The sequence below is a fragment of the Zingiber officinale genome, chromosome 4A (assembly GCF_018446385.1).
Source record: "Zingiber officinale cultivar Zhangliang chromosome 4A, Zo_v1.1, whole genome shotgun sequence".
NCBI lineage: Eukaryota > Viridiplantae > Streptophyta > Magnoliopsida > Zingiberales > Zingiberaceae > Zingiber > Zingiber officinale.
Window position 1 is genome coordinate 30,213,345 of NC_055992.1, and position 144,179 is coordinate 30,357,523.

The 144,179-nt window shown below is 36.6% G+C and overlaps 1 protein-coding gene across 6 annotated transcripts; it reads right to left on the minus strand.

Annotated features, from left to right (window-relative positions):
• Positions 1 to 28,065: 28,065 nt before the first annotated feature.
• On the minus strand, positions 28,066 to 105,630 carry LOC121969769 (serine/threonine-protein kinase OSR1-like). Of its 6 annotated transcripts, XR_006108644.1 has the most exons (23): positions 105,195 to 105,629; positions 103,602 to 103,856; positions 103,404 to 103,528; positions 103,257 to 103,301; positions 83,249 to 83,330; positions 73,890 to 73,958; positions 73,595 to 73,765; positions 73,446 to 73,511; positions 65,697 to 65,765; positions 65,489 to 65,554; positions 65,301 to 65,362; positions 53,018 to 53,278; positions 52,575 to 52,711; positions 52,257 to 52,351; positions 52,147 to 52,185; positions 51,989 to 52,048; positions 48,640 to 48,774; positions 48,478 to 48,529; positions 48,346 to 48,383; positions 47,301 to 47,365; positions 35,041 to 35,092; positions 28,265 to 28,599; positions 28,066 to 28,147 (listed from the first exon to the last, which is right to left on the minus strand). XR_006108644.1 is itself a non-coding variant. In XM_042520010.1 (22 exons), exons 1-22 carry the CDS (start codon positions 105,366 to 105,368, stop codon positions 28,404 to 28,406), a joined length of 2,124 nt encoding a protein of 707 aa, XP_042375944.1. In that variant the 5' UTR covers positions 105,369 to 105,629; the 3' UTR covers positions 28,066 to 28,403. The 6 variants fall into 6 exon arrangements, 3 of the variants coding, with proteins under 3 accessions (XP_042375944.1, XP_042375943.1, XP_042375945.1); XM_042520010.1 differs by having other exon boundaries at positions 28,066 to 28,409; XM_042520009.1 differs by having other exon boundaries at positions 28,066 to 28,599.
• Positions 105,631 to 144,179: the final 38,549 nt, after the last annotated feature.

Sequence of the window (144,179 nt, forward strand, 5' to 3'; positions counted from 1 at the left end):
GGATTCTGAGCATTGTAAGAAACATTTCTGAATTTTCAGCCAGACCTAAGGTCAATTCTCATGAAGTCATCCAAAACCTTCAACATCTTCAAATGTATACCAATCCTCCCCCACACTTAAACCTTTACCCATCTTGCAAACTCTAACTCATCAAGTATTCAATCAAAACTCCCAATGAAATAATGACAAGCAAGGATACTCAAGAATTCGAATTCTAGATGAGAATGTATAAAGAAAATTGTGAGGAAAGGAATTAGAAAGTATGAAGGGAAACAAAATTGACAAAATCCTCAATTTCCATGCACACAAATGCTATTGTGACTTTGAAAAGAAACTAAGCAAGTTCTAAAGTTTCAATTGTTATGAGTGCATGCCACACAAAAATATAATAGAGTTTAGGCTTGTGATGGTCCTCACTAGGTATTTATTGCAATCAAGCTCAATTAATTAAAATGGAATCCACTACCAATTTAACCAATATCATGTAAGAAAAGCATCCAATCATGTTAAATGACCTAAAATTGATGATCAAATTTAAAAACTTTTACCATCTTAAAAGTATTACTTAGAAAATTCTCATGGAGAATTTTATTCACTGACATGCTATGTATACCAAACTAAATGCAAAGTATGGAAGCAAATGTGAAAATAAAATGCAAAATGTAAAAACAAAGTGCAATTGCAAAGTATGTAACTAAAGAAATGCATAAAAAGAATTTATTAACAAAGCATGAATTAAAATGCAAGATAAAGCAAAATTAGAACCAACTCCCCTTTAATTCTGGTGGTCGAAGTAGATTTAGCAACAAAATCCACACTGGGAATGGAGTACTTTTGGTTGCAATCAATTTCTTTTTATTGACCATTTTTCCATTGAAAGCTTTTTCTGGAGAACGGAGGCGGTTCAGTTCAAGCATCCACTCCGGAAGCTTATGTTCTCCTACAACATCAATCAAAGAAAACGTCTCCCACACGCATGTGAGGTAAAAAGAAGATAGGAGAATATTAGTGTGGGTAAAATATGTATCAAGAATTGAATCACAACTAATGAAATCAACAATTGGTACCTCTATTGAATTTTCTGATAAATCACAAGAAAAACTCACCTTTTCATGTTGAAAGGTACCTGGAGTGGTGATTGTTACCTCTTCCTCATCATATTGATATGGCTCAAGCTCTTGTTCTTGTGAATGTTCATCCTTATGTAGTGATTCTTGGGTGCTTGGCTCCATAGCACAAGTCCCTACACTTACATCTTCAATTCTTGGTGATTCTTGAGGTAATGTTTCCAGTAAGCATTCCCCTACACTTAAATCATCTTCAAAAACATGCTCAGAACCTGAATCACTAACAACATCTTCAACAACAACATCAGTAGGATCAGAAATTTGCATAATTACATAATCATCACAAAAATTACTAGAAAAATCATGTGAAGTAATGGGAGTAGGGCCAGGCCTGACAGAATCGCTACTTTCCATCTCTCCACTGGAGTTTTGTGCTTGCGGCTGATTAATAGATGATGTAATTTGATCTAATTGAATCTGTATGTTCTGAATCCTTGAAAATTGTCGCTCTTGATGTTCAATCATTTGTTGCATCATCTCCTTGAGTTTCCATGTTGACTCATCCGTCTGAAGATCGTTTTGTTGAAAAGGTTGTGGCATAAAATTTGTTAAAACTTCTTGGAACCCATATGAACTCTGGTAAATTGGATATGACTCAACAAATTGTCCTTGTGCACTTTCATACCTGAAACATGAATTATCCACCCAATTAGCATTAAAACCATTAGAAAATAATTCATACCTATTTTGTTGATCCATGTATGGGTAATATTGATTCTCGGGCTGAAAATGTTGATTTTCCATTCCACCTCTAAAATTCTGAAAATACGGATCCATGCTAAAGAAATCTCCTGTTCTTTCAAAACAACACTACAAATCAATGTTAGAAGATTCAAAAGCATAAAGTTTCATACACACGAAAACATGAACAGTAAAAGCAATTAATAATTCAAGAACAACCCAGCATGAAAATACAAAAGAGAAATAAGCAATCAAATCAATCAACATGCTAACAAATAAAATCAATCAATGCATCAATCTAAAATAAACACACACTACTAGTTAGTTGTTCCTTGGCAACGGCGCCAAAATTTGTTGAAAACCATATTACATGTCACATGGTGCATCAAATTAATTAATATTGGAACATTTCAAAACTAAAAATAAGAGATGTAGTATGGAGTCCCAAGTCGTATTTTTCCAAGGATTAGCTAGTAAATGTCTGTGAATTCTAGAATTGTTTCAAATTGAGTGATCACATCCACAAAGTCAAACTAGCACTTCCATTTAACTTGCAATCCAAATTAAGTTCTTCTAACATGATCAAGAACAGATTCAAGTAAGGTTGATCTCCTCTAGACATTATTACCTTCATTTCCTTCTCATCAAATAAACATCAATTAAATTTGGATTTAAATGCCTCATTGAATCAATAGATCAATTATTATCTTTTTAATTCAAAATCACAGTAACATTAAACTCAAGATCTCACTACACTTCTAGATACCGAAATAGCATCAAAGTCACAAACACAATCAACTTCACAATTAATTCAATCACCAAATCTCCAATTCTTTCCCTCAATCAACAAAGTGATAGATAGGTAAACAATGAAGAACATCAAGTGATACATTCGACATCTAAATTAATTCACAGGCATTAAGATCAAGAACCAAATTACCACTGATAAAGTAAAACCAAACTAGTATCTAAACAATCAAGGCAAAACATTAGCTAAACACTTGTTAGTAACTAAACATTAGCTGGGTTAAACTGAAATAAGAAATTCAAAATAAGAAATAGATTGCAGAGCTAAGTTGGTAGTTGAATATGGGTTTTGATTGCAGGAATTAAACAAAATCAGAATTGCAACAAAAGATCAGAATAAAAATTGCAGGAAAGATAATTCAAACAAAACTAAATTGCAAAGAAAATAATCAGATCATTAGATCTGAGCAGGTTCAAGAACTAATCAAAAGAGCAGATAAAGAAAATTAAACCCTAACACATTCCTTAATCCGGATCCAAGCTCAAACTCCAACAATCTGCTGTAAAACCAACAGAAATGCTCTCGGAACCCCTTAAGCATTCAACAACAATCAAACAAGCTACCTTCTATTACCAGGGGATGCTCATAGCTCTTGGAAACCTCCATTCGAGCTCACATTCAGCTGGTAATCCCATCAACCGAAGAACAGAGCTTAGGATCTGTGAAGTTACAAACCAGAGCAACCGGCCAAATTGATCCAGGTTTGTTGCGGGATGTGAATCGGAAACGCTCCGAAGCATCTGAGAAACCTCTCTTCAACTCTGGTGGATGCGAATAACGCCGATCGGGAGACCTCCTCTATCGGGTATGCGGCGATGAAGCAGAACCCAAATCGCCGTTCGGGAAACCTCCCTCAAGCTCTCTGATCAACGGAAATTGGACGCCGGAAGCTCGGATATCGTCGTCGGTGAAGAAGCCAGCTCTCAAATCTGGAATTAAGGAACGGGAACTCGGCGCCGCGAGGAAGAAGATGGAGCACTGTAGAAGAAATCGCGAGGAAACGCCGAGCCCACTGGCTACTGTAGCTTCTCGGGGTTTTTAAACCTCCTCAAAACTGATCGGACGGTCCAGATTGATTTGGACTGGATCAACGGTCGGATCGTCTCTGATCTGGATCAAACTTCCTGGATCTTCATCTACGGATGTGATCTGCTCCTCATTAGGTCGGATGGACTAGATTCTCAACAGATGGCTAGATCTGCTTGATCTTCAATGGACGGTCCAAAACACTCCAAGGCTTGATCGACTTGATTAACCCTTGATTTGAGCCCAAGTGTGGTCTGATTTGATCGGGTTCATGACCCTTTTGATGCCTACAAAATAATAAGCAAATATTAGCATCAAATACCATGAAAATTCGCTAATTTGCAATTAGGTCCAAGATCACATGCAATTATGAATTATGATGTAAATGTGAATTTTATCTATGAAAATGATCACTAAAAATATGCATTATGAATTAAAACAATATAGCAAAATCATGGTTATCAATGAACTTATTGAAGTTGGGAGATAGGTATTCACATGTATTCTTGATATTGATGTTTGATTAGGGACAATTAAATGTTTGGTCTGGGGGATTTTGATGGGTGCATTTCATATACAATTTTTATCATAGCTTGACACACATCTTGTCACATTTGATATGTATATATTTCATGTTTTCATCTCTTTATTTTTTATTTTGATACTTTCCTAATTTATAGAACTATTCTTGTTTATTGCTTTTGATAGGGTAAAAGGAGTGAAAACGGAGCTTAAAGACCAATTTTTGAGGCAATCATAGCTGTCACAGTTGTAGCCAATTTGGAGGGGTCATGCTCCATTTCCTTGAAGCTCCAGAGTCTGCCACGGTTGGCTGTGCCAGCCAACATGGGTTGTGTCAAAATTCCAAGAGTTTTTTAGCACCCACCACAGCTGACCGTGCCAGCCAGCATGGGTCGTGTCCAATTTCCAAGAGTTTTTAGCACCCGCCATGGTCGAACTTGCTAGCTAGCATAGGTCTTGTCTGATTTTCAGGAGTTTTCCAATGCCCACCATGGCCAACCATGCCAGTGGTAATGAGCCGTCCCACCACCCAATGAAGGTCATAGCGCCCGACATGGGCAATCGTGCCAGTCGCCATGGGGCTGTGTCGGGCACCTACAAATCACCAATAAAAGGTTGATTTGGATCTCAAGGAGGGGATCTCAATTGGGAGCTGCCCAATGGCCCTAAGAAGACTTCAAAGAACTATCACAAGGGGATTCGGCGCCTTCACGCCCAAAATTTGGATCAAGGAGCATTCAAAGATGATTTCACGCATCAAGACTAAGCTTTCTTTCTCTTTTTCTGAATTTGATATTAATTGTAACTGATTGAATGATGATCTCTATTTGTAGCTCTATTTGTATGGAGTAGACTCTTAATTCTAGCATTAGGAATTATCCCCATGATATGTAGGCACCTTTCTATTGAATCTATTAAGTTTAATTGCTTCTTATTCAATGATATGTGTGTTTGTGATCTAGATCTACTGTGTACACATGATCTCAATGTAAAAAGTATGAGATTCATATTTTATGAGAATATAGGAATAAACTAAAAGGAGAACTCAATCCTCTAACCCATAGAAACCTAAGACTTGGAGAGTCGACTATGAAAGTAGATTAATATGCCACAAAGAGCAATATGCTATCATAGATCTTAGTGGATTGGTTCTAATTCATTGCCACACGGCAGGAGAAGGAAACTTGGGGCTTGTGGGATCACGTGATAGCACTACAAGAAATTTGATCTTTCTCAACGGTGGAAAGATAATGGTTTTAGGAAAAAGCATTGTAAATTTGGAAAAAGACAATGATTTTTGACAAAATCATTGTCTTTGATGCAACAGTTACCCCAAAAGATAATTTTAACAACAGTTGGGATAATGGTGAAATGAACCATTGCCAATGAGAATATTTTACAATGCTTAGAACAATGGTGCATAAACCATTGTCGTTGTGATAATAAGACAACGGTTATAAACTATTGTCAATGAAATTACAAGCGTTGTATTTTTGCCACAAAACTCGCGCTAGAAATTGGGGCACGTGTCCAACTTTCATTAGTAATCACAAAAAAAATGAAAATTTTTACCCTACATCTAAAAGCAAAGACCCAAAATCATAAGTCACACACTTCTTCGTTCTGCTTTGAGGCCCCTCTAGGTTTCCCTTCCTACTGTCATAGAAGGTGAAGGTGAAGATGAGAAACACCAACACATAACTCCTTCCTCCTTCTGGATCTTCATTTGTTACTCCTCCATTTGGATCTTCATTTGTTACTCATCCTCTTCCTCCTCCTCAGTAATCTCACTGCAAGGCCATGGATGTGGAAGACAAGCTCGCGTTGCCTGGCAGCAACCACGTGAAGAAGAAGAAGGGTGTGCTCCGAGAGCTAGTTTGGGTGCTCGACACCGGCTCGCCCAAGGCGAAGGAGGTGGCACTACGGGAGATCGTGAACCTCTATGTCGTGTCACCGAGCGTGGCAATGGTCAACCACTTGGTGGTCTCTGGCTACCTCGACCGTGCTCTGCTCTTGCTGTGGGGCGGCAAAGTGTGCGTCCAGGAGCATGTGCTGAAGGCAGTGTCGCGCCTCGGAGGCGTGTCGAAAGCTATGAAGAAGGCAATGGGGGACTTGAGGTTCATCCCTGAGCTGGTGCGACTCCTTGAAGCGCGGTCGCTCCAAGTGCGTGAGATGATAGCGGAGGCGCTCACCGGCGTGATATCGGTCCACAAGAACCGAAAACTTTTGTGAAAGAGGAAGAGAACCTGAGCTAGCTGCTGAACCCGGAGGAGAAGTTGGCGACGAAGAAATTTCTAGTGGCGGTGCTCGTGACCTTGACTGACAGCATGAGTGTGTGGCAGAGGATTGCGACGTCGAGCTGCGTCAACCACTTGGAGAAGCTGGCGGAGACAGACGTGATGAACTCGAAGAAGGTCATCAAGAAGTTGTTGTCGGCCAACAGATTAAGGAGCATGCTCATCGAAATTTGGAGCTCATGATTCCTTCGATTCACCATTACATCAATTGATTCCTGAGTTCTAACTCCTCTCGATCTTGCTAACTCGCTTCAACAGGAACCTAGTACAATCAACAATGGCTTTCTTTGTGTAGATATTATTTTTTTCATCTTCTAGTTAATAAAGATGCTTTCAGAGATCTTTCATAAATCTTTTTCTGATCTATCAAGTGAGTTTTGCTTAAAATTCTACACAATGTGTTTATGGACTAATGGATAGAGTGGCATGTGGAATAAGGTTACATTACTTCTATTTTATTTTATTTTTCAGTTTAAAAGACCCTAATTATTTGCCTATTGTTCTACAGTGGGGAGAGGAGAGGAATTTTCTTGTTTTGTTTACTTTTTTTGGATGAGGTCAAGAGGGAGTAATATAAGAAGATGAAAGGGTAAAAAGATAGTCATCTTCTTTGAGCGTGGTGGCCTCCTGCCTTCTTCGTGAGCTTGGTCATCAAGCTTTGTGGCGAGCCCAATTGACAGGCTTCATCATGTGCAAAAACTAACCCTTTTAGCATAAATTATAGGATATGTACAATTTGACTCTCAGAAGGTTTCTTCGTGCACGATCGGTGAGTATAAAGTTCCTCTCTTTTCAATCTTCACCTTTCTCTCTCTCTCTCTCTCTCTCATTTTGTTGTATTAGATTTGGTTTTGATACATATGTGTTGGTTTTCCTTGTTCTATGCTCTTGTTCTCAATTTCATTCTTGTGACGCTTTGTGTTGAAGAACCACGCTATTCGAGGGAGAGACTTCTTGGTTGGGTGAAACGCAAGGCATAAGGGTTGATATGGACGCCGTTGGGAGCAAGAGGAAGCGATCTGAAGAGGAATCTCCTATGAAGCAACAGTGAGTTATACTTCCCCTCTTTTTATCATATTCCTCTCTTCCTTTTTCTCCTACTTAGGTATTGGCTGTCAATTTTTTAGGGGGCATTTGTGAAATAGAACCGAGCTTAACTATATCTGGGATGCAGAATTAAAGTCAGAATTCGCAAATTTTGTTTGGTACGCGATGATTCCGCAACATAATTTGAATGTTGGCAAGTACAAGGAATTCCTCCAGATTATGAATGGTGTACGCCAAAGAAGGTTAGTTCTCATGAATTGACATCATTATTGTGCCTAGTTTGATCTTAATTTTCCATTGTGCATAGTTTGATGTTAATTTTTCATCTACGCTCTTACCTTTACTGTTGATCGCAGGATCTCTCGAGTTGTGGTTGTTCCTTGGCATTTTCTTTGATTCCTCGTCTCTGTTCCTTGGCATTTCCCCTCTCCTTAAGGAGGTTCAAGCATCAAGTTTTGTCATTGTGGATGGGAGACAAGAGTTTCGTTGATTGCTTTCTAGTAATAGTAGAGGTTTTTTATGTTTCTGGATACATATGTGCAATTTTTGTTGTTATAGATGGAAAAAATGGTTTTGGTTGCTTGTTTGAAGAGGATTTTGTGTATACGTTTTTTAATGTGGAAGAGAGGATTTTGTAGGGATTATTTTTGGATTTTTGGTTGAAGAAGCAATTATATCACAAAATGCTAAACAAATGCTACAATGGAAGTCAAGTAGGCACGTTGCTTTCATTTTCTAATGAATATTCACTTTATTTTACGGAAATAAGGTGAAAATATTGTTGTACGCTATCAATTAGAATGGGAAATTGCTTTGAAAGGGTTAGTGATTTGCTTCATTTTGATGCTTGCATTCTGTACTATTTCCAATGTATTCCATGTCTTTCTTTTTGCAATGAAAAAAGTTGTAAGCCTCCTTTATTTTTATTTTTGCAATTTTAATATCCTTTGGTAAGTATTTTTTTTTGTGAAGCTTACTAATTTTATTGCTGAAAACTTTGTACAATTAGAAATTATGATTGCTTTTATTTTGAAGATGATTCATGAGCTAGGCTTTGTGAGCCTCCTCAACTTAGAGATTTCTTGAAGGTAACTTTAGCTTTAGATGAGAATGTTAATTTTGATTTATATGGATTTTAGTTATTTTTATTAGTACTATTAAGGACTAATTTTGCTTTTCCTACCACTTATCAAATAAGAAAATATTCGAAATGTTCATTTGATTGCCAGGTATGACGGTGTAGCACCCAAAAATTCTCAAAGTTATTTTAGAAATATTCTATGATTTTTCTGGAATTTTAGAATATTTTTATGGAATTTTTAGAGTAGCGGAAGTAGCAAAAATAAATAGAAACGTAAAATAGCTTAAGCGGGAATTAAACCCGGGACCTATTGGGTCCTATAACTTAAGGTGAACTCTAGTAACCAGGAGAACCCAGCAGGGCCGTGCTAAAAGAAAAGGTAATCAATTATATTTATATTCAAGTAGGGTCGAATTATCCACTTAATATAAATAGGGAATTAAGTGAGGAATTGTTATTTTCTTAAACGAGAAAACCTTTCCCTCAAACCCTCACCGCCGAACCCTCATCTCTCCCTCATCCTCTCGGCGCCCAAGCCAAGGAAGACCAGGGTTCCGTCCCAAGGGCTCCAAGAGCATCTTCCGGCCACAACTCCGACACGAGGGCGTTTCCCTCAGCGAGAGGAACGCTTAGGCACGAGAAGATCGTCGGAAGGATTGTCTTCTCCGGGAATCTAGCGATTAGAATCGTAAGAAAATTAGAACAGATGGTAAGAAACCCCTCACCTGCAGTATAAGTAGCTAGTCGTATGTTTGGATGCATTGTTTTAACCGTATGCAGATTTTCAGTGATAGGGTGCGAATTAGCGCACACCAAGCATTTGATTAAACGCTTGGCTCAGTTAAATGCCACCATAGGCATTTTAATAGCTTAGATAAATGCAATAGAAGCATTTTTACAGCTTAATTAGTCTTGCTTCAGTTTTTATGGACAAAACGTCCAATGGGTGGGCTCCCACAGTTGCCCCTAGGTTCAGATAACCTAGTTCTGGGTTTAGACAACCTAGTAAGAGCAAGACAAGAATTATTAGCTTATGTTCAGTATTTTATTTTTCAGTGGCACTGTACTGGATTAGATATCCATTGGGTTGGACTCCCATAGTCGTCCCTAGGTTTAGATAACCTAGTAACCCTGCTAAATTCGGGACTTGCAAACCTAGGTCTAGTTAGGGATGCGCGCATAGCAAGTACAGTTGCCGGGCCCAAACAGCAACATGATTATTATTTTAATCTACTTATGAATATAGTTTCCAAAACTTCACCACATAGTTATGTGAATTCAGTACTGCTTTAGCACCAGTTTAGTATTAGCTTAGCTCTGTTTCTATATCAGTTTAGTTTTCTATTGATACAACATGATAGTTTATAACTAGCATTTATTGCCATGATCAGCTCCTTAGTTCTATGTTTTGTTTGTCATGCCATGCTTTAGCATATTCAATGCATATTTCAAATAGCATGTTTTCAAAGCATAAGTCGTATCGTATGCATGTTTTGTGAGTTAGATGGTTTCTTACTAAGCGAAAACTTACAGATACTTTTTCCTTATACTGCAGATAAAGGTAAAGGAAAGATGGACTAGCGGAGGCTGGAGGTCAATGCAAGGAAGATGTGTGTGGATGGAACCTGGAATAAAGACCTTGGAAGAATTAGAATGTTTAAGAACTTAGTGCTTCTTATTATGTTACTCTTTGCCTATTTAGTTATCTAAATGCATGAAATTATAGAAAATCTGCTTAGCTTGTTAGTAAACTTATTTAGAATATTAGTCGTTTGCTAATAGAATGTTTTCTAGTTATTTTAGAACTTATGTATGTGAGTTGGCACGAAACAGTGCTGAAATCAGAGTTTATTGCGAAATCAGAAACCCCAATCGATCAGTGGATCGATTGGGAGCCTGGTTCCGCGAACAGTAAGCCTCTGGATCGATCAGCCGATCGATCCAGTCGCATTCTGTCGCGAACAGTAAGCTTCTGGATCGATCAGCCGATCGATCCAGTCGCGTTCTGTCGTGAACAGAGAGTTTGGGGATCGATCGATCGGGAAATCGCTCCCACGAACAGAGAGCTCTGGAATCGATCATTGGATCGATTGGCCAGTCTGGATCGATCAGCCGATCGATCCAGAATATTAGCCCGAGCACAGTAGCCATCGGAATCGATCCGTGAATTGATCCGAACGTCCCAATCAATCAGCCAATCGATTGGAACGCCTGTTTCGGTTGGAAGTACCTAAGTTCAGTCCTTAACCATATGTGAAGGTTAGATCCTCTCTTTTGAGTATAGGTACAACCTTTAAAAAGGTACTTTTCAGCATAAGATCAGATTTAGTAGCAATTGGCATGAGTTTAGCAAAATTTTAAATTAGATCACGTTTCTGCACCTTAAAAACATAGCCTAGCACAGCATATTGTGACGGTCCGTCCTTATAGCCTAGTTAGTAGAAGGCGGGTCGTTTCAGAATGGTTAAGAGCAGAAAGTTCCATACTTCCTACACACACATCAGCATTGAACCTGCAGCTTCCAAGTAAGAATACCTCTCATTTTTTTTTATGTTCCTGCTTTCTTGTTATAACTTATGTTAACTGAAGCATGTTAGTATATGATAATGTTTAACAAGATAGCAGTATTTATGTAACCATGATTAGATTAGTTATGTATGTCCTCTATGTCTTTAGAAATGACACGAGGACGCCCAGCTAGAAGGGCACCAGCTACTGAGCCCCAGCATGAGGCAGGCAGTTCAGTGCCTTCCCCAGACCTTACAGCATTAGTGGCTCAGTTACAACAGCAGCTAGCCCGACAGCAACAGGAGATAGGCACCCTAAAGGCTAACCAGCATAATACTCCCACTGTCACCCCAGAACCCAACATAGCAACCCCAGTGGTTATAGAGGTTCCACCAGTCCAGCCTACAGCACCAGTAGCCCCAGCACCAGAGGCAAAGAGAGAAGTCTACCTGATCCAGTGGCAGAGAGTCAAGCCCGAGAACTTCTCAGGCACCAGTGAACCATGGGATGCTCAAGCCTGGTTCAAAACACTGGAGAGTACGATGGAGCTTCTGGACTGGCCAGAACAGGAAAAAGTGAAGTGCGCCTCTTTCTGCTTGACAGGAGATGCACGTAGGTGGTGGGAGAGAATTAGAGCGAAGCGCCCAGTGAATCAGATGACATGGGCTGACTTCGAGAAAGAATTCTTCGAGGAGTTCTTTCACATGCGGGTCACAAACCGCCACTACGACGAGTTCACTGAGTTTCGCCAGGGCAACCTTTCAGTGGAGGAAGCCGTGAAGAAATTCAACAGATTGGCTCGTCTATGCCCTGAGCTAGTCAGCACAGAAAAAGAATGAGTCCGGTTGATGCTCAAGATGCTGAGGCCGGAAATAGCAATGAACGTGGCTGGCGGCGTCCATTGGCCGCAAACCACCTAAGAACTAGTCAGCAGTGCTCTGACCACTGAGCACTATCAGAACAATATTAAGCAGTAGAAGCAAGTCCTCTCAGAGTTCAAAGGGCAAGGAGGCTCAGGTACTCAGAAACAACAGGGCCACAGCTCTAACTGGAAAGGGAACTCCAGCAACAAGCGCAAACCAGGGAGTTACCCGAAAGGAGGACCAGCTAGTAAACAGCCTAGCTATCCCAAATGTGCTACTTGCTGGAAATTTCACCCTGGAGTTTGTCGTAAGGGCACCCGAGGATGCTTTAAGTGTGGGCAGGAAGGGCATATGGCTAAGCAGTGCCCAAACAAGACTAGTCTTCCTCAACCACAGCCGATTCAGTACGGAGGCCAGCCAGCACAGCTACATCAGATGCAGGCCGCTTTAGATGGTCCACACATCAGCCAGGGCAGATTAGAAGCCCCTCCAGCTACGACCAATGTGAGGATCTACTCACTCACCAGAGAGGACATAGCAAATGCCTCGACAGTTGTTTCAGGTCAGATCAGTATTTTACAACAAAGTACAACTGTCTTATTTGATACTGGGGCAACCCATTCTTATATATCCAGGGCATTTGCCGAGAAGTTAGTGATACCCCCAGAGGTACTCAGTAGTCAGTTTCTGACGACCTTACCTTCAGGAGAAATTATGGCATCCACGCACTGGCTCAGAGCGGTGCCAGTCATTATAGCAGACAGAGAACTCTTTTGTGATCTGATAGTGCTAAATATGACTGATTACGATGTAATTTTTGGAATGGACTTCCTAATCAGATACGGTGCCTCTATAGAGTGCCGTAAACAGAAAGTCGTATTCCAACCGTAGGCAGAAGTACAGTTCGAGTACATCGGGGAACCAAAGAGAAAGGCCAAGAAGTTTCTCTCAGCTCTAAACGCACAGAGGTTAATGGATTCAGGGTGTACGGAATTTTTAGTGCATGTAGTCAATGTCAGTCAGGACAAGGACCAATAGCTAGCAGAGGTCCGAGTCATATGTGACTACCCAGCAGTCTTCCCTGAGGAGTTACCAGGACTAGCACCAGACAGGGAGATTGAATTTGAGATAGAACTCATTCCCGGTACAAATCCTATCTCCAAAGCGCCCTACTGCATGGCTCCAGCAGAACTGAAGGAACTTCATGGGCAATTACAGGAGCTGCTTGACAATGGCTTCATACGTCCTAGTCACTCACCATGGGGAGCGCCTGTATTGTTCGTGAAGAAGAAGGACGGGAGCATGCGCTTGTGCATAGACTACAGGGCACTGAACCAAGTCACCATCAAGAACATGTATCCTCTTCCCAAAATAGATGACCTGTTCGATCAGCTAAAGGGAGCAGCAATGTTCTCTAAGATAGACCTCAGATCAGGTTATCATCAGGTGAAGGTTAAAGAAGGGGATATACCCAAGACAGCGTTCAGGACTAGATACGGACACTACGAGTTCGTAGTCATGCCCTTTGGCATGACAAATGCTCCAGCTACTTTCATGGACCTCATGAACAGAGTATTCAGGGATTACCTAGATAAATTTGTTATTGTGTTTATCGATGACATTCTTATCTATTCAGGAACTCAGGAAGAACACGCAGAGCACCTGCGAATAGTATTGCAGACCCTTCGGCAGAACCAGCTGAACGCCAAGTTCACGAAATGTGAATTTTGGTTAGATCAGGTGTCCTTCCTGAGTCACATTATCTCAAAGGATGGTATCATGGTAGACCCCAGTAAAATAGAAGCTGTGAGTGGTTGGAAAAGACCCAAGAACGCCAGCGAAATCAGAAGCTTTCTGGGATTAGCAGGTTATTACAGAAAGTTCGTAGAGCATTTCTCCAGGATAGCCTCCCCACTGACAACTCTTACCAGAAAGAAGAGGAAATTTCAGTGGACAGAGGACTGTGAGAACAGCTTCAGCGAGTTAAAAAGAAGATTGACCAGTGCACCTATTCTGACCCTAACAGAAATCATAGATAGCTATGATATTTACAGTGACGCCTCTAAATTGGGATTTGGAGCAGTACTGATGCAAGAAGGTAAGGTGATCGCCTATGCCTCCAGACAACTCAAGGAATATGAGACATTACTTGTATGGAGCTCAGTGCAGAGTGTATACAGATCATCAGAGTCTGAAATACTTCTTCACTCAGAAGGATCTGAATATGCGACAGCGCAGATGGCTAGAGCTGGTCAAAGACTACGACATAGACATCCTCTACCACCCAGGAAAAGCCAATAAGGTGGCGGATGCACTTAGCAGAAAGTTCGATGCTACCTTACTATCCCTAGCAGCCATGTCACCACCCCTACAGAGAGAGATCACAGATTTTGGTCTTGAACTCATAGTTGGACAGCTCTCTATGATGACATTAGAGTCTACCTTGCTTGGTGACATCCAGACAGCTCAGGAACAGGATCCTGAAATTCAGAAAATCAAGCAAGGGATAGCAGAATCAGAAGGTAGAGAGTTTAGAGTGTCCACTAGCGGGGTGTTGTATTTCGGCGACAAACTTTGTGTTCTAGATCAGGAGGAGCTACAGAGGAAGATTCTAGATGAGGCTCACAGGACTCCCTATGCGATGCATCCCAGTTCCACCAAGATGTACCAGGACTTGAAGAAACATTTTTGGTGGCCTGGGATGACGAGACATCGCTAGATATGTCAGCACCTGTCTAACTTGCCAGAGAGTCAAGGCAGAACATCAGAGACCAGGAGGAGTTCTACAGCCTATCCAGATTCCAGAATGGAAGTGGGAAGACATCTCTATGGATTTTATAGTGGGACTACCCAGAACTACGAATGGTTTTGATACCATCTGGGTGATAGTCGATAGGTTGACTAAATCAGCCCACTTTTTAGCTATCAGGATATCCTACTCCATGGAACAGCTAGCTCAGCTATATCTCAAGGAGATTGTCAGACTACATGGAGTCCCACGGACCATTATTTCGGACAGAGACAGTAGGTTCACCTCTCACTTCTGGGAGTGTGTACAGTCATCATTGGGCACGAAGTTAAAATTCAGCACAACTTTCCATCCTCAGATAGATGGTCAGACGGAGCAAGTAAATCAAGTACTCGAAGATATGCTCCGAGCATGTGCCCTAGATTTCAAGGGTAGCTGGTGTAAATATCTGAGTTTAGCAGAATTTGCATACAACAACAGCTATCAGGCCACCATCGGCATGGCACCTTACGAGGCTCTCTATGGGCGGAGATGTAGATCTCCAATCTGCTGGTATGAGAGTGGTGAATAGAAAGAACTAGAACTCCAGACAGATCTAGTAGCAGATACCACAGCAGCTATACAGCAGATCCGCCAGAGGATAGAGACAGCTCAGATCCGCCAGAAAAGCTATGCTGATACACGGCGCAGACCCTTAGAGTTTTCAGTTGGGGATTCAGTGTTCCTCAGAGTAGCTCCCATGAAGGGAGTAATGCGTTTTGGGAAGAAGGGCAAATTAAGTCCCAGATATGTGGGACCATACCTTATCACTAGAAGAGTTGGCAAGGTAGCATATGAGTTAGAGCTACCACAGGAGTTGTCAGCCATCCATAATGTATTTCATGTCTCTATGCTGAAGAAGCATATCCCAGATGTCACCCAGGTGATTGAGCCCTAGTCGGTACTAGTTCGCGACGACCTCAGCTATGAAAGTCGGCCTATTCAGATAATAGACCGAGCAGTTAAGAAATTGCGGAACAAGGAGGTACCATTAGTAAAAGTCATTTGGCAAAGTCACACGGCAGAAGAGGCAACTTGGGAGACAGAAGCCAGTATGAGACAGAAGTATCTAGAGTTATTCTAAGTTCGAGGATGAACTTTTTATAAGGTATGGGGGATTGTAGCACCCGAAAATTCTCAAAGTTATTTTAGAAATATTCTAAGATTTTTCTAGAATTTTAGAATATTTTTATGGAATTTTTAAAGTAGCGGAAGTAGCAAAAATAAATAGAAACATAAAATAGCTTAAGCGGGAATTGAACCCAGGACCTATTGGGTCCTACGACTTAAGGTGAACTCTAGTAACCAGGAGAACCCAGCAGGGCCGTGCTAAAAGAAAAGGTAATCAATTATATTTATATTCAAGTAGGGTCGAATTACCCACTTAATATAAATAGGGAATTAAGTGAGGAATTGTTATTTTCTTAAACGAGAAAACCTTTCCCTCAAACCCTCACCGCCGAACCCTCATCTCTCCCTCATCCTCTCGGCGCCCAAGCCAAGGAAGACCAGGGTTCCGTCCCAAGGGCTCCAAGAGCATCTTCCGGCCACAACTCCGACACGAGGGCGTTTCCCTCCGCGAGAGGAACGCTTAGGCGCGAGAAGATCGTCGGAAGGATTGTCTTCTCCGGGAATCTAGCAATTAGAATCGTAAGAAAATTAGAACATAAGGTAAAAAACCCCTCACCTGCAGTATAAGTAGCTAGTCGTATGTTTGGATGCATTGTTTTAACCGTATGCAGATTTTCAGTGATAGGGTGCGAATTAGCGCACACCAAGCGTTTGATTAAACGCTTGGCTCAGTTAAATGCCACCATAGGCATTTTAATAGCTTAGATAAATGCAATAGAAGCATTTTTACAGCTTAATTAGTCTTGCTTCAGTTTTTATGGACAAAACGTCCAATGGGTGGGCTCCCATAGTTGCCCCTAGGTTCAGATAACCTAGTTCTGGGTTTAGACAACCTAGTAAGAGCAAGACAAGAATTATTAGGTTATGTTCAGTATTTTATTTTTCAGTGGCACTGTACTGGATTAGATATCCATTGGGTTGGGCTCCCATAGTCGTCCCTAGGTTTAGATAACCTAGTAACCCTGCTAAATTCGGGACTTGCAAACCCGGGTCTAGTTAGGGATGCGCGCATAGCAAGTACAGTTGTCGGGCCCAAACAGCAACATGATTATTATTTTAATCTACTTATGAATATAGTTTCCAAAACTTCACCACATAGTTATGTGAATTCAGTACTGCTTTAGCACCAGTTTAGTATTAGCTTAGCTCTGTTTCTTTATCAGTTTAGTTTTCTATTGATACAACATGATAGTTTATGACTAGCATTTATTGCCATGATCAGCTCCTTAGTTCTATGTTTTGTTTGTCATGCCATGCTTTAGCATATTCAGTGCATATTTCAAATAGCATGTTTTCAAAGCATAAGTCGTATCGTATGCATGTTTTGTGAGTTAGATGGTTTCTTACTAAGCGAAAGCTTACAGATACTTTTTCCTTATACTGCAGATAAAGGTAAAGGAAAGATGGACTAGCGGAGGCTAGAGGTCAATGCAAGGAAGATGTGTGTGGATGGAAACTGGAATAAAGACCTTGGAAGAATTAGAATGTTTAAGAACTTAGTGCTTCTTATTATGTTACTCTTTGCCTATTTAGTTATCTAAATGCATGAAATTATAGAAAATCTACTTAGCTTGTTAGTAACCTTGTTTAGAATATTAGTCGTTTGCTAATAGAATGTTTTCTAGTTATTTTAGAACTTGTGTATGTGAGTTGGCACGAAACAGTGCTGAAATCAGAGTTTATTGTGAAATCAGAAACCCCAATCGATCAGTGGATCGATTGGGGGCCCTCAATCGATCAGTGGATCGATTGGGAGCCTGGTTCCGTGAACAGTAAGCCTCTGGATCGATCAGCCGATCAATCCAGTCTCATTCTGTCGTGAACAGTAAGCTTCTGGATCGATCAGCCGATCGATCCAGTCGCGTTCTGTCGCGAACAGAGAGTTTGGGGATTGATCGCTCGATCGATCGAGAAATCGCTCCCGCGAACAGAGAGTTCTAGAATCGATCATTGGATCGATTGGCCAGTCTGGATTGATCAGCCGATCGATCCAGAATATTAGCCCGAGCACAGTAGCCATCGGAATCGATCCGTGAATCGATCCGAACGTCCCAATCGATCAGCCAATCGATTGGAACGCCTGTTTCGGTTGGAAGTACCTAAGTTCAGTCCTTAACCATATGTGAAGGTTAGATCCTCTCTTTTGAGTATAGGTACAACCTTTAAAAAGGTACTTTTCAGCATAAGATCAGATTTAGTAGCAATTGGCATGAGTTTAGCAAAATTTTAAATTAGATCACGTTTCCGCACCTTAAAAACATAGCCTAGCACAGCATATTATGACGGTCCCCTTACAGCCTAGTTAGTTGAAGGCGGGTCGTTACAGACGGTGCAACTCATAATTAATAAATTTGCTATACAGTTGAATTACCTTTATCAGTGTATGAAGGATATTATTGAGCATTCCATATCAAGTGAAAAGGCTTCACTGCGGGCTATAGTAATTACAACCTGTTGATGAACTTAATTACTGTTATTTCTTTTAATTGTTGTTTTCTTATTGAATCCTGTTGATGAACTTATTTATGCAAGTAACATTTTCACTTATTTATTCTCATGCAGATTGCAAAATCAGTGATTGGTGAAAAAAAATTGATGACATATGTTCTGAATGGGAAGATTGCATTCAAGACCATATATCAAATTTGTAGGAAATTTGGGCATTGAAACTCTTTTGGTTAACTTTTGTAATTTATAAGTGCTTTGGATTATGATCGTTGCAGTTTGCTACAATATTGCATATATGTTTCTAAGGAGTGATCATGTGATCATGTGTTTGTATTTTTTATTACTACAACTCCACTTGTATATATGTTTTCTATGACTCTTTAAATTTATCATGAAAAAGATTCTCCATTAGAAGGTTATACTACAACAGTCCGATAACATACTTCTATCTCTTCTCTTTAGTTGTTTTTTTTTAATACCATACTTGTTTATTAGAACTCATTTACTAATCCTCCAATTTTTTTTCCCTAGACTATCTCATGCAATTTCTATAAATTACAGTACTTAAACATGGGTTGGTGTGAGCATGTTAGTGAGGAAGGAGTTACCAATTTTCCAGCAATAAGAAAAAGTCGCCATTCATCTTCTAGGTTTGTGTACATCCTAATCCTCTAATGTTTCTCCCTCTTTGTCTAACAATTAAGATAAGAGTTCTATGATAGAATTCTAGGTTAGCAGCAACAAGACGAAGCCGCCATTCATCTTTTAGGTTTGTGTACGCCCTAATCCTCTAATGTTTCTCCCTCTTTGTCTAACAATTAGGATAAGAGTTCTATGATAGAATTCTATGTTTTCCATATCTTATTTCTTTGCTAGAATTAAATATTCTATGAATCCTTATTTCTAAATCCATTGAAGGTCTTGTTACTTCATGCATTCTTGCATGTTGCAATTATATTGTGCATTGCTATGTTTGTTTTTACTCTCAGTAGTCAATTACTTCAGATTGCCTAGTGTAAGCATCATCTTAAGATTGCCCTGCGTAGGGCCTGATATTTCAGGCCCTGAAATATCAGGCCCTGCTCCTGGCCCTGCGTGCGTGGGGTCTGATACGTTACGGTGAGGGAAGAGGACGGTGAGGGGAGAGGACGGTGAGCACACAAGAATCGTTTCCTCTGCCCTAGCTTCACTGCGAAGCTTTGATGAGCAACACATTTAAGATGATATGAACATGTACTTAGACGACCAATAGATATTTCGGTTAGACGATGTGAAACTATGACAAAATACACACATCAAACGAGGAAGAGAAAAATCAAAGAAGATTTATTTAGCAATAATAAAATAAGATAAAATTTATTTAAGTATGGATGATGATATAGTTGTTGGAGTGTATACTGAAAGCCTAAGCTTTGTAAACATTCATTATAAATAAAGAATCACATTTGGTTAAATTGTCTACATTTAGTTGTAGTTGTTCAATTAATTTATATTGTAGATAACATAGTATGTGGTGTCACATGCAGAAGATAATGTTATCAGTACCTTATAAATTATAAATAGAAGCTCACGACCAAAATGGAAAGGAACAAACCATTAGAAGGTCGTAGTGTAATTAGGTATTAGTTTATCTTGACTATATAATTACACTAGTACACTCAGAGTGTATTGAGTAGGACCATTTGAGGTCGTTTCTTTTATACTGACTTTATAAAGGAACAAAGACCTCAGTTATTATGGAAGTGTGTGCTCTTAATCCTAATATAATAACAAGCACATATATTTGATATTTATTTCTTTAATTTATCAATGGGTGAGATTTAGTTCGTTGAATCAATAAACCCGATAAGTTGGGAAATGGTATCATTTATAGTGTGTGTTGTTGATTATAGAAGGAAACTGTGCCCTAGAGATACTAGGTTGATAATGTCCTCAAGAGGAGCTCATAAGGATTGTTATGTTAAACCCTGCAGGTGGACTTAGTCCGACATGATGATAAGGTTGAGTGGTACTACTCTTGGACTTAGATATTAATTAAATGAGTTGTCAGTAACTCACTTAATTAGTGGACATTCGATATCTTAAACACAGGGAGACTAACATGCTCATAATAAGAAGGAGCCCAAAAATGTAATTTGGGATTGGTACGGTAGTTCAATAATAGTTCTCTAGTGGAATGAATTATTATTGATAAAATTAAGTTGTGTGTTCGGGGCGAACACGGGATGCTTAATTTTATCGGGAGACCAAAACCAATTCCTCCTCTCGGTCCCTATCGTAGCCTCTTATTTATAGAGTTCTATACCCACCTATACCCACCATCTATACCCACCAATAAGGGGCCGGCCAAGCTAGCTTGGGAACCAAGCTAGGGCCGACCTAGGTATAAAATTAGGTGGCCGGCCCTAGCTTGAACCTAAGCTAGTAGGGGCCGGCCAAATTAAATTAAAAAGGGATTTTAATTTTAATTTTTATTATGTGGAAGAAATAATTTATTAAAGAGAATTAAAATTAAAATATCTCTCTTGTAAAAGATCTACAAAAGATTAAAGAAAGAGATTAAATCTCTTTCCTTATTTGTAGATTGGTGAGATATTTTATTTTCTCTTTAAAATTATCCACATGTTGATAAAATTAAAATTATAGAAATTTCCTTTTATCAACCATGAAGAGATTTTTAAATAGAAATTTTATTTTTAAAATTTCCGGAAACAAATTAGGAAGTTTTAATTTGTTGATTAAAACTTGTCTAATTTATTTCCTCTTGATGTGGCCGGCCATTAGAGATTAATTGGGGAAATATTATTTTATTTTTCTCAATTAAATCATGTCAAGGGAATTAAGGAAATTTTATTGTAATTAAATTTCCTAATTTGCCTAGGCCAAGGAATATAAAAGAAGGGGTGAGGGTGCCTTCACAAGACACAACCTCTATTATTCTCCCTCTTCTATTCTTTGGTGTGGCCGGCCAACATCTTCTCCCTTTCTTCCTCTTTGTGGTGGCCGAAATTCTCTATTGCTTGGAGCTCTTGTGGAGGCCGGATACTACTTAGAGAAGAAGAAGAATAAGGAGAGAAAGCTTGCATCTCTTGGAGCTTGGTTGGTGTTTTTCTTCTTCCTTGGTGAAGCTTTATTTTTTGTGGCCGAACCTAGCTAGGAGGAGAAGAAGGTGGTTGGTGGTTTCTCATCTCGGAAGATCGTTGCCCACACAATGTCCGAGGTTAGAAGAGGAATACGGTAGAAGATCAAGAGGTTTTTCTACAAGGTATAACTAGTAATTTTTCTTTCCGCATCATACTAGTTATTTATGGAAATAATACCAAATACAAGAGGCTTACGATTCTAGAATTTTGAATATGTTTTTCGATGTTGTGTTCTTTTGTTTTTTCTTTTCCTTGTGATTTGATTGTTCTTTTCGGTTAACCTAAAGTTATTTTAGGAAATTAAATATTAGCTTTCTATAAAAGGTTTTGTCTAGTCGGTGGTGGTTGCTCCCATATCCAAGAAGGTCATGTGCCTCGCCACGTCAGTACTGGGAACCGATTATGGAAATTAATATTTAATGGAATTAATAACTTAAGGCGATTTGGGTCGAACGTGTTAAGTTCCGCAGGAGACCCAAGTCAAAACCTAAAAGAACGAATATATTAAGTTTTGGATCAAACGTGTTAAGTTCCGCAGGCGATCCAAAATTTAATTTAAAAGAACACATGGTAGCTAGGAAAAGGTTCAGACCTTTGTACAAAATTTTTGTACAGTAGAACCTCTAGGTTTTCCGAGTAGCAACCAACAATAGTAGGGGATAGAATCCAATGATGTAGAAGGATCCATAAAGTCAATCCCATCTATTGGGATAAGACTTGGTTGTTGTTATAGTAGTAGTTAAAAATTTTAACCACTTCTCTTGTCAATTCCTGGCTCCACCCTTGGTTGAAAGTATATTTAGACAACCTGACTAAAATTTGTTTTATCATGAACTAGTACAATAGTTTCTTTATTAAGAATTTTCATTTTGTTTCTCAATTTTGACCTCAAATGAAAAATACAGATCAAGTAATCTATACAAACTCAATTTGTGACTTGCAGATTAGAAATCTTCTCTCATCAATATGTTGGACCTGCCTTTAATCAATAGTTAGATTATATCCATTAGTTATTTATTAAACCCCATGGACTTGACTGCTGCTTAAATTTAGGATCAAACTACAATAGTAAATCTTGTGAAAATTGTTCTCCAAAGTTTTTTAGTTGTCAATGTAACTTAGCAATATAGATGATTTATTAAGATGTGCTCTGCCCTCTTTCGTGTTAAACTCTATTTTTTGTTGTGCTTTTTTCACTATTCTCATAGCCTTTCCTTTAATCCAGAGAGTTGCATAGTGATGAAAGATTGTGGTTTTCTTTGTCACGATATAATGCTTTCTGAGTTTTTGATTTAGTAGTAAATGGAAGTTTGGATTTAAGGGCATCGTACTTCATGAGATTCACTAGAATAACTAATAGTATTTTTCCAACTCTTTCTTTTTAGTCTTTTTCAGTCTTGTTTCTTTCTTTTCTCAGTAGATTAATCTACAAATTATAGAGGAGTAATCGAGGGTATCCTTGTTGCTAAAATACGATATCTTGTTTTGTGAAAATGCACTATATAAACATAAAGTAAAGTATTATATAAACATAAAGCAAAGTATTATATCTTGTTGATGATCCGTGTTTTGGTCTCTATGCTTTTTTTCACAGATTGGTCTCTGTGCTTTTGAAGGAATTTTGACCTCAAATCTGAAAGGTACATAATGTTCATGACCATTATCTTTTAGGCAATGATTTCGAAATCCTATAAATATAGTTCCTGCAATTAAATTAAAAAATATTTCCACATCTTTCATTCAAAAGTGAAGAGGATTTGTAGGAGATTGCAAATTGGATGATAACCAACTTTTTTGTTGTACACAATAGCCCCTGTGGCGATCAAGATCAATACAATACAGCCTTTTAGCATGTCCTTGATTTTCTCTTCTTATTCTCTCAAAATTCTCTCTTACTGCAGTATATCCTTGAAGTTTCTATTGGAGATTCTAAGCAATGTATCAGTGGATTCGAGGCGATAGATCTATCTCAAGGTCCAATTTGGTCCTATGATACAATTGAAGTTTCTACTAGAGCGTTTGTAGTTTTTTTTTGTGGTTGTTTACTTTAATTTGCAGTAATGTACTCTTTATGTATGTGGTAAAGAGTTAATATATGTGATTTGCTACAAGTTTTTATATATGTTTTGCTACAAGTTTGTATATAAGAAGTGATCATTTAAATTGGATATTTATGTTTGTAGAAAATAGATTATTGTATATTATTTATAGACAATAATTTATTGACAATGATTTACTATTCTCTAGTGTGTGTTGAGAAATGATAATGGTTAAATTGATATGTTGAGAAATGACAACATTTAAAATGGACAAACGACAATGGTAAAAAACCGGTGTCTCAAAGTAAAAAAAAACTATATTTTTATGTGTATTTTTCAATAAAAACGGTGAAAAAATATTGTGAAAGAGGAAAAAAAATCGTTGTCGTTATCTACGTTGAGAAAGATATGATCGCTCAAAGACAACAAAAAATCGTTATTTTTTTACTTTAAACACAGCGGTTATAAACCATTGTCATTTTTGAAAAAAAAAATTGTTGTAATCTTTATCACATACACAACGGTTCAACTTGAAACACAACTGTGAAAAATTATTATTTTTTTACTTTAAACACAACAGATGCAAACCATTGTCATTTTTTTTATAAAAAAATCATTGTAATCTTTATCACATAAACAACGGTTCAAATTGAAACACAACGGTTCATCGTTGTTTTTCAGGTAAATAGACAATGATTTTTAACCGTTATCTTTGATCGCTTCTATCTTTCTCAACACAGATAACAACAATGATTTTTCCCCTCTTTCACAATAGTTTTTCATCGTTGTCTTTGTGCAGTTTTGTTATAGTGTAGGGATCTCCTCCTTAAGAAAGAAATCCCTCAGTTTTATCTCTCTGAAAGTAGACGACAAATTGAAATGGATACACTACCATGACATGACTTAAAATTGTCCTTAAAATTATTATGTTTTCTACTATCATGATAGGAAGCACTAAAATTATAAAACATAATTATAGCATGCTTATTTTCATGATATAAGAAATTGCATTATGAAATAATGCCTTAGGTTTGTCCTTAGGAGCTTCCCCTTGATTTTAACTTTCTCCCTTATCCTTTCTTTGATGTCTCTCACTTAGAAATTGATTTCCCTAATATCCTCTTTGGTTGCACAAGAAGTGTAGTATATGCTCCTTGCCTTTGCATATCAAGATTCTGACCTTTTCTTTCGGTATTGGTATCACTTGAACTTTCTTCTTCATTAACTTTGGGCACCTACTCTAATAATGCCCCTTCTCCCTATACTCAAAGTATATGATATGATTTTTATTTTTGATAATTGAAATTAATATACCTTTTTTAATAGTAGGGATGGCATTAGCTTCTTCTTCATTGGCTCCAAAAGTTGAGGGTTCATCTTGTTCCGTTGTTGTTGATTCATCCTCCTCCTCAACCCTTGAGGCGAATGCTTCTTCAAGCTCATCCTTGGATGTTAAGCACCTCTCAACGTCCAAATCCTCATTTTCTTGATCCAATGAGTTTCCCTCCTTGGACTAATCATCATGGTGTGTCGATGATGGATCTTCATGAAGCTTGGCTAACTTGCTCCATAGCTTACTTACACAAAATATTGGTACACATCAAATTAACCAAAATCTTGGTTACCTTATTGTGAGTCTCAAATCTTTTAACTTGCTCCTCAGTCCATTTGTTCTTCCAAGAAAGTTTTCCCTTTTTGTCTTTAGGAGTTTTCAATCCTTTCGTTAGAGTAAATTATTGTTCTATGTCCTTCATAAGTAAAATTTTCATCCTTGCCTTCCATGGAGAAACAAGTCTGTCTTTGAACTCCATTTGACCCCTTCAAAATCTAAGACTTTATCTTCTCCGTCCAGCTTTTGTGCTTCGACAAAGGTTAATCAGATAAAGAGTGGTCTCACTCTGATACCACTTGTTATGATGTGTGCGAGCTAGGGGGTGAATAGCTTTGATTAATCATCTTGTTTCATGCTTGTCAACAAAAGGTTAACACGTAGCAGAAACAAAATGCACAACAAAATAATGCACAAGCATAAGATAAACTGATTTACTTGGTTCACCGCCTCCCAAGGCCACTACTCCAAGGACTAGTCTTAACGATCTATCACCACTATGCTTCTCCTTCTTCGATAACTTTCGGAGGCGAACAAACCTCTTATAACACCTATTGTTTACAAGCAACACAAACAACACAAAGAAACAAATATAAATGAAAGTAAAACACTTTACAAATTGCAAAAACTTTGCTTTGAATCCTTTGTTGTCTCTTTGGATTACCTCTTGATGGTTAGAAACGCAACATCACTTTGTCTCCAAACGCTCAAAAATTGACACCTTCAAATAACCTCGAAACTCTTTATTATAGGGTTGCATTTGGGTTAATTTTTGCCTAGCAATCAATTGCTTGCCTTCACCAATTGATTGCTTTACTACAATTTGATCGTTGTCACCGATAGAACGACTATTTTTACCCTCTCAATTGATTGCTAGGAGTCACCAATTGATTTCCAATGAGCAGTCAAACTTGCCAATTGACGTTTTATTCATTGATACAATGCCACCAATCGATTGCTGGAACCCACCAATCAATAGGTAGGCTATAATTTGACCAATCAATTCAATCAGTCAGTTTAGTTGCAAGCCTTCTTTCTCACATTAAACCCTAAATTTGAGGTTTAGGATTAGCAATCGATTGATACTTACTAGCAATCGATTGTTACCTCTATTTAAGTCTTTTTAAGGTTAAACTCTTGCCTCACCTAGTATCTGATTGACCTCAACCTACTAGGACTTTTCGTTGCCAACACTCAGTTAACCTTGATCTATCGAGACTTTATCATTACCAGCATTCGGATGGCCTCAACCTTCCAGGACTTCATCCATGTGCTAAGTGTCTGATTTTTCATGATCCACTTAGACTTCAACCATCTCACACCAAGTATCCTATCAACATTGACTGACTTGGACTTCACTTCTCATGTCAAGTGTCTAGATCATTCCTCTTGCCAACTCCCTGTTGGACTTTTGATCACCAAGTGTCCAGTCAACAGTGACCCATTTAGACTTTCCTCTTACCAACTTCATGTTGGTATTTCAATCACCAAGTGTTCGATTGACTGTGACCTACTTAGACTTCCCTCTTGCTAATTCTCTGTTGGACTTCTAATCACCAAGTGATAAGTCAATCGTGACCACTTGGACTTTTTCTTACTTGCCAAGTGTTCGGTAAACTATGATCCACTTGGATTTCTCTAGTATCAAATATCCGATCAATCTTGACCTACTTAACTCTTTGCTCAAATAATTAACATATTAATCAAATATCGAAACTCAACTCGAGTCAACTCGAGTTTGGTCAACTTGGTCAAATTTGACCAAAGGTGAATTGCACCAATAGTTTAATCTCGAGAATACCCTTACTTCTAATGTTATTATAGTAGCTACGACTAACTATTACAATATGTAACAACTACTCTGTAGCTAAGACTACTTAGGTAGCTGCTACAACTATTTTAAAATAATTTTGAACAATTTAAAGTGATTTTAATAAAATTTAAATAATTTTAACCAAATTAGTAAAAAAATATTTTTGATATAATAATATTCTAGATTTAGAGTTTAAGATTTAAAATTTAAAATTTAACTATAAATGTGTAGCAACTACTTAGATAGCTACTATAATTATTTTAAAGTGATTTTGACCAACTTAACGATTTGCATAATTTATGATACCCTTTTAATTTTTTCTAGTAAAACTATTATATTATAAGGGATTTCTTCTAGTGAAAATTTTGATGAAACTTGTAAAATCATAAAGTAACAACCTAGGAGGTGTGAACCATGTAAAAAAAAAATATTATATCTTTTGTCTATGGTGTGTTTAATATTGTGGTGTTTAATTTTATATTTTTTGTATTCTATTGGGTTAACTCCAAAAGTCGATTAATAGTAACAATTTTTTTTTTTCATATTATTCACTCCCACTTTAACATGCTACAAATCCAACATTTCATACCTTCAATTCTCCAACTTCATCAATAATCCATCCCTTTAGAGTTGACCTTGCCTCAAGCTTTTGGCCCATTATATGCATCAAGATCCTCAAATTTGCAGTGTCATCTGTTCCTCTACACTTAAGAGTCCACCTCACTCCTGGATTTCATTTCAGAATGTAGCATCGCCGACCTGTCTCCATGATTACATCTGCAACCATTAAATGCTCCTCACTTAAGAGTGTGTCCTCCAAGTTCCTAATTTCGCACTCATCTCTCAAATTTTTCAGATAAATAAACAGGCATTTTAATTTCACGTGAATTCGCTTACTTCTTTACAATCATCCATCCACACGGAACCCACCGTGTGTTTTACACGCGTAGTATTGCTACCATCTTTAAAAATAAAAAGAAACTGCCTATTTTCATATGGCGACCTTAGGCATTATGCAAGATCATATCTCAAGAGCTGAATGATTACCACAATCGTTTGTGATAAAGCAAAGAAATTTGATAATGATTACCACCTTCGCAATACGCAATACGGTTGAATACAATAAACAAGACATGTAAAAGCAGTTTTATCTGCTTGTGGATCTTCAATCTTCTTAACTTCAAAAAACGTGCATACAATCAAAGCAATAAAAAACCTATAAAAGAGAAGAAATATCAAAATGAGCCTTGCAGCATTGTGCAAATGCTAGTAGTAAAACAGTCCAGCGACATTTAACCAATAAAGTTGAATCACTGAGAACAAAACAGCATACATTGCACATGATGCTCCTGACCATTTTGTAGCGCCAGGTGGGCTTGCCAAATAGCATATCTGGACCTTGTTAGCAACAAAATGCCGGAGCCATACGTTGTGAGAGCCTAGAAATTCGTATTTGCCGTGGCTGCTTTTGGTTAGACCTTAAGATATATAACATGAAATCGTGAACCAACAAAGTATGGGCAAGATCTCAGCCAGGAATATCTTTATATATGGCATGACAGCATGATCCAGAATCCACAGAAAGTAGGAATTAGATCAGGTTTCCTCTACTTCATTTTTTTTATCATCATCTTCCTCATTATACAATGCATGTAACTCATGTTGCAACTGAAATATGTAAGAAACCAAATGGTTAAATATTGATCCAAGTGATAGAAAAGAGTAAAATGAAAATAAGTATACACTCATGGTCGTGTTTCGGTTCAAACTATTATGTTATGGTCCTTGTACCCTTGTTTGGTTACTTAAGAAGTATGCTCTATGTGCAGAATAAGGAAGTTGTACAACTGCATTATAACTCAAACCTCGACCATATAATTGGTAGTTTACCAAAAAGTTCATTTCTGTAAAAAAAACAAATATCTGTTCGAACCAAATTGTACTGCTGAATGAGATTAGAAACCACTCTCACATCACAATTTTTTAGAAATAAGCAGAAGTTAGTCAGTTGGTTCTATTTCAAACCATATCCTCTTAATCTTTTTTTCTTGTTTTGTTTTGTAATCCAATTATTCAGCTCTTTAAACCAACTAATCCTGGAGGTGACTAGCCGGCCTAACAGAAGTTTCCCATCTGTCAGTAAATTAGGAAACACTCGCGGTGGCCCATCCAGACAGTTCTTAGGCTTGTCATTCTACTTAAAAAAAATTCATGTAGTGTGTCACAGCTAAGAATCGAACCTTAGATACCTGGTTAACCATTGGAAGGCCTTAATTGCTATACCGTATCCTTTAATCGAATCATATTGTGTCTATTACTTGTTTTTTTCTTATTTTCTAGTCAAATTTGTGGACTTTTTAAAATTAATTTTGGTTTCAGCTAAGAAATCAAACAATTTATCAGGTAGGATAATCACAGTCCAACTCAGCCAATCTAGATCATAATTGATTGATTTTGAAAATCATGTGAATCATCTCTCATGTCTTTAGGATATCTTTTCATTCTACAATCTTTCTTTTTCATGTGAATCTACCAATCACGTGAACTCATGTCTGGCCATTTTACAATCTTTTTGTCATGAGAATCTAGCTACCACAGATCATTACCAGAAATTCCCTAGCTGCCTAATGGTAACCTTTAGTCAAAATCACCTCAGTTTTGGAACAAAGGTAGCCTGACCCAGGAAATGTTGTTCTCCAAGTAAACTGTCTACTGTGCCAATGCCATAAACCTCCTCCTCATGGCGTTGATCACTGCATCAAATATATTAAACAAGTATCTCCCTACTGATGCAAACATATATTCTATAAGATGAATATATATACCCAACTATTGAACATACAATAACATCTCAAATTCAATTATCTGCAAATTGTCCCAAGTCTTTGCCTATTTGTTTGAACAATTCTGTCCACTATAAACATGTATTGCACTTGTAACACTGCACATTCTTTAATAATTTGGATCCGAATGAGAATTAATAGGAAACAATAGTTTTTTTTTCCTTCAAACAAGATATACAATAGCTTCATTCTTATAAGTAGGAGAGTCTTCATTAAAGGTAAAACAAATAAGGTAGTGAAGTAATAAATTTTTGTACTGAGTCACCATATGAAATATTCTCCCCAACCTAAGCGAACTGATCTACAAGACTATAGAATATATGTAGATGTTCCAATAGGACTTCATTTCATATGCAACTTATATTGTCAAATGCAACTTAGCAATCTATTCCTTGAGATAGATAAAAATAAATGACAGTAGTCACTATAAAATATGTATGTCAATCTCAATATATGTCAATTACTATGCAACAAAGTTTAAAATCTCATATCGTATCAATCGGCACAGGTGAAATTTATCGTTTTGCCCTATAACTGGCATCAACACAATCATGCAAGACTGCGCTTGCTTCGCGCTAGACCCTGTGAGTTTTTTTTTTAAAAAAAAAATTCTTTATTTTTAACCATTAATTTCTTTTATTTTTTATTTTTTTAGATTGTTAATTCTTTCCCCTTTTAATTCTTTTTCTTTCTCCCCTATATTAATTTCTTTTATACTTTTCCTCTTTAAATACATGGAAAAAAAATCACTATATTAATTTTTTTCTTATTCCTTTCCTCCTTAAAGGAAAAAAAATTTCTTTAGAATGTTGTTTTTTTTGTCTATTAATTTCTTTCTCCTTCACCTTTCACATGAACAAACACAAAAGTTAAAAAAAAACTTTTTAAAGGAAAATTACTTTTTTAAGGATATTAAGAATAGAGGAGAAAGATGGTTAGAAAATATTATATATATAATTCTTAAATACTACTAGGATTTGAATTAAATTATTCTACATATAAATTTAATTTAATTTTAAACGTATTAAATTAAATTAAATTTAAACCTATTTATCTTAATCATAATGTCTAGTTAACAATAAATTGACTTTTCCTCCCTTCTAATTTTTAAAATATTAGTTTAGTCTAATAGTAAATAGTTATAGCAATCAAATATTATAATAATAATTTTTAATTAATATATTTTATATTTGAAGAAAAGTTTTGGAAAAACGGTAAAATTGTTGTCATGTGATGGGTTCGAGTCTTGAAAATAACCTCTTGCGAAGCAAGGTAAGGCTGCACATAATACACTCTTCCCCAGAACTATATTTTATATTTGAAGAAAAGTCTTGGAAAAATGGTAAAATTGCTGTGATGGGTTCGAGTCTTGAAAATAACCTCTTGCAAAGCAAGGTAAGGCTGCATATAATACACTCTTCCCCAGAACTCTGCATTGGCGGGATTTTTGTACACTAGGTGTTTGTTTTTATATTTAAAAAAGTATCGAAATCATATTGTTATAGCACGATACAATACTAAAGCCATATTATTTCGGTTATAAACCGAAACTCAGACACAGTTCGAAATTTTAAACCTGTTGGTGCAATCAGCCTCTAGAGTTTCGATATTTGACAATACACCTCTATCTGGTCAAGTTTAACCAAGGGGTATTCAAACAGGACTTGATGTTTAAAAGTGAAAAGTCTAGTCGGGTCAAAGATTGATCGAATGACTAGTAAGGAAAAGTCGTAGTGAATGATACTAAGTGGTGAAAGTTCTAGTGATTAAAGCTAGGCAGTGAAAGTCTAGGTGAGTAAAGTTAGGTGATGGAAGTCCTAATGAGTGAAGCTACGCAGCAAATGTTCTCGTGAGTGAAGTCAGGTTGTGAAAGTCCTAGTGAGTGAAGCAAGGCATTGGAAATCTTGAGGGAGTGAACCTTAGGTGGTGAGTAGTCTACCGAGTGACTAATAAGTCCAAGTGTATAAAATCAGCTGGGAGTTGATTGTTTGACAAACAAATCCAAGTATGTGGAATCAGCTGGGAGCTGATTGCTTGGCAAATACTGAGCCTAGTCGGTAAGGTAGACTTACAATATTAGGCTAGGTTTCTTGTTTGTACTTGTATGCTTGTCTTGTACGAATCTGAAACCAGAAGCAAGATTGGGAAGCAGACAGGCGCCAAATAGACACAACCGGACAAAGTCCAAGCACCTGGAAGTGATCGAGACACTTGTGTATGATTCAAGCGCTTGGACTTCCAAGCGCTTGGAAAGATTTCAGGCGCCTAGGAAGAGATAAGTCGCAAGTGGATAAGTTGCAACGAAATTGGATCGGATGAGATCAAGATTCAGTTGCCCGGGGCCTATCGAGGTGTCCGAAGAGACCTTATAAAAGGTACTTCGATCAGAGCATTGCATACTCATTCTTCTACTACTTTACTACTTTGTGCTCAAGGAAAACACAAAACTCTACAATCGGGGAAGCCCTAGGAGGGGTACGCTAAGCTCAGGACTTCCAGATCTACTCGAGTTTTGGTTTACTTTTATTATATACTTATATGCTTCATTCATATTATATGTGTTTGTATATCATAAAAGTGTAAGGTTTCTCCACCTCCAGAAAAGTTTCAGAAAGGAGATACGCATAGTGGACTCTTGATTGAGTGCATAGGCCTTGGACATACTAACCCTGGGGCTGAGAACCAAGTAAAAAGTCCTCATGTCTTTGTCTTTTGTTTGTTTATATTCCGCTGCTACTAACACTCTGACTAGAACGAAAGACGAAATCAAAGAAAGCGAGAATCGATATTCAAGCCCCCCTCTATCGACGCGCACAATCCTACAAAACCTTGATATGAAAAGCCATAAAATCATTGCATCAAATATTTAATATGCACAGTTACTGATACGGGTTGTAATGAGCGGACTTAGAAGATGACGTGGCGGTCAAAGTCAAGGTGAGGTGACAGTCAAAGCCAACGAAGGAGAACATCTCCCCATTTAGCTCTGATTAGCGGCCAGTGCTAGGGCTTGTTGGATGGGCCTGGCCAGATTCCGAGCCGTGTGGAAAAAAGGTCGACTGACCCTTAAGTTGGAAACTAGGCAAAAGCTAAGATCTAGTGGGACTAGACAACGAAAGTCCTAGTTAGGAACCAGGTAGTGGAAAGCCCAAGTAGGACTAGGTAACGTAAGCCTTGGTTGGGAACCGGTAACGAAAAGACCTAGTGGGACTAGGCAGTGAAAGACTTGGTTGGGAACTAGTTAAGGCAGACCTAGTTGGGAACTAGGTGAAGGAAATTAGCTAGGAGCTGAAGACTTAGCAGTCAAAGTCTAGATGGGTTAGCTAGAAGTTGAACATCTAGCAAAATCTTAGAGGTACTAGACAAAGGTAAATGAGGTTTCAAGCAATGAGTATTCTTTGAAACCTACTTGGAGTATTACTATTTGTTCTTATTAAACTTTATATTGCAAGGAGCTACTTGACAATTCTAGGTGATTGGATGGGATCTGAGTGACCGGTTGGGATAAATCTCGACTGAAAGAGTCAAGAGCTTCCAAGTGACCAGAGCAAGGAGCATGGCAACCTCGACATTGGGGCAACTTGAGCAACTTCCATGCGACCGACAAGAGAGTGATTCAGCGATCCGGGAGAGAAGGTCAAGATAGGTGTTTGACCATGCTCTAAGTGCCTAGAGGGAGTCCAAGAAACTGGAATCCACTGAAACGTTATCAATGGAGATAAAGTTTGCAGTCATGTCAACATACTCCAGACAATCGGAGGGACTTCCAGTCCACCGAAATAGTGTCATGTTAACAATGACAAAACTATGTCAAAGGAGGCTCAAGGTAGTGTTTTGCATAATCAATTTTTCATTCTAATACTCTAGTCATTATGCTTATGCTTCCTTGTGCTAACGTTCTGCATGTGTGCTCTTCAAAGATCAAAGGCAACCAAGGCTTCTAATCTCTATTTATTTTAAGTTGTCGTGCATTCTTTATTGTGTGTTTAAATTATTGTTTTTTATTAAAATGGTTTCTCCGCCTCCAAAAACTTTTTGAAAGGAAACATTTTAATAAGAATCTATTTTTATTTTAGTTATTGCATCTTCTTAATCTTACCATGATAGATCTTACTTATTGCATTTTCTTAATCTTGTTATCTTAACTATTGTTTTTACTAATCCTGCTATATTAAATCTTCAATTTTTTTTATTATTGTTGTGCATGCTTATTTTGTTCGGTTAATTTAGAATATTTGTTTCCTTATTTCCATTGCTTACTTTGTGTTGGTTTAAAAATTTACTACCATCTCTTAAAAATAGTTATATGCTATTCCAACCCCCCTTCCCTCTAGCCTAAACACATTTGAGGCTAGAGATTGCTTTGCCACTAGTTTGAAAAATCCATCATATAAACACACACTAATAAAGTTGAAAAAAAAATGGTTATATTAAATACACACTAACAAAGTTGAAAAAAATTGTCATCTTAAACACATACAACACCTACAAATATAATGTGTATAAAATGTAAGACCACCTCTATCACAAACCATATGGTAGAATCTTTGTTTCACACGCTAGAATAGTAGAAACACAAAAATAAACAAGAATATAATATGTAAATGGTTTGATGGTGCCGCTCCACAACTTGAAGAAAAGACCTTTCACTATCCTACCCTCTATGTTCAACACTAATTAAAAAAACAATGGAAAAGCTTTTCAACCTCCATTTTACAAAAAAATCACCCAAAACCCTAAAAATATAATTTTCTAATATGGTTCACAATTAAGCTCATTGAGCCAAGCATCTTGCCAACACCCAAAAAAAGACAACAATACCTACATTTTCTTGAAGACTAGTAGATTCTTTTCGCAATGTATAAGGAAATTATAAAGAAAGTACAGTAGCATTATATTATCAGCGTATATCAGCAGTGTTGAATGTTTAGCTCAATTTAATTGAAGCTATATTACGCATTCACACTATATATTTCCCTTTCATTAGGGTAGAATGAGCATAAACAAGAAAATAACTTCTAATCTTATGTTTCTAAGTATCTAATTGCCTTGGTAAAAATAACAAATTAAAAGAACAAAACTCCACTAAGCATAATCACAATCTATCTATAACTGCCACTGTGTCAGTAACAATGGATTGATTGCATTAGCTTCTTATATTAGATAGAAATAGCGAATTGGCTACAATAGTGAGAATAAGACTCAAGATAATGTGGTAAAATGGATTATGTAGATATCTGTATCAACATGATCAGTTCCCACTTGCCTGAATATGTTGAAGCTTTACTAAAGTAAGTTCATCAGTAAGAGTAATCATCCTGCAGCAGAAAGATTAATCAACTAATATTAGGTCCCCTAGGTACATCACCAAATAATACAAGAGTATATATGACAAATATAGCATTCAAATGATGCATGTAAGACTTAATTTAAACAATATGAAATTAAATTATTGCAGTAATGTGTAATATGCATAAAAAACAAACAAGTTGTGCATGAGAGCCTATATGAAAATAAATCATGGGATGCTTCTGTCTAGTAGATGTTTGGTTAAGATTAATAATGTAAAATATAAAAAAAATGTTATGTTAAGAATGTTGATTGATAAAATGCATATTGCCCTTGGTCCTGTGTATTTCATGTAAAGAATAATAATTGTCATTTCATATTAAAAATGTTATAATAACTCAAACTTCTGATTGAATCTAAATCAACTTCCGTAACTAGGAAATAAATTTGTTATCTTTGATAAAAATGTAGATCCGCTACCTTAGCGGCCCCCCTAGTGCCGGCCCCACGAATATGGAGGGAGGTTCATGCAGGTACACAGGCCATAGACGCATGGCGGGGTAAACCCCAGGTCGTCAGTTCCTGAGAATCGACCCCTAGCCATTACGCCAGAGATACCATGCGTCCACCGTCTGCGCTACGCCCTGGGGCTTGCTATCTTTGATAAAAGCTTACATGCAAGCAAGAGGTTTAAAATTTAGAGCTGTGCTAGAATTTCAATATTGGATCAAAACGATATAGTTTCAATACCACATCATATAGTATCTTTACAACTTTAGTAATTTTTCTTTTTAAATAAGTGTATATTAATTAAAAAACCATTTTCATTAATAATTAATTGCTATAGATGATTATTATTGAATTTATATTTCAATTGCTGAGTTCATATTTCAATATTTCATTGTGAGATGTCTCATGCCTATTGAATCTTTTGCAACAGCTATAGAAAATTTTAAATTCTCAATCTAGAATTTTATTATTATTGCACCAAATGAAATAGTCTTAATCCTTGAATCACTTGAAGTATGAGAACTTGCATTTAGAATGGATCTTCAACTTCGATATCTTTAGATGAATCTAAATTGTAACATGTTTGAGTTATGATGATTATGAGCATTGGTTATATTGCATTTATCTTAATGTTTCGACTTTAAATTATTCATAAGTTGTTTTTATATTTCAAAAATGCATAAAAGTGTTATCTAAATTACTTTAAGAATGTAGATAAAATTAGATTTTTCTATTATAAAGTGAAGGGATTAGCAGATAATGACTTTGATTTATTGATACAATATATACATTTAATAATAATAATAATAATAATAATAATAATAATAATTACCCTAAATGTTTTATTTTAAAAAAATTTACTATGTTATACTTATTTTATATTAGCTTAACATAAGTTTTCAAGCATTGAACAATTTAAGATTCTTATATAAAAGCAAATAAACATTTATCCCTTTCTAAAAGAAAATTGATAAATCACTAATTCAATTTCAAATTTAAATGAAATAATCAAATATTTTTAGTGAAGTACACAATGTACCATGGTTTAAAATCTCATGTCCTACAGGGCGGCAAAGGCGAAACATTTCATTCTACCCGCCGATTGATATGACGCAAAGACCGGCACGCCCCGTGGAGGCCACGCGACGCCTCCGTGACTGCCCAGTGGGATCACGCGACCCTTGTGGCCTCATCGGAGGGGTCGCACGAACTAGCTGGTTGGTTGGGTTGAGCGCGGGTTAATTTTTTAATTAAAATTTAGTTTAATAATTTGAATTAACTCTCAACTATAGTTGGGATAATCTAAATAAATTTTATTAAATCTTAATAACTATCACATTAATTTAATATATATATATATATATATATTATTTATTTTAATTATAAAAAATATATAATAAAATTTATTTATTTATCATATGTATTTTTTTTTTAAACTTGTATTTTTTAAAATATTTAAATTAAATTTTTTATTTTTATTAATATACTTTATATTTAAAAAAATACCAAACCATTTTAGCATGACACAATACGGTACTGAAACCATATTGTTCTGATCATAGACCGAAACTTTGATACTACTTGAAATTTTAAATCGTGCAATATACTATTTTTCTAATACCAAAAGGAGTCATGTATTAGATGGAAATATTTGTTCTTGAAATATCCTTATAAGATCAACTCTATAGTTTTCCAACACTCAAATTAAATAATTATCCAAACTAGATTTTTTCTTGTGCCCATCAACATGTTTTGATTCACTACTAAGTGTCCTTGAACTTAGACTAACACCACTAGAATTGAACTGGTACAAGCATAAGATAAGGATATATATATGTCCTTAAACTCTAATATGATAGATTAGCATATGATGCATCAAACCTATAATAAGAAGGCTATTCTAACTCTTAATAGCTCTTAACACAATCATCATCATCTAGGGTTGCATCTATGTAAGCTTACATGTTCAAGGTTTAAGTGTTCAAGGATACATATATGTCCTTAAACTCTAATATGATAGATTAGCATATGATGCATCAAACCTATAATAAGAAGGCTGAGAGTATGATGAAGTACGATTAATCTCAACTAAACTCTCTACATATCCTGATAATTATGGGTTCCATTTTTTCTTCCACCCTTACATCAATATTGGTACTGACCCTTAATAGTTCTAACACTATGATCATCATCTTGGGTTGCATGCCAACATTGATTCTAACTCTTAATAGCTCTAACATAATCATCATCATCTAGGGTTGCATCTATGTAAGCTTACATGTTCAAGGTTTAAGTGTTCAAGGATACATATATGTCCTTAAACTTTAATATGATAGATTAGTATATGATGCATCAAACCTATAATAAGAAGGCTAAGAGTATGATAGAGTACGATTAATCTCAACTAAACTCTCTATATAATTATGAGTTCCATTTTTTCTTCCACCCTTAGATCAATATTGGTACTAACCCTTAATAATTCTAACACTATGATCATCATTTTGGGTTGCATGCCAACATTGATTCTAACTCTTAATAGCTCTAACACAATCATCATCATCTAGGGTTGCATCTATGTAAGCTTACACGTTCAAGGTTTAAGTGTTCAAGGATACATATATGTCCTTAAACTCAAATATGATAGATTAGCATATGATGCATCACACCTATAATAAGAAGGTTGAGAGTATGATGAAGTACGATTGATCTCAACTAAACTCTCTACATATCCTGATAATTATGAGTTCCATTTTTTCTTCCACCCTTACATCAATATTGATACTGACCCTTAATAGTTCTAACACTATGATCATCATCTTGGGTTGCATGCCAACATTGATTCTAACTCTTAATATCTCTAACACAATCATCATCATCTAGGGTTGCATCTATGTAAGCTTACATGTTCAAGGTTTAAGCGTTCAAGTCAAGGGAATATAAGTTTCACGACACAAGATCAATCACCATCGTCATCATCTCTATTAGTAGTTGCACTACTGTCAACATTGCTATCATCATTTTGAACATCTTGCTGGACTGCACTGTCAAAAGGCAATGTCATTTTGTCACTTGTATCATGTCTTTGCTCATTAATTGCATCAAATGGATTTTGATCAATCTTCAATTGACCCTTTCCCTTGAGAGTAGAAGTTTTATCTTTCCCTTTTCCTATAGTATAAATTACAAGAGTTTTGTCTTTGCCTTTGCTTGTAGTCTTTGGTTTATTTGGGTAGGGATATCTGAGAATGTCTAGGTTGAGATCTAGACAATACAAATTTTATGTCAAAAACTTCATCATCATCTTCCACACCGGCAGCTCTTTTAGTTTGCACTTTTTATATTTGTTGGATAAGGAATTAAGATGGCCAACATGGATCTCTTGCTTCATAAAATAATAAATTCTCAGTCTCAACAATACTCCAACAATCCATTATTGGATCATCCTCAATTTAGACGAATCTAATATCCAATGGGTCTATATCACTAGACTCTTATTCTTCTCTTTTGTTATGGCCCTTAGTGAAAGACACATTATAATGAACACATATCATCTTCTCTAAACAATAATAAGAAAGATGATTTTACACAAACAAAGAACAAAGTTATCAATTTCTTTTGTAACCACATCCAAACATTGTTTGCCAGTGATCTATACTAGAAACATTTTGAAGTTTATGTTGACCATCCATATTATAACTACCACTCAGTTGTATGATAAATAGCAACACCCAACAACATCTAAGTTTTTATCCCACTAAGGGGGTCAGTTATATATATCCTCCTATTCATTGGGCTCAACCCCTTAACATCCTCATCTATATTTAAATAAATTTTATTTTATATTATCAATGCTAACCAAGTCTTCTTTAGTCTTTCTCTTCTTCAATTAATGTATGTATTTATCATGTTCTCACATAGCCGAACTAGAGTTTTTTTTTTATCACCTAAGTACATTCCCATACCAGCTTTAAATACATTGCTTGGAATTTTCCCTCGATAAACACAATCCCAACTTTCTTTTTTATATTCTCATTTTCTATCTAGTCTATCTTTGTATGTTTGCACATCTACCTTAACATCCTCATCTTTGCAACTCTCATCTTTTGTTTGTGTGCTTAATTCATAACCCAACAATCAACTCCATGTACATAGCACTTCTAACCATTTTTTTATAAAACATCTCTTTAAACTTTAGAGGTACCTCATGATCACAAATAACACTTGACATTCTCCTCCATTTCAATAATCTTATTTAATGTAAAACATCTATCAATCCCTCCCCTTCGTCTTTTTATAAAACTAATTGTAAATATTTAAATCTCTCAATTAAAGATAACTATCATATCCTATGTTAACAATTGACTTGATACGTCTACTACTATTAAACTTAAATTCTATATATTCTCTCTTTAGTCTAGTAAGCCTATTTCACCCCGATTCAAGCTTAGTATTCTCCATATGAATCATCGATCAACATAATATCATCTGAGTTCATCCATAGTTAATATAAAAAGATATATACTTAGAGAGTTGATCGATGTAACTCTTATCTAATTAGATGTGTAACTTCTATTATTGACTGTTCAGACATGAATCCAAATTATATTCTAGTCACCTTGGTCTTCTTTCTTAATCCTTTTGTTATCACTTTTTAACAAGTTTAATGGTAAGACTGAGGTTAAAGATCCTATAATTCACACAATTTTGTTCATCTTCTTTCTTTTTATACAAGGGATTAAAGTATTTATCCAATTTTCTTCGTTTTCAATATCAAGTTGAATAAATTCATAAGTCATTCAATACCCTATTTCTCTAGAGACTTTTATACCTCTATTGAAATATCATTTAGTATACTATTTTTCTATTTTACATCTTATTTAACACTTATTCTACTTAAAAAATAAATAAATTTCTAGTAGTCCTCTGACCTACTTAAATTTCTTAAACTAAGTTAATCGCCTAAACCTTTATCGAAAATAGCTCTTACATCGTCCTTTATTTCCTCATCTTCACTAGTATCCTATTGGATTCATCTTTAATGCATCGTATTTGAATAAGATCCCTTATTTTCCTATCTATCATTCCTAACACTTGGATTGATATCCATAGGAATATCAACCGGCTTCGTTCCAAGCAATCCAGTTTATTTGAATAAATCTGTAGCATACTTACGTTGGCATAATAAAACTCTAGATTTGTTGTGAGCAATTTCAATTCCCAAGAAATACTTAGGGCGTCTCATATCCTTAGTAATAAAGTGTTGCTATAAATACTTCTTAGTTTCGTCAATCCCACATATATCACTGCCGGATATTAGGATGTCATCAACATAAATAATAAGAATGATAATCTCATTCATGCTATATCATACAAACACAGAATGATCAAATTTGCACTGCTTAAAGTGAGCAACTTTGATTATATTATTGAATTTATCAAACCAAGCTCTGGGGCTTTGTTTGAGACCATAAATAGTCTTTTTAAGTCTACAAACCATAGTAGCATTCTCCCCCTAGCAACATACCCTAGAGGTTGCTCCACAAAAAGGATCTCGTGTAAATCGCTATAAAGGAAGGCATTTCTCACATCTAGTTAATACATTGGCCAAGATTGATTGACATCCAAGGAGAACATAACTCTAATAAAATTCAAGTGGACAGTAGGAAAGAAACGTATCAAAGTAGTCAACACCATAAGTTTGGATAAATCCTTTGGCCACTAGGCAAGCTTTGTATTGATCAATAGTACCGTCAGCTTTATACTTCAAGATAAACAGCTAACAAGAAGCAACAATATCAGCAGTAGGTGGTGCAGGCACAAGCTCCCAAGTACTACGAGAGGTAAGGGCGGACATTTCTTCATCTATTGTAGTCTGCCAAGCAGAATTTTGACAAGCCTCATAGTAAAAAGTTGGAACCTCTGTAGATAAGAGAGAAACAACAAAGCATGGATACAGGACCAAGATAATCAAATGAGATATGGTTAGACAAAGGATGTAGTGCAAGAACGAATACCTTTACGAAGAGCAATGGGTAGATTAATATCGGATGGGCGAGGAGTATCTGGAGCTACAGTAAGAGGAGGCTAGGGACATGAGATAGGTTCTGACTGAGAATGCCTTATACACCTGCAATGGTTTAGGTGACGGAGCATCTGTAGTGGAAAACATGGATGGTGAGATAGGTAATGGAGGAGATACTAATGTATCAGGAGCCAGATGGGGGAAAATAAGGTTATGACTTAAAAAATGTAACATCAATACTGGTGTAACTACGTTTTGTGAGCAGATCAAGGTAACAATATCCTTTTTGTGTACGAGAATATCCAAGCAAGTTGCATTTAATAGAGCGAGGAGACAATTTATCCAAACCATGAGTAAAATTATATACAAAACAAACACAACTAAATATGCGAGGAGGCATAGAGAAAATAGGATTATCAGAATGAAGACATGAGAATGGGATATCCCCACATAACACAGTAGATGACATCTTATTTATGAGGAAGTAAGCTGTGAGGACAGCATCACCCCACAAATACTTAGGGATATGCATGTGACATAGAAGTATATGAGCTACGTCTAAAATATGACGATGTTTGCATTCATCAACCCCATTTTGTTGGGAAGTGTATAAGCAAGATATTTGATAAATTATGCCATAAGAATTACAAAATGTAGAAATAGTTTACTGAGTGAAGTCAAGTGCATTATCAGTACAAAGAGTGAGCAGGTCAACAGAATATTGGGTTTTTATTTCATTATAAAATGATATAGAACATTAGGAACCCCACTTCTATTTTTGAGTAAATATAACCACGTCATATAGGAATAATCATCATCAAAAATTATAAAATACTAAAAGCTCCTCTAGACTCAACTCTGCTAGGTCCCCAAACATCACAATAAACAAGTTTAAAAGGAAAAGAACTACATTTATCAACTTTAAAAGGGAAGACGTGCAATGGTGTTTGTCGAACTCATAGGACTTGCATTGAAAATCAGTAGAATGAACAGGAACCAAATTTTTAAGAGGGAAAGGAGATGGGTGACCTAGACAACAATGCCACTGATAAGGAAACACCGTTGCTGAGAGTGCACGGGAACATGCAGGCATAACCGAATCTAGATAGTATAGGCCATCACGCTTATGTCCTCCACCAATCTTCGTCTTCGTTTACGTGTCCTGAAAGATAAAATAGGATGAATAAAATGATACAGAAAAGTTGTGAGTTTTTTGAGTCATCTTATGGACAGTAAACTAATAGGAAATTTCAGTGCGAAAAGAACATTATCAAGAGTGATATTTGTAGTGAGCCTGACAACACCTAATCCCTCAATTGGATAATAGATGTCATTGGTTAGACGTACGGGGATAAAGATGAGGAAATAAAAGAGGAAGAGAAAACGGACTTATTACCATTAATATGTGCAGAAGCATTGGAATCCAACATCCAAGACTTACCATGAAATACTGCAAACGCACCCGTAGAGGATGAGGCAGTAGTGGCAGAAGGAATGCAAGCAAAAGAGTAAAACAATTTCTTATAATCAATACGAGAAACAGAGACCATATCGTCATCAGGTGATTGAGTCGATGGTTCGGTAGAAGCACTGTTAATCCAATCAGGCTTACAAAACTTCACCTAACACTTAGAACGACCACAATAAACACGAGCGACCACCCCCGGTGGCATCAGTTCCACAACCACGACCACAACTATTATTACGACCCTGAGAGAACCCCCAACCACAAGAAGCCATAGCCGAAGTGCCTGAAGATGGGTAAGAACGGGTGTCAAGACAACTCATGATCACACGAAAAACCTGAGACAGAGCATTCGTTAACATAGGAATGTTATCACTTGATAGTAGATTATCTCGAACCAGTCATAAAGTGGAATCTAAACCAGATAGGAACTTTGCGATCAAGAAATCCTCCCACCTGTTCTTTTGAGTCTGAACATCATAGAGGATGGTATAGTAGAATTTCATTGGTAGCCCCCTTAAGAGTAGCAAAATAGTTACTAATAGACTGATCGTCTTGGCGAAGAGCAAAAAGTTTTTCAAATAATTTGAAAATACGAGAAACATTCTTGTCATTCAAATACATGCCCCATAAGGCATCCCACATCTCTTTGGCAGTTTTCATGAACATAATATTAGTGCTTACGGACTCCTCCATATTGTTGAGGAGCCAAGCCATAACAAAACAATGGTCCAAAACCCAATCTAAATATTTCAGATCTTTAGGATTAGGAGGAGGGTCGGACAGAATATGCTCCTTGTGGGAACCTGGAATAGTTCAAACGAACGTGATCATAAGAGATGGTCCATTAAATTTAATAGTGGTAGCCAAATTAGATTTAGAATCCGAAGACGTTATTGTAGGAGAAGATCAGAGGCAGAAACCTAGTAGATTAGAGCGACGGCGGTAGTGGCAGAGTTTCAAGTAGTGGTGGCATGAGGATCATTAGTAGCAGAAGAAAAAAAATGATGAAAGGTTAGTCAAAGAAGGATCAACTTTCGACAGAAATAAATAATGCTCGAGAATGAGATGAAATAATTTTTCAGTATCTGTATTCACTTATGTATAGGTATTTATATACATCATCCTATAATTATGTTTATCAATTACAATCCCTATAATTAAGCAATTGCACGGTCCAAGATCAATCCCTATAATTAAGATAACTGCACGGTCAAAGATAAGATGCAATCCCTACAATTAAGCTAATTACACATTCAAACACAAGATGCTATAATCATTCAACAATTGTGAATAATAAGGTTGAGAATAATCCCATAGATGTTTGTTATTTTTTCTTTTGAGACTAACTAGTTTAATTACTTTTGTGAGGCTTTTTTGTGAGGATTGTGTGAAATCTCGATTGGCTTAATAAGTGTGGAGCTTTGTTGCCACACAAGCAGAATTTCTAAGAAAGAAAATTGACACTGTGACACCTAGCAACATGTTTTGTATAAAGCCACCCACCAGGTCTCAAAATAGACGACCTCTTCTTTACCATTATATACATTGTTGTAATATTTACAAGCACAATCACTAGGAAATAATTCACACCAATGTACCCATCTATATGAAATGTTTAGGTGGAAAAAAACTTGCTTTGTGCATTATAGAGTGGTACTTCATTCCCACCCAAATGATAAACTATACTAACTGAATTTGATATGACATTCTTCTCTTCTCATGAATGTTGCACGCATCATCCTTGGATGGCCAAAGAGGATTATCTTACTAAATGAAGATGAAACAAGTCATTAGGAGTTGAGTTTTTTATAGTGGAGGACATGATGCAATAAAAAATTGCTTTTTTAGATATAAATTGATCTAATTAAATTGACTGGTTTCTACTTCAAATTTTAAACATAAAAATTCATGTTTCTGTAGTTTTACTATTTTTAACAAAGATTAGCATACTTTACAAAAAGACCAAACTATTATAAGACCTATAAAAGAGGTCTGACATACTACTAATTCAATCATCAATAGAGATTTCGTTTCTACAAATTACAGTTCTCTCATTGTGAGATTGCAGCTGAAGCACATGGTCTCCACCCATACTTTATCACAATAGCTACTGTAAGTCAACAATTACTGTAACTGAAAAATATGTTATACGAGTGTGCATTGAACTCATTATTGAAACCTGAACATCGAAAGTAATTATTGCACCATGATTTTGTTCAAGAAGCATCATGGGAAGTGTGAATAAAATAGATTATTTATAACAGTGATGTCACTATCTTATGAATCAACATAGGGTCTACTGTTTTCTTTTTTGTTTGTTTTTTCTTTATCTCTATGAAAAGGACATCATGCTTTTTACGTCTATCTATTAAGCAGAATTTGATGTTTTCTAAGAAATCCTAATAATTCTAGTATTCTAGTAGGAGCAAGGTTCAGAATATCGTGTCATACCAAAGTTTTGGTCTTAGACAGGAACAATACTATTTTGATATTGTGCCCATGTTTCGATACACGATACTGGTAATCAAGGTTTAAAATTTTGACCTGTGCCAAGGTTTCGGTTTCAAACCTAAATGATACGGTTTTGGTATCGTATCATGCTGTACCGATATGATTTCGGTATTTTTTTTATTTATATATAGTAATTATAAGATAAATATGTTTATGGTGTATATAAAAATAAGTTGAATATTGATTTTGTATAAGTTCTTAATTATTGAACAATTTAATATTATTAGAAAAATTAATTAAATATAGTTTTCTTTAAATAGAATTGATCTATCAATAACTCAAATTAAAATTGATCTATCTATACTAATAAGTATATAAATTAATACAAAGATATTACTTTATATATAATAATTATATAAATTAATTATTTATTCATTTAACTAATTATTAATTAAATAATATATATTTTAAATAGTAAAACAATATCAAGTAAAAAAATACAAAATAAAAAAAATATTAAAATATAAATATAATTTATTATATTTTTTTAAAAAAAATTTAGTATTTTTTAAAATTTTTAAATGAAATTTAAAATAATACAAAATAATAAAATATATATATATATATATATATATATTAGAATATAAATCAGAATTATTATATTTTTTAAAAATTGTAAATGAAATTTAAAATATTAAAAAAATCATAATATTAATTAATAAAATTTATTAAATTTATTTTAATTTTAAATATTTTTTTATATATTTTATTAGGATAATTTAATTAGGGTTTATAAAAGCATGTTCGAAATATCACACCTACTTAGAAATTGTTTAAATTAATTAAAGAAAAATTTAATTTCGGGGAAAAGAAATGCTGCCGTGGCCGACGCGGATCGCTGGGTGTCCGACGGCATTGGAAGCGTCACCGGATGCTTCTGGCGTTGCCGGAGCGGTCTCACAACTCCTCCGGCACCGCCTGTGACGCATCCGAGACGGGGATGCCTCCGGTGCCCGTTTTTTCCACCGGCGGAACGATAAAAACCATCCGTGTCAAGTGGCACTGAACGACATTTCATTCTATGCCGATAATGGATTGGAGGTGAAGAAGGAAGGAGATGAAACATAGGAAAGAGACATTGTTTGCGTTGAGTATGGTCTTAAATCTTACCATGTTGGGTGAAATGGTCAAGCAATATTATTCTAATAAATTATCAAAATTCAATACCATTCAACACGAATACTGGAACAATATTTTTCTAGTCCAAGACCAAAACTATAGCATGGCTCAAGATTTTGAACTTTGGTGCCAAGTGATATCAACTTTCAATGATTTATCGGAATGATACGTTTTGCCCAATATGATACGAGATTTCAAATCATGAGTGGGAGGTTCAAAACATCTTGAGATATACCTGAACTTTCACATAGCTGCACTAATTATCTTGAGTCTATAGAAGTATCTAGTTTAAGTATCATAGACATGGCACTGATATTTTTAAACATTCATCTTGTTTACATTTCAATTAAAGTTCATTGTTGATCCCTTGAATATGATATTATGCAATATTGTATCACGTGGGAAGATGATCTCAATACATTATTATAAATATGACGTTTCCGAACATTATTAAGTAAAAAAGAGTGGCAATCTTTTGATTAAAAGATTGCAGGAATCAATGTGATTATGCAAGTGAAAAATGATTTCCCTTGTTATAAATGTCATTAAAATTACAAGTTATCAAATGGAATAGGAATACAAGCTTTCATAAATACAACATATTTACCTGGCTTGTAGCTCTGAGATGGTACTTAGCAGTACCCGTTCCCTTTCACTATTTGCAGCATCCAGCTGTTAAAAGAAATCTATATCAGCAACAAACTGCATTTTACATAAATCTCCACACTAATTAACTGAAAATGGGATGAACCAATGATCCAGTCATTATTAAACAGAAACAGAATAATATCCATATGCATCCCCTTTGCAAGGAGAATGAATCATTCTTTAACAGAAAATATTAAAGTTGCATATCCATTATGGTGTTATCTCTTGGTTTCCACTTCGGAACTGAGTTATTCCATGTGATAAGGGAAGAAAATGAGCATGAATTATTATCAGGGGAACAAAGCATGAACCTCGTGATGGCAAAAATATCAAATCAAACATAAAATTCTCTCCTTTTTTATTTACACTTCCATTCTTTTATAAGATTATCCTACCAAAGGTGATCGAGTAATGAAGTCATACGTAAATGGGCAGAATGTATAATTTTTATGATACTAGTCAAATTGACATTTTGAAAGCCGATGAAACTAATTATCACTTAAATGCCACTCACTTATGTGGAGGCTTCCTAGATGGTTAAGGATGCTTAAGAGGGTTTACATTGACCATGTAGACTAGGTTTTACTCATAATTACTCTCTTATCCCCTCTATCCAAGCATTGCCATAGGTAAAGAACTATCTCAAATACAATGTGAAACTTTTGGGAAGCTTCCAAAATGCCTTAGTGAAAACCTCCAAGATACATAATTGTGCTAAAGAGCGTTATGTCAATTAGTTAACCAAACCATGTGGGATTAAAGGGACTAGTTAACTTCAATGACCAGTTAGACAAGATATTTCAACAGAATTGTCTAATGCAAACAATAGGCAAGACTGAAATAGTTAGATAAAGTGGGGAAAAAAATGTTCCTCTCCAAATCTGAAAATAACAAATAATTGGCTGAAGATGCCAAAGCCAACACCCCCAAAGATGTAACAATGTAAAGGCAGTAGCTTGTGATTCTCCAGATAGAATGGATTATAAATTTTGCATATTACTGACCAATTTCTCATTCTCCACATGTTGAGCTTGAGAAGGCACTGCAGGGGGAAAAAAAAGGAAAGAAAAAGCCTCAACAACATGTTCTATATTTCAGTTATCTTCCCAAAGCACAGCGGTAATAGTTAAACTCACAATCAATTATCTCACTTTGCTGCAAGCTATTCAACAAACTTGTAATAAGGCCCTGGTAATAAAATTCAACATTTATACACATCCGTATTCTTAGAAACCAAAAAAACCAAAAGTAGTTTCTACAACAAGCAAGCATGAATTTGTTGAAATGAAGAAATTTACTTGTTGAAAAGATGTTTGTTGGAAAAGATTTTGCAGGTGGGGCATGAGAATGGATGCAGGTAATATGTTGCCAACTTCCTTTGAATTTCTGTTGTTGACTTCCTCTGAATTGCTGTTACGAACTCCAATTGGAGGCTGACAGGTAGATAAACAGAAGTACCTAAGATTTATACTGCCAAAAGAGAAATGGAATATGCGTATATTATAGGAAACTGCTAGAGAATTTTTTTTATCATATTTCAACAAGGATTGCTAAACAATAATTGCATCATAAATTCTTTGTATCCACATGCCCAATGACTACAATATTCAAAATGAATACTTTCAGGTATCATGTAAGTGCATTTTACTATGTGATTGCTCCAAAATTATCAAACATCAAGATTGCATGACAGAAAGGCTACAACTTGGTTTTCTACATGAAAAACAACATGAGAACACAAGTAGATCCTAATAGACTTGCCATAATCATATTCCTAATGAAATTTGAGCAACTACTAGAAGGAAATTCAACTATTAGATATTGTTATTAGTATATAAGAAGATTATTGGAGATTAAAGATTAGGATAACTCTGAAGATATTAACTAAGACAACCAAAGAACATATAGGAAAGAAGAAAAAGACTGCATTAAGTCTTTATGTATGTGCGGAATATACAACGGACATTCACTCACTATTTAAAAAAAAAAAACATATACAGGCATTACGTATGAAGTATGTAACTTGTATGCTTAAAATTATGTAAGTTTAGAAAGTATCTAGTGAATTCCTTTGACTAGAGTCATAAGGACAAACAAAATCAACAATTACCTAAAGGATTTCTTCATTAAATAAGGCTGCGACGGCCGCGCAAGGCCTCGCACGAAATCGTGATGGTCACGCGAGGCCATTGAATTTTTTCTTTATTTTTTTAACCGTTAATTTTTTTCTTTTATTTTTTTAATGGTTAATTCTTTCCTCTCTTAATTCTTTCTTCTTCCTCCCTACATTTTTATTGTTATTTTTATTTCTTTCATCCTTAAATACATGAAAAAAAAATCCTTTTAAATTTGTTTTTGTTATTCCTTTCCTCCTTAAATACATAGAGAAAAAATTTCCTCCTTAAACATATTAAAATAAATTTAATTTAAACATATTTGATCATAATCATTGTCTATACTTTAGTTAATCAAAAATTTACTTTTACTTAATATTAATTTTTAGAATATTAATTTAACCTAATAGTAAGTAGTTATAGTAATTAAATATTATAATAATATTTTTAAATTAATATATTTTATATTATAAAAAGTATCAAAATTGTATCGGCGTGGCATAATATGATATTGAAACCATATCATTCCAATCATAAACTGAAACTATGATGCAACTCAAAATTTTAAACCATGACCAATTCTAATACAAGTATTGAAGAATTTAAAATTGTATATCAACATGCTGTCGGTGGTTTATATTTTTATATTAAATGTGTATGTCATATTTTAAATTTATATGCACAAAATGAATTTAAAACTTTAGAAAATCAAATTAAATTAATTAAAATTATTATCTCTTATGCGTGGTCACATTCTAGTGTGATGAATAATGGGATAGATTTTATAAAATTAATCGAATGAGACATAAAATTGCCACATAATGTATCAACCTATTGAAATTCAATGTATGAATTATTGCAATATTCATTTCGATATAAACAATTATTATGTCCAGTTTTCGAACAAAATTCTAATAATATAATGTACATTTAGTTTCACACCAATGGAACATATGTAGTAGCAAGGTTCAAAAATCTCGAGTCGTATTGGAGTTTCAATGTTTTACTAGAATGTTACTATTTTGATATTGTGCTGACATTCCAATATATGATACTCGTGACAAATTTAAGGTGGAAAGAGTTGGAGAAGAAAAAGAAAAAAAACTACAACTATGTAACTGCTCATGTGCTCGAGTCATAGCCGATATTCAACTTCATATAACATAGCAGATCTAATCGTCATTTTGCAAAACTTTCCCTTAAGTTTTAGAGGTATTTTATCATAAAAAAAAGGTATTTTATAATCACAAAAAACATCTAACGCTCTCATCTATTTCAACGATCCCACTTGTATTCTATGTGAGACATCTCTCTCAATCCCTCTATCCTTTTGCAAAAATAATCCTAAATATTTAAAACTCTTAATTATAGGCAACTAGTCATCTCTTATCTTAACAATTGGCTCGTTACGTCTAATATTACTAAATTTAAATTCGATATATTCTATCTTTACTCTATTAAGCCTAAAATTTTTCACTTCTAGTGTTTCTTGCCAAGATTCGAGTTTAGCACTTAAAAAAATATTGATATAAAAAGTTAAAATTATTAAAAGTGTAAAATCATCCACACTAAACAAACACACTGATATAAAAACACAATTCTTCTTCTCTAGATTTCAAGTCCTTTTAGTCTCTTCTCTTCCCGGCCAATGTGACAGATACAAGAATTTTGATCTTCATTGGCTTAGGAATGGATTTGTGTGGTTTCTATCCGTGACAACTAGACAAACAAACATACCTCCTATGGCATGTGGCAACCACATGTGGCAAAAAGGTGATTCGCTCGCCCCAGTGCCCCGCCAATCCGTCCCTAGGCCAACACAGAGGAGGTAAATCATGGGTTGCTACTAACCATTACTATAGATGGCCCAGGCATGGGGGAAGGCATGCTCGGACGTGCTGAGTTTCGATCCCAAGACCTCATGTGGCAACACCCCATGCCTCAACCACCGCACTGGCCCGAGAGGACGAAACAAACATACCTCCTGAACCTACTTGGCATGGATGACACTGTTCTGGCACAAGTGGTTCAGTGAATAAATCTTTTGCTGCCCAATAATGTGTCTTGATCTCCCAGCAGAATAAAATATTTAACATATGTTGGGAGAAGTAGCATAATATTTCAAACCCAGATAATGTTTTCATTTGGTGAGACAGAAGGAAGGAGATTTATATGCATTTTTCTGTTGGTCATTAGATACTCAACCCCTCCACAACGAATCAATGTCTCTCATAAAGGATATCTGCTCCTTAAGCATTCTACATGAGCTTCCAAGGGAATTCTTAAGTAAGCATGCTTGCTTTGTGACTAGGCTAAATTGTTGAAGAACAGTCAAACTTTTGTATGCTACTACATAAATTGTAGACACTTACAGATATTCTCAATAAGAAAAACCTTCCTTAATTTTTAAATCAAAATCTCAGAGTGAAAAAAAGGTGTCAAATAGTACATAAACATCTACATGGAGTTGAAGGCTCTGTGAACTGATAGATGCAGTGAGAAAAAAAACAAAAATAGAAAGGTACAGGCATACCACTGGTTTTAAGTTAATTAACCGATCACCCACACTCGCTGATTTTCTCAAGGGAGATCCCTGAAGAAGGGGAAACAAGAACAACTCAAACTTGCCTAGTCAAATGTGTAACATAATGGAATTAATTTAAAGGATATGATTCACAAAATTTTATGTACCTGGGTTGACCTTCTTGAAATGTTACATAGTGGCAGGTCCTAAAATGTAAAAAGTTCTCAGTGTTATGTAAACTCATGCAAGTTAAAATGATTTGTTTCAGAAAACTTACCTTTACAAGATCCACATTTTCTGATGTAACTGAAAACCGGCCTTTTATTTGAACCACACTAGGCTTGGTCTTCTCCTCCAATGAGTCTCCACAACCTATAAATGTGAAAGCAAAAAATAGACAAGTATGATTTATTTTAGATAATTCAATTTGTGGTAACATAAAAAAGCAGCTACTAAAACTACCGCAATTCTTCCAACTAAGAGGACAGAGAAAATAATTAAGCCAAATGAGATGAACTACTGCAATTCTTCCAACTAAGAGGACAGAGAAAATAATTAAGTCATGTAAAGTGAACTGTACAATAACTATTATAACCTGTTGATGAATGGATGGGAGCAGATAAGCTGTTAGCCGAAGCGCGGTTTGGAAGCATTAGTGGTCCACTGAAATCTGGAACTTTGTGAGTATCACGTATGTATCTCTCAGCTCCTTGTTGATTGTCCCTATCAACCCTATAGCAAGATAAAAGAGCAAATTCTCATAATTTCTTTTTGGCAGTATTAGACTTGCTGAAGTAGCACCAGGTTTAAATAATAGCACATGTCACTAGAACAACCAAGAAAAAATACCATTTCTGGAAAATCATCAAGGAAAAACTTGGAAAAGATTAATAGCACCGTGTAACAGAAATAAGTAAATATGAATAAAAAATTTCTCTCAACATCAATATGGCATAAAGAAGAAGCACATTTAGAAAGAGTACGTTGGTCAATAATTGTTGCTTATAAAAAAACTGAATAGCAAAGCTTAAGATAAACCTTTCTGAGGTATGTACTCTTTCTGAACCAGAAGGTACAAGTGGACCACTGTAAGTTTGGTGCTTTTTTCCAACCTCAACTTTCCTTTGGTTTGGCAGTGTATCACGTTTTGATGTTGATGGTGCTTCATCACTTTTTAGTCTAAATCTCTCGCATTTATCAAACCTTTCTTGATTAATATAATCTACTATATCAGTTTGTAATATCTCATCTCTTGTACTTGAGCTGCACTTTGACTCTGAGAACCCACAGGGGCTTACTCTGCAAAAAAAAATAACTCATTTGAAGCCATCAAATTTGAAAGTTTTAGATTTAATTTTTTTTAAAAAAATAAATTTAAATTTGAAAAAAAAAATATACTTTAATTTGAAGTGGATTGAGTTTTTTTTTTAAAACATAATTTGATACATTTAGTACACATTATGTAATAAGTACAAAATGAATTTTCTTAATATATATCTCTATTAAAATAAATTAAAAATAGTGAAAAAAAAATAAAGGGTAGCCCGGTGCACAAACCTCCTGCCAATGGGAGTCTCGGAGAATGGTGTATTATATGCAGTTTTATCCTACATTACAAGAGACTTATTCCGCGACTCAAACTCATGACCTCCAACTCACATGACAGCAACTTTACAATTGCGTCAAGCTCCCCTTCAGTGGAAAAAAACAAATAAATTATTTTTAAATTTAGTCAAATAATTTTTTATTTTATCAAAACTCTCACAAACTCTAATTTTTTTCATCACTCGCTCACACGACCTTTCAACGTCATAAAAGTTAAGCATAAAGAAAATTTATTGATGTTAGATATTAAATATTATCCTATTTAAATATTTTGCATTTTGAATTACTTTTTAAATTTTTTAATGAATTATTTAACTAAATCAAACTAATATTTTAAGTTCTGGAGGTGAAATTGATTTAAGATTTAATTAGCCCATCAAGTAGACATGGTGATAGAATCAAGTGGATCCAAACCCAGATTGATTTTGATTTATTTTGGTTAGTTTAAAACCAAACCAAGTTTATATATAAGCTTGGTTTAATCATATTTAATTAAATAGATGTATTTTTTAAAAGCTAGAAATTATCTTATCCTACTTTACTTTCTTTTTCTTTTCTTTTCTTTTTTTTCTTCCCTATCCTGATTTCTCTCCCATCTTCCTCTTTTATCTTCCTCTCTTAACCCGCATCGTGGCTTACACCCTTCACTACTTGTTGCAACTTATCACCATCTAGTGTAGATCACCATCATGGTCACTGCCATTGTCGGTTGCCACCAAATTTTTGGATCTAATTTGGGTTCTATTTAGAGTTAGGTCAATTGATTTTAATTTTTTTAAATTATTTCTTTTTTTTAATGATAAATATATAGATGAACTAAAAAGGCTATATAAGCACTGAATGTCTACAAAACAGTAGACACGAGTCTGCACTTTGAAGAACATCCTCTCAACATTAGGCTCACATCCCTCAAAACATCGGTTACGAACTTGCCATGGGAGAAAAATCATACAAGTGATTGCTAAGTAACGTCCTTCATCACTCGTCCTTTGCCACGGAGTTGCCTACTGAAAGCTCAAAATAGACTTGCCATCGTGTGGATCTCATATCTGATGTCAATCCATCCGTGAACCCTGCTCCACAATTGCATAGTGATTGCACATCGGAAGAAAATGTGTCCATTGATCTCATCTTCTTGCTAGCATAGTAAACATGTCTTGTCAGGTACATAAGGCTTTTTGTCTACTGTTCGTAATCTTCCGTGTGCAAGCAACCAATAGGTGAAGCGGTGTTTGGGGAGGGTACCAGGCCTCCACACAGTCGACGCCTAATGCACCATAAGCCCCCTTGGCCGGAAGAAAGATCCGTGTTTGCCGCGCCATGCTTGGCCACGGCAAACTAATCTAGGAGCAGCATATTTGCAGCTCCCGTGCCTCCTACTCGTCGAACTAGTTGGTCCAGGATCTGGACCAACCCTTTAATCAATGTTGAGTCTGAACACTTGCCTTGCCACTGCCAAAGAAAAGAGCCCTTGAGATAATGGTGATGAACCCATCTCACCCAAAGCGAATTCCTCTTGCTTTGGATGTTCCAAAGCGTCCAGCATAGAAGTGTAGTGTTCCATGCTTGTAGATCTCGAATGGCATATCCACCTTTATACTTAGAGAGACATAAAGTGGCCCAAGCAATCAGTGGATGCTTTGTGGACCAAATAAAAGACCGACTAATACCGTATAGCTTGTCAATCAGCCCAGATGGCATGGGAAGGATGGATAACCAATAGCATTTGATTCCTTAAAGCACCGATCAAACCAACTCCAACCGCCCTGAATACGAAAGGGTGTGCTTTGGCCATGCAGCAGTTTTCCATGTCACCGCTTCAAGGAGAGATCTATAGTGAGCTATCCGAAGTTTCTCCGCAGCCAATGGAATACCGAGGTAACGAAAAGGAAATGTACCCTCCTAAAACCCACTGATACGCAGCAGCTCCTCTTTTGTGTGCTCATCTACACCGGCCATATACAAGTTGGACTTCAATGGATTAGCCAGCCCGTAACCCCATTGTGTCACCAAAGTGCTCCAAACAGTCCACTATCATTGTGAGGCTGGATGAATCTGCCCTTGCAAACATCAAAAGGTCATTGGCGTAGGCTAGATGAGTGACTTGAGTCTCCTTACACATCGAATGAAAGTGAAACACTTGTCACCTTGAAGCTTCCTTCAATTGCCTTGAGAATACCTTCAAACCAAATAGCAAGGGGGGAATGGGGGTTACCTTGTCTTAAATCACACCGGCTATAAATGAATCCATGTAGACCACCGTTGAGACTAACGGAGTAAGATACCATGGTGACACACTGATGGATCCAATCGCAGAACCACAATAGCCTGTTTGCACCAGGAAACCAAAAGCACAGCAACCTACACCTTCATAATCGACCAGCAACTTCTCCAACTCTGGCCACCACCTTTACCGGAAAACACCACCACCTCCTGAGAAAGCACCACCACTACCTTGTACAAGATCCCTCACCTCTGATGGGAAGGGAACAGCCTACGCGACCGACAAAAGGGCAGCCCAAAGCCTCCTAACCAACTTCCAACAACCTTCCCTCTAGGAATCCTAGAGAGAAGGGAGAGCTTCTCTCTCTAAGTTGGAAGGGAAAATTAGCTAGATTTTGGTTGAACTAGTTCAGTCCGGTTCAACAAAGTGGATTAAAGTGAAATAGCTTAAAATGGAAACCTTAATTTATTTTCCTTCACCCGCATGAGACATAACCCCCCTCTCGTTTCTCCCAACCCTTTTCACTTTTTTCTCACTTCTAATAGCATTGTCGCTCACTACCATCTCACATAGTTACTCATTGTGCTCCAACTAAACCATGTCACAACTAGGTGCACGTCACATTGTTGTAAATTTCCTTGTCATTGCCACTCGTTCATGCACAACCTTCCATCATCATTCATCCATGTAGAGTCCCCCATCATTGTTTGCCCACTAACACCATCTTAGTGGTTGTCTCTGAACGGTGGTTACCCTTAGCAGATGTCGTGGCACTATCCACCTTCAAATCTTCCATCTCTAACAACACTATACTAGCAAAATTCCCATCACTCTTTCGAGTAGTTGCAACCCCTCCACATTTCCACCTTGATCCTGAACAAAATAGCTGCCTTTTCCATCCTCTTTTTCTCTAAGAGCAAGCGGCAGTGGCCTCGTTTCCTTCCTTATACAGCAATAAAGTTTCTTGAATAGATGGAATTTGAGGATTTGGGAGTGCTAAGTATTAGTAGAATTGAATCTTTTCATGGTTCTACGTCTCTAGCGAGTTTGAGTGAGCATGGACCATCCATGGAAGAGAGTAGCTTTTCTTCCATCTGCAACAATGCTTTTGGTGTTTGATAGACAAATCACAACATAGGTTCCTTTTTCCTCTCCTTTTAATCTAATGGAACGGTAAGGGGAAGTCGCTAAAAGGATTAAGTGACTTTTAGTTCGTATGATGTCCTCAAAGTAGCAATGGTGGTAAATTGGGAAAGCGAGCTGCCATGGAAGTTTTTCTTGTAGGTTGTTGAGTGGTGAGATACTTGATGTAGAAGTATTGGTGGGAGGTGTGATGCATATTGAGAGTTAGTTTTGAGAGGGTACCACTTGGGCTAATCAACAAGATTTGGGCGATGATAAGTAGTGAGTGTTATGAGTGGAGAGAGTAGATGGAAGCTTGATGTTATGTGATCATGGAAATTTTCTATAATGGTGATTGCATCTTGGATGACAAGCCGTGAGGTTGGATTGAGTTGGTTATAACATAAGTGCGGATTGAGTTAGTTATAGCGTGTGGATTGAGTGATAATTGGGCGTTGGTCCTTGTGGAGATAGCTCAATCTTATACTCTTTTCTTGTTTTGCTCATACTATCCAATTAGTTTCTAGCAGATTATTTGTTCATACATCATTTAATGGTTGTCATCAATGTAGGTTATTTATGTAAAAATATATGTTAGTTACTTGTGATATTTACATGTTAAATTAAAACCATGCAGTTTTCATATGAAATTACATGTTTTTTTTGTATACCATGCAATAGTTTTATATTTCAGATAGTTTTGATACACATTAGACAAGCATTAGGATATGATTTAGTGGCCATAACGCAAGCCATAACACAAGCAGCACTACCTTAGATGTTGTTGATGATATATTGCTTGCAAATATTATATGATGGTAGGTGACTCACATAGTAGTTAAGGCCTTTAACCTAATAGATAATCTGAAACCTTTTTTGGTACCAAAGAGGGATCACTGCTAACACTAGGAGTGACAAAATCAAAAGATGGTCACAACTCTCCTGCAATCCACTGATTCTCCTCTTAGGTGCCTACAACATTAATAGCATCCTTGAAAAAAGTACAATATGCCAAATTTATGATGGTGCCTTCTCCATTGATGTCATTACTTCACTTCCATATCCAACGAGCATCTGCAAAATGTCATTTATGCCCTTCTACATTCCCAAAAAACATGTATTGTAGATTGTTAACGAAGGCAATGATGTTTGTCAACACCAAATCTTTAACACCAACAATGTGGGATCCTCAATCTTATCCATTGTGGCGCCTTTTATTAACATCATCAACAAAGAGAACTCCCCATTTTGTACCCTTGTTAGTCAGGGCCTCCATTAAGCTCTGGTACTATCGTCCCTACCTCATCCTCCCCTCCTAGCTACTTCCTTAGGCATTCCACCATTTTCAAATTCTACTAGTAACTACTTAATAAAAACTCTCCTTATTCCTCATTACCATAATTCTTAGTTAGATCTTGAAATTAATTTGAAGGGATTGTTGCCACATCCTTCTTGCTAGTGTTCAAGCCAATTAAGTCATTGTAGCCATCTTGCACCAAATTTCTGAAAAACAAGAAAAAAAAAAAAAGGCAGCTTAATTCTCCTTTCAATTGTTGTTTAAGCTTAATTACACCAAAAGGATGGAGTGGCTTCTTCTGCCAGAGTAAAAGAGAATCAACAGTTGTAGAATATCTTATCTTATCTTCCTATTTTATCTCTAACTTATCTTCCTATTTTATCTCCTATTTTATCTCTAGTTTATCTTTATCTCTTGTAAACATATAACTATAAATATATGTTCCTGTAATTCATTAGATAATAAGATATATAGTTTAGTTTTGAGTTTCTTCCTGTTTTTAGTGCTTTTATGTTATCAGAGCAATAAAAGCATTTTTTGAGGAAACTCGTTTTAGGAGTGAGCGGGATGAATGATTTCGACGTGTTTTCGGGCGTTGGCCAATCAAACCCTATAATTGCTCCCACTGCTTCTGATAATTCTTTACCCTTCCAAATTACTAGCTTTAAGCTCTTTGGCTAGAATTATCTTCAATGGTCCAGATCTGTCCAACTTATCATTCGAGGGAAGGGCCGTTCCGGCTATCTCGATAGTTCTATTCCCAAGCCATCTTTAACCGTTCCTTACTTTGCTAATTGGGACATCCAGAACTCTAAGGTAATGGCATGGCTCCTACACTCGATGGATGACATCATTGCTGAGATTTATCTCCTCTATCCGATGCGAAAGTAATATAGGACGCAGTCAACTTGGCCTACTCAGATTTGGAGGACTCTTCACAAATATTCGATCTGCAACATCATTCCATAAATCTGTGTCAAGATGACGGTACAGTCACTCAATATTTCAGTTCTCTAATCAAAATCTGGCAGGAACTTGATCTCTTTACTCAGTTGGCCTAGACCGACACCGCCAACAACGAGATCCATCGCAAATTACTTGCAAAAGAATGGACCTACAATTTTTTGACCGGACTCAATCCTATTCTGGGTGATTTTCATGGTCGCATCCTAGGCATTAAACCGCTCCTGAGTCTTGATGCTATTTTTCGAAGGTGCATCGTGAAGAACAACGCCGCTGCATCATGTTTGGTGGCTCCTCCATGCCCTCTGCTTCGTCCATTAATTCTGATGCATCTGCCATGGTTGTTCGATGATACCCCAACTCTCGTGGTACTCACAAACCTCTTTGGTGTGATCATTGTAACCATCCCCATCACACTAAAGAAACCTGCTGGAAGCTTCACGGTAAACCCACAGATTGGGTCTCACACAACCAATGCAAGAGCAACAGATCCAAGCCTCCGGTTGCAACCAAATCCGATGTAGCATCCTCATCATCTTTGACCTTCACCCAAGCCCAACTCGATCAGATTGGTCAAATGTTCTCATCCTCTACATTCTTGATGGCTCATGGTATTTCCTCTACTATGAATGAGCCCGCCACATCGGGTGAGTCTTGGATTATTGATTTTGGTGCTTCTTAGCATATGTCCGGTACTCGTACTATTTTTAATTCATACCGTCAATATTCTAGTACTCATACTGTTACTTTGGCAGATGGATCTATTTCACTAGGAGTGGGAATTGGTACTCAAGGTTTTATTTATTCCCAAGTTGTCATATAACTTACTCCCAATTAGCAAACTGACTCAGGATTCAGATTATGTGGCTAATTTTTCCCAAAACTCGTGTGTTCTTTAAGATTAGAACTCAAGGAGGATGATTGGCTTAGGTGGCTAAATTGTACTACTTTCTATGTGCTAACTCTCAGGCTTGCTATTATCAAGTTGTTTGTAGTTCAGTCTCTTCTCACCGCCACCACCAAATAAAGCTACTCCATCACCGCCTTGGCCATCCTAGCTTCTCTTATATGTGTCGCTTATTTCTTTCATTGTTTCTTCGATCAGATCACTTTATGTGTGAAATCTATCAATTAGCTAAACACACTAGAATTCCTTTTTCAATTCATTCATATCATGCTTTAAAACCTTTTTCCATTGATCATAGTGACCTATGTGGTCCTTCATGAATTTCTTCAATTTCAAATAAAAAGTGGTTTATTTCCTTTATTAATGATCATTCTCAAGTTTGTTGGATATTTCTTTTACGGGAAAAATCTGAAATTGCTTATATATTTGAGCAATTTTATAACATGATTCTCATGCAATTTAACTCTCGTATCAAATTCTTCGAACTGATAATGGAACTGAATATTTTAATTCATCACTAAATGATTTTTCTTTAAAAAGGGGTATTATTCATCAAAGCTCTTGTGTCGATACACCACAAAAAAATGGTGTATCTGAAAGGAAAAATCGTCATCTTCTAGAAGTTGCTCGCACACTACTTTTTTCTGGCAATCTGCCTAAACATTTTTGGGGGATGCTATTTTAACTGTTTGTTATTTGATAAATTGGTTATCATCTTAAGTGTTAAATTTTAAAATCCCAATTTCCACTTTTCAAGACTGTTTTCCAAAATCTCATATCTTTTCTAATCTTCCTTTACGCATATTTGGATGCTCGGTTTTTGTTTATATTCATAATCATCTTAGGTCTAAGTTAGATCTTAGAAGTCATGTCACAAGTGTGTTTTTGTTGGGTACTCTTCCACCAAAAAGGATTATAGATGTTATTCTCCTTCAAAGAGAAAATATTTTATCTCTAAAGACGCCACCTTTTTTTGAAACCAATCCTTTTATTCGAAGCCTTCTACCCAGGAGGGGTCTCTGATTAAAAATTTGGTCCCATATATTTCTCTAACTAATTGGGAATATTTTTGGAAACAAATCCACCTCCTAATCGAGCTCGGGGGAGATCTTAACTCCACAAAATCAGGAACCTATCCACAAAACCCAGAAATTCAAAATCAGGAACCTATCTTACTTCCACAAGATCGAGAAATTCAAAATTCAGAAATTCAAGACTACCCTCCTTCTGTAGATTCAGAAATTCCAAAGGAAAATCCACAATCACCTCAAACATCTCCCTGTGTCACTCCAATACCCAAAATTTCCAGACCCGTTGAATTTTTTTCAAATGATTTACAGCAAAAGAAAGCACGTAGAAGCCAAGTCTGATTTGATATCTCTAGCGCCTCACTCGTCTGGCTCAAGTTCTGATCCTGATGATACTAAGCTGCAACAATTGGATATGTCAATCGCACTTCGTAAAGGTACTCATCTGTGTACTCAACATCCTATCTCAGATTTTTTAGGATACTCTCATCTATCTAGACAAATGCGTGCTTTGGTAACAAATATCTTAGAAACAACAAGACCAGCCAATATTGACGAAGCTCTTAAACACAAACATTAGCCTACAACGATCTCTGAAGAGATCAAAGCCTTGGAAAACAACAATACATGGGACATAGTCAATCAACCAGCAAGAAAGAACCCGGTTGGCTACAGGTGGGTCTTCACGATTAAGTGTAAAAACGATGGTTCAGTTAAAAGATACAAAGCCCGTCTCGTGGCCAAGGGGTATACTCAAACTTATGGAATTGACTACCAAGAGACTTTCGCTCCTGTGGCAAAGAGAAACATTATTCAGGTATTGCTATCTCTTATAGCAAACTTAGATTGGTCACTTCACCAACTAAACAACAAAAATGCCTTTCTCAATAGTGATCTAGCAAAAGAGGTGTACATGGATTTGCCACCTGGTTCAACAAGAATAAAGAAGTCTTAGTTTGTTGTCTAAAGAAGGCTCTCTATGGTCTAAAGCAATCTCCTAAGGCTTGGTTTGGCAGGTTTGCCAAGACGGTTCAGCAGTTTGGTTACAAGCAAGTTCACACCGACCATACCCTATTTCACCATAGAGGAAAGGGTAAGATTGTCATAATGATTGCTTATGTAGACAACATTATAATCACCGGTAATAACCTTAAAGAGATGGAAAGGATCAAGAAACATCTTGCAGCAACATTCGAAATGAAGGATCTTGGGAAACTTCGATTTTTCCTTGGAATAGAAGTTGCTCAAAGCAAGGAAGGAAAATTCGTCTCACAACAAAAATATATTCTCAACTTGCTAAGAGACACCGGATTAATGGAATGTAAACTTATTGATACTCCCATGGATCCAAATGTAAAACTTGAGACTCATCCAGAAGATTCACCAATAGACCGAGACATGTTTCAACGACTTGTTGGCAGATTGATTTATCTTGCACACGCCAAACTTGACATGCATTTTTGATGAGTTGTATTAGCCAATTTATGCACTCACCATATCAATGTCACTTGAATGCTGCAAATAGAATTTTGAAGTATCTAAAGGGAACTCCTGGCAGAGGGTTGATGTTTAGAAATAATGTCACAAAAAATGTTGAAGTATTCGTTGATGTTGATTGGGCAATGTGTCCGAATGATTGGAGATCTACTTCGGGTTATTGTTCTTTTGTGTTCGGAAATCTGGTCACTTAGCGAACTAAGTGAAGCAATATGTTGTAGCAAGAAGTAGTGTCGAGGCCGAGCTTCATTCCACTACTCTTGGTATATGTGAAGCCCTTTGGCTGAAACAACTCCTTGAAGAACTGCACATACCAAAGCAAAGTTCCATATTTATTTGGTGCAATAACAAAGCTGTGATCTCAATTTCACACAACCCCGTTCATCATGATAGAATGAAGCATGTTGAGATTGACCGACATTTCATTAAGGAGAAGATTGATGAAGGCATTATCGAAGTCTCCTACGTACCTACCACATAGCAGGCTGCAGACATTCTTACAAAGGGTCTCTTTAAGCCTATGTTTGACCGGTTAATAGATAAGTTTGGGATGTATAACATATACCACCCAGCTTAAAGGGGAGCGTAGAATATCTTGTCTTATCTTCCTATTTTATCTCTAGCTTATCTTCCTATTTCATCTCCTATTTTATCTCTAGCTTATCTTTATCTCTTGTAAACATATAACTATAAATATATGTTCCTGTAATTCATTAGATAACAAGATATATAGTTTAGTTCCGAGTTTCTTCCTATTTTTAATGCTTTTAAGAGTGAACACCAGAATAGGTTCAGCATTTCCTAGATTTAGATACCCAGCCCATTTTTTTATCAATAAATAAATGCTTAGAAAAACAGATAACATACATTACTATTCTAAAAAGACAGAACTTTGAAAAGGAGAGCAAAGGACAAAAAGAAAATAATACCATCTCAGGAGAGGATTGAAAAACATAAAAACTTGAGACCATATCAAAAATATTAGAGTGAGGGGATGATTAAAAAGGAAGCATTTAAAAGAAGTTGAGAGATCTGAATAATGTATTAACTTCTAGTTTATTCCCTCGCCTTGATTCAAGTTGGGTACTGTAGATCCTTTCTCACCACCTTTAATTTATCGTCTAGAGTTGCATGATTTAAGATCAGTTTACAGTACTACCCAGCTCTTACAACTCTCTCTCAATGTTCGTATTAGATTTTTAATTAACCTCCTTAACACCTCCCACTCTCATAGAGAGAATTAATAAAAAAACTCAATCTCCAAGGTTATTATCAACTTCAGCTTGTGCACTTCATCTTTCAAAGATCATCCGCTGAAGTCTTACTGTCAACTTCAGCTTGTGCACTTCTCCAAGGTTATTCACCTGGTTTGTAGCTCTGAGTTGGTACTTAGCATTACCTGTTCCTTTTCACTATTTGTAGTATCCAGCTGTTAAAATAAATCTTAATCAGCAACAAACTGCATTTTACATAAATCTCCACACTAATTAACTGAAATGAGGAACAAGTGGATTGTCACCCTGCTTAATTAACCTGGAGATGAAGTCCTCTCTTTGTGGGAGGACAGAATCCATGTGGTCTTATTCATGTCGCCCACTAGCTGTCGGCTACCCATGACTAGTGAGTTGCACACCTAGGTCACACAACACCACATTGCAGGAGAAAACAATGCACCTCTCCCAAATCAGCCACACCACAACCTGCTAACTGCTACCTAACTTGTGCAACCTCTAACTTCCACTACCACCCATCTCTCATCTTCAACAATCACATCATCCAAAACCAGCAACCCTAGTAACCTCTTTGCCCACCATGCAACCAATTGTACAACTTTTGCAGCCTGCGCCACCTTGCTGAACCACTCCTCAGGCAAGCTGAGCCCACCTGCTGAACTGCCCCAGACGACATGAAGCCAGCAAATCAAGACTCATTAAGCCAGACTGATTAAACCCACTAGTATAATCGTTAGAGCTTAATCAGAGGCTTAGCAAGTTGCTTTAATTTTTTAGAAGTTTTTTTTTATAAGTTAGACCTACTTAGGAGAATTGGTCTTTTATTTTATGTTTTTTTGGCTTATCAGAGGGATTTAGATCTCTCATCAAATTGACTCTTGATTTTTTTTAATTTTCTCCTGCATGAGTTTTGATTTTTTGTGTGAGATATTTATCCTCGTGTGACATCAATATCAATATCAATTCTCTATACGAGTATTGATTCAATTTCCATATTGCATTAACTAAGAAATATTAGTTATAGTAATACCTCTCAATTGGTTTAAAGGATAAGGTATGTATGTAAATAATTAAGTATTATGAAGTGTCATAAAATCAAGGTCTTTTTTGCCTAAATAAGCACGTATATTGAATTTACTTTACAAACTTCTATTAGCAAGGATTTTATGCCTTGATCATATATAACATTGCAAATAGGCATGAAAAATATAATAATAGGTTATGCATATGTTAAACTATCATGTGAAAACTGGGAGACGCTAGACAGCCTTCTTTCACAGAAATTCAGCAATACATGACTTGCATATTTGCATGCTTCTTAGGTATTTAACCTACTATAATAAGGTAACCTTGAGTTCTTTATTTTATGTATTTAAAAGTAATGACTAATGATTATATGTAAAATATTCAAAAAAAAAAAAAATGACTGCAAGTAATACAGCTCACCTAGAGTTGGTTTTATCATTAAATGCTGACTTCTCATCATTGGATCTCAAAATCGAGGGATGCTGAGAACACAAACAGCTCTGGAGTTATTTATCTTGAGAAGCAAAGAGAACAGTCATTCCCTCAATCAAATTACAAGAAATTAACGTATCAAGGAATTACTAGCACAATAAAGGAGTTGGATAAACCTTGCTAAGAACAAAACTTTTGATAGTTCCCTCCTCTTCCTTAATTGGGTCAGCATCATCATGAAGCTGTGTTCATAAAATAGCATATAAGAGATTATAAGACAGATCATAAAACAGCCTCATAGGGTAAGAAAACAAGATATGCCAGCAATTACAACAGAAAGAAACTGTCTTGTCAGGATATAAACTGGATTTATATTGAAAATACCAGTGATGCTTGAGCCTTGAGATCCTCAATGTCGAAGTTCCATGCACTAACACCTCTCTGATATTCACTCTGTATAAAAATATACAAATAGAAGAAGATCAAACATTGTAAATGCCTGAATCATCATACTAGTGAAATTTGAAAATAGATATTGCTGTGTTTTTCAAATGGTGATGACTATAACACCAGGCATACATCCTACAAAAGCATCTTTGCTATAAAAGACAAACATTACTTTGGTCACCATCTCTAAGTACGATGAATCAATAATTAATCTATGACTAGGAAAACTAAAATCAAGAATAATGATATCGAAGCTGAAAAGAATGGGCCATCATCCTTGCTCATTCTATATAGGAGAAGGCAACAATGCATCGATTGTTGAAGAGGCTAGAGTGTGCTTATTTCTACAAGATTAGCTATGCCGTGGAAAAACGCAAAGCATTAGATAAGAAAAGAAATAAAAACCAATGCACAAAGACACAAGTGTTTAATATGGTCCAGCAGCTCTCTGTCTCTTTTTCGACAGCTTATGATGCTTTAGATTGATTACTCCTTGAATGCACCATTAATTTTCTCCTTCTCAACCACCATATCTTTTGACAATGATGGCGATGAAGCGCCAGATGATTACAACAAGAGAGCACTTAAAGAGGACAAGAGTAAGAGTTGAGTACTTTGAGTAGAAGAATTTGAGTCTTGTTCTCCCCCTTGTCTTCCAACACCTCCACAAGCTCCTATATATGACCGTAGTATCCATTTTCAAATCTGTCTTCAAATTAACCTTTAATAGTTGACTACTCCATGCTATCAATCGACTAGTAGTCATACTATCTAGATCATAGGTGGAGGCAAGATTCAAAAACTCAAGTCATGTTGAAGTTTTGATCTTTTGACTAGAACGATACTATTTTAATATCGTTCTAATATTTCGATGCATGATAGCGATAATGGATTAGAGTTTAAGAAGTAAAAAAATGAAGAGTAGGAAGGGCTCTATGCCGAGCATAGTTTTAAATCTTGTACCATGTCCAGCGAAAAGATCCAATAAATTAATGAAGCTCAATACCACTTAGCATAGACAATGTCTCCTTCTTTTGCTTCATCTCCTTCCTTCTTAAACCTCCAATCTATTATAGACAACATACATCGGAGCATCGATACGACACTGGAACAACTTCAAACACCAAAATTGTAGTGTCAGTTCACTTAAATAAACCAAGAGTTATGTTATGGATTGATACTAAAGGGTTTAAGTAATTAATATGTTAATAGGTTAACAAACCCAACCCAATTTGCTAGCAACCCGACCCGACTTACCCTTTTAAATACATGCATTTTTTTCGTCTCCCCTAACCCTTGAAGTCGTCGGCCTCCCCACACCCCCCATCTGAACCCTAGCAACTTTAGAGGAGATAGAGGAAGAACCTCGTCGGAACGCTTAAGCTCGTTTTTCCCTACATCTCGCTAGTTATCTTCCATACGTAAAACACCAAGACAAGGTTTTCTTTTGTTGTTTTTGCAGTTACTGCACCATATGGATCATGGTATGATATTTTGATGTATGTTGCATATAATTCTGGAATTTGGTTGTGAAGATTTGATGAAGTTTTATCAATTTTGGTTGAAAAACAAAAAAATATATATATATGGATGCTAGAGATGGTTCATGATGTTATTCGGGTGGGGAGGAAGACCGGCGGTTGGAAATTTTTCTAGGCTGCTCGGGTAAGGGAGGAAGACCGACAGCTAGGAATTTTTTTCTAGGCTATTCAGGTGAGGGAGGAAAACCAGAGGCTAGGGATTTCCTGGGCTGTTCGGGTGAAAGAAAAAGACCGGCGACTGAATTTTTGTCTGACCGGGTGAAGAAAGAAGGGGTCGAAGTGGGTGTTGCGAGGTGGAGTTTAGTGTCCGGAGAAGGATGAATGGGAGAGCACGGGGCAAGATTCTTAACACAACATTTCTGTTCTTATTTACCTCCCATATAATAGCACCTAGAACTCTATCATCATAACGGTTAGTAGGATGTTGATGCACACAAATTAACTGTTATTTTGACATGCAAAGTAAACCATTTTTTTATTTAGCAATATCTTTCTATGCATGAAAAGTAATATTGTTTTGTTTAATAAAGCGAACTATATGTGGCAATGTGATAGGTAAGGAATCCGGCTTAAAAAGGGTTGGTGAATCTTACCAAAACAAAAGAAGTTTGAGAATCCAGCTTAAGAAGGGTTCGATGAATCTTACAAAAGCAAAGGGGTTTGGGAATCTGACTTAAGAAAAGTCCGATGAACCTTACCAACCTAGCACTAGGATAAAAAATTTGGCCAAACGATTAGAGGTTGAAGTACAAAGTAACTACATCTGATGAACTGAATTCTTGTAATCTTTGCAGTGGAAATTCATGAAACTAGTGTCAACAGTTATTTTCCGTTAATTTATCAAAATATTCCTCTTAAATGCGAACAGATGTTATTTCTATAAAAGGTTGAACTTGTTGTGTCTTTGGACTCATTAGATTCAAATTGTGCAAGTAATGAGGAGATGGAAGGACTTGACAGATGAGCTTTCTTATACCTGGCAGTGCACACCCGAGGGCCTCTTTTATTTGTCTAAGTGTCTATATGCGTTAGGATGTTGGGTCCTCCCGTCGAAGTCGAGTTATGTGATTGATAGTCGGTTTAAGTTTCTTTCACTAGTTGGTTGCACTTTCTGCTCTCGTGAAGAATTTATTTACTATTATGATGTTCAAACACAAATTATCTTTGGTTTCATGACTAGTTTGTAATGCATAATCTTTGAAGTTGGGTTGTTTAATTCGGACCTCTTTAATGTTGGTAATGCATGTTTGGTGAAAGGTTTGTAATGGATTTTAGGATGTTTCAAAAACTATCGCATAACTCAAGATTTTGAACTTTGGTGTCAAATAGTATCGAATTTTGATCATTTATTGGAACAATACATTTTTACTATTTTGTTTTACCAGTACAGTACAAGATTTCAAACCATGGGTGTACATATCTTGATATTGGCCTTCTGATTCCATTGGTTTAATGAATTGAAAACTCCTTTCAGTTGGTTGACTCTCTAACTCCAACAACTTCTAAGGTTGAGTCTTCTTAAGTTTAATCTCATTCATCCCGATGAACATATACACTTAACTCTCATAAATTTTACCTTCATGACAATAAGCTCTATACCTCCGGGACTTCATCTCATTCCAGCATCTTGGTTTTAACAACAAAACTCTAATCAATCCAAGGTTTAACAACAAAACTATTTATGAACATTGGCTTGGATTTATGGGTTGTCTGAGATAGTATTCACTCTGGGAGCAACACACTTTTTTCCAACACTTACAAAGTGTGTCAAAAGATAGGATCTCTAGAAGCCCTACAGGGCATGAGTAATGAGGCACCTAAACCCAATATGAGACAAATAATTGTAGTTCATAAGTGGGCAAATTAATTTACTAGTAAATATAAATGATTTAGAGAGAACCAAGGATTGAAGTGTGATTCTGTTTCAGTCAGCATGGCCAAAATATTTGCCACCAACCAAAATCCAAGCTGTGCTAGCATGAGTGAACTGCGACAATGTCTCCTCTACAATAGTGTTTTAGCTGGTATTAAGTGAGGCAGATCAAGCCACTCCTAGAAGGTAAGGGTGAAGGCGAGATGTTATGTTGCTGGCTGTAGAGAAAGCAAGCAAGAGGGTGATGATTCAAGCCTGTGCAGAAAGGAGGGAGTTCCGGTGCAGTCAAAAAAATATCCTCATGTAGGGAGGGAGGTTGGTGCATGACACGAGTGGGGAAGGATAATGGAATGCTTGGTTAAGAGGGAGGGGCAGGGTAGTGGTGGTTCACAATTAAGAGGATCAATTCTCTATGCAGGGAAGAGATGTGGACCAACAGAAAAGAGGAGCATGTCTTTGTGTGTAAACAAGAGAACTAGTCTAGCAAAGGAGAAGAGGTAAGGAAACCACATCAAGGGTATATGTTAATAAGTATTATGTTATAAGCTAATACTTATCACAAATATACTACCTGTAATAAACTTTCATAGTTATACGGTACAAATATTATTAATTAAGAGAATTGATATACTACGACTCCTACGGACTAGTGCACGCCCCGACTCGAGGCGTCTCTAATGCATTGGAGGCGACTTTGTCAAATTTTTTTTTTTTACCGTGTTGAGGCGCCTGGATTTGATCCAGGCGCCTCAACACGGTAAACCTCAATTCAATTTTTTTTTTTTTTAACCTTTTCTAAATCTTAAAAAAAAGGCAGCCCAGTGCACGAAGCTCCCGCCATGCTGGTCCCGGGGATGGATCCATTGTACGCTATTTTTTAACCTTTTCTAAATCTTAAAAAAAAGATAGCCCGGTGCACGAAGCTCCTGTCATGCGGGGTCCAGGGGAAGGATCCATTGTAAGTAGTCTTACCCTGCTTTTTGCAAGAGGTCGTTTTCAGGACTCAAACCCGTGACCTTTTGGTCACATGGCAACAACTTTACCATTGCGCCAAGGCTCCCCTTCTAACCTTTTTTAAATCTTAAATCCTAAATATATATATTATACCTCGTGAGTACCTAATTATTTTTAGCTTTATATATTTTTTTAACTTGAACTGTAACCCAACTCTAAACCCTAGATGTAAAATCTAATTGGCTTATATATATATATATATATATATATACCCGTGAGCATCTATTTTTTTTTTTAATTTTAGATTTTCTTTTAGCTTGAACACTATAACTCAACCCCTCAATCCTAAAGACAAAATCTAATTGGCTTAATCCGAAGCTAAAAAAATTAAACAAAAAAAAACATACAGGATTGAATTAAGGTGTCTAAATTTGATCCAAGTGCCTTAACACTATAAAAAAATTTTAAAAAAAAATTAAAAATTGACGAAGACGCCTTCCATGCATTAGAGGCTTCTCGAGTCAGGTCTGGAGGAGTCTACTGTGGACAGGGTGCATGCGGTTATGTAGAATGGATGAAATGGAGGAAATTGTCAAGTATATTTTTGTGATCATAAGATACCTCTAGAACTGAAAAGGAAATTCTATAAAATAACGATTAGATCTATTATATTATATGGAGCTGAATGTTGAGTTATGCATCAAGAACATATGTGAAAGATGAGAGTTGTAAAGATCAGGATGTTAAAGTAGATGTGCCAACATGTGAGGATGGATACGATAAAAACTAAAAACATTGGAAAGAAAGCCATGGTTATGCTTATTAAAGGAAAACTTCAAGAGATGTATATAAGAAGGTGCAGACAAGTAGTTGGACGATAAAAAATTGCATCAATTAGACTATGTGAAACTATAACAAATATGTACTTTAAATGATGAAGAGAAAAAACAAAGAAGCCTTAATTAAGTTAAAAACTCTAGCAACTATATAATAGGAGATAGAGCACAATAGCATAGGAGGATTCATATAGTCGACCATACCTTGTGGGATAAGGCTTGGTGATGGTGGTTGTTGTATCATGTTATATCAATATATATAAGATTAATTAATATTTATGTTTATAGATATTTAGAAAACTCATTAATCTTTAAGTTACATTAACATTAATCATAAATTAGAAGAGTATTAATTATGGTATAATGTTATATTAAAGACTATAACAAGATTAATTATAAGTTATATTGATATCGATTATTAGGTATATTGATATTTATGTTATGTTCATAGTTATAAATTATATAGATACTAAGTATTTAAATGCTTTATAAATCTTATTAATATTATGTTATATTAATATTAGTTATAAGTTATGTTTCGATATGATTAATATCTATATCAATATATAGATAGATATCCATTATTAGATTAATATGTAAAATCAAGGTTTAAAATTCATACCATCTCATGTGGCATAGGCAAAATTTATTGTTTCACTTATCGCTCGGCACCACTACTCGCACCAGCATCGCAAGGCTTCGCGATTCCACAACAACCTCCACCAGGTCATGGAGACTGCCACAATCCCATGATGACCTCTGCGGAATTGCAAGGGTGCCACAGGATGGCAACAACCTCTTTGGGTCCCGCGGTCCTTAGTCTTTCTTCTTTTTAAATAAATACTTTGTAAATATTTAGATTAAAAATTTTATTTTAAAAATTATTTTTAATTAATATTTTTTATATTTTAAAACATTGAAATCATATCGGCCCAAAACGGTATCGAAATCGTATTGTTCTAGTTATAAATCCAAACTTCAATATGAGTCAAAATTTTGAATCATGTGTAAAATTATTAAGAGAAAATCTCGAGCCAAGCTATGATTTTACTGCTTGGCTAGCTTAAGGCAACATTACCATTGTCAATATCGGCACTAGAGGTGTGATGAAGCAAGAGATGGTAGTGTTGGTGTCGGGGAAAAGAAAGAAAATGAGTAGGAGATGGAGATGTGCTAAAGGAGGATGCTAGAGAAGAGGAATATGAGTAGAAGTAGGAGTTGGAGGAGTGTGAAAGGAGAAGGTGGTGTCTGGTATTGAAGAGAAAGGAGAGAATGAAGAAGTTCGGTGTCAAAGGAAGAGAAAGAAAAGGAGCAGGAGATTGGAAGCGTACTTGGAGTGTAACAGGTGTTGATGTCTTGGGTTCTAATTTCAACATGGATGAGGACCTGAGGAAGAAGTTAGGTTTCATTATGGAGAAGGATACGAAGGAAGACGAATGGTGTGTTGAGACTCGCTGAGGCTTAGACGCCAATGACAAAGGTCATGAATGCTCATTGTCAGTATCATGGATCTCATGTATTGGTTGACAAGTAGAACTAAAAGTTTTACCTATACTAATCAACACAGCTTGAGATTTTAAACATTGTTTTAAACTACTAATTGTGGTACTAATCTTGGCATGCTTCAAATCATGCCTAAAAGTGTACGTTATGGTTCAGAACTTTCTAAGTTATGGTTCAGAACTGAAATTCTAGCATGAACGATACTTTAAACCTTGGAGCATGCAAATATATATGATATCAACATAATAGTATAAAATTTTACTAAATTGTAAATTTTAGGATAAGTAGCAGAGCGAGTATATTTATAAAAAGTTAAAGGGTATTTGTTACAACAACATCAATTAATAATAGAAAATGAAAGGTTTGTGATGCCCTTCTAAAAAAAAAAAGGGGCAGCCCGGCGCACGAAGCTCCCGCCATGCGGGGTCCCGGGGAAGGATCCATTGTACGCAGCCTTACCTTGCTTTTTGCAAAAGGTTGTTTCCAGGATTCGAACCCGTGACCTTTTGGTCATATGGCAACAACTTTACCATTACGCTAAGGCTCCCTTTCAGGAAGCATATGATACAAGGATTCCTTAGATGTGTCTATGTGAGATTCTAACAATGTCCTTGAGTTTTGTTATGGTTGCATAAAATGCCAGATTTATCAATTCAAACAAATTCAAACTACAAAGGTTATATTGCTATGTTACTGAATTTTCCATATTGTGCTTAAAAAATTATGTATCAGACGAATTATCAGATAAACCTATTTGAGAGTCCCATTAATGAATCGAAATTGTAGTGTCCAGTGTATTCCAGATAAATTAAGTTGGTTGCCTATTATACACAATTCATCCATCCTATTCCTACCTAATTTCACACATGAAGGAAATTGCTCAAACATTAAAAACAAGGAATCATGGAAGTAGATGAATTTAATAGATTGTAATCTCCAAATTTGCCAGAATCTATATCACAATCCAAATAGCACAAACCTGTGATAGTGCTTCTTGTTCAGAGGATGGCATTTTCTTGAGAGCTAACTGTGCAGCATCTGTAAGCTGAACAAGTGAAGAAACTTTTTCTTGAGTCACAAAATCAGTGACAGGAGTACCCTTTAAAGTATTAATGCAAAACAACTAACCTGGAGTGCCTTGACACGATCCCAAAGCGGAGGCAGGTCATTTAAAATGCCCTTCAATAATATTTCAGGAGGCTTTGCATGTTTGAAAAAGGAGTGCTTCAACAACTTTTCTACAGTTGGTCTCTTTGTTTGATCTTTCACCAAGCACATTGCTATCATCTCTTTAAAGGACTGATAACAACTGATTGCCATTCATTAGAAGAATTGCCGATTTAAGTTGCAAAACTAGTCATTTTCAAAATTCATAAAGTTGGCGCATTCATATGTGTGCATGATCAAAAGGGGCCTTTAGTACCTTTGAAAATTTCTTATCACGATCATAATCAAGTCCAGGAGGTGCATTTTGGAGAGTCATCAGGAGAACCTAGAGTATGAATCACAGCTTCAACAAATGTATCAGAGGTATTTGAACAAATTAATGCATCACAGCCACCTGAGTTGTGCTTTGGGTGGCCTATGTTTGTATTCAAATCCACATACCAAATGCAAATGACCTATGACTGAACAGTAATGAACACTGAGTGTCCTGAAGCTAAATGTTAAAACCACAACTTTAAATGCCATGTTATTTGAACCAGAATGACTAAAGGATCTCATTCCATCAGTCAACCAAAACCAGTATAAATCAGGAACCAATCTACAGCTCTGAGACTATAACAGAAGTTCCTCTTAAGCCAGATCAAAGGTGGCTTCAATGCACAGCAACGAGCAGATCGAAGGCGAGTGTAAATACTTAAACAAGACTTCGAGATATGACAACAGTACATCAAAGGAGGCAAAAGTAAGCAGATCAAAGGTGAGATTGAACCCTCAAACACAAAGGTGGTATGCAATCACAGAAACAGCAACAGGTGGAACATTGCAGCAGGTAAGCAGTGTGTTTGTGTGAGTACATCAAGAGTATCTCAAGTTTCTTTAGAAGTAGAAAAAAATTTGCAGAGTACAATCCTGGATCAGAACGAAACTTGAAACCCTGTTTTAAACCATTTGTGTTTTACAACTAAAACCACATAGCATTTTCTTAGTTGTAGCAAGGGGATTCACCAGATCATGACTACTTTCAAATGCAATTTTATGTAAAGAGTTGAAACTTCTTTTCCCAACATGATTGATAGTGTTTATAGAGGTCAAATAAATGCATATAAAATTAAATTAAAAATAGATCCTTTTCATAAATAAAGCAATACATTAAATGTTATTGTCTATTTGTCTTTCTACTTAGTAAAAAAAATAAATTTATTTCTACTATTATTATTTCCAGCAAAAAAATTTTTGTGTTAAGCAACAAAATTATTATACATCCTGTAGAAGATATTCAACTAATTGTTTGTTTGTTTAAGCAATACTACAAATTTTTGCTCTCAAATATTCTCCTCTCCGATGATCATCATTAAAGCATGAAGATATTAATTGTGTTACCAAGTGATTTAAGAGTGAAACCCAAGTTATTGCACGGTGGCAAAGGAAGGCTCGTGATTCATCGAAAAAGCACATACAATTATCATAAGATTCCTTGACTAAGGTGGAAAGACTGCTTATTCAAACATAAACGGCCATAGCAATTCGATTTACTGTTCTACATCACACTTTGTTATGCATCATATTCGCCATTTACAGACACTCCACCCTTGACACAACACTCTAACCCCCTCACCAACTACTTGATTTTTTTGTCATCAACTTACAATCGCAACAATAAAAGAAGAAAGATTCTAGACCAATTTAATTAGTTTGAGTCAACTTGTCATCAATGAAGGAGAATAAAGAGAATTTTCTAGATTTAATTTGTTTATTTTATTGTAATAAAGAGATGGCAAATCCATAAGTATTAGCATAGTCAATACTCTTGTTAAACCTTGCATTGTCCTATCCTATGAGGGGTTAAGGTATGAGCAAAAGCCACATGCACCCAATGCTCACAACATTACACCTCAACCTAACCTAGAGGTATAAGATGGCTCTAATACCATATTGAGAGGGAGGGGAGGCAAAAAGCTCAATCCAACGAATTGGTTTGTGTATTAGAAGGTGGTTACCATGCACTCACCAATGTAAGATAAGTTAGAACAAAAGAGCCGCTAGTCAAAAACTATTTAATCCAAGAATTTAATGCAGCTGAAAATGAATTCTTTCGAGTTACAGTGGAAACTACAAAAACGATTGTTTAGAAAGTAACAAACATAGGAAATAAGAAATGTTAGCACAATGGAAAGATAGAAAAGTTAGTGCAATGTAAAAGAACAAGTGTAGCGAGACAAAAAGGCACAGGTATCTACATGGTTTGGAACCCAAGTTAATACTCCACAACCTATAGATTTGTTAGGCAAGTTGCCTCTTGAAAAAAACTCACAGTAACGAATATTGTAAAGCTTGAAGGTAAACGCCTTAAGCTAAAAAAAATGAAATGAACGACAACATTAATGATAAAAGAAAACTAACTACCTAAACTAAACGATAGTAAAGAAATAGCAATGAAGAGCTGAGAATCACAGTATCTTGTTTTAGATGTAGCACTACTTGTTGTTTTCAAGTTCTTGGCTCAATTTTGAAGAGTGAAGCCCAGTCACTATCACTCAACTAACTCATCCTATCAATCGATTGATCCACTATTCTTGGAACATTATCCGCAGCGACCATTGTCTGACCATCTTCAGTCAACTCATTCTTTGTCACAAGTTTCATTCAACTCAACTGCTTTTCTATTGACTAAACTAGATCATACTTCAACACAATCCACTAGATCAAGTTTGGTTCACTTGGATTTTATCAGATTCTTCCACTAATAATTATCAATTGACTAATCTAAATCGACTAGTGTCAGTTTCCTTGGATCATAACCATTTCCTCATATGACTGTGGCATCGACTATTTGCACTATTAGTTGACTAATCTAGATATAAATCTATCATTAACCAAATCTTCTGAAGATTGTTCCACCAATCAGCTCTTCCATCATTAATCAACTACAGGTATAAATGTTCACTTTTTCAAACCATATCATGTATAAGAATTACAATAATCTTAATCATCAATAAAAATCTTCAAAGTTGACTCCCTTGTCAACTAGGTGAATTAATCAACTAGACAAATACGTCAACTAAAAATTACTATCAGTGAACTCCTTACTGACTTTAACTTTGAAATAGTTCACCTTAGTGAACTAATCTAGATATAAATCTATCATTGACCAAATCTTCTGATGATTGTTCCACCAGTCAGCTCTTCCCTCATCAATCAACTACAGGTATAAATGTTCATTTTTTCAAACCATATCATGTCTAAGAATTACAATAATCTGAATCATCAATAAAAATCTTCGGTCACTAGTTGACTCCCTAGTCGACTAGGCGAATTAGTCAACTAGACAAATAAGTCTAACCAAAAAGTTACTATCAGTGGACTTCTTACTAACTTTGGCCTTGAAATAGCTCACCTTAGTTAAGTAATTCGCTTAAGTAATAAAATTACCCACACCTAAATATAGGCCTATGTTTTGCCGCCCTCGACTTATCAATCGCCCTCGACCTACCTAGACTTCTCATTTGTCAAGAGGTTTTGCCGCTAGATAGAATAACTAATGATATGATAGCATAACTCATGATTTAAAATTTCAAGCTGTGTCGGGCGAAACAGGCAAAATTTGTTATTTCGCTCACCACCCGACACCATTGGTCACTCAGGATCGCAGCGATCTCCTCAAGGTTGCAGAGGCGCACGACCACGCGGAGATCAACGACGATGGCCACAGGCGCATTTTTTCCTTTTTTAAAAAAAAACATATTTTATTTTGTATTTTTTTAGCGCATGGCCACCTCCAAGACCCGCGGAGATCCATGGTGACCTCCGCAGATGCATTTTTTTCTCTTTTTTAAAAAATATTTAATTTTTAATTTTTGTATTATTAATTTTTTAAATATTTAGATTGAAATTTTTAATTTTAATTAAATATTTATATTTAAAAAGTACTAAAACTATATCAACGCAACACGATATGATACCGAAACCGTCTTGTTTTTCATGAACTGAAACTCCGAAAATAGATCAAAATTTTAAACCATGGCATAACTAGTTTTTTCATAAAAGTTTTAGCTTTTTTAGACTTGAAAGAGATGACTTGAGGGCATAATGATCTCTCCTATTGAGATTGTATTTATAATAATTTACAACATAATTACAGCTCAATGATTTACAGCAATTAAGAATAATTAAAGCTAATTCAAGCTAATTAATGCTAATTAAAGCTAATTAAAGCTTGCTAAAAATAATCAAGACAGCTAGCTAGCATAATTTACACCTCAGAGCTTTCCTAAATAATCTATATTCTCGACACTCCCCCTCAAGCTGGTTTAAAGATATCTTCCATACCCAGCTTGCTTACTAAACATTCAAACTGTCTCTTGTGTAGCCCTTTTGTAAGTAGATCAGCAACCTGTTCAATGGTGGGAATATAGTCCACACTAATCACATGATTGTCTATTTTTTCTTTGATGAAGTGCTTGTCGACTTCCACATGCTTTGTGCGATCATGAAGTACTGGATTGTGTGCAATTGAAATTGCTGCTCTGTTGTCACAGTGCATCTTTATTGGAGCCAACTCTGATATCTTCAATTCCAATAATAGTCTCTTGATCCACAAAACTTCACATATTCCATGAGCTAAGGCTATAAACTCAGCCTCTGCGCTGCTTCGAGCTACCACATTTTGTTTCTTGCTACGCCAAGTGACCAAATTACCACCCACAAACGAGCAATATCCCGAAGTAGACCTTCTATTAGTTAGACTTCCTGCCCAGTCAGCGTCAATGTAAGCTTCAACTTGTAGATGTCCCCGGATTTTAAACAGAAGTCCTTTACCGGGTGTTCTCTTTAGATACCTTAGGATCCGATACAAAGCATCGAAGTGTTCAGACCCAGGCAAGTGCATGAATTGGCTAACTACACTTACGGGAAATGTTATATCAGGCCAAGTGTGTGATAGATAAATCAGTCTCCCGACAAGTCTTTGATATCGCTCCCTTTCCTTTACTGATTCTGTCGCTGCTAGTTATAGTTTGACGTAAGGCTCCATAGGCGTTACATCCCAGCATACCAGTTTCGGTCAGCAAGTCAAGGACATATTTTCGTTGGTTGACAAATATACCTTCTTTGGACCTTGCAAACTCCATGCCAAGAAAGTATTTTAACACTCCCAAGTCCTTGATTTCAAATTCTTTTGCAAGTTTTCCTTTAAGTTCTTCAAATTCCTTGTAGTCACTCCCTGTTAGGATAATATCATCAACATATACAATAAGCACAGCTGTTTTACCTTCCTTTGAGTGTTTGTAAAACATGGTGTGATCAGCTTGACTTTGAACATAACCAAGTCACTTCACAGCTTTGCCAAAGCGTTCAAACCATGCCCTTGGGGATTACTTTAGACCATACAAGGCCTTCTTCAGTTTACACACCTTTCCGACTCCGAACTTTCTTTCAAAACCCGGAGGGAGGCTCATAAGTACTTCTTCATCTAGATCTCCATTTAGGAAGGCATTTTTAACATCCAACTGATATAAGGGCCATTTGAGATTGACCGCAAGTGACAGAAGAACTCGAATTGAGTTGATTTTTGTGACAGGAGCAAATGTTTCCTAGTAATATATTCCATATGTCTGCGTAAAGTCTTTTGCTACAAGCCTTGCCTTATATCTCTCTACACTCCCATCTGGTTTACTCTTTATAGTGAAGAGTCATCTGCACCCTACTATCTTTTGATCCTTAGGTGCTTCAACAATTTCCCAAGTACCATTTTTTTGTAAGGCATTCATTTCTTCAAACACTGCTAATCTCCAATCCTTGTCCTCCAATGCTTCCTGAATGTTTCTAGGTACAACAAGTTTTGAAATATTAATAGTAAATGCCTTATGTGATTCGGATAAATGGTCATGGGTTATGTATCTGGCAATGGGATGTTTGGTACAGGTTCGGGTACCTTTCGAAAAGCAATGGGGAGGTCAAGGTTGTCAAGGTCATTTTCTTGCGGAACAATTGAGGTTGGACTAGTAGACTCAAGAATAATAGGTAAAGTGGAGTTTTCATGTGAGTTAGGGGAAAAAGAGGTACCTGGAGTATTCAGTGTTCCTTCGCCCGGGGCTTCCAATGAGGCTTGTGCTGTAATGGTTAATTCATCTCTACTTCTTCCAAGGACATTTCTCCTAGAATAAACCAAAGGTTCAAGGATATTTCGGTTTTTTTCCATTCGAAGTATTTCCTTTTCTGATAGACCAATTTCATGGTTGACAATTATGGGTTCGGACTCCCCATTATTTTCATTTTGAGATTTTTGAGGTTGGTCAATAACCAAATTTGGAAGAGTTCTAGTTATCTCCCAAAAATTTGGTTCCCTTAGATTCTCCCCCTGAATCAAATTTTTGGTAAAATATGGTTTGGTTTCCATGAAAGTGGCATCCATTGTTACAAAGAACCGTTTTTTTAGAGGATAAAAAAATTTGTTGCCTTTCCGATTTGCAGCATAGCCTATAAAAACACATTTTTCTACCCTAGGATCTAATTTTGACCGTGATCTCTTAGGTATGTGTACATAAGCAGTGCAACCAAATACTTTAAGGGGTAAATCAGAATTGATGCGAGATTCAGGGAAGTATTTTTTCAGACATTGCAACGGCGTGATGTAGTTTAAAACTATAGTAGGCATCCTATTAATTAAATAAGTTGCTGTTAGAATTGCATCTCCCCACAAGTACTTTGGAATATTCATGTAAAACATTATGGCCCTAGCAACTTCAAGTAAGTGCCTATTTTTTCTTTCAGAGACTCCATTTTGTTCTGGAGTATCAGGACAGGTTGATTGATGTAAGATATCTTTTGTCCTCAAAAAAATTTCTACAGATTGATTGAAATATTCTATACCATTATCTGTTCTCAAAATACTTATTTTTGTTTGAAATTGGTTTTCAATCAAATTGTAGAATTCTTTAAAAATTTTCTCAACCTCATTCTTGTTTCTCATCAAAAATACCCAACAGAGTCGAGTATGGTCATCGGTAAAGCTTACAAACCATTTTTGTCCTGATGATGTAGTTACCTTTGAGGGTCCCCACACATCACTGTGGAATAAGTAAAAAGGTTTTGATTCAAGGTAAGGTCTAGAGACATATGTTTTACGAGGACTTTTTGTAAGAATACAACTTTCGCATTGAAAATCTAAGGGGTTCATATTTTTAAACAAATCAGGGAATAAATGTTTCATATATGAAAAACTAGGGTGACCTAAACGGCAATGCCAAACCATTATTTGATCATAAACAGAAAGAGAACTAATACTACTAAGTCCTTGCACAATTTCCTTACTAGGCAAAATGTCCTCAAAGTAGTAAAGACCATTCACCATTTTAGCACTGCCAATCGTCTTCCCCGAGCTCCGGTCCTGAAAGATACAATGAGAGTCACAAAAAACTACATGACAGTTAGAGTCTTTGGATAATTTACTAACTGAAAGAAGATTGCCTATAAGTTTAGGTACATAGAGAACAGACTTAAGATCTATATTCTCAGAAATTTGGACTGAACCTTTTCCGGCAATAGGTGAAAAACTTCCATCTGCAATCTTAACCTTTTTATTTTCAGGCCAGGGTGAGTATAATTTTAACAATTTCAAGAAATTGGTCATATGATCAGATGCTCCAGAATCAATTATCCATGGAGTAGAAATTCCGAAACCACATGGAAAGGCAATTATTTCGTTACCTGTATGCGCCACAGAAACATTAGGAGTACTGGATGATGGGTTTGAAGTCAACAGTGCTAGAAGTTGCTCCAGATGCTCTTTTGTGATGGTGCTGGCAGTAGTCATTGCCTCATTCGCAGTGGAAAAGATACGTCCATTTTTCTCACCTGATTTGCTTTTAAGGTTGGCAGGTTTGCCATGAATTTTCCAGCAGGTTTCTCGGGTGTGACGTGACTTGTTGCAAAAGTCGCACCACAAAACTGACTTTTCTTTCTTCTGGTTTACATAGATTGGCAGTGCCTCTGCGTATGTTTGAGCCTGTAGAGGTAAGGGTTGAACCTTCAATGATAGTCGTAGGTCCTTTTTTGCCAAGCATAACATTCCTCCGGCTCTCCTCCCTTCTAACTTCGGAGAAGACTTCACCGAGGGATGGTAGTGGTCTCCTACCAATGATTCTTCCTCTTACCTCATTGAACTCAACATTGAGGCCAGCCAAAAATTTGAAGATACGACTGTCTTCCACTGTTTTCTTGTGGTACTGTCCATCTTCAACATTCTTCCACTCATATGCATCAAAAAGATCAAGGTCCTGCCAGATCCTCTTCAAGGAGTTGAAATACTTGGTGACCGGTTCTTCTCCTTGCCGCAATTCACCAAGTTTGAGAGTCAACTCAAAGATTTGGGACCGATTCCCCAAATCAGAGTACATCTGATTTATGTTTTCCCATAATTCATATGTCGTAGGGAAACACATATAATTTGCGCCAATCTCCTCTTCCATGGAATTTACAAGCCATGTCATTACCATGGAATTTTCGGCATTCCATGTAGCATACATTGGGTCTTTTTCCAATGGAGTTTTCTTTTCACCCGTTAAATAACCCATCATTCCTCGGCCCCGAATATACATTTTCACTGATTGCGACCATCGTAAGAAGTTGTCACCGTTCAGCTTGATGGTGGTTATCTGGGCGGGATGTGAGGAGGACTGAGGAATGGTGGTGGATTCGCTGGAGTGTTCAGACATGGCTTTGGCTTAAGAAATTTCTGGACAGGGAAGGATGGCTCTGATACCAACTTGAAAGAGATGACTTAAGGGCATAATGATCTCTCCTATTGAGATTGTATTTATAATAATTTACAACATAATTACAGCTCAATGATTTACAGCAATTAAGAATAATTAAAGCTAATTAAAGCTAATTAATGCTAATTAAAGCTAATTAAAGCTTGCTAAAAATAATCAAGACAGCTAGCTAGCATAATTTACACCTCAGAGCTTTCCTAAATAATCTATATTCTCGACATTTAGATAAATCTATTTAGAAAGCTACGTAAGAGTTTGTATTAGAAACGTCTATTATTTTATTTTATGAAAAATAAGTCATGTTATAAATCAATAAAAAGGGATTAGGATCTCATATATTAGAGAAACACATTAAGGATAATGTGTTAAATTTGTTAAAAAGATGAATGAGTTGAGCATTGTAATAATAACTACTTGGCCAGAATACTATACACCTACCCACCTATGTTAAATATCATGTTAAAGAGATATTTACCCATCTCTCGTATTATTCATGGATAGGAAAACTCCAATGATTACCTAAATTTTTTGTCCTTATTTATAAATAGTATAACTGTGATTTTCTCCTATAACATCTTTCCCATCTCTAGTTATTAAAGTTTCAAGTACGTCACCTCCTTATCACATCAATTTATCCAAGGATAGACAAACTCCAATGATTGCATAAATGTTATATTCTTATTTATCTTCCCAGTTATAACTTCCTGTATAAATTACTCATTAGAACCACATTAAAGATAATGTGTTAATTTTGTTAACAATGATGAGTTGAGCATTGTAATAATAACCATCAGGACAAAATACAACAATCATATATCTAGTATTTAACATAGACAAATTAAACCTTCATTGGAGGGTATTTTGAAAATGGAGCGTGGCCATGTGCCAATTCCAACGCAGTTATTCCAAATGACCAGATGTCAGCTCTGCAGATAGAAAGATATCAGTCAAGAAGAGCAGAAACCAAAATTGAAAATTTTAATAAGATATTATTTAGTATTCCCTATATCAACTAGGTATACTTTGGCAAGAGAGTTCTCTTTCTCATCTTTCATGGGGATATAATAAAATTCATGTCTTACTTATCTACAATCATCATTCCTGTGATTGCAAGGAATTTACCAGGATTTGTAACACCATATATGAACTAGGATTATAAAATGCACCTAGAAGATATGGTTTATAGTTTTCCTATGGTGAGTATTGAATATTACTATTATATCATGTAGACTAATTCATCACCAATATTATGCTAGGTCATGTTTAATATCTAAAATTTATTTGATATTTTATTGAATCAAGATTGTACATCTGATTGAAACTGAGACCTATATTTTCCCCTATAATTTTCATTAGCCCTTGTCACAAAGTATTAAAAAAACATGAATATCTTACAATTTTAGTGGTTATTTTCTAATGGTGATCCAAAAAAAATGTGGGTGTAATATTTCTTACCAATAATATATAACTTACACAATAATAGAAATTATTCTCCCAAATCATATAATTCTATTATATGATAAATAATTTCTCTACACATTCATATTAATCACATAATTTCTTAGAAATGATGTATTTCTCATATAAATAATTTTCTGGGGTTGCTTTTCCTGGAATAATTTTCCTAGAATTTTTAACTCATGTACCCTATGTAAAGTCCTGCTATAATTTTGACTGAGGTATTTGTTAGAGGTATTAAGTTAATAGGGTTATTATATAGTCGACTCATTGCATGAATAGTTTAGGTATGTCTAGAGTCATATAGATTAACTGGCTTAATAATAAATGCAAGGCAATAGAATATCCCTTGTCCCCAAACTTAACATGGGAATATCAATTCTGCCTCTCGTGAGAAATGTTTTTTTTCATGAGCCTTCTCGTAAATCTCCTATGCATCTCACAATCACTACTCATTCTCACAAGCCTCCCCTCATGAGGAGAGGCACCATCATCTCCTCACCCCTCCACCAGACACCAAGCAGCAAAAATCACTTCCATGAGGACATCAAGCAGTGGCCAACTCATTTCAATTGTTTGTCCAAACTCTGTTGCCTGTAAGGTCAATGCTGCCACACTCCATGATCTCTCCATCCTCCACGCTCAACTAGCTGCATTGTCACATATCCATGTGCTCAACCACTTCTGCAAGTGCAATAAAGAGGAATCACTGCCACCATTGTGTTGCTAACTCCTGCCCAGCAACGCTCCATCAAACCATCTTACCACGGCTAGCACCTGTCGCCATCAGACCTAAGATTCAGTTTTGGCTCACTTTGCCTGCGTTCTAAAAAATATTGTCTACCTCCACGTCTCATTGTACACATATAAGACAACATCATATGACAACCTCTGAACGCAGATGTTGAAAGAAGCTTGGTGATCTTCCTCAAGGTGAGTAACTCCAGCATTGGCTCCTCCTTCCTCTATAGATCTAGATCCATGGAAGCCTGCAGATCACCTCCTTTATAATCTACATGCACATTCGATGAGATTAGTACCTCCTAAGTGCATCAATTTCATAGAGTTAAGAATTTGGCCTCAAATTCCACTAAGGTTACCTTAAAATTTTGAGTTGCACTAAAATTTTAATTTATTAACCGAACAATACTTTAGTTAAGGTTTAAAATTTCGACCCGTGCCGAGGTTTCGGTCCTAGTTTCGGTATCGTATCGTGCCGTGCCAATACAGTTTCGGCATTTTTTTATTTATATATATAGTAATTATTAGATAAATATATTTATTGTGTATAATTTAAAAATAAGTTATACATTGATTTTATATAAGTTCTTCATTATTAAACAACTTAATATTGTTATAAAAAATAATTAATATAGTTTTTTTAAAAAAAAACAATTGATGCATAAATAACTCTAATTAAAATTGGTACATCATAATATAATATGTTAAATGGAAGCAATGATTCTTGTAATATTTACTTAGATAATCTTTATAGTTCTCCAATGTCCGGATTAAATAATCATAATTATATAAATTAATATAAAATTCTATTTTATATATAATAATCATATAAATTAACTATTTATTTATTTAATTAATTAATAATTTAAATAATATATATTTAAAATAGTAAAAAAATTAGAATATCAATTAAATATCAAATAGTAAAAAATATAAAATAATTAAAAAATATATAAGAATAAAAATTTGATTTATTAGAATTTTTATAAAAATTTTAAAATTTATTTTAGAATTTTAAAGATTTTTTTAGAATTTTTAAAATAGTAAAAATAAATTTAGAATATTATTTAATGAAATTTATTGTTTTTTAAAAATTTTTAAATATATTTTTTTATATTTTATTAGGATAATTTAATTAGAATTTGTGAAAGCCTCTTTAACATATCACAATTAAGTGGGAATGAGAATTGTTTTATTTCTGTAAGTTGCAAAATTAAATTTTGCACAGTAACCCGTGGCTTCGTCGAAGCCACGACTCACCCGCGACGCCGCGACTCAACCGCGACACCGCGACCCATCTGATGTCCCGCAGACGCCTTCGACGGCGCCGGAGGCGTCCGGCGACACCTCCGACGGCACCGGAGGCATCCGGCGGCGCCGGAAGCGTCCCATGACACTTTCGGCGCAGCCAAAAACGTCACGTCCCAACGCCTCCGTAGCCCCCGACCTTTTTACCGCCCCGCGACGCTTCCGGAGGCACGGGAAGATTCTGGCGACGCTGTCCATGCTGCCACGCGATGACGAGCGACGCACGACGCCGACGAAATCTTCCCTAGGTTGGTGACGGTTTCGGTGCGCGGGCGGAATGGTAAGTTTTGCCTGTTCCGCCCGGCACGGAACGAAATTTTGAAGCTTGACTTTAGTAGCATATTATGTCATGTTGATACGGTTTTGTCGAACAATTATGAATAACTTGTACAAAAATAAACAGTTGTTCATAGGAATAAGCAGCTATGAGTCGAGTAGGAATCCATTAAATTAAAGGATTTAATTAGAAAAATATCTTGAGGAATAATTAGGTGATGTTTGGTTGGTGGGTTTGGGAATGAAAGAATAGAATAATAGTAAAAGATAGTGTTAGAATTGTGGGTTTGGGAATGACAATTTGGGAATGATTTCCATATTTATGGGAATCAGCCAAACCCATATAACTAGATGAGTTTCATTATTTATTTCCATTCTCATTCCACCTTACTATCAAATGCATACTCATAGTCATTCCAGTCATTTAACCAAACACCACCTTAGTTTCCTATTCTCTCTTCTATTGTAATTTTGTCTATAATAATGGGTATTCTCATTCTGTAATGTGTGAATTTTTCCACATCAATTCTTTCCATATGGTATTAGAGTCTTAGCCTTCATTGCTAATTCTCTCTTTTTCCTTTCTACTTCTGTATTTCTTCATCATGGTCGATTCTCAAACAACTATTTCCAACAATCCTAGCCACTATGTCGGATAACTGTAGTTCAATCCAGAAAATTAGTGATTTGCAAAATATTCAAGCTTCCAATAGACTCAAAGGAAGAACTACTTAAAATGATCTCAGGTTGTTCGTGCGTACCTTAAAGGTAAAGAGAAACTTAGTCATATCTTTGGGACAAGACTTGCCAAGACTGATCTAGTTTTTGAGGAATAGGATGAAGAAGACTATGATTATGCCTTGGTTATGGGATTCTATGGAACTATCCATTATCACTATGTTTCTCTTTATTGCTAATGAAATTTGGGACTGCATTACCCGTACTTACTCAAAAGGTGGTAATACTGCCCAAGTTTATGAACTCAAAGTCAAAGCGGGTGCTACTAAGCAGGGAGATAAATCAATCACTAAATATGCCACGGTTTTGTAAAATCTGTGGCATGAACTGGATTACTACCAAGTAATTGAGATGCAATGTGGTGCAGATGTTGATATTTTGAAGAATTTTATTGAAGAGCATGTATATAATTTTTTGGTAAACTTATCCTGAATTTAATCCGGTCCGAATCCAAATCATTGGCAACGACAGCATACCGCCCCTAGCAAAGGTGATCTCTCTACTCCGAGCTAAGGAAAGTCAATGAAGTGTGATGCTTGAGCCCAAACCTATGGCTGGATCAGCCCTTGCTACCAAAACTGTTTCGCAGAAGAAAGATAAGTGTGGTGTGACTCTAATTAAAGACAATAAAGCCCATCTTTGGTGCAACTACGGTTAGAAACTGCGCCACACCAAAGAGACATGTTGGAAACTAATTGGTAAAGCATCAAGCCGAGAATGGGGAAGTCGTGGGGAGCAACACAAACCTCAGGCACACCTGATCGCGTAATCTCATACTGAAGATAGCTCAATCCTAGAAGGATTCAACAGTATAGAAATTGAGAAATTTCGAGGATTGTTAGATTCTCTTGATAAACCGTCTAGCACGTGCTATTTGACTCTCTCAGGTATACCCTCACTCTGTTTTTATATAAATACCTCAAACATTTTTTTTTGTAACTCATGGATAATAGACTTCGATGCCGCAGACCACATAACTCTCAATTCTCAAATTTTCCACACTTATAACCCCAGCCTAAGTAACAAAAAAATTATAGTAGCCAATAGACCTTTAGCAACTATTGCTGGTTTTGGAAATGTTCATCTTACCCCTAACTTTATCCTTAAAAACGTCTTCCATGTACCAAAATTGTCTACCAACCTTGTTTCCATTCAAAAATTAACTACTGAACTTCACTGTCTTGACATTTTTTTCTCTTCTTATTTTGTTTTCCAAGATCAAGACTTAGGGAGGAGGATTGGACTTGCTAAGGAACATAGTAGTCTTTATTACCTTGAATTCTCTAAGAAGAATAATTTGTCTTTTGGACAACATTTGGTTGTATCACAAATGTCTTGGTCATCCCTCTTTTAAAGTTTTAAAGGTCAAGTTTCCTGATCTTTTTCAAGGATTATATGTTTCTAACCTTCAGTGTGATATTTGTGAATTAACAAAATATTATTGTGTATCGTTTCCTATTAGCAATAAAAGAAGTTCTATTTTCTTTTATTTAATTCATAGTGGCATATGGGGTCCTAATATTCCCAATGTTTCTGGAGCTTGATGGCTTATCTCCTTAATTGATGATTGCACTCCGGTTACATGGGTGTTTCTCAACAACAACAATAACAAACAAGTTTTATCCCACTAGTGGGGTTGGCTATATAGATCATTTTACGTCATTGAGCTCTATCTCCAACTATACCATCATCTATATTTAAATAAAGTTTATCTTGGTTTATCGTGGTTAACCAAGTCTTTTTTGGCCTTCCTCTTCTTTGCTTGATATGTGTGTTTGTCATAGTTTCACATCGCCTAACTGGAGCATTTATTGGTCGTCTAAATACATGCTCGTACCATCTTAAACGTGTCTCTCGGAATTTTTCCTCAATAAATGCAATTCCGACTTTCTCTCTAATACTCTCATTTCTTATTCTGTCCATTCTCATATGTCGACACATCCACCTTAACATCCTCATCTCTGTAACTTTCATCTTCTGCTCATGTGCTTGAGTCATAGGCCAACATTCATCTTTATATAACATAGCTGGTCTAACTGCGATTTTGTAGAATTTTCCTAAGTTTTAGAGGTACTTTACGGTCACATAAAACACCCAACGCTCTCCTCCATTTCCTGCTTGTATTGTATGTACGACATCTCTCTCAATCCCTCCATCATTTTGCAAAAATGATCCTAAATATCTAAACCTCTCAGTTCCGGGCAACTCGTCGTCTCCTATCTTAACAATTATCTCATTATATCTAATATTGCTAAACTTAAATTCCATATATTCTGTCTTTAGTCTACTAAGCCTAAAACATTTCCCTTCTAGTGTTTCCCGCTAAGATTCTAGTTTAACATTTACTCCTTCACGTATTTCATCTACCAAAATAATATCATCTGTAAACAACATACACCACAGTACTGTGTCTTGAATATGTGCAGTGAGTTTGTCCATAATTAGTGTAAAAAGGTAGGGGCTTAGAGTTGATCCTTGATGTAACCCTATCTTTATTGGAAAGGCGTCAGTTACTCCTCCTGAAGTCTTTACTCTAGTCCGTGATGACCTAGTCATGGCAGTCCCAAGCCCGGGCAAAGGAAGAGGGTTACGTTAGGTTGTCGGCCAGCGTTAAAACTATGACAAATATTCAATGAATAGATCCATTAAACTATTGTGCTAATACTAGGTTTTTCCCCGGAAGGAACGCGTTGCAAGGTCCAACCGTAACATCTCGACAAGGATCGCTGCATCTCTAGAACTCGGGTATAGTGCTAAATATGCAAAAGTTCACATTGCAGGGTTTGCAGGTCCGACTGTAACATATCGGCAAGGACCGCTACATTTCTATGAGAACTTGGGTGTAGTGTTAACTAGGAAAGAGTTCTCACACCGCCATTACATGGGTGTTTCTCATCAAACAAAAATTTGATGCCAACATTATTATTCCTAATTTCTATTCAATGATTCAAAATCAATTTTAAGTGAAAATCAAAAGTTTTAGAACCGATAACACTAGAGATTACTTTAACCAAACATTGTCCTCCTATTTCCAATCCCAAGGGATTATTCATAATTCGTCTTGTGCTCATACACTCCAAGATAATAGAATATTAGAGAAAAAATGGGCATTTACTCAACACTACTCATGTCAGTCTTTTCCATAACAATGTCCCTAAATCCTATTAGGGAGAGGCTATCCTTAATGACACACACATGATAAATAGACTTTCCCTCACGTGACTTAGACAACAAAAGTCTCATATAACTCCTCAACGTTTCTTATCCTCATTTCCGAACCACAAATGGACTTACTCCTAGGATTTTTTTAGGCACTGCTTTTGTCCATATCAACAGTCCACTTCGAGGTAAACTAGACCCTCGTGTCATCAAATGTATCTTCCTTAGAAACTCATCCACTCAAGAAGAGTAGAAGTGTTACCACCTTTTATCTCAAAAGTTGTATATCTCGGTTGATGTTACCTTCTTTGAACATACTTTATTCTTCTTCAAGTCCTATCCTCAAGATTTCAATGACAAAAGATAGCACTTGTGAGTCATTTAAACCCATTAACACTCTTGATCTTCCTCCTACTCAAGTTCATACCGAATCACCTTCTATTCCTATTCCATCTAGTGAGTCTCCTCCAAGTGCTTTTTGTGATACTCTAAGTACCCCTCAAGTGTAGAAAGCTCGCTCCAGGAGTGATATAAGTCCAAGAAACCTCCAACCCTGATGATGGGATCATGCCTTTACAACCTACTAAATCATCCACTGATCTGATAGTCTTGACCTTCCCATTGTTGTTAGAAAAGGTGCTAGAGATGCACTAAACACCCTCTTTATCCTCTATCTCACTATATTTCTCTTAAATATCTATCACCAGCCCACAAAAGACTCATTGTGAATCCAAATACCATGACTATTCCGAATACTATTCCTAAGGCATTGTCAACAAAAGGAATGGAGGGATGTCATGAAGGAGGAAATGGATGCATTAGAAAAAAATAAGACATGGGAGGTTGTTGAGAATCCAAAGGGAAGAACATTGTTGATTGCAAGTAGATTTTCATACTAAAATACAAAGCAAATGACTCTCTTGAGAGATATAAAACTAGGTAGGTGGCAAACGGTTATACTCAGACCTATGGGTAGATTATTATGAGACATTTGCTCTAGCTGCAAAACTGAATACTGTTAGAGTTATACTATCTTTGGTGAAGAATGCATTTCTCCATGGAGATTTTGATAAAGAAATTTATATGAACCTCCCACTAGGATTTGCAAGAGATACTGGTAATAAAGTATGTAAATTGAGGAAGGCTCTTTATGGTCTAAAATAATCTCCTAGGGCATGGTTTGAAAGATTTGCGAAAGTCATGAAGAAGTTTGGGTATAACCAAAGCCAAGGGGACAATACTCTCTTTGTTAAGTACTCAACAACAGGGAAGGTGACGACTCTTCTAGTCTATGTAGATGATATCATTGTAACTGGAAATGATGAAAAGGAAAAACATGATCTAAAGCATAAATTGATAGAGGAGTTTGAAATAAAGGAATTCGGCCAATTGAAGTGCTTCCTTGGTATTGAGGTAGCATACTCTACGAAAGGAATTTTTATTTCTCAGCAGAAGTATGTGACTGATCTGTTAGCTAACAAAGGGAAAATTGGGTGTAAGCCAATTTCTAGTCTAATGGATCCAAATCACAAGATAGGAGAGAAGAATCAATTGTTGAAAAAAGAATGTATCATAGGTTGGTTGATAGACTCATATACCTTGCTCACACTCGTCTAGACATAGCATATGTTGTGAGTGTAATCAGCCAATTCATGCATGATCCAAGAGAATCTCACCTTCAAGTTACTTACAGAGTATTACATTACTTGAAAGGCACTCCGAGAAAAGGAATTTTATTCAAGAGAAATGAGATGCTAGCTTTAGAAGCTTACACAGATACATATTATGCAAGTTCTCTAGTGGATAAAAGATCAACAACAGGATATTGTACTTAGTGGTAATATAGTAACATGGAGGAGCAAGAAGTAAAATATGGTGGCAATATCATCTACTAGTTGAAGATTATTCTGAATGATTTGAAATTCAAATGGGAATGCCCGATGAAACTCCATTGTGACAATAAATCAACTATCAATATTGCTCATAATCCTATTCATATGATAAGACTAAGTATATTGAAATTGATAGGCATTTCATCAAGGAAAAATTGAAGGAAGGATTAGTGTATATGTCATATACCCCTTCGGAATTACAATTGGTTGATGTGTTAACAAAGGGACTGAATAGTTCTAAATTTCATGATCTTATAGTCAAGCTAGGAATGGAAAACATCTATTCCTCATCTTGAGAGGGAGTGTCGAACAACTGTGAATAGCTTGTACAGAAATAAGCAGTTGTGAGCACAGGGTAGGGCATCCCTTAAACAGTTTATTTCTGTTTAGGAATAATTAGTTTTCTATTCTCTTTCTATTGTAATTTTGTATATAATAATGGATATTCCCATTATGTAATGTGTGAATTTTTCCACATCAATTCTTTGCAAAGGTTTCAATACTTTTTTAAACATAAAAATATTAATTAAAAATATTTTTATTAATATTTGATTGTCATAAATGTTTACTATTAAGTTATATTTGAAATATTTAATGGTGAGTTCAAGTTTTGATATTATCTCGTGAGATATTTAATGTTTATTGAATCTTTTGCAACAATTATTCATGTATAAATTTCAAATCTATAGTTTTATTATTATTATACATAATTTAATAGTCTTAATTATAATTTTATTGCAGAAATATCATGTTCAAAAATTTACATTTATAATAGTGATGAAGATTTATATTCAGATTTAGTTTCAAGTTTATTGCAGAGGCATCAAGTATGAGATTTTGCATTTATAATGATCATGAAGATCCATTTTCAATTTCGACATCTTTAAATATATTTTGATGATTTTAATAATTGATTGTGTTATATTTATTTGAAAACTTCAAATTATTAATAAATTAATGTAATTTTTATATTTTAAGAATATGTAAAAGTGATGCCAAAATTTTCTACTGTAAAATAAAAGGATAAGAGGAAGATGAGTGATATATTAAATATATTATATATGATAATTCATGAATGGTGATTTTAATTCACGATCACATCACCAAATTAGAACACATACAAAATCTTTAAATATTAAATTTTATCTTATTTAAAAAATATATATTTTAAATACTTTAGAATAAAAAATAATTAAGTTAAATTCAACTAATATACTAAAAATTAGGATCAATGAAAACTTCATTTAGGGTTTAATTTGAATTTAGTTTGATCAGTTAAAAATTAAATCAAATTTATATATAAAATAATTTAATTGTATATCTTATAAAATTAAAAATTGTATTATATTTAAAGTTTTTTCTATTTTTTCTAACAATGTCTCCTAAATCCTTAAAGGATTTTTATTGTCTTAGTCTATATTACCGAGGAAGGAGGGGAAAAAATCATAGGTTTATGAAAAAAAAATTAACGGATTTAGCAAAAGGAGGGTAAAATTTAATGAAGGGGAGGGGAGGAAAATGAATTAATTAGAAATAAAGGGGGAAGAAAAGAAAGAAAAAATTTATAAAAAAAGCATTGTCAGTCAGCCTCGTGACTGAGATTACCCCAATAGGATTCAAGCCCAATGCTAGTGTTGAAACATGGTGACGCCAAGTTAGCAGTGCGATCAATAAATTCCATCAATGCCAATCAACACAGCTCGATATCTAATTCCATGAATACAATTGGATTATTGTCTCATTGCATTCAACTACTTACATAATTTAGTTAGATCATTCTTCTAAAAGGTTGTCGCTTAGGTTGTTTGAGCAAAAGATTGCTTCACCCCTAATTGTTAATCGGTCATTAGTAACCCTTTCAAAAAGTAGCCCAAGGAGATTGCCTGGGTCAGTAAATCTAAGGAAGCAAGTCAAACTTTGTTTTAGATGTTGTTGGTTCATTTGTTATTAAGATGCAATTCTAACTATCCCACCCAATAGTCCTTCGCAGACCAAGACTCCCAGCCAATGCGACTTTCACCTCACCTTTTTTACCCAAAGTTGGTGTCTTGCACTAATTTCTAGTCATTTTTTTAATTGTCTTTTCCTCCTCTTCTATCAAGGTGTTCTTGCTCTTCCCTTGTTTCTTTATTTATTCTCGGCGAAACTTTAGCATAAGCACACTTAGGCATCTTTTTAAATAAAAATTATGATTTTTTTTCTTAATCCTAATATGAAATATGAAATGATTTGTTATTGTTGAGTTTAGGCTTCTTTATAGACTATAGACTATGAACTATGACTTGATTATTTGTGATTAAAAAAATGATCAAGCTATTCTTTATAGTTATTATTATTATTATATACATAGTCATTATTAATTTAATATATCTCTCATTCCTATTTTAATATTATTTTAATGTACATCACCTAGGCATTAGCCAATGTACCAACTATCTTTTGCTTAGAAACACATTTTAATACCTTGAGTTTGATTTATACTAAACTAAAGAGCTTTTAGAAGCACGCTCTTGTCTGCTACCACCCTTATGCTATTGTGAAAAAATCATGTTACTTATTGCTTGTTCTTGCTTGTTACAATAAAAAGATCATTTCTTTTTTTGTTTGTTTTGGAATAAGAAATGATGGAAAAATTATATTGAATTTTGCGATAAAATAAAAATTTATAATAGATAATATGTTTTCCAAAAAGAAAGAACAACATCTCTAGTTAAGTTTAAAAATGGAAACAATAAGTCACAAATTGAAGAAGAGGGATAAAAAATTTATAAAGATAGTAAAGTCATTATTGGAGAAAACTTAATCACCCAACATACATTAGTGGTGTTAAATACGTGCCTCAAGCATAATGCTTGGCTCTTAGGATCAAGTGTTAGAAAGTAAAGGATGAAAAATAAAGTAGCTTTAAGAAAAGAGTGCAAGCATAAGTATTAGGAAAATTACATGGCAACCCGAATACAATATGAGATAAGATGACATCGAATTTGAAAATAGTGACCAAGAGCATACTCGGGAAATCAAGAGGACGGATGTTACCAAATTAAGAGTATTAGTGGTGGAATGAGGAAGTACAGGAGAAAGTGACAAAAGAGTCTATAAGTTATTGCACACTTATAAAAATGAAGAAAACTTAAAAAAAAATACAATTGTCAAGAAAAAGACAAAAGAAAAAAACAGTGAGTAAAATCAAGAATGAAGCTTTCAAATACTTCTATCAACAGCTTCAACTTGATACAAATAAAAAAGCGGAACCCACTTAGCTTAGGAAATTTCAATTGGTTAGAGGAGTATAAAAATTTAGAAGTTCCTAGGAAAGTAGGTATTAAATGACTCACAAAGTTATTCAACTACATATTGAAAATGAAGACAATGAGTGATTAGTAAAACGTAAGTATTCTAATCTCTTAAAACTTTATGTGAAATTGTGTAATTATAGGGTATTAAACTAATGAGTTATATCATAAAACATTGAAAAAGAGAGATCAAAAAAAAGATTAAGGAAGAAGATAAAGTTAACCAAAAATTAATTTAGATTCATGACTGAAAGATCGACGATAAAAGTTATAAAACTAATTGAAAAGTGTCGAACAAAAGGTTTACGCATGATAGTCATTGACCTAAAAAAACTTATAACAGAGTTCCGAGCAATTATGTGAAAAATTTTAGAAAAAAAAAAGTGTTAGTATATCATATATTAAAACGATTAAGAATCTATATAAGGATATAATGACAAAAGTGAAGACTTAAAACGAATTAACTAAAACATTTCCTATAAAAATAGGATTACATCAAAAATCAATTTTAAATCCATATATTTTTATACTAGTCATGGATGAACGCATTGGATACATCCAAGACGTTATCATGGAGTATATTGTTTGTAAATGAAATTATTTTAATCGATGAGACACATGAAGGAATAAATACTAAGCTTAAAGTTTGGCAAGAAATACTTGGAAGTAAAAGTTTTAGACATAATAGAGTAAAGAAAGAATTTAAGTTTAGTGGTATTAAACGACAATTGTTAAGTCGGAAGATGATGAATTTAGGATCGTGTTTATAAAAGAATAAAGGGGTTCAGAAACATGTCTTAGGTTGAAATGGAGAAGGGTGTCACGTGTTCTTTAAGATCGTAAAGTGCCTCTAAAGTTTCAAGAGAAGTTTTACAAAATATGGACTAAAAATTAAGCTATTAAATGAGCACACAAGTAAAAGATGAGTGATGTAAAGGTGGATGTGTTAAAGAGAAAGTTGAAGTTGCGGCTATTAAAGAAAAACTCCAATAGATATGTTTAAAATGGTAAGACATATACATAAGTAATCAATAAATACCTCAGTTAGACGATATGAAATCATAATAAATATGCACATTAATTGAGTAAGAGAAGGACAAAGAAGACTTAGTTAGCAACGATAAAATAGTATAAAATTCATTTTAATATAAATGCGGATATAGTATGAGATCAAACTCAATGGCATACGAGGATTCATATACCCAACCCCACTTAGTGGGAAACAGTTGGTTTGCTATTGTTATCTCTTTATTTCTACTTGTCTATTTTTTTCTTTTTTTTTTCTCATTGTATCATGCATTGTGTTGTATGTATGTTCTTTAAAAGCCAATCAAAAATGTTTATGTTTTAATTTTGCTAATCTTAAAAAGGATCAATATATGACCCCTTATCGTTTGTCCAAAACCCTCAAATGTTTTATTTTTTGTCTATCGCATGTTGTTATACGCACCACTTCAAGGAGATGCCCAGTTGAGATATTTATTACTGAGATTTCTCTTCATTCTCATGTCATTCCATCCTTTCACTTTATCCTTGTTGATATCTTGACTAGAGGAAAAAGGCATTACTTGACATGTGTTGATTTGAGACCAAGGGGATAAATAGTAGTGTGTTCCATCAATAATTTTTGAAATTTAGTTATATTTTCTTCATAGTCGTGGTTAGCAATAGATTTTTGTATTTATGAAGCTTCTCTAGTTCATGTAACAAGATGAACATTGATAGTCTCTATCTTCTACTAAAGGTGTAGTGTTAAAGATATTAGGTAAATAAAGTACTATGTAGAAGGCTTAATCTTGCATAGATATTTTAGAGTTAGGATTAAGTCTAAAGCTCTATATATATAATAGTCTCTTATTAATATATGGAACGTAATAAAATATTTTTTCACCAAACTTAAATATATTATTATTAAAATAGTAGTTGCTTACCTTATTTGTCTCTAAAATAGTCGATGGATATCATGATGAGAGTTAAGAAATTCTTCAATGACAACTGCAACTAATGCATGCATAAAGCATTAAATTGTTTGTCATTTATAAGGAAATATTTTTTGTCCTGTACAAAATATTGAATGCAAAAAATAAAAGTAAATTGCAATGTATAATCTCTAAAAGTTTAGCTTAAACTAGCTTCATTAGTATGACAACTCCTAGTTTCTTATTACAATCATACTCATTCATTTCCAAAGTCACTATCACTACATGAGAATGTTTGCAATCTCTTTCACTCAAACTCTTCATTGATCCCCTCCATACCCTTATTGAACACTAACTCACAACGAGACTTTGAATTGATATCTTATACTCCCATTCTCAATGCATAAGACATTTTCAAAACGACAGCACAAACACTTAGCACCACACGTTCACATCCACATCTGTATCAAATACTCATGTCCGAGTGTACCCAACATAGCTTGCAATTAACCACGCTAATCCTGTCCAAAAGATGAGAAGATGGCTGACTCGGGACGTGGCAATGTGGTTGACTAGGTGAAGGCTCCTTGCGGTCCTACAAAATCGGAAGCGTTAGTGTCGGGCCATGAAAGGGCATTTGCTGTCTGACTCTCAAGATAGTCCTCGATTCAATAGAGATGAACAGTAGCAGTGAATAGCAATGACAAACGTGTAGAATAGTGAAGCATCACATACCTTCGTCTGTGAATAGAGACCTCGTGTCTAACATTTGTGCATGCTTCCAAGGCATGTGCATGTTTTCCAAAGTGTCCTTGGAAAAAATAAGTCAACAAGTGTCCCTTACACCTTTCCTTAAGCAAGCACGCAAATCTCTGATGTGACAGGCTAGAAGCTTCTAAAGTATTATTTGCTTGCTGGACATTCTCTGTTGTCGGCGGCACAAACTGTCAAAAGGGTACGGCAAGATGTTTGTCGATCCCGTTATAGGCCGCTCAACCGATGTCACCAGCTTGGTCATACAGAGCAAAGCTGCTAACCTCTCCTTCACTTGACTTTCCTATTGTCAGAGGGCTGCTTTTTGTCTAATCGGACATGAGGGTCGATCGATAGGGACAGTTGTAGATGGTTTGCACTCCAAGGCCAGTCCAAATTCCTTCCATTTTCGTCTTGCATATAGTAAGATCCTGAGCGGCTTGATTCTCTTCCAGACTAAGTCGTCGACCTGAAATGATCTAGGAATAATCTTTCTGTTGTAGTTCTGCTTCATTCTTTGTCGGTATGCCATCAGCTGGATGGCTGCTTTATCTCTTATCAAGTTTAACTCCATAAGACGCTGCTCAGGATTTTCTTCGTCGTATAGATGTGTCCGATCGAACTTCACGCCTATTTCGACCGGCACTACCACTTCTCCTCCGTACACCAAGTGGAATGGAGTTATGCCAATAGCTTCTCGAGGAGTGGTGCGGTACAACCATAGTACACTTGGAAGCTCATCGACCCAACTTCCTACGAAGTAGTCGAGCCGAGTTTTGAGTCCTCTGATGAGTTCCCTGTTTGTAACTTCCGCCTGGTCATTGATCTGCGGATAGGCCACTGAAGTAAAGGCCTGCGGGATTCCCTAGCCAGCACACTATTCTCTAAGCCTTCATCCTTAAAATTGTCTTCCATTATCAAAAACGAGCTTATGAGGAACGCCGATTCTTCCATAAAAATTTGATTGTCATCTACTTGGTTATCTTAGCGAATAGAGAAGTAGTCCACAACTATGAGAAGAAATTTCCTATGATCGGTCGCCATAGGGAAAGATCCAACAATATCCATGCCCCAAAAGACAATGGATGCTTTCAGCTCTTCTGTAAGTCGATGCGGAATGTTCTGGTGTCTCTAACATGATAGGCAAGTTGCTACTATCCGAGCGGCATCTACTTACAAGGTAGACCAAAAATATCCAGCCAATAAGATTTTCCCAGCTAGTGAGCGACCGTCAGGATGGCTGCCACAAGAAGCTTGGTGTACTTCCTACAGGATGTATTGAATGTCTTCCGATCCGATGCGAGCAATGGCCTCAAAAAAACTCTCTTGTATAAGTGATCCTCTATTAATGTGAACTGCCCAGCTCTCTTTTTTATCATCTGAGCCTGCTCCCAATCAGCCGACGTGTTGTCCGATCGGAGGAATTCAATCAAAGGCGTGCCAATCATTTGAAGCTCCTATCTCAACCACTCTCTCGATATAAGCCACCAACATCACCTGCTCGATCCAGCACTACCGGGCTCAAAGAACTCACAAGCTCGGCATCTGCATATTGGTTGTCCACCGGGGGGATCTTTTGCGTGATTACCTCTTGGAATCTCGCCTTTAACTTTTCAAAACCCTCGGCATATAATTTTAGTCTAACATTATTTATTTCGAAAGTACCTGATAATTGCTAAGCTGCTAGTTGGGAATCTGAGTGAATAAGAACCCCTGTGGCTTTTATATGTCTAGTCGCTTGCAGATCAATAATCAGAGCTTCATACTCTACCTCATTATTCATGTCCCGGTAGTCTAGTCAACCGGACACCTGCATCCTATCTTCTCATAGGGATATCAAGAGTATTTCCACCCCACTGCCTTGCCGAGTGGAAGACCTGTCGACATATACTTTCCAAGTGGCCTCTAGCTCGGTGTTCTGTACTTCAATCACAAAATCGACTAAGGCTTGTACCTTAATCGCTACTCTGGGCTAGTATTGTATATCGAATTCACTCAACTCCGTAGTCCACTTCATCAGCCGCCCGGACGCCTCTGGGTTGAGGAGGACTCTCCCTAGGGTATTGTTAGTTAGCACAATTATAGGATGAGAGAGAAAATAAGGGTGTAACCTCTGAACGGCCAGGACCATCCCGTACACCAGCTTCTCAAGAAAGGTGTAGCGACATTCGACATCTTTCAATAAATGGCTTAATAAGTACACCGGCTATTGTTCATTGTCGTTCTATCATACCAACGCCGATCCAACCGCTCGCGTGTTGTGGAAGACAAGTATATCTAGAGCGGCTCGCAGGCGATGGGCATTGTAAGTACATAAAGAAGATAAATAATTCTTGATTTCCTCCCATGCCTTGTCGCATTCAATGTCTCATTGCAACTCGATAGCTCAGCACGTAGAATTTTGAAGAATGGCTAGCTCCGATTAGACGATTTGAAGATGAATCTTGACAAGGTAGTAATTCGCCCGGTCAGGCGCTGAGCTTCCTTCAGATTACATGGAGGGGGCATGTCCTAAAGTGCCTTTACTTTGCTTGGATTAGCTTCGATCCCCCACTCGGTCACAATGTAATCGAGGAAACACCCACTCCTTGCTCCGAACAAGCACCTGCTGCACACAGGTCAACACTTCGTAGGGATTTTATCAATATATCGTCGACGTATACCTCCATATTTCTACTGATCTGTCGTCGGAATACTTTGTTCAGTAATCTTTGGTAGGTGACCCCGACATTCTTCAGTCAGAATGGCATAATGTTGTAGCAAAAGGTCCCGTTTACCGTGATAAAGCAGACATTTTCTTGATCTTCCTTGGCGAGCGGAACCTGATGGTAGCTCTGATATGCGTCCAGCATGCATATCAGTTCGTAACCCGCAGTGGAGTCAACCATTTGATCAATGTGGGGCAAAGGGTAGTAGTCCTTCAAGCAAACATTATTTAAATCCTTAAAGTCAATGCAGACTCACCACTTATTATCCGACTTGGAGACCAACACCACATTGGCAAGCTAGTTCGGCCTACTTTTATGTGCACAGGTCAAATAAAGGTAGTGGCCTCCAGTCAGCTAGGGTGTACTTGAACCTCCTCTTTTTCTTCATAAACCAGCGCAGGAGGCTCCACTATAATTGTGTTGACGGCCATCAGTTGGGCTTTCGGAGCTACTCGTGAATCAGTTTTTACCATTTCCACGTAACATCGACGGGCCGCGAGTTGGTCGCCCTTAACCTCGCCAACCAAGTTGTCTGCAAGAAACTTTATCTTTTGGCAGAATGTGGAGATGACCATTCGGAAGTCGTTTAACGCCGGTTGGCCCAATATAACATTATAAGCGGACGGAGCATCCACCACAATGAAATGTCATCCTCATCCTCATGAGTAGCTCCTCTCCGAGTAATATGGTCAGCCGAGCCTGGCCGATCGACAACACCTCATTAACAATGAAGCCATATAACGGAGTTGTCATGGGTTGCAGTTCGCTCTGATCGATATATAGCTGATCAAACGCCTTCTTGAATATAATATTCACCAAGCTGCCTGTATCGACAAAAGTGCGGTGAATGTTATAGTTAGCAATTACTACCTTGATGCTCAAGGCGTCATCGTGAGGGACTTCTACCCCCTCCAAATCTCGAGGACCAAAACTTATCCCCAGGTTGACAAGCGTGGCCAATTCGTAGATACTCGAGCAGGTCTCTGGTTATCTCTTTGTTGAGGTTGTGGTCGTTGTTGCTCGGCAAGCACACAGTCTTCCTCATGTTGTCTTCCCGACCAGCGGTAATTGCAACTCTCAGGAGAGGACGATCAACGGCGAAATGCTTGGGGAGTTGGGCAGTGTGGCTTTGGGTTGAGATGATAACAATACTTTGTATTGTGCTTTGTCGAGCGGTGAAAAGAGCAGAAGAGTGGGGTCCACTGTCAGGGCTCGACGAATTTTGGCCGCTCGGCCTCTATATGTTGAACCGCATGGGCTTGGGGCTCCTGATGTTGTTGTGGTGTGCCCGCTCGAGGCCCTTTTAGCGGTTGATAGGTGTGGACCGCTCGGTGCTCTGGGATGGCCGCCGACTCAAGAATCACTTCTTTTTTTCAAGTTGATTGGGTCTCTTCAACGTTGATGTACTTTGTGGCCCGCCTAAGCAGATGGTCGAAGTCTCTTAGAGGCTTCCTAATAAGTGAGTGAAAGAAGTCATTATCTGTAATTCCTTGGGAAAAAGAACTTACCAAGATTTCTTGAGTGATTGATGGGGCATCCATAGCCACTTAATTAATCTCTTGATATAGGCCTGTAGCGTTTCCTTGGGCCCTTGATTAATAGCGATCAAGTTCATATTCATCTTCTGATAACAGCGGCTATAGAGCCGATCAACAAGCACTTGAACTACCTCTGCGCCGATCCGGAGAGCGTGGTGAGGAATATCTGGCACTTGACTCCGTCGATGTATTGGTGGAGCACGGCTATGTTGTCGAATTTGATTAAATAGTTCTCGGGATCAATTGATCCTGTATACTCCCCGATCGTCAATAGTTTACAGTGAGGTGGCAGCTGATCGTCGAAGATTTCTTGGAAGAACTGCCTGTTGATCAATTCGGGGGAGTCGTCGAGTCGGGGTGCTTTGCCCTTTCACCCATCCGGAGGAGCGCGTTCTCGGATGATGATCCTTGCGTCCTTTCAGGTCGGCCATGCTCTTTAGAGGGCATGCGAAATAACACCCTGTGATATAGGATAGACAGTTTGGTGCTTCCTGGAAGGCGGCCGTCGTCAAGTGGTTTGGCTTTCGGCCGATAGGGTCTTCCGCTCGGGCTCTTTTTGACCTGTCACAAATACAGCTAGGTCATTCGACGCTCGTCAGTCAATTGTTGTCTCTTGTTGTTGCTGCTGCACCATCCTTGCAACTCAAGCATTTCCTCCATCTTCACGTTTCGAATGAAGGTGAGATTTTCACAAACGGCAAATGGCACCAAATATAATTCCACACGGTATCACACACCTTCCAAAAATTCTGCTCTATCCTTTTAAATATACACGATAATTACAAATATAAGTGCTTGAGTGTGTTGTGTTTCCATTTGATTTTGGCAATGGAACACAGTACGTTTAAATTCCCAGAAAGCTTGTAAATGGATAAACCTAATGCTAACATTCTTATGCCGAAAAAAAAGAAAAAAAAACAATATTTGGTATTTGATGAACAAGTCTCTTCCATGCAATATGTAGATAATTGGTTGTTCAATATAGCTTTGAAAAGAGTTAAATGGAGGGAGAAAATTGATGCCTAGTTGGGGCAAGCATGGCTTGATGATGATTGGAAACATTACTTACTTGAAATCATACCCACTTCCTGGCTGTAACACCTCAGGAGCCATCCTACACAAAAGAATATAAATTAAACTTTATGTAGCAGATCAACATAACACAAATAGTTACTAAAATTAAATGCAAGTGATTTAATGAAACTTTGCATCTCACCAACATGGTGTTCCTACAAAAGTATTTCTTGATCGTTGTCTGTCACCCTTATCAAACATGCAAGCTGAAACACCAAAGTCTCCAAGCTTCACCACACCAGATTTATCAAGTAGGATATTCCCAGCCTGCAGCCAAATACATTTTTAAGCAAGGGAATTTTCATATAAAACTTACAAATTACTTCAACACAAAAATAACCTTGACATCGCGATGTATATGGCCATGTTGATGAAGGTACTCTAAAGCCTTTAGTGTTTCTTTAAGTATTGAACATATAACAGGCTCTTCAAATCCATCTGGATATGCAATCTTCATTAGGTGCAAGCACGAGCCTTCAGCCATAAATGGCATGACCACCCATAGAAAGCTCTCAACAACAAATGAACAATAAGCTCTAATTACATTTGGATGGTCTATTAGGCTCATTGTTTGGGCTTCCCTTCGTATATCATCCTAGATAAAGTAACTCGGAAATTACAAAAAAAAAAGAAAGAAATATGTAAAACTGACATGAAGAAGAACCCCAAATATAATATCATATTACTCACTCAAATTCGGTATGGCAGAGTAATAAGCATTAGAGATTAAAAATAGATTTTTGGTACTTCTACTCAAAAATTGCCAAATATTTCTTGGCCACTATAGAAGATCATAAATTTCATAAATGTATCATTATTTAATAGCTTAACATTGACAAAACAACTTTGACAAAGAACTTTGCATTGCCCTTTTAATATAGCAATTTCTCTATAGCAAAGATGATGAAGGTTGAGTAGCGGTATGAATGACACAATAACATGAATGCCAGTTCGTTGTGCCATGGCTCTAGGTAAATGATAGAATCCAAAATGAACTATCATAAGAGGAAAATGTGGATTCTTAATGGCAATTTCTCTTTTTAGAATTATAGTACATAGCATCCAGTGGTATTGAACAATCTTATGATTTAGTCTGAACTGATATTCTAACTGATTCAAAGGATAGTGGAGTGAGCATCAGGACTATTTTCGAATAAAAATACATAAATAAACAAATACTCCATTCAAACTTCAGATATACAAGCATCTTCTCTGGTACTAATCAGAAAGAGGTTTAACAAATATGTGCCCCATACAAATAACTTGAACGGACAGCACTACTAGGCTGACCAAGCATCCTTTAAACATCATATAACCTAACATCTAATTAAAGCATAACTTCACTTGAATATATCCTAAAAATATAAAATGAACTGAAATCAGCTTTATTTATGAGAGTCAAACAGAGTAAATATTTGCTGCAGTTCCATTACAAATCTCACACCAATGAGCTTAAAACCTTTTGACTTGTTTCATAATTCCGCATCAAAGGTTGACTAAACTACAATGCTCGATCCAAACAAACCATAGAAATACCTTCTATGGTATATGGAGAGCAATAGCAGTACTCCCCTAAGTGTTCTCAAATTTCGAACTTCCAATTTTTTATAAATCCGTTATTTGGACCTGGCATAAAATTCCTCGGGAACATTCCAGAATGACACTTGAACTTTTTAGAAAGAGTGCAATCATCCTAATTGCTTGCCTACAGTCCCAGATAGAAGATCAAGAGTGAATTTTGACGAGGAAGAGTTAAATGTTCCATAAGGATCCTAAATATCCTTAAGCCACCATCCCAATCGCCCCGATCCAATCTGCTCCCGAGTAATAATAGCAAAGCCGCCTTCCCAATCGTCCCGATCCAATCTTCTCTCTATCTACAATAACAAACCGCAGCAAGTAAATCTGGAAAATAAAGAGAGGGCGAACTCACGAGGTTACTGTTGCAGCGATCTAGATCCAAGCGTTTGACGGCGACAACCTCATTGGTTGGCAGGTAGATCCCTCGATAGACGGTCGCGCTGGCCCCGTAACCGACTTCCTCCAGCAGCCTGTAGTCATCGTGCGACGCCGAGTAGCTCCCCCTCAAGCTGCCGTTCCCACTCATCCTTCCACGATCACCGGCGCGCACTCACTTCTCTCCCCTCCCACAATGGTTGACTAACGCTCAAGTTAAAAAGAGAGCAGCCGAACCGAAGGATGCCAACAAGGAGCCGAAAGGGGAAGTTGTCAGTTCGAGAGAGGGCATGAGAAATGGTAAGCGCTGACGTGGCGGCAGGTGGGGGATTCCTGGTCGTCCGTACGAGTCTTGATGCGGCGGAAGGCAAGCCCAAGTGCCAAAAGCAGCAACAGCGGCAGGTGACAGGTAGAGAGAGAAGATGGAAAGATGGTTTCGGGTCGGGTTTTAGGGATTCGTATCATTTGTTCTCTGAAATAGATAACTGAAATCAACTTCCCTTTTACGATCGACCCTAAAATATGTTGTATTGAACGGGAGGTGAGAAATAAAATTTACATCCTTTAATTTACATCCTTTAAATGGTGGTAGGAAGAGGATTTATTTTTTAAATAATTAAGGTTTAAACTTTAAGTAGGGTAATTAGTGAAATTGAAGGGCCACCTCAGGAGCTACATGTTTCTTAAACTTAATTGATGAACAAAATGTAAAATCACATCGTCTGCCTTATAAACCTAAGATAAATGATTATTATTGAGTTAGAAGGGAGGGAGAGAAAGAAATAAAATTTACATCTCAATTGGAACCCTTGCTAGTAACAACAAATCAACTATTTTGATATATCCTATAGAATTTAAAATTACATATTATATAATCTAATAAACATATCAAGTAATATCAAACAAGGAAGTTTCAATAGGTCAGATTAAGTAGACTAAATACAATATATAGGTTAAAAAAATTTGATACATATAAGAAAAGTCTAATAGATCAGGTGGAACAAATATCAAAAAGTTTCAATAGATAAAAAAAATGGGATACTAAGTAAGAAGTCTTAGTAAGTTAAAATTACCTAATATCAAATAAAATGTTAAGTTCAAAAGAAAACCTTCTAACAAAGAAAACTAGGAGGAAGACTATAAGGTAGCTCTAGTATAATTTCGTGATTGACTTAACTAAGAAATTAATGGGAATTTCAAAATTAAAGTCAAATAGAAAGTTGATAGAAAGTCCACTGAGCTAATCATTATTGGTATGTAATATTTTTTAGATTAACCAACTTGTAACTAAGAAATATTATTTTTCAAGCAATTGAAAGAATTTTTTTTATCAGTCGTGGATCCTAGCACTATAAACTTTGTCAAGGTGACCAAACAATATGATAAGTTTAGAACTTTATCCAAGCCCTAATAAGAAATAGATAAAGTTTATCTTCGAACGCACACAAAGTGAGATCTAAGTGATCGAAAAACCAAGGCAACACAAATTGTGCAGCTTATATAGATGGAGAGGCTTACATGGAGGACATTATTCTAGGTGATCGAAAAGGGTTTTACAGATAATAAGAGTAATGATAATCAACAAAGAAAGGTTATTGGATAACTCTCCATCTGAATGACCAAATCAAGGTTTTGATCGACTGACCACCCGAAAAGCATCTATATAAAGGGTCTAGAAAGAGACTCTCAAATCATTCATTTAATCATCACAAGAAATCGCTCAAGTATTCACACAAAAGGCTCTTCATTATATATAAAAAAATGGTAGATCCGCTATCTTAACGGTCTCCTAGTGTCGGACTCATGGATATGGAGGGAGGTACATGCAAGTACACAGGCTATATGCGCATAGTGGGGTAAACTCCAGGTTGTTAGTTCCTGAGAATCGACCCCTGATCATTACGCCAGAGATATCATGTGTCCACCATCTACGCTACACCCTGGGGGATAGGCTCTTCATTATAAAGCTTATTCAAGTAGTGAGTGGTTCAACAACTAGATATATTTATTTTTATTATTTTTATTCGAGCTATTATTTTGCTTGTTTATTCATATGTAGTCTTTTTGTACTTCAATTATTTTTTTTCAAAAATTTGCAGGCGCGCGAAAGGCATCCAGAAAGGAAAAGGTTAATGAGATTATCCTATAGGACCATATCCTTTTGAAATCAGAAACGTAGTGGAAAAGAAAAAATGAAAGACTCGATCGATTACTTGGTTCACAGTCCATTGACTATTATAGAAGACTGATGATCCCTTTGACCATTTTTGAATAGGTAATCACTAATGCTCTCCTTTCCGAAAAAATTAGGAGGAGGAAAGCTCATACAAGATTAGAGGATAGTAACAAGTTTACTGAACCTCTATTAAAATAAAGTACAATAAAAATAATAATAATGACAACACCGAGATATAGAATTATGACATTGGTTGTCGAAGAGCTTTGGCGTATTAGCACTTGCATGAATAGAGCATAACAGCAGAGAGAGATCATTGAGTGAAGAAATTATGATAAGTCTCAGATCCCGAGGCTTCTTTTATAGCCTTCATGCAGTCAGTTGAACATCCAATCGACTGATCTTCCTATCAGTCGACTAGATCCCCAATCTTTCTTTGCTTGCTCCAATCTGATCAAATCAATCCAGCGTAATCCGCTTGTCTGGTTGATTGAACATTCTATCAATTGATTGGACCTAGAATTTTCTTTACTATTTGATCCGATCACATCTTATCTATTCTTTCTAAATGTATTCGATCAACTGATCCTCTTGATCAGCCGACTAAACCTTTATTTCCTTCCTTACTCTAATACAAATCTGGTCTATGCTTATCTACTTAGATCGGTTGGCCAAACCATCATGTTTGGTCAACCAAAGTCTTTTTTTCTACAAAGCAGTTAGCACAATAATAACAATAATGATCTTGCAAAATAGTGTTTAAAATAGATAAGTATGCATGAATCAAACTTATAGTTAAGACGGTTTGATTTTGACTTAGAAAACTCCATAGGTTTCTTCAGTTGGATCAACGGTTAAGATTGTCTCAACTGGGACACGTTCTCACTATCTTTTTGAATGAAAGGTCTCTCTTGGACTTACCTTACTTACCTGTCAAACATCCAATTTAGATGATCTATTTGTACTTCTTCTTCTGCTTAGTGTACGATGGCCTACCTAGACTTTCCTTACTTGATGTCTAGTCTAGCAAATTTATTAAATGTTTTTCCATATCAACTCATATAGTCTTCTACCCAGTGATTGATCCTTCTGATCCACTAATGCTCCCTTGCCTCGTATTCGATCATCCTGACCCACTAGGTCTTTCCGATGCCTAATATCCGATCTTCCTAACTAATTAAAACTTTTCATGTTAAGTGACCTGTACACTTAACCCACATATTAAACATAGAATATCTAACTTTAAATCATTCATCAGATGTCAAAATACAAATTTGATTATCGGTACTACTTGGACCAATAGATTCACCTTATGTTAAATCATTAGGTCATGGAATACAAACATGGGTTTCCACTTATGTTAAATTCATGTAACTCTAATTTTTAAAAATTACTTTTTTAAGTTATTTATGTCTATTGTTAAAGTTTTGCAAAAATCCTTTTAATACATAAAATTAAAAGGCACCATCCCCTCTAGAACCTTATTTCAATTCGACAATTGACATTAGAGTGGATTGTATAATAAATTCATATAAAGAGATTTTAATAGAGTATATCTAGGTAAGTTTTGTCTAGGAAGGTAGCGGGATAAATAGTTTGCTTGTGATTCACGACCTATTGGAAACTTACTTGTCACTTTATTATGTAGCCTTTGTTGAGCTATCCTAACCTAATTTAAACTGATCTTAGAAAAGATTCTTGGTTAGTTTATGTAAGTACCCCAGGTTAGTTTTTATGTGATCATCCAGATTAAGTTAGGTTATGTATATTTGATCTTGTATCTAAGTGTGCAAGAACTTAAGAAAACAAGAAGTCAAGCAGAAGACACAACCAATGAGAAGAATCACATGGGAAAGGAGTCAATAGGCTCGATGCATGTAACACCTGGAGAAAAAAAAGGAGGTAATTAAAGCATTAATACGTTTAAGTAATTAAGGTATAAATAAGTTAATGAACCCGACCCGATTAACTAGCAACCCGACTCGGCTTATCCTTTTAAATACACGTTTTATTTCCCCTCACCTTAGTAGCCACCGACCACCCTCATCCAAACCCTAGCAACTTCAGAGAAGATAGAGGAACCCTGTCGGAATGCTTAAGGTCATTTTTCCTTACGTTTCTCTAGTCATCCCCCATACACACAAAAAAATATATACCAAGGCAAGTTCTCCTTTGATTGTTTTTGATATTTACTACGGATCGTAGTATAATACTTTGGGTTACGTCGTAAGGTTTCCTGTTCCAATTTTTATTGCACCACATGGATTATATTCGCTTTAAACTACATCTCTATTTTGCTACTACATGGATTATGAAATCGAAAGCATGCATATTACATAACGAGATAGATTAAGGATAAGGGGGTTTAAATTAATGTACGTTTACTTTGCTCTTTAATTCTTCTGAATGCAGTACATCTGGACTTGCCTTTGTTTGACCAAATAGAAGGAATTATTCATCTGATTGCATCATTTTGCTTGCTCTTAAATTGGTTGCAAGCAGAATTTTACATCGTTTATGCTAATTGGCTGCATGCAGAATATTGCATGGTTCGGGTTGCCTTTGTTTGCACTTCAAATGGTTGCATGCAAAATTTTGCATCGTTGTGTATTAATTGGTTGCATACAGAATCGTGTAGCTCAGAGGGTTATTGCATGGTTTTATATCAATTGCCAACATGCAAAGATTTGGTGGAAAAATAAATAAATAAATAAATAAAAAGGGGTTAATAATGCACATGCGCCTTTATAACTAGTCTTGTAGTATAATCATGCAATACCCAACTTTGAAACGACACTAAAATTACAAGCTTCATGAACTTTTAGTGTTTCGGTGCATTATTTATTGTTTAAAAGTTATGTCATTACTAGTTGGTTTAGTTGGATATACTGGTAGGTTTCGGCTTGGCCATTTCATCCAAACAGTGTTAATTTTTTTTTCCAGTAGGCAGAGGTCCTGGCTCGGTGAATCTTAACATGTTTTTGATTGGTTGAATTTGTTGAAAGGTCGATGCAAACGACCTAGTTTTTTTTTTGACAGCTTTCTAAACCTATTTAGTTTAATGATGTAATCAGTATGGCATTATGTAATGGTAGAGGAATCTGGCGCATGAAAATAAAAGTGGAGTCAAGGTAAAGCAATTCTTGTTGTAGCAGCGTGGCCGACAAGATGGGGGTGAATTACTTGCAAAACAGGGTATACCCTCCTCAAGACTTTCAACTCAAAAAGATAGCAACAGTAATAAAAGAAATAACAAGAAATAAAAGGGAGACTAGAAATTAACTTGGTTACAATCCAGGGGGTTGTTAATCCAAGGTGGTGGGAAAGCACACCAGAAAAGTCTCATTCTCTAAAGGCGGAGAAGCCTTTTACATAATAAGAGAGCATAGAAGTTGCTAGGAAGTTGTTACAGAGTTGATTGATTAATTTCCTAACTCTAGGGGCCTTTATATAGCTCATGGAAATCTTATCCTGAGTGTTGAAGGTGCCTCCAAGAGGGTTGAAGGCGCCTCCAAGCAGTTTGACCGGATAAAGCTCTATCCGATTGCAAACGGTCATAAAGATTGGGTCTAAGGCGCCTCCAATACTCTTGAAGGCGCCTCGAACTGGTCTGAGGCACCTTCAAGGTGATGGAGGCACCTTGGACTGATCTGAGGTGCCTTGGACTGGTCTGAGGTGCCTTGAACTGCATGGTATAAATACTGCATGGTATAAATAGTTTCCAACTTCTCTTTTTCCTCTTCTTGCGAAGCTCCGATCGCTTGGGTGATTTCAACCAGCCGAAATAGGGCTCACCCGAACCTAATTTCCGGCCTTCTCCTCGAGCAGGCTTCCGACCCGGCTTCTCATCCCTCGAACGCTGCACACGTTCTTCTCGTCCACCGGTGTACTCTTCCGTAGCTCTTTCGTCCTTCGGACGCACCGAGCTTGTTGGCTCCCTTCCCATGCCGTCCTTCTCACTAGCTGCGTCTTCCGCTCGACTTTCTGCATTCCTAAGTTCTTGCACACTTAGACATAGAGATCAAATAACAAACAAAACATAACCTAACTTGGTTGATCACATCAAAACAATCACGAGGTCCAACAATCTCCCCCTTTTGGATGTGCATCAACCCAAGTTCAAGTTAGGGTAAAATAAACAAGTAATAATTTAAAGAAATAATTAAACTACCAGTTTAAGCATAAATTTGCAATTAAAATAAATTACAACATTAATTTTGAAAAGAATATCAAAAATTCAAACGGAATGTGAAAATATTTCTAACTCCCCCTTAACTTGTGTCTATCTCTTCCTCTTTGATCACAGCAAAAACGGGGTATAAAATATGTTCAAACTAAATTCTAAGTCTTTTAAAACAAATTTCTGAGACTTCTGAAAGAATTTCTAAGTTAAAAATAATTTAAGAATTTTCTAACTTAAAACTTAGGTAAGAGAAAAAACATTCCTAAGTTAGTTCTAATTTCAGAAGAAATTTTAACTTAGGCAAAAAATATTATTTGAGAATTTTCCTAAGTAAAAAATTTTATACAAGAAATATTTTTCTAAGTTTAAAAATATTTTTATTGAAAAAAAATGTTAAAGAAAAACTTTCTAAAGCATTATTTAATTCCAATTTTAATGCTTTTCCAGAAAGTTAATTAAACATTTTATTTCAATATTTTGGTTTCCAGGTCGTGGCGAGGCACTAGGCCTTCTTGGTTATTGGAGCAACAACCACTTCCTTAGACAAAGCCTCATAAAGAAACTCATTGTTTAATTTTCTCGCTATAAGCTCTAACTTAAAAAAATATTTAGTCTAGAAATGATTTTGGAACCCAATAAAGGTTCCTTCCTACTGGATTAATTAAGAACTTAGGAGGTACATAGTTTCTATGAACTTTTCTAAGTTGTCCCTGATGCTTTTTAATATACCAATTTAATTTTCCATAAACTCTAAGTTTTGATTTTAGAAATTTAATTAAGCATGCTTGATTCTTTTTTAATTTTTCAATTTCAATTTTTAATTTCTCATTTTCTAATTTTAAAATATCATACATTTCTAGTGGATATGTTTTTATTAATTTTAATTTCAATTCAACATTTTCTTTTTCTAACTTAACTAGATCTTTTGTAAGTCTTTGATAAATTCAAAAGACTGAGTAGGGGGTGATATTACATACCTTACTTACCTCACTTGGTGATGCTCCCCCTTCGTCGCAGCTTTCTTCTTCTTCTGATGATCCTCCCCCTTCATCTATGTTCATCTCCGAGCTGGTTTCTTCGAAAAGATGGTTGGCCATCAGTGCTAATCCTGAGAAGGCTTCGACTTCGGATTCCGAGGATGATGATTCATCCCATGTAGCCTTCAAACTCTTGCGCTTCGAGGGCGTTGATCTTCGAGACTTTTCTTTGTCCTTTTTCTTTAATTTGGGGTAGTCATCCTTGATATGCCCTTCTTCATTGCAGTTGTAACACCGGACCGTCCTTCTGTTGCGCTGATGTTTTTCCGGCTGCGATCGAAATTTATTAGTTTTAAGAAATTTATTGAAACGTCTTACTAGTAGCGCCACTTTGGTTTTGTCGATCGATGCTTCGGAGTCGGGATCGTCCTTTTCGGCTTGTAGGGTAATGTTGAGGTTTGATTTCTCTACTTGTTTAGGCTCTGCAAGTCGACACTCGTGAAGTTCGAAAGTAGAAAATAAACTTTCTAAACTACTTACCTCAAAGTCCTTAGAGATGTAGTAATCATCTACTAAGGATGCCCATTCAAGAGTTCTGGGGAAGGTGTTGAGCGCATATCGGATCGAGTCTCGGTTCATTACCGATTCTCCGAGGTTGTTGAGTTGAGTTATTAGCTCCTTGATCATCGCTTGAAGTTGCGCTACCTTCTCACCATTATTCATCCGGAGGTTCGTTAGCTGAGTCCGGAGGATGTCCCTCCTTGCCAATTTTGCTTCTGAGGTACCTTCATGAAGCTCCAGGAATTTTTCTCAGAGGTCTTTAGCGGAGTTGTAGTTTCCGATCCGACTTACCTCCTGGGGCGGCAGAACGCTGAGTAGGTGGATTTTCGCCTTTCCGTTGGCCACAAAATCTGCTTGCTCCTTCTTCATCCAGTTGTATTCTTCCTTGTCTTTAAGTGCTGCAAAACCATATTTCATAATAAGAAGAATATCAAACTCTGTTTTGAAAAATACCTCCATTTTGTGTTTCCACGTAGCGAAGTCTCTGTCGAACTTCGAGGGATGAATGTTCGCTCTGGCCATTATCTTGATCTTTGTACTTCAGTTGGCGGTTAGTCCTTCTGAGGCGGTCAGGCTTTAATACCACTTGTTATAGTAGCGTGGCCGGCAAGAGAGAGATGAATTGGCTGCAAAACAGGGTATACCCTCCTCGAGACTTTCAACTCAAAAAGATAGCAACAATAACAAAAGAAATAACAAGAAATAAAAGGGAGACTAGAAATTAACTTGGTTACAACCCAGGGGGTTGTTAATCCAAGGCGGTGGAAAAGTGCACTAGAAAAGTCTCATTCTCTGAAGGCGGAGAAGCCTTTTACACAATAAGAGAGCACATAAGTTGCTAGGAAGTTGTTACAGAGGTGAGTGATTAATTTTCTAGCTCAGGGGCCTTTATATAACTCCTGGAAATCTTATCCTGAGTGTTAAAGGTGCCTCCAAGAGGGTTGAGGGCGCCTCCAAGCAATTTGACCGAATAAAGCTCTATTCGGTTGCAAACAGTCACAAAGATTGGGTCTGAGGCGCCTCTAATGCTCTTGAAGGTGGCTCTGACTGGTCTGAGGCGCCTTCAAGGTGATGGAGGCACCTCGTATTGGTCTGAGGCACCTCGGACTGCATGGTATAAATAGTTTCCAGCTTTTCTTTTTCCTCTTCTTTCGAAGCTCTGATCGCTTAGGTGATTTCGGCCAACAGAAATAGGGCTCACCCGAACCCAATTTTCAGCCTTCTCCTCGAGTAGGCTTCCGACCCGGCTTCTCATCCCTTGAACGCCGCACACGTTCTTCTCGTCCACCGGTGTACTCTTCCGCAGCTCTTTCATCATTCGGATGCACCGAGCCCCTTGGCTCCCTTCTCGTGTCGTCCTTCTCGCTAGCTGCATCTTCCACTCGACTTCCTGTATTCCTAAGTTCCTGCACACTTAGACACAGGGATCAAATAACAAACAGGACCTAACGTAACTTGGTTGATCACATCAAAACAATCACGGGGTCCAACAGTTCTTATCCAAAAATATCTCATGCACCAAGGTCAAAGTACTAAAAGAAACAAAGCAAGAAGTACTCGCCTTTATATATCGATCGAGCTAAACAATCCTACGTTGAGACACTCATCTTGAACCAACATCCTCATTGAAGAATATCCTAGCCATCTTTAAGTCATAGAGTAAACCATGAGCTTGAATCCTACAAGCATAGGATAAGTGACCAATCTAAGTACTAGAATGATCTTAGTAATAAAGTTAAATAAATTTATCAAGATATTGGTTATTTCCTGTTAATCCAACTATCACATACCTTATTTACTAATCCACTTGCATTTAACCTGATCTTCATTTAACCTAATCAACCAGTAAATACATAATCTAACTCACAAGTAATTAATCAATAATTACTCAATTTATATTTAACTAGATTATTAATTAAGCAATTTATAATGCTGTTAACCCAAATAGATCATAGTTAGATAGATGATTAAACATCGTTATCCTACTGTCGCGGTTTGCTTCTCTTCTTCTTCTTTGACATTCTACGATGGAAACTCACAGCAGGGAAGGCGACGAACAGCCAGTCACGACAACATTGGCTCTCGATGTGGTGACGGTGTTCCATCGGCCAGTACTAGCCTCAATTGGCCGAAGATGGGTTAGCAGCAATGGAAGCTGTCGTATCCGACCCGCAGCCGTGAGAGGCATGGCTTACTCTCCAAAGTGCGCCAACACCGGTGTCGACGACGACTGCTCGAGCAACAATTTATGAGCAGTGGTGTGTTGGCATCGTGTGGAATGGGAGAGGGGAATCAGCTCACGGGCACAGCCCCATGGCCTCCTGCTTATGGCGGGAGAGGAGCCGAAGACGCACGGAAGTCTGGCCACGGCTAGTGCCGGGTGATTTGGGCTGCACTGGTGCTGGGTGGCACGGGATCGTGCATGCGTCAAGAAGCGGAGAGGAGCGGCGTTGTTTCCAGCGCGACGAGGGCACAAAGCTTAACCAGAGGACGGTGGAGGCTGTTATTGGCCGACGAGGAGGCGGCGACGGCACGGCGCATAGCGCCGCCTGTGCGTGCGAGTACAAGACGAAGGGAGGAGGGTCGGCGGCAGTAGACAAAAGGAGGAATCGGCGATAGGTTCGGGTGAGGAAATAAAAGAGTAGAAAGAATTAGGGTAAATATATATAATATAAAATCAGGGTTAGGTTAATTAAACTCTAAGTTCTCTCCTTCATCAACACCCACTTCCGGGTATTCCAAACAGGCTTTTCTCGAGCCCATAAATGCATCCCCTCTAAATACGTCATATGAGCTTTGATTAAATCCCAAAAAATTACTAAAAATTCCTACAAATTCCGTTAAGGTTATTCATCCAATAACTCTTATTATTTAATTGTCAGATTTTAAACTCACTAGATCTATATGGTGTAGGTAATGAGGAGACGACAGAACTTGATGGATGAGTGTTCTTGTACTTGGCAATGCACACCCGCAGTCTTCTCTTATTAGTCTAGTTTTTTTCCTTGCATTGGGATGTTAGGTCTTCTGGTCAGAGTTGAGTTTCTCTATTGGTAGTTGATCGAGTTTATCTTACTAGTCAGTTGCCTTCTTTGTCCTGTAGAAGGTTTTATTTACTATTATAATGTTAATTCGTGCCTTGTTTTGGGTTTCATGTTGGATCAGTTTGTAATGTATTTTAATCTAAGTTGTTGAATTAATTTGAGTCTCTTTAAGGTTGCAATTATGAGGTTTGTCCATATATCGATCTAGGTTGTTTCATTTGGTATCAGAGCAAAGTTTCTGATTAAGGGTTGTGCCGCTGCCGGTTGCGAGAAGCTCAAGAAGTCAAGCCTAAAGTATATAAGTTAGAGGTACAATAAATTTGTTTCCTAATATCTGAACGAGTTTGTTCCTTCCAGGGATACCTCCTAGGTGTACCCGTAAGGAGGAATCGGGTGGATGAGGGGCAGCGGCATGAGGGGGCGCCCTTTTCCCAGCCCTCGTCGGAGAGGAGGCAGGAGGTGTCACCACCTCCACCTCCACCTCCACCTCCACCCCACATATGGACGCTAGCGCTCATATGCTAGAAGGTATGGCGAAACTATTAGAGCAACATGCAAAAACTGCTCGTAGAGTTCGACCAGAAGCAGTTTATAAGCGATTCCGGAGGATGGACCCCAAGAACTTTTTGGGCACTACAGACCTATTCGTGGCAGAGGGATGGATCAGATCTTTGGATGTAATATTCAGATTTATGGATATGACTGATACAGACAGGGTACGTTGCACTACCTATTTGCTGAAGGAGGATGCCTCCTTGTGGTGGGAAGGAGCAGAAAAGTGCATCGACCTGAAGACTTGGGGTTCAAGAAGATATTCTACGAGAAGTACTTCACGGCAGATGTGCGGTACGAGTGAAGAGAGAGTTCATGAGCCTCCGACAAGGAGACTTATCGGTTGCGGAGTACGTCCAGAAGTTGGACAGAGGATGTCACTTTGTGCCTCTAATTGCCAATGATGCAGAGGAGAAACTGAGACACTTCTTGGACGGTTTGCCCAATTTTTAGAAGAAGACTATATAATGGAAGACAAACCCAGAAATAAAATTGTTCTAGAAGAAATGAGAGAGGACACGTCTACTTTAGTACCAACAATACAAGATGAAATACCACAAGAAACTGCAACACGTGTCACAAATGATGCACAGTTATAGACAGTGCCTCGTCATAGTGGGAGGGTTGTCAGGCAACCTGAGAGATTCATGTTTTTAGGAGAGTCTTCGGACTTGATCCCGGGTAAACATGAACCTGACCCCCGGACGTATGACGAAGAACTCCAAGATAATGATGCAGTATCTTGGCAAAAGACGATGAATTCTGAAATAGAATCTATGTATTCTAATAAGGTTTGGCAGCTTGTAGAACCACAAAACGGTGTAAAAGCCGTTGGATGCAAGTGGATCTACAAAAGGAAAAGAGGGATAGACGGGAAGGTAGAAACCTTCAAAGCAAGGCTTGTTGCGAAAGGGTATATTTAGAAAGAGGGAATCGATTATGAGGAGACCTTTTCACCGGTAGCTATGCTTAAGTCTATCCAGATACTCTTATCCATTGCTGCTTATATGGATTATGAGGTTTGACAAATGGATGTCAAGACAACTTTCCTTAATGGATGTCTTGAAGAAAACATCCATATGAAGCAACCAGAAGGGTTCATTGAAAAAGACAACGAGCATCTAGTGTACAAGCTCAATCGGTCCATTTATGGACTGAAGCAAGCTTCAAGATCTTGGAACATCCGGTTTAATGAAGTGATATAGTCATATGGATTTATTCAGTGTCCGGATGAATCTTGTGTATACAAGAAGTGTAACGGAAATGTGGTGGTATTTTTTGTACTATACGTAGATGATATTTTGTTAATTGGCAATAATGTCAAAGTATTATCGGACGTAAGAGTATGGTTGTCCAAATAATTTGATATGAAGGACTTAGAAGAATGTACACACATTCTTGGGATAAAAGTCATAAGGGATTGCAAGAAAAGGATGTTGTGACTATCTCAAGCTTCATATATAGATACAATCCTTGCTCGTTTTAGCATGCAAAACTCCAACAAAGGTTTCTTACCTTTTAGTCATGGAGTAGCATTATCTAAAGAGATGTCTCCAAAGACATCAAAGGAGATAGAGGACATGAAGGCAGTTCCTTATGCTACGGCTGTGGGAAGCCTAATGTACGCAATACTGTGTACGAGATCGGATATCTGTTTTGCCGTGGGCATGGTTAGTAGATATCAAAGTAACCCTGGACAAGGACATTGGACTGCTATAATGCATATATTAAAGTACCTGAGAAGGACTAAGGATTATATGCTAGTTTACCAAGCAGATGATTTGCTCACTGTGGGTTACACGGATTCGAATTTTCAAAGAGATAGGGACAATAGTAAGTCTACATCAGGCTATGTGTTTACCTTAGTAGGTGGAGCCATTACATGGAGGAGTGTTAAGTAGAAATGCGTTTCAAACTCAACTATGGAAGCTGAGTATGTAGAAGCCTCTAAGGCAACCAAAGAAGTTGTATGGCTTAGGAACTTCCTAATGGACTTAGATATGATTCCTGGTTTGCCCAAAATCATCACAATTTATTGTGATAATAGCGGTGCAGTTGCAAACTCGAAGGAACCACGAGCCCATAAGGCAAGTAAACATATAGAGCGCAAGTATCACCTGATACGAGACATCGTGAAGCGAGGAGAAGTTGTCGTCGCTAAGATAGCATCAGCAGATAACCTGGCAAATCCTTTCACTAAGGCCCTTCCGGCGAAAGCTTTTGATCGACATATGGAGGGGATGAGAATCAGATATATGGCAGCAGATATGACAGCTTAGACTTTTAGTATAAGTGGAAGATTGTTAGAGTGTATACTAAAAGTCTAGCTTTTGTAAACATTTATTTTGAAATAAAGAATCACATTGGTCAAAAATGTCTACAAGTGTAGTAGTTCAATTAATTTATATTGTAGATAACATGGTGTGTGGTGTCACACACAGAAGATCATGTTATCGATTTTTTATAAATTATAAATAGTAGCTCACGACTAAGATAAATATGAACAAACCATTGAATAGTTGTAATGTAATTTGGTATTAATTTATTTTAACTATAAAATTACACTAGTACACTCTGAGTGTATTGAGCAGGACCATTTAAGGTAAGTTCTTTTTGTGCTAACTTAAAAAAAGAACAAGACCTTAGTTATTATGGAAGTGTGTGCTCTTAATCCTAATATAATAACAAGCACATATATTTAGTATTCATTTCTTTAACTTATCAAAGGGTGAGATTTAGCTTGATAAATCAAAAGGACCGATAAGTTGGGAAACGATATTACTTATAATGTGTGTTGTTGATTATAGAAGGAAACTATATCCTAGTAATCTAGGTTGATAATGTCCCCAAGAGGAGCTCATAAGGATTGTCATGTTAAACCCTGCAGGTGGATTTAGTTCGACATGACGATAAGGTTGAGTGATATTACTCTTGGACTAAGATATTAATTAAAGAGAATTGTCAGTAACTCATTTAATTAGTGGACATTCGACATCTTAAACATAGGGAGACTGACACACTCATAATAAGAAGGAGCCCAAAATATAATTTGGGATTGGTGCGGTAGTTCAATAATAATTCTTTAGTGGTATGAATTATTATTGATGAAATTAAGTTAGGTGTTCGAGGCGAACACGGGAAGCTTAATTTCATCAGGAGACCAAAACCAATTCCTCCTCTCGGTCCCTATCGTAGACTCTTGTATATAGACATTTATACCCACCACATACCCACTTCTTACCCACCTTTATACTCATCCTAAAGGGGGTCGGCCAAGCAAGCTTGGAACTCAAGATTGGGCCGGCCAAGTAAAGAGGATGAGTTAAGTCGTGTGGCCGGCCCTAGCTTGAACCCAAGCTTAGTGTGGCCGGCCACATCATATTAAAAGGATTTTAATTTTTAAAATCTTTTCTTATGTGGATATCATGATTTTAAAAGAGAGAGTTTAAAATTTAAATCTTTCCTTTTATAGTTTTCTACAAAAGATTAGGTGAAAGATTTGATATCTTCCTTTCTTTGTAGTTAAAAGGAAGATTTTAATTTTTTGATAGAATTTTTCTTTTTTGTAACCATGTTCATGATTTAAAAAAGAGAGTTTTAAAATTATATATTTTCTTTTATAAGTTTCTACAAAAGTTTAAGAAAAGATTTGATATCTTTCCTTATTTGTAGATTGCGAGGAAGATTTTAATTTTGAAAAATAACTTTCCTTTTTGGAAATCATTCACATGTTTTAATAGAGAGATTTTAATTTATAAAATTCCTTGTATAACCAACCATGGAGGGAAAAACTATTAGAGAAATTTTTATTTTAAAATTTCCGGAAACAAATTAGGAAGTTTTAATTTTGTGTTAAAACTTTCCTTGCTTGGAGCAATGAGGTGGCCGACCATAATATTTAAGAAAAGGAAATTGGTTTTAATTAATTAAATTTTCCTTTTCATGACAATGAAAATAAGGAGGATTTTATTTAATGTTTCTTTATTTGTCAAGACCAAGGATTATAAAAGAGGGGGTAGGAGTGCCTTCATGGGTAACTACTCTATTCTATTTTCTTCCCTCTCTTCCTTGGTGGTGGCCGACCCTAGAGCTTCTTCTTTTCCTCTTCTCTTCTTCTTTAGTGGTCGGTTTCATCCCTCTCTTGGAGCTCTTGTTGGTGGCCGGTTCTAGCTAGGAGAAGAAGGAGAGAAAGGAGGCTTTGTTTCTTGCATCCCTTGGAGCTTGGTGGTGGTGGCCGAACCTCTACATCCTTGGAGGAGTCTTGGTGGCCAAAACTTGGTGAGGAAGAAGAAGAGCTTGGGTGGTTCTCATCTCGGTAGATCGTTGCCCACACAACGTCCGAGATAAGAAGAGGAATACGGTAGAAGATCAAGAGATAGTTGCATACAAAGAAAGGTATAACTAGTAATTATTTTCCGCATCATGCTAATTTTTCTTTGTATGAATTCCAAATACGAGAGGCATATGATTCTAGATTTTTGGATTAGATATTCAAAGTTGTGTTTCTTTTGTTTTGTTTTTCGAATTTGTGATTCGATTGTTCATTTTGGTTAAACCTAATGTTATTTTAGGAAATTAAATATTGAATTTCATTAAGAGGCTTTGTCGAGGCAGTGGTGGATGCTCCCATACCTAAGAAGGTCATGTGCCTCGCCATGTTTGACCTGGGAGCCGATTTCCAAAATAAATATTTAATTGAATTTGTAACATAGGTAGATTTGGATCAATAGTGTTAAGTTCTGCTTGCGATCCAAGTCTAAACTATTAAGAACAGATAAGTTAAATTTGGAATCAATAATATTAAGTTCCGTTTACGATTCCAAATTTAATTTCTAAAGAACACAATAGGTTGTTAAGAAATGTTCGACACTTGTGGACCCGGTACGATCTTCCTATGACCAACCAACAATTGGTATCAGAGTTAGGATTTGCCTCTGTGTGTTTGGTTTTCAGTTTTAATTATGCACATGTCATACATAATTTAGGCAGGATAATAGTAGGATGTGCTAACTCTGTGGTTGCAGGCTCTAACTATTATGACTTACAGATATTGTGTGTGATTGGACCCTTGGACATGTCAAGGGCATTTTATTGTGTGTGCATAATTGTATTAAATATAGCAGGAGCTGTATTAGTTATTAGGATTTTACTTTTTTGTTTCGATCTAGATTATATGTACATTCCTTTGTGGAATATAGGATCGATATATGTAAAATTCTATTTTTTTTGCGGATCGTATCCTTGCGAGGCGTGGTACTATTGAAAGACCAGAAGCGCAGCGGAAAAGGAAGCTCGATGGACCCGATGACATGAACCCTAGGGCTGACAACACGCGAAGGACAGTGATGGAAAAGACTATAATAGTTGGAAAATTAATTTCCATATTTATTGCTTTTATTTACTGTTATGTGTGTGATGTGTGCTTGCTAGGTTAAAATTCCTCACCTTAAATAATTAAGTGGGAGAGGGATTTTTAAATAAATTCCACGGTCTCCATTACTGGTTTGTAAGTGATGTAAATAAACTTGTGCGTTGGCTCCGAGTGTCTTCCTCCATATTGGATGAGTTTGTTTATGGATCACTAGATCAAACTTCCATTTTGGATGATTATAGAAAATTAATTAAGAGTGTATGATCTTCCCCATCGAAAGGGGCACAATCTTATTTAATAGACTAGGTGTCAAGTAATGGTATACATTTAGGCACATATAATAGTATCCTCCCCATCGAAGTCACTGCTATTATTTGTGTGACCGAAGGAAAACCAACTATTAATTTTATTGTTCATAAAGTTAGGTTGACAAGAATAAAATTAATGGGTAAAACCTCCTCTTACAAATGTTTGATTTTGTATACGTCCACACTATCGTGGCATGCAAAATTCACAGTGATTTGAGGTGTTGGTTAATTTAAATAGTATTGTTTGAGGAATCAATATTCTTCTAAATTTAGAGTCTTGACCAAAGTTTATTTTGTGATTCTTAGGATGACTTTCAACCCACTGGCCATTATATTGAAAGAGAACAAACTTATTGGTCCAAACTACATAGATTGGAAAAGAAACCTGGATATTGTCCTAACTGCTGAAAGATATAAGTTTGTACTGATAGAGGTCTGCCCTAATGCACCTAATAGTGATTCTAGTGAAGAGGAGATTGAGTATCATAAGAAATGGGTAAAGGAAGATAAGATGGCGCGATATTACATTTTGGCTTCGATGTCAAATGTATTGCAACATCAGCATCAGGACTTACCAACGACTTATGATATAATGAACAATCTCAAAGAACTCTTCGAACACCAGAGTCGGACTGCTAGGCAAGAGGCAATGAGAAAGTTAATGACAACCACAATGTCAGAGGAGACACCCGTAAGGGATCATATCCTCAAGATGATGGCTTATCTGAACGAAATATAGATCCTTGGAGGAGAAATCGATGGGGAAACTCAGGCCGATATTATTCTCCAAACGCTGCCCAGAAGTTTTGAGCAGTTCCGCTTAAACTATAACATGAACAAAAGGGAGTATACGTTGGCGGAACTTTTGACAGAACTACAGGCAGCAGAAGGTATATTTTATCATAGTTCTCAGATTCACTATGTTGAAAATGATTCTACTTCTAAGTCGAAAGGCAAGAAGAAGAAGAAATGGGTTGTTTCAGCAAAGAAGGTGGATAAACCTCTAGGTACAGGACCAAAAGCTAGAATGAAAAAGCCGAAGGGTAAGTGCTTCATCTGCAAGCAGGCTGGACATTGGAAGGCAGACTGCCCTCGTAGGAATCAAAATAATAAAGGTATATCTCATTCTCTAGTTGTTGAAACATGTTTAGCGGTGTTATCTACCAGCACCTGGTGTGTAGATACGGGAGCCACTGATCATGTCTGCAATTCTTTGCAGGGGTTCTAGGAAACTCGACGACTATTTGAAGGAGAGATAACAGTCTACATGGGCAATGCTACTAAGGTGGCGGCTGCTGTAGTGGGAGACATCTACTTATCTTTTGATAGGAATAGAAGTTTGGTTTTAAGAAATTATCTTTATGTACCCAGTTTCAGAAAGAATTTAATTTCAATTTCTAAACTGTATTTGGATGGATATTCTGTTTCTTTTAATGACAATGTGGTTATAAAGAGAAATAGGGTTATTATCTATTCTGGTGCATTAGTTGACAATTTATATACTTTAAATCCAATTTCTCCCACAAAACAACAAATGGAAATTAATAACACATCTTCTAATTCCAATAAGAGAAAGGAACCTTTAGAAATGAACCAAACATATCTTTGGCATCTAAGACTTGGACATATTAACTTAAGTAGGATTCAAAGGCTTATAGCTGATGGACTCTTGGGTTCATTAGTGGTGGAAAACTTTCCAACATGTGAATCTTGCTTGGAAGGTAAAATGACCAAGAGATCTTTTAAGGCCAAGGGGTATAGAGCCAAAGATGTGTTAGAACTGGTTCATTCTGATTTGTGTGGTCCTATGTCTATCCAGGCAAGAGGTGGCTTCGAATACTTTGTCTCTTTCATAGACAATTATTTGAGATGCAAATACATTTACTTTATGCGCCGTAATTCTGAGTGCTTTGATAAGTTCAAAGAGTACAAGGCTGATGTGGAGAAACGCCATGGTAAAAGTATCAAGACACTACGGTCTGATCGTGGAGGCGAATACCTCTTGGGAGAGTTTAGGAATTACTTATTAGAGGTCGGGATTCAATCCCAATTATCTGCACCTAGTACACCCCAATAGAATGGTGTGGCAGAATGAAGGAATAAGACTCTTATGCAGATGGTTAGATCGATTATGAGTTATTCAGAATTACCAAATTCGTTTTGGGGATACGCTTTGGAAACAGCAGCACACATTCTGAACTTGGTACCTTCTAATCAGTACCGTCTACTCCCACAGAATTGTGGAATGGGCGAAAGCCTAGTCTGAGATATATTCGGATTTGGGGTAGTCCAACACATGTGCTGAAAGCAGATGCTGATAAGTCAAAATCTTGTACAAAAGTTCGCGTGTTTGTGGGTTATCCTAGAGGAACGAAAGGTGCTTTATTTTATAGTCCTAAAGATCAGAAGATCATTGTTAGTACCAATGCTCAGTTTTTAGAAGAAGACTATATAATGGAATATAAGCCCAGAAGTAAAATTATTCTAGAAGAAATGAGAGAGGACACGTCTACTTTAGTATCAATAGTACAAGATGAAGTACCACAATAAACTGTAACACGTGTCACAAATGATGCATAGTTATAGATAGTGCCTCGTCGTAGTGGGAGAGTTGTCAGGCAACCTGAGAGATTCATGTTTTTGGGAGAGTCTTCAGACTTGATCCTGGGTAAACATGAACATGATCCCCGGACGTATGACGAAGCACTCCAAGATAAAGATACAGTATCTTGGCAAAAGGCGATGAATTCTGAAATATAATCTATGTATTCTAATAAGGGCTGGGAGCTTGTAGAACCACCAAATGGTGTAAAAGCCGTTGGATGCAAGTGGATCTACAAAAGGAAAAGAAGGACAGAGGGGAAGGTAGAAACCTTCAAAGTAAGGCTTGTTGTGAAAGGGTATATTCTGAAAGAGGGAATCGATTATGAGAAGACCTTTTCACCGGTAGCTATGCTTAAGTCTATCTAGATACTCTTATCCATTGCTTCTCATATGGTTATGAGGTTTGGCAAATGGATGTCAAGACAACTTTCCTTAATGGATGTCTTGAATAAAACATCCATATTAAGCAACCAGAAGGGTTGATTGAAAAAGGCAAGGAGCATCTAGTGTACAAGCTCAATCGGTCCATTTATGGACTGAAGCAAGCTTCAAGATCTTGGAACATCCGGTTTAATGAAGTGATACAGTTATATGGATTTATTCAGTGTCCGGATGAATCATATGTATATAAGAAGTGTAACGGAAATGTGGTGATATTTCTTGTACTATACATAGATGATATTTTATTAATTGGCAACAATGTCAAAGTGTTATCGAACGTAAGTGTTGGTGCAATTTCCAGTAGGTCAAGGTTGACCTAATTGACTAAGCGTAAACCTTGGTCATGGTTTCGATGTTTGACAATACAGAAAGACATGTAGACATGCACAATGCAGGTGCAGTTTTCCATGCGGAGAGATACTGATCAAGGTCTGATCAGGTTAAATGAAGAAGAGTCAAGTAGGTCAAGGTTGACCGGATACTTGACTGGGAAGTCCTAACTGGGATGTTAGGCAGAGTGAAAATCCTAGTGAGTGAAGCTAGGTGAGAGGAAAAGTCCTGGTGAGTGAAGCCAGGCAGTTCGGAAAGTCCTGGTGAGTGAAGCCAGGCAGTCGGGAAAATCCTGGTGAGTGAAGCCAGGTGAAAATCCTAGTGAGTGAAGCTAGGTGAAAGTGAAAGTCCTGGTGAGTGAAGCCAAGCAGTTGGTGAAAGTCCTGGTGAGTGAAGCCAGGCAGTGGGAAAGTCCTGGTGAGTGAAGCCAGGCAGTTGGAAAGTCCTGGTGAGTGAAGCTGGGCAGATTAGAAATCCTGGTGAGTGAAGCCAGGTGAAAACCCTAGTGAGTGAAGCTAGGTGAAAGTCCTGGTGAGTGAAGCCGGGCAAGGGAAAATCCAGATGGATCAAGGGTGATCAGACATCTGGTGTTGTGAAGGTCAAGTAAGTCAAGGGAGTGACCGGATACTTGGCACGAAGAGAAAAGTCCAAGAGGGTCAAAGAGATTGACCGGACACTTGGTGGGGAGTCTTAGCAGGTCAAGGGAGTGACCGGATGCTAAGCATGATGTACCAACAGGTCAAGGTTGACCGGATGTTGGTTTGGAAGGCTTGGGACTTGGTTTGGGCAAAAACCAAGTTCTGGATCGATCTGGGGACCGATCCAGTGATACGGCTGATCGGTCTGGTGACCAATCAGTAACCAAACAGAGTACTTCTGTGGATTATCTGATCGGTCTGAAGACCGATCAGGAAGCAAACAGAAGAGAAGAAGAAGAAAGGCTGATCGGTCCTAGGGACCGATCAGACTCCTCCTAGACCGATCAGGACATAGCCTGATCAGTCCATGCTTATCTTGATCGGTCCCCAGGACCGATCAGAGGTTCCCTGGACCGATCAGGCTTCAGCCTGATCGGTCCAGAACTATCCGTTGTGAGCCAACGGTCTTCTGTCTTCTTCTGTCTTCTGGCTTCTTCTTCGTAGGTAGATGCAGGTATAAGAGGGCTGAGGGCTTCTACAGTGATGCAGAACTCTCACTCTTCTTCTGGTCCGAAGCTTTTGCTTCTTTACTGCTGTGCTCTTGAGCTTTGCTGAGCTCCGAAGCTTTGGGTGAGCTTCTTCGACTGAGTTGCTTGTTGGCATTTGTCCGTGAAGTTGGTGCTTCATCCGGGACTTCAGTCGATGAGAAGGCAAGCGAGTATTTGTACATTCATTGTGTATTTTGTTCTTGCTCTTCTTTGTATTTCCATATTGCTGTTGCAAGTTATTGTGGCGAGGTTTCTCCACCCACAAGGAGTACTTATTAGCCGGTTCTCCGGGGACTCATCCACCGACCGATTGATAGGGCTCGTCCACCTTACGGACACGCCGAGGAGTAAGAGTTTCATCTCCGAACCTCGTTACATCGACGAGTTTGAGGTTTGCTATTCTCTGCTTCCGTTTCTATTCGTTTTATTTTCGCTGCGCTAACTTGATTTGTAAAAAGAAACGAACGATTTGGGGTCGGCTATTCACACCCCCCTCTCTAGCCGAGTACATCGATCCTAACAGTAAGGGTATGGTTGTCCAACCAATTTGATATGAAGGACTTAGGAGAATGTGCACACATTCTTGGGATCAAAGTTATAAGGGATTGCAAGAAAAGGATGTTGTGCCTATCTCAAGATTCATATATAAATACAATCCTTGCTTGTTTTAGCATGCAAAAATTCAAGAAAGGTTTCTTACCTTTTAGGCATGGAGTAGCTTTATCTAAAGAGATGTCTCCGAAGACATCAAAGGAGATAGAGGACATGAAGGCAGTTCCTTATGCTTCGGTTGTGGGAAGCCTAATATATGCAATGCTGTGTGCGAGACCGGATATCTATTTTGTCGTGGGCATGGTTAGCAGATATCAAAGTAACCCTGGACAAGGACATTTGACTGCTGTAAAACATATATTAAAGTACCTGAGAAGGACTAGAGATTATATGCTAGTTTGCCAAGAAGAAGATTTGCTCCCTGTGGGTTACACGGATTCAGATTTTCAATCAAATAAGGACAATAGTAAGTCTACATCAGGCTATGTGTTTACCTTAGGAGGTGGAGCCATTTCATGGAGGAGTGTTAAGCAGAAATGCGTTTCAAACTCAACCATGGAAGCTGAGTATGCAACAGCCTCTGAGGTAGCCAAAGAAGTTGTATGGCTTAGGAACTTCCTAATGGACTTAGATGTGATTCTTGGTTTGCCCGAAATCATCACAATTTATTGTGATAATAGCGGTGCAGTTGTAAACTCGAAGGAACCACGAGCCCATAAGGCAAGTAAACATATAGAGCGCAAGTACCACCTGATACGAGATATCGTGAAGCGAGGAGAAGTTGTCGTCGCCAAGATAGCATCAGCAGATAACCTGACAGATCCTTTCACTAAGGCCCTTCCGGCGAAAACTTTTGATCGACATGTGGAGGGGATGAGAATCAGATGTATGGCAGTAGATATGACAACTTAGTCTTTTAGTATAAGTGGGAGATTGTTAGAGTGTATACTAAAAGCCTAGCTTTTTTAAACATTTATTTTGAAAGAAAGAATCACATTGGTCAAAAATGTCTACAAGTGTAGTTGTTTAATTAATTTATATTGTAGATAACATAGTATGGTATGTCACACACAGAAGATCATGTTATCGGTTCTTTATAAATTATAAACAGTTGCTCACGACTAAGATGGATAGGAACAAACCATTAAATAGTTGTAGTGTAATTTGGTATTAGTTTATCTTAACTATAAAATTACATTAGTACACTCTGAGTGTATTGAGCAGGACCATTTAAGGTAAGTTCTTTTTGTGCTGACTTAATAAAAGAACAAGACCTTAGTTATTGTGGAAGTGTGTGCTCTTAATCCTAATATAATAACAAGCACATATATTTAGTATTCATTTCTTTAACTTATCAAAGGGTGAGATTTAGCTTGATAAATCAAAAGACTCGATAAGTTGGGAAATGATATTACTTATAATGTGTGTTGTTGATTATAGAAGGAAACTATATCCTAGTAATCTAGGTTGATAATGTCCCCAAGAGGAGCTCATAAGGATTATCATGTTAAACCCTATAGGTGAATTTAGTCCGACATGACGATAAGGTTGAGTGGTACTGCTCTTGGACTAAGATATTAATTAAAGAGAGTTGTCTGTAACTCATTTAATTAGTGGACATTCGATATCTTAAACACTGGGAGACTGACACGCTCATAATAAGGAGCCCAAAATATAATTTGGGATTGGTGCGGTAGTTCAATAATAATTCATTAGTGGTATGAATTATTATTGATGAAATTAAGTTGGGTGTTCGGGGCGAACATGGGAAGGTTAATTTCATCAGGAGACCAAAACCAATTCCTCCTCTCGGTCCCTATCGTAGCCTCTTGCATATAGAGATTTATACTCACCATATACCCACTTCTTAGCCACCTTTATATCCATCCTAAAGGGGGTCGGCCAAGCAAGCTTGGAACTCAAGCTTGGGCCGGCCAAGTAAAGAGGATGAGTTAAGTCGTGTGGCCGACCCTAGCTTAAACTCAAGCTTGGTGTGGTCGGCCACATCATATTAAAAGGATTTTAATTTTTAAAATCTTTTCTTATGTGGATATCATGGTTTTAAAAGAGAGAGTTTAAAATTTAAATCTTCCCTTTTATAGTTTTCTAAAAAAGATTAAGTGAAAGATTTGATATATTCCTTTATTTGTAGTTAAAAGGAAGATTTTAATTTTTTGATAGAACTTTCCTTTTTTGTAACCATGTTCATGATTTAAAAAAGAGAGTTTAAAATTATATATTTCCTTTTATAAGTTTCTACACAAGATTAAGAAAAGATTTGATATCCTTCCTTATTTGTAGATTGCGAAGAAGATTTTAATTTTGAAAGATAACTTTCCTTTTTGGAAATCATTCACATGTTTTAATAAAGAGATTTTAATTTATAAAATTCCTTTTATAATCAATCATGAAGGGAAAAATTATTAGAGAAATTTTTATTTTAAAATTTCCGGAAACAAATTATGAAGTTTTAATTTTGTGTTAAAACTTTCCTTGCTTGGAGCAATGAGGTGGCCGACCATAATATTTAAGAAAAGGAAATTGGTTTTAATAAATTAAATTTTCCTTTTCATGACAATGAAAATAAGGAGGATTTTATTTAATGTTTCTTTATTTGTCAAGACCAAGGATTATAAAAGAGGGGGTAGGAGTGCCTTCATGGGTAACTACTCTATTCTATTTTCTTCCCTCTCTTCCTTGGTGGTGGCCGACCCTAGAGCTTCTTCTTTTCCTCTTCTCTTCTTCTTTAGTGGTCGGTTTCATCCCTCTCTTGGAGCTCTTGTTGGTGGCCGGTTCTAGCTAGGAGAAGAAGGAGAGAAAGGAGGCTTTGTTTCTTGCATCCCTTGGAGCTTGGTGGTGGTGGCCGAACCTCTACATCCTTGGAGGAGTCTTGGTGGCCAAAACTTGGTGAGGAAGAAGAAGAGCTTGGGTGGTTCTCATCTCGGTAGATCGTTGCCCACACAACGTCCGAGATAAGAAGAGGAATACGGTAGAAGATCAAGAGGTAGTTGCATACAAAGAAAGATATAACTAGTAATTATTTTCCGCATCATGCTAATTTTTCTTTGTATGAATTCCAAATATGAGAGGCATATGATTCTAGATTTTCGGATTAGATATTCGAAGTTGTGTTTCCTTTGTTTTGTTTTTCGAATTTGTGATTCGATTGTTCATTTTGGTTAAACCTAATGTTATTTTAGAAAATTAAATATTGAATTTCGTTAAGAGGCTTTGTTGAGGCAGTGGTGGATGCTCCCATACCCAAGAAGGTCATGTGCCTCGTCATGTTTGACCTGGGAGCCAATTTTCGAAATAAATATTTAATTAAATTTGTAACATAGGTAGATTTGGATCAATAGTATTAATTTCCGCTTGCGATCCAAGTCTAAACCATTAAGAACAGATAAGTTAAATTTGGAATCAATAATGTTAAGTTTCGTTTGCGATTCCAAATTTAATTTCTAAATAACACAATAGGTTGTTAGGAAAGGTTCGACACTTGTACAAAATTTTTGTACAGTGGAACTGGTATGATCTTCCTAGAACCAACCAATACTATTCATCGCTACGTTTTGATGGCAGACCTGACAAAGTACTCTACTACTATTATCAGGGCCTTCCGGGTCGAGCAGACCCTGAAGGATATTGATGATGAGATGCAAAGAAAGAGATAGTACCCACAGCAACAGCAACAGAACAAGAAGCCATTTGTAAAACCACAAAAGCCTCAGGGACAACAAAAACAACCTCCAAAGGCAGGTGCTCCGAGAGCAGGAGACAAACCCTTGTAGAAAGAATGCAACCGTCATCACTTTGGCAAGTGCCTATGGGGATCAGGTAAGTGCTTCAAATGTGGGGAAGACGACCATAAAGTTGTTGATTGCCCGAAGCTGATGCAACCCGTGACTGGTCGAGTTTTCGCGATGCATACCGAGCAGGCAGAGCCAAACACTACGCTTATCACAAGTATTTCGACTGACTTCAGCACTGTATATTGTCATACTATGTAACACCCCACCCTCCTCACTACTAGTCTACGAGGGCGGAGTGCTACTGGACTACTAACTTTACTTAACTAACATTGCACACATGTTGATAGTAATTCCTAAAACTCTCGGAGAACTCAAAACATACAAGTAACTAGCAGCGGAAGACTAAATGACTCATCTAATACATTCTACTCAACTCTTTGTTAATAAATTCTTATGCTAAATCCCAAGGCTTCTATAGTCCAGGCATCACACATCCATCCGCACCTCCTTGTCGCCTTCCTTTACTATAGCTTTTCCTTTCCTTTATCTGCAGTAAGAGGAAATGCATCTATAAGTAAAATTTCTTAGTAAGCGCTATCTAACTCACAAAACTCGAGTATGCATGTAAGCTGAAAGAAATCTAGAAACTGAATGCTCATCTAATACCAAACGAAACATAGCATACTGAAATACTAAACATGTAAGCAAATCTAAACAACATGTCAGTATATAAGAAAGCTAAACTTGCTGAATTTTAAACTTATGTGAAGCTTATTTCTTTTGTTTGAAAACTTATACTTTAATACTTCAAAATAATAATCAACTTTCTTCTTGGGCCCGACAACTGTACTTGCTATGCGCGCATCCCTAACTAGACCCGAGATAGCTGGTCCCGAATCTAGTAGGGTTTACTAGGTTATCTAAACCTAGGGACGACTATGGGAGCCCAGCCCAAGGACAACTGAGAGTCCTGCATACTAGGTTATCTAAACCTAGGGACGATTATGGGAGCCCAACCCAAGGATAACTGAGAGTCCAGTATAGTGTCACTGATAAAAGTAAAATACTTGTTATCTTTTAATACTTCTAATATATAATGCCTCGGCATTTTAACGAGCACCTTGTGTGCCAAAATCCCTAAAGTCTTAACTTTGGAATCTACTTAAGGCCTTGGCCTTTTTCTTTCTTTTCTTTATCTTTCTTATATTTGTTAATACCTCTAATAAAAGAATGCTTCTTTAAAAACTGAAATGTTTAAACAAATTCTAACTTTGAAATGCATAAACAAAAATCTGCATACTATGCTAATCAAAATTCTGCATACTATTCTAATCAAGATTCTGCATTCTATGCTACACTATTTCTGCATACTATGCAAACATAAAATCTGCACTATAAGCTTAATTAAAATCTGCACTATAAGCCTACATAAAAATCTACACTATATGCTTAATTAAAAATCTGTACTATAGGCTTAATTAAAAATCTGCACTATAAGCGCTTAATTAAAATCTGCAATATAAGCTCTACATAAAAATCTGCACTATAAGCTTAATTAAAATCTGTACTATAGGCTTAATTAAAAATCTGCACTATAAGCGCTTAATTAAAATCTGTAATATAAGCTCTACACAAAAATCTGTATTATAAGCTTAATTAAAATCTGCACTATAGGCTTAATTAAAATTCTGCACTATAAGCGCTTAATTAAAATCTGCAATATAAGCTCTACATAAAAATCTGCATTATAAGCTTAATTAAAATCTGCACTATAGGCTAAATTAAAAATTTACACTATAAGCGCTTAATTAAAATCTGCAATATAAGCTCTACATAAAAATATACATTATAAGCTTAATTAAAATCTGCACTATAGGTTTAATTAAAAATCTACACTATAAGCGCTTCTTATGCTTCGAATTCAAGAAGAACAAAGGTCCGAAACTACTCCTACTGCAGGTGAGAAGCACTTACCTTGATTCTTGGAATCACAATCGAACAAAAAGGGCTTCTAGGACCTTGGCCGGCCGCTAGAGATGATGCCCTAACTCCCTTTCATTTTCTGCCCGAGCTCCGCCATCGTACGCAGAAGAGAAGGAGAGAAGCATCAACTTATCCCTTTTTATAACTTAATATTTCTGTTAACTCCTTAAATAAATTCGCTATCTTTTCTAAACAGACAAATCCAACATCAACTTATCCCTTTTTATAATCCAATATTCTATTAACTATCTTAAATAAATTCGCTACCTTTTCTAAACAGACAAATCCAACATCAACTTATCCCTTTTATAATCCAATATTCTGTTAACTATCTTAAATAAATTCGCTACCTTTTCTAAACAGAAAAATCTATTTGCACACCTGGTCAGCCGGGTTTTGACCGAGTCAAAGGTCGTGGGTTCAATTCTCGGCTTGGATATTTTTTTGTCGAAACTTCCTTCGTTTAGTAAAAATATCAAACGACCTCCAAAAATTACATAAAAATACTCTAAAAATTTCTAAAAATCTCTAGTATTTTTCTAAAGTATTTCTAAATATTTTTAAGAACTTTTAGAACTCATAATGAGGAAAATTGGGTCGTTACATACTATTTGGAGTGCTCAGTTCAAATGCAAATATTATTAAGTTATATTAGTTTGTGGGTACCGAATTAGGGTCTTTTGTATGGAAAGTGACGGAGTTGTAGTTGCAGGTAGGATAATTATAACAGGCATAGCCACTTATGCCTTGATAGATTCTGGAGCTACACACTCGTTTATCTCCGCATCCTTCGTGAAGCGGTTGGGAATCTTACCTGAGAACACGGAATTGGAAATTAGGATTACAATACCCTCGGGAGAAGTGATGTCATCTACTAGTTTAGTGAAGAATGTGGAGCTCCAATTACATGAAGATGTTGTACATGCAGACCTTATTGTGATACCAATGCCGAAGTTTGACATTATTTTGGGCATGGGCTAGTTAGTCTACATGGAGCTTCGATCGATTTTCGGCAGAGGTCAATATCTATCCGACCACCCGGCAGGGAACCATTCGTCTTTAAAGCAGCCTGGCACAAACAGAGGCCGCACATGATCTCTTGCATTCGGGCGAGGGAACTGCTACGTAGAGGAGGTCAAGGATTCCTAGCCAACGTCATTTCCATTCCTGATACGACTCACTATTCAATTGAAGAAGTGGAGGTGGTCAAAGACTTTCTCGATGTATTTCCAGACGATATTTCCGGCATTCCACTCGAGAGAGAGGTGGACTTCTCCATTGAGTTGGAACCTGGGGCAGTGCCGATCTCTAAGGTCTCCTATCGCCTAGCACTTACAGAAATGAAAGAATTGAAGGGTCAACTTCAGGAGTTGCTAGATATGGGATTCACCCACCCTAGTTTCTCTCCCTGGGGCGCACCGGTGCTTTTTGTGAAAAAGAAAGACAGAAGCATGAGACTCTGTATCGACTATCGAGAACTGAACATAGTGACAGTGAAAAATAAATACTCATTGCCAAGGATCAAGGACTTATTTGATCAATTACAAGGAGCTTCAGTATTCTTAAAGATAGATCTTCGATTGGGGTATCATCAGTTGAGGGTGAGAGAGCCAAATGTGCATAAGACAACTTTTAAGACTCGTTATGGGCATTTTGAGTTTTTGGTAATGGCATTCGGAGTGACAAATTCCCTAGCAGTCTTCATGGACCTTATGAACCGTGTATTTCAGTCGTACTTGGACCGGTTCATTATTGTATTCATAGATGACATCATGATCTACTCAAAGAGTGAGGAGGAGCATCGGCAGCACCTGAGGATGACGTTATAGATACTATGAGATCGGAAGTTGTTTACGAAGTTCAGCAAGTGTGAATTCTGGTTAGAGAAGGTGACATTCTTAGGCCATGCCATTTCGAAGGAAGGAGTAGAGGTTGATCCAACTAAGGTCGAGGCTGTCAGGGGATGGTCAGTGCCTAGAAATGCAACTGAGATACGCAGTTTCTTGGGCTTAACTAGCTACTATCGTAAATTCATCAAGGGGTTCTCCTCCATTGCAGTACCCTTGACAGCTTGAGAAAGAAGAATGCCAGATTTATATGGGGGGCTGATTGTCAGAACAGTTTTGAGCAATTGAAGCAAGCACTTACCACAGCACTAGTTCTAGCTATGCCATTAGAGCAGGGAGAGTATGAGGAGTACACTGATGCTTCGAAGCTCGGTTTGGGCACAGTATTAATGCAGCATGGGTGAGTTATTGCATATGCATCCAGCAACTGAAGGTGCATGAGAAGAATTATCTCACTCATGACCTCGAGCTAGCAGCAATAGTTTTCACCCTGAAGATTTAGAGACACTATTTATATGGTGAAAAGTGCAAAATCTATAGTGACCACAAGAGTCTTAAGTGTTGGATCGTGAAGAATCGATAGGGGGTGAATATCGATATAGAACTTTCGCACAAAGTAAACGCAGCGGAAAAGTAAAGTAAAAAAAAGAACAAGGCTAACACAGGTTCTTTTTACTTGGTTCAGAGCCTGTGTCAACTCCTACTTCAAGGCCCGCACTCGTCGAGTGCTTTCGTTGGGCAATCCACTAGCAATTCGAATAATTGATTACAAGAATTAAGTACAGAAAAGCTAGAGGTAAAATACCGACAAATATAAAGCAATAAGAAAAGAACGGAGTTTTGTCGGAGTAGCGTCGCAACGTCGCAGGAGCGCATGAGAGTAGATCGTCAATTCAGAGTTGTATTTTAAGCTCCACCTTTGACCCTCCTTATATAGGAGACTCGGAGCTCTCCGGATCCCTTCCGAGTGCCCTAGTGTGACGTAGCAGGCCCAACCAGTGAGCTCCACGTGTCGACGCCGTGAACTGGATAGAACTTGCCTCTGGGCGCCCGGATCCCCTCCGGGCGCCCGGACCACCTTTCTCCAGAGACTCCTTCTCCTGCAAGACAAGGTTAGTCCGAGGCAATGTATATCCTGTAAAATAAATTGTTAGTACAGTTTATAGTTAGAATCATAAGGAATTGTTAGCACAGTTTATAGTTAGAATCATAAGGAGTATGAATTAGATTCCGTCTCTCCGAGACCGGAATCTAGTCAAGATCTCGACTTAGAGTTCCGAAATAGTTCTAAGTCGGATCGGCACCTAAGTTTCCTTCCCGAGAAGGCGTCCTCACAATCACTCCCCTCTAGTGACTTACCTTTACTTACCTGCCAAACGTCCGGTCAGCCCTTCGACCCGTCTGGACTTCGTGCCAGCTATCCGGTCAGCCCGTCGACCTAGCTGGACTTCGTGCCAAGCGTCTGGTCAGCTCGTCGACCCGCTTGGACTTCGTGCTAAGCGTCCGGTTAGCCCGTCGATCCGCTTGGACTTCGTGCAAGCTATCCGATCAGCCCGTCGACCTAGCTGGGCTTCGTGCCAGACATCCGGTCAGCCCGTCGACCTGTCTGGACTTCACCTGCACACTCGGTTAGAGTGTTAGATCAACAACAAAACTAACTTACCTATTTTGTCATTCATCAAAACCTGGGTTAAACCGTTAGTGCTAACTGCACCAATAATCTCCCCCTTTTTGATGGAATGACAACCTGGTTAAGTTAGTGTAAAAACAAATGCAAGTAAAACAAGCAAGGTTTTTAAGTTAGTTTTTAAATTTGACATTTTGTTGCTCTAACTTAACCACTTATCCCTCCCCCTTTGGCATTCATCAAATATAAACATAGATCAAGTAATTACAGAATATAGACAATGTAAAAAGAGAGAGAAAATTTTGCAAGAAGTAATGTCAAGTTAACTTAAGGGAGTTAAAATAATTAAAGATTTTACTTTAAAGAGTATCTCTTAACCTTTATAAAGCTAAGTATAAATTTTAAAAAGAAATAATATTTGCTTTTCAACTTAGTGATTAAAATAACAAAAAGGCTAAGTTTGGAAAAATAACTTAGTAATACGTTTGCAGATTTTCAAAGGATAATTTTTGCAAGTATAAATTTACAAAGGCTAAAGTTGAAGTTGACTTTCAAAGAAGCTAATTTTCAAACATAAGTGTATAAGTTCCAATTTTTAAAATTAATTTAATTTTCAAAGTAAGTTTGAGTTTGAAACAATTTTCACTTGTTAATAAAATAATTTTGCAAAAGTAAAAAAATCAGATTTAATATCTAAAATTTAATTCTTAAGTTTGTGAGACCAAGTTTTTAAAATTTCAAACTTTCAAACATAAGTTTATAGGTCCAGAATTTAATTTTTTAAAATAGACTTGAACTTGAAACATTTTTTGAACATAAGTTCTATAAAGATAATTTTACAAAAGTAGAGTTTTCAAAAACCAGGTAAAATTCAACCTCCTCCTGAATTTGTTACTCCCCTTAATTTAATATTTCCCCCTTAAGTTAATACTAAGGTTTGGTTATATTAAATTTTACAGCCTCAATACATTTTTGTACCTAAGTGTTTTTGTAACGAACCGACCCTTTAGCCTCTTGGGCGGCCCTTGCGGCAGCCCACTGGCTGCCCTTATGTCGTCGGCCCATTTGGCGACCTCTCATGTCGTCGACCGACGACCCTTTGGCCGTGCCGTTACTCACTAGGTCTTTCCACCCATGACAGTGGATTTTTGCCTCCCCCAAGATTCGAACTCTAGACTTTCAGGCTTAAGTACTAGAAGTGGATACAGTGTTAGTAACACTTATGTTATTTACATAATTATCTCTGTATCTTTGGTGTAATTATTTATTTGAGTTTGATTAATCAATAATTAATTTTAGATTCAGGTGCTTAAGCTTTAGTTTAAGGTTAAATAAAATAAGATTTTATTAATTCAATAACAGTTAACCATGATCAATAATTTATCGATTAATTTTTACTTGATTTAATAATTTAATACTTGGTAAAATAACTTAAATTTCGTATTAATTGATTGAGTTGGTCAATGAAAGTGTTAGTTGTAATTATTTTTTTTATTTACTTCATTTTAAGTAGGATTAATTTAGTTTGAAGATAGCCTGAAGTTAAAATTATTAAACACAATTAAGTAAGATTTAATTCAAGTCAATTTTAGTTCTCAAATAAAGTTAGATTTAAACAATTAAGTTCTACTTATTAATTACATAATTAAATTAAAAGTTTAAGTTAATGGAAGTTTTTAAGTTAGATGTCTAAGTTTTAAATGAAATTAAAAGATTTATTATTATTATTATTATTATTATTATTATTATTATTATTATTTTTAAGGGATTTCTAACCGGATTTCTAAAACAGTGTATAAAAGTTTTCAAAATGATTTTTAAAAGGATTTTTAAAATAGTTTTAAAAATGATTTTTAAAGGGATTTCCAAACTAATTTTTAAAAGGATTTTTTTTAAAATAATTTTTCAAAGGATATTTAAAATAATTTTTAAAAGGATTTTTAAAATAGTTTTTAAAAAGGACTTTTAAATTAGTTTTTAAAAGGATTTTTAAAATAATTTTTAAAATAGTTTTTAAAAGGATTTTTTAAAAATAATTTTAAGATAGTTTTTAAAAGGATTTTTTAAAATGATTTTTTAAAATAGTTTTTAAAAGGATTTTTAAAATAATTTTTTAAAATAGTTTTTAAAAGGATTTTTAAAATAGTTTTTAAAAGGATTTTTTTTTAAAATAATAATTTTTAAGATAGTTTTTAAAAGGCTTTTTTTTAATAATTTTTTAAAATAGTTTTTAAATGGATTTTTTAAAATAGTTTTTAAAAGGATTTTTAAAATAATTTTTAAAAATAGTTTTTAAAAGAATTTTTTTTTAAAAAAATTTTAAGATAGTTTTTAAAAGGATTTTTTAAAATAGTTTTTAAAAGGATTTTTTAAAATAGTTTTTAAAAGGATTTTTAAAATAATTTTTTAAAATAGTTTTTAAAAGGATTTTTAAAATAGTTTTTAAAATTTTTTTTAAAAAGCGTTTTAAAAGTTTTTAAAATAATTTTTAAAATGAGTTTTAAAAGTTTTAAAATAATTTTTGAAATGAGTTTTAAAAGTTTTTAAAATAATTGTAAAATCCGACCATCCAATAATATGGGTTATTAGAGTAATAACCTAGTAGGATTTTTCAGGAATTATTAGGTATTTTTCTGGATTTATTTTGAGGTCCTATGGAAGTGTTTAAGGGGATAAATTTTTAAACATAAAGTGGTTATGAAAATTACCGTTTAAGGAGTAATAACAACCTAGATTAATAAAACCCTACCTTTATAAACCCCGTTTGAGAAGCTACTGTGCCAAATTCTTAAACGCCGACACCCTCATTTCGTGTTATCTCCTCCCGATCTCGCCGACGGACTCGACCTCGACACACGCTCGCACCCGATCGCCGGCGCCTTGTCGTAGATCGAGCCTCCGATCTTCTCAAGCCCTTAACGGAGGTCGCGGCGGTGGAGCCTTCTCCGGGGAGTAGCGGCGCGCGAGGAATCTCAGTACGGGAGCAGATTTGAGCTCCGGTGACACTGAGGGAGGTATCGCCGGTTCCAGAGCTCGATAGCAGCAAGAACTTGTACAGGAGGCAACTATCTCGTCTTCCCGAGGCTAGAGCCGAGTGGATCTGGTCAGGTTTCTCTCCGCCGCATGTGGTGGTTCCGGGCAGTAAAGAAGGTTGAGGTATGGTTTCGATTAGGGTTTTCTTTTAGCCATGGGATCTGCGATTTGATGTCGGATGAGAGGGTGAACGGATTTTGTGGGATGGTTTTGGGCAGTGGCTTGCTGTGAGGGGCTCGGCCACAACTCTCAGCAGTTGTTCTTCGCCCGGGAAACATCAGGTAAGTTATACACCACTCCAGAAGTTCGATTTGTAGATCTAGTGAGGAATTCAGTGAGATTTTATTGATTGAGTTTCGTTTCTAGCAGTGGCATACCGTGAGGTGTTCTGCCACAATCTCCCACTACTGTTGTTCATCCGGGATTCCTTGGGTAAGACCCCTGCCAATACAGATGTTAGGTTGTAGACCTTAATGTTGGTTTTAGATTGAATTCGATACTGATTATGCATCAATTGGGATGTTTGTGATGCGTATAGCTCTGTTAAGAGCTCAGATCTGTGGATCTACAATGTGGGCAGCATCCGTGTACTAGTGCCGGCGATTTCACCTTCTGACAGCAAGTTATCAGTGGGGAGACTTCTGTAAGGTAAACTTTAGATTGTGGATACATGTTTTAATTTAAATACGTATTGGTGCATTGGTGTAGTAGGAACAAATGCATGATTTGGGGGAAATTCTAATTTTAGGATCTGAAGGTATACGGTTAGGGTTTTGGATTGGTTAGTAGTAGATTGGAATGGTTTCGTTGGGGTAATGGATGGAATTTAGATTAAATTCACCTGTCTTACACAGTGGTTTAGTTGTTTAGTTTCAAATGTACTTAGTTAAATTGATACGTTGACACAGGACTCTGATCGAGGAGGGTGTCGTGACGAGGTCGACGTCGGATCCAGTCTACATTTAGAGGCGGGTACTTCTTAACTTGCTCCTTTAGATATCGGTTTAAGTGCATGAGTTAGTTTCATATATGCAGTATTTATCTTGACTCCACTCATTTTATTTCTTGTGCTTGATACTTTATCCACTCAAGCTTTGAGATGATCACTTTCTTATCTATACAGTCTCCCGTTGTTATTCTTGATACCTAGCAGATACTAGATGCCATGCTTACCTGTTTGATTACTGTTTATTTATGCTTAGTATTGAGCATGCGGATTCATGTAGCATACCTGATTCCCTGTTATATATATATGATGACTGTTGCATTATTCGCATCATGTCATTGCATGCATAGCCGACGACTTTGGCTCCCTTGTGGTTGAGACGGTCGTTGGCCTGGGCCGCACGCTCGGCCACTCATGGGTAGTGGTAGCTTGGAGCGTGCCGCATGTCCTGTCGTGCCCCCCACTCGCTCACTCATGGGTAGTGTCTGCTGGAGTCGCGGGCAGCAGGGACCCCCGTCGCAGACGTAGCTATTCAGCTACTATGCAACTGTCCCCTCGGCCACTCGAGAGTAGTGGTAGCTGGAGTGTGTACAGTTTGTCATTGTCCCGGCCTCTCGTCCATACTGGGGTCATGGACTTGAGGGGTGGGCGGGAGTGACCATCCGTGCATACGCTACTTTTTGATATACCTGCTTATGCTGTTTATGCTTACTTATGCAGTTCTGTTATCACATACCTGTTATATATGCTTGGACACTGATTACTACTGCAGTATACTTATTATGTGATTCTGGTAGTTATGAGCAGTACTGTAGCAGTTTACTTTATCTCAGACCTTACACTGTTAGCCTAGGATATGGTTTCAGGTATGGATATATATATACTTTGTTTACCCTGTAGTATCTGCTATTTATCTTTCCGAGACTGTATCCTTTTGTATTCCTGTTCTTTATGATACTCATGCACTGTCTATCCTATTACCCGCTGAGTTTTATACTCACCACCCGCATTGGTAATTTCACCAGGTAGCTGATAGCGATGCTAGTACGCTTGGAGGAGGATCCCGACTGCCGGTCCCATGTCACTTCTGAGGATGGTTTTACGGTTTTGGTTTTCATTTTATTGTGAGTTAAACCTTTGAATTTAGCATTGTAATAATTGAGCTGTGGACTTGTTATTCGTATTTGGTTGTTTTGCCGATGAGTCAAGCCGAGCCGGCCCGCGGTGAGTTTTTGTTATATTATCTTTGTTATTCTTGTTTTCCGCTGTGTTTGACTTTACAGCCGTGTGGGCTGTATATTATCTGCGTGGTTGTGGTATATATTTGTATATGTATTATCTGTGGTGTTGTATACCGGTTCTATTTGTCACTGCTACAGGGGAGGTGCTGTCCGTTTTTCGTCGGACAACCTTACTCTCGGGGCGTGACAATAATTTTTAGAATAATTTTTAAAATGAGTTTTAAAAGTTTTTAAATAATTTTTAAAAGTATTTTAAAGATGATTTTTAAATGTTTTTAAAATAATTTTTAGAATAATTTTTAAAATGAGTTTTAAAAGTTTTTAAATAATTTTAAAAGTATTTTAAAGATGATTTTTAATTGTTTTTAAAATATTTTTTTAAAAAAGAATTTTTGAAATGATTTTTAAAATTTTTAAAATATTTTTTAAATTAAAATAATTTTTAAAATGATTTTTATGTTAAAGTAATTTTTAAAATGATTTTTATGTGAAAGTAATTTTTAAGTTAAAATAATTTTTTAGATAATTTTTAAGATAATTTTTTAGTTAAAATAATTTTTAAAATTTATTTTTTAAATGAATTTTTAAGTTTAAAATCAATTTTTAAGATTAAAATATATTTTTTTTTAAATTTCGAGATTTAATTGTAATTTTAATTTTAATTTTAATCTTATGTAACAACCACCCTTCTTATTACTTCTACTACTCTCTAAGGATGACCGTTACTTAACTACTACTCTACTCACTAGTGTCACTTATGCTATTATTAGCGACACTTAGATTTATCACGACCCTAGAGGAATTTCTACCGAAAAATTTCGACAGAGTCTCCCCTGTACCGGTGACCAAATCAACAATACAAACACTATATACACAGCCACAGGCGGTTGGAACATATTTTTCCACACCCACGCAGTAATAATAACACAATAACTAAAAGGAAACTATTCTAGCAATAGTAGACAAATAGAACTCCAACGATAGGACATAACAAGCTACAAGTGCGGAATAGACTCAATTACAATCTCAACTTCATCATAGCATTAAGGAGAAAAGAAAAGGAAACTCTAAACAGGTAAGTTTTGACAACTCCTTAGCAAACTCTTGATCTCTCCATAGTCCAGCCATCATACACCTTCACCACCACCACCTTGTCGTCTTCCTTTCATACTTTAGTTTTTCCTTTATCTGCAGTAGGAGGAAAAAATAAATCTATAAGCGAAACACTTACTAAGTACTAAACTATCTCACAAAAACTCGAAGTGCATAAAAATGCAAACGATACTGAAACTGAAATGCTAAAAGAAAAGCTACATGTACTCATCTAATAGCAAAGTACTCAAATAAACTGCATACTCATGATATACCAGAATAAAGCTGAATACTGGAAATAAAACTAAACATGCTCACTAAACTGATAAGAAAAGTAATGAAACTCATGTTGTATGCTTAGAATTAAAGGAACTAAACTTCTGTTGATTCTAAACATAGGTGGTACTTGTTTCATTTACTTATAGCTTTATACTTGAGATTAATCTTTTAATTTCTTTTACTTTTACTTTTCTTTCTTCTTCTTTTTCTTTTTCTTTCTTCTTCTTTTTTTTTGGGCCTAGGCTTAGTACCATCTTATGCGCGCTCTCTAATAGTAACTGAGGTAGCGAGCCTCCAGTTCTATGAGGATAAAGACCTCGGTCTTACCAGGGCCAAGACCTCGGAATTGGTCACCTGGATTTGTTTAACAACAACCTCGGAAGTCGGGCACTAGCCTCTTACTTTAAATTACTTGTTATCTTTTCTAACTAGACCTTGGTCTTTTTCTTACTTGTAGTTACCCATAATCCTCAAAAGGTTTAATAGGGCACATAATCATTCCACTAAAATACATGGCTATTCATCTTATTAAAATAGCAAAAACAACTAACTATATGCTTTAGATTAAAGAGCTATTAAAAGCTAACTAACACATATATGCATATATATCAAAACAAGAAACTAGCAACTAAATTATAATTCAACACTGCTCATGTTATTTCAGTAGCAAATGAAACCTAGTAATAAAGGGATCAATGCTGCACATACCCAATAGAATATCATGCTAACAAAATAACAAAGGCTGAATTTGAAATGCTATTAAATAGGCTTATCATATTTATTAAATAGCAAAGAACTAACACTTTGTATTGAGAATAAGGTCGTTCGTATTCAAGAATAGCACCAAAACTAATATTGTGAGATCTCGGAAAATTTA

Excerpts from the sequence above, each read along its gene's own strand:
- LOC121969769 (XM_042520009.1), bottom strand. The coding sequence starts at position 105,368 with ATGAGTGGGAACGGCAGCTTGAGGGGGAGCTACTCGGCGTCGCACGAT. Across the intron at positions 65,766-73,445 it reads AACAAGAAGCACTATCACAG|AGTGAATATCAGAGAGGTGT; the intron begins GTTTGTGCTATT and ends ATTTTTATACAG. Across the intron at positions 52,049-52,146 it reads TTTCAAGAAGGTCAACCCAG|GGATCTCCCTTGAGAAAATC; the intron begins GTACATAAAATT and ends CCCCTTCTTCAG.